Raw genomic sequence first — 144,179 nt, forward strand, 5'->3', positions numbered from 1 at the left:
GAGTGGTGGTGCGTGTATTTGCTTTGTAGTACCCTCCTTCTCATTAAAAACAGTATTTTAGACATAGAGGTGAGACTAGGGAGTCCTTTTTGATCTGCTTTGCATAATCCAATTCAATCCATCCTGTGTGGGGAAAAAATCTATTAACTCTCCTTAATTGGCCTGACATTGCGCACATAACTGTAACACTAATCAATACTGAAATAAGAAATGAAGCCAAAGACCATCTCATTGTATTGATTTTTGGAGAGGAGGTCTAAATATTGCAGCGTGGGATATATGAGCCAGAGGTCCATAATGTGCCCTGCACACTGTGTCTCCTTCTGTGAGAGCCTTGAAGTGGAGCCGACAAGGGCAATTAGAAGGAAGGTGATCCTATCTGTAAACAACAACACTATGAGGAAGGGAGAGATGAGACCTTGATCTCATTAATAACACTATGATAAAGGAGGGGTAAAGTGCTTTAGTTGAAAGGCTTAACAGAGATGAAGCACATTCATTATAGTAAATGGCTTTGTTTCTTATTAAAGTAGTTGCACAGACGTATGATGGTGAACTATGGGGTCAAAAGACTCCCCTTGCCCCAGTAGTAGCTCTATGACAGAAGATTGCATCTCACCATAACCTCCCTCAGCCTTCCCCTTCACGTCCATCCTCTCTTTCTCTTTTCTCCTCCACTCTTCTCTGTGCCTGCATGATGTGTGTGCTGTCAAGGAGAGAGAGAGTGAGGTCTGTGGAGGTTCTGGCCCTCAGACAGGGCCGTCTGCTGCAGCCCCACGGCCAGCCAAGCCGCCAAGCAGGAAGTAGAGCTGGGGCTGCTCTCCTCTCCCAGGTCCTGCCTCATAGAAATGGCCACCTGTTCAAGGGGCTCTCCCTCCTCTCTCCCTCTCCCCCTGGCCTGGACCAGCTGTGCCAGAGACACGCCCCCCCGCTCTGCCCGCCCAGCAGAGGACACAAGCTGGGACAACATGCCCCCTATGCCTGGCAGACGGACAGAGACAGACGGACAGAGACAAACGGACGGACAGAGACGGACGGACAGAGACAGACAGACGGACAGAGACGAACGGACAGACAGAGAGACAGACGGACAGAGCCAGATGGACGGACAGACAGAGAGACAGACGGACGGACAGACAGAGACAGACAGACGGACAGAGACGGACGGACGGACAGACAGAGAGACAGACAGACAGAGACAGACGGACGGACCGAGACAGACAAGCGGACAGACACGGGCGGACGGACGGACGGACAGACAGACAGAGGCAGGCAGGCGGGCAAATCAAGGCACACTATGTACCCAGCAATGAGGTTGTCTCTTGTAGACAAAGGTTAAATCTTAATGGGCTGTAGTATGAGCACAGGTTTCATAAACATTTTGAGATCATGATACTTAGTGTGATACACAATACTGAGGAACAGGGGGAGGGGAAGATAAACAGCAGACAGTAGAGTTAATATACAGTTCCTATAATATACAGTTCCTGAGGTTCATCTCACATATGCCTATGTGTTTCTCTTTTCCTCTCCACGGGAACACTCTGGCATCGTTCCCCGGCCAAGCCTATCAGATGGCCGTGTCTTGGCAGGTGATACTGCACATGTGCAGCACACTCTGCATGGCAACAATGCCACTTCAGCAGATAACGGTGTCCCCTGTCCTGAAGGAAGTTCACACCGTCTGTCTGGTGCCACCTGCTGAGGTGACGGATGGGTGTGAAGAGCAAAACATCTGGACTGAGGATGTGCGGTATGTAACCTGCAGTACAAGTGTTGGGGTCATTTCCATTTAAACTCAGTTGACTTCCTGAATTGACTGAATTGAAATGGAAATGACTTATTGCAGCATGGAATGATATTGGACCGTTGTGCTTCGAGACCCTATGGGTCCGGGTTTGGGGTCAGAGTATCTCCTGGATGTCAGTCCAGTCCAACAGGGTCTCTATGGCTCCATCCACCAGTCCCAGATCCTCTTCTGTCCAGTGGCAGCTTTGCCCCTCCGGAGCCCGTGCACGGGTAGGCGCCCCCCACTTGTGCCTTTCTGGTTATCAGACCCCTCACAGGCACTCTGATCTGGGTTGCTAAGCGCTGCCCATGTGTTTGTTTGCCTTATCCCTTGTGCCCTGAGCCAAGCCCTGTGAAGGAGGCTGATAAAAACAACAGCTACAGAGTTGGCAGCGAGAGGAGAGGAAAACGTCGCCCAAGGAATCTGAGCGCCCTTCCCTCTGGGGACTTGAAGAGGATATGTGGAGAGTGCAACACACACACACACACTACACACCCTTTTTCAATGCACATTTAAAGGCAGTCCAAGTCCTATCCGCCTTATTCAATTACAGGCAAAAATGAACTAAAAGGCCAGTGTTGCTTTTTCATCCTCTCCGTGATAGATATTTTATTGAGCGCTCTTTCTCCCTCCTTTTCACTTGTTTTCTATCATGCTCTTTATCTTTGTCTCTCTCTTTCCCTATGCTTGTTTCTCTCTCACTTTTATTTTAATTCCACACACGCTTTTTTTGCCTCTGTATCCCTCGCTCTCTCTTCTTCCCTCTCTGTTTTGGTTCAAAGGGCAGGGGAATGTAGTGATGGCGAGACAGAGAGATGCTCAAAGCCCCCCTGGTGAGCCTGTCCTGGGGCTGTGTGCTCTGTGGTCACTCTCTTGGGGCCTGGGGTCGGCCCATGAAAGGGCCCGGTCCATTCTCTGGAGAGGGCACTGTGTTGAAAGAGCCTGGTCCATTCTCTGGAGAGGGCACTGTGTTGAAAGAGCCTGGTCCATTCTCTAGGGAGAGAGCACTCACTGTGTTGTGTGTTGGGCACGAGTCTCCTCTCTGTGAAGATAAGATCCCTTTTATAGGGTTGAAATCTGCATATCTGTTGTGAAGTGAAGCTTTCCTTTAAAATGTCACCTCTGGTTGTGAATTGTGTTGTTTTCTAATAGATTCTAACAGGCTTTGACAAAGGGAGGAGGTGGAGGTTGATGGATGGCGATGACTATGAGTTTTAAAAGTCACATTGCTGTTTGATCTGTCAGCAGAGAAAGAGAGAGAGAGAGACAGAGAGAGAGAGACATACACAGAGAGAGATACACAAACACAGAGAGAGAGAGACACAGACACAGACACAGAGAGAGAGATACACAAACACAGAGAGAGAAAGACAGACAGACAGACGTAGAGAGAGAGACAGAGACAAAGAGAGGGAGAGAGAGAGACAGAGACAAAGAGATAGAGACAGAGAGAGAGATAACAGGTAACTTCAGGTAACTTCAGGTAACAGGTAACTTCCACAAAGCTGTGAACGATCTGAGAGACAAGGCAAGAAGGGCATTCTATGCCATCAAAAGAAACATACCAATTAGGATTTGGCTAAAAATACTTGAATCAGTCATAGAGCCCATTGCCCTTTATGGTTGTGAGGTCTGGGGTCCGCTCACCAACTAAGACTTCACAAAATGGGACAAACACCAAATTGAGACTGCACGCAGAATTCTGCAAAAATATCCTCAGTGTACAACGTAGAACACCAAATAATGCATGCAGAGCAGAATTAGGCCGATACCCACTAATTATCAAAATCCAGAAAAGAGACGTTAAATTCTACAACCACCTAAAAGGAAGCGATTCACAAACCTTCCATAACAAAGCCATCCCCTACAGAGAGATGAACCTGGAGAAGAGTCCCCTAAGCAAGCTGGTCCTGGGGCTCTGTTCACAAACACAAACACACCCTACAGAGCCCCAGGACAACAGCACAATTAGACCCAACCAAATCATGAGAAAACAAAAAGATAATTACTTAACACATTGGAAAGAATTAACAAAAAAACTGAGCAAACTAGAATGCTATTTGGCCCTACACAGAGAGTACACAGCGGCAGAATACCTGACCACTGTGACTGACCCAAAATTAAGGAAAGCTTTGACTATGTACAGACTCAGTGAGCATAGCCTTGCTATTGAGAAAGGCCCGGGTAGGCAGACATGGCTCTCAAGAGAAGACAGGCTATGTGCTCACTGCCCACAAAATGAGGTGGAAACTGAGCTGCACTTCCTAACCTCCTGCCCAATGTATGACCATATTAGAGAGACATATTTCCCTCAGATTACACAGATCCACAAAGAATTCGAAAACAAATCCAATTTTGAAAAACTCCCATATCTACTGGGTGAAATTCCACAGTGTGCCATCACAGCAGCAAGATTTGTGACCTGTTGCCACGAGAAAAGGGCAACCAGTGAAGAACAAACACCATTGTAAATACAACCCATATTTATGCTTATTTATTTTATCTTGTGTCCTTTAACCATTTGTCATTGTTAAAACACTGTATATATATATAATATGACATTTGTAATGTCTTTACTGTTTTGAAACTTCTGTATGTGTAATGTTTACTGTTAATTTTTGTTGTTTTTCACTTTATATATTCACTTTGTATGTTGTCTACCTCACTTGCTTTGGCAATTTTAACACATGTTTCCCATGCCAATAAAGCCCTTGAATTGAATTGAATTGAATTGAATTGAGAGAGAGAGACAGAGACAAAGAGATAGAGAGAGAGAGAGATACACAAACACAGAGAGAGAGAGACAGAGACAGAGAGATACACAAACACAGAGAGAGAGAGACAGAGACAGAGAGAGATACACAAACACAGAGAGAGAGATACACAAACACAGAGAGAGAGAGATACACAAACACAGAGAGAGAGAGACAGACGTAGAGAGAGAGACAGAGACAAAGAGAGAGAGAGAGAGAGAGAGAGAGAGAGAGAGAAAGAGATAGAGAGAGAGAGAGACAAAGAGATAGAGAGAGAGAGACAGAGAGAGAGAGAGAGAGACAGAGACAAAGAGATAGAGAGAGAGAGACAGAGAGAGAAAGAGAGAGACAGAGACAAAGAGATAGAGAGAGAGAGAGAGACAGAGACAGAGAGAGAGAGAGAGAGACAGAGACAAAGAGATAGAGAGAGAGAGAGAATATATTTGTCCCCTGAGAGACAGAGCCAAATAAGCCACCCTGTGGTACGAGGGAAGGTCAGAGAGAGAGATGAGAGGCTGCACATGGTAGAGAGGAAACAAGTAAATAGAAGCAGCTCTAATAGGAATATCAAGCCACTGAAAGGTAAACAGGCTTCTCCAGGCTGATACAAAGGGAATGTGGCGGCTTTGAGAGCGCTGGAGTGCTGGCACGCTCCTGTGGCGGCGCGATAACGCCCCTCTGGCTGCCTGCATCCCAGAGATAAGGCAGAGCACTGGCATGTGTCGCCCCTGATCCCAATTTCACAGTCAATATTCATCCAGTCTGACAAACAAGCACCATTTAAGATAAAAAATAAATATAGAATCCTTCTGCTATTACCTCCTGTTTATTAATCTCCCAGCATCCACTGCCTTTTAAACAGCGGTAAACACCCCCCTCTTCTCCTCCTCCTCCTCCCCCTGTCTCTCCCCCAGCCTCATACTCCCACCCCCAGCCTCATACACCCTCCCCTCCCTCCACACACGTGTGTGGAGTTAAATCGCTCCTGGTTCCTCTAGATTGCTGAGGGTGTGGAGGGGTGCTTGTGTGAATCTATGTATGTCTCTATACATGTGTGTGTGTGTGTGTGTGTGTGTGTGTGTGTGTGTGTGTGTGTGTGTGTGTGTGTGTGTGTGTGTGTGTGTGTGTGTGTGTGTGTGTGTGTGTGTATTTGTGTGTGTGCGTGAGTGTGTGTGCGCCAGGGGCAGGCCACAGCTGTTAACCTGAATCCCTCTCTTTCTCTCTCCTTAACATCCCCTCCTCTCTCACCTGGCTCCCAAGGCCTCCTGGCTGCTGATGCTGCTGCTGCTGCCCAGCTGTGTGTGGCCTGCCTGGGCCAGCCTGGCCTCTGATTACTGGCCATCTGCAGCAGCAGGAGCCACCCTGAGGACAGACAGATCTCTAACCCCTGCCTAAAGGCCAGCTCATCTCTGTGGCTGAGGTGAGCTAAACCTATTCATTGTGCTGATTCTCTCAATCCCAGGCTCACTCTTGGAGAGCGAGAGAGAGAGAGGGGGAGGGAGAGCGAGAGAGCTCTAAAATGGTTCAGGATAGTTGCAGTTATTTTCGTATTATAAAACCGTGTGAGTCTATAGGGTTAACAGAAGCTGAGTACAAACGGCTTTTTCCCCATACCTTGACAAAAGAATCTCCCAAGCTCTGCTTTTGTTTTATGATGATCCAGAAGAGTGTTGGCATGGCATTAGCTGCCTCCAGCTGTAGCTGGCAGCAAGTTAGTCAGCTGTGGCAGTAGCTGAGAGGATCTGTGGTGGAGGTGGTGGTATGAACTGCTCAGGCCGGCAGGCTAGCCGCACTCTGCCCAGTCCTTTCCTGCTCTGCCTGGCTCAGACCTGCCCGGCCAGCTGGCCATATCCCTTTAAATCTGTCCTGGGCTGAGCCGCGCTCTTATTGAGATTACTGCACACTCTCCGCACCTCCACAGATGGGAGGAACGACCTGCCAGCTGGCAGAGGGACACCCACAATCCCCCAGTGGCTCCTGGCCAGGAGGCCTGCCAGCCATGATGCCCATTCACACTTCTGTTCCCCTCTCTCCCTCTCTCTCTCTCTCTCTCTCTCTCTCTCTCTCTCTCTCTCTCTCTCTCTCTCTCTCTCTCTCTCTCTCTTTCTCTCACTCTTTTCTATCTATTTCTATCTTTAGCTTTCCTGTCTCCCTTTCTCTCCTCTCCCTACTTTTTCTCTCTTCTTTTTTTCTCCATTGCTGTGTCTCTTCTCTTCTTTGCTGTCACACACAGGTCTGAACCCTGGTGATGAAGAGAGGGGAGGGGAGAGAGGGAGATGGAGAGGGGGTTACTGAAAGGTGTCACATGCGCTGATGTGATAAGGGTGCCAGGTAGAGATAACCAAGCATCCTTCGTCACTATGGAGCCAAGTACAGCCTGTCCTCTTGAGTTAAAACAGGAACACTCGCACACAAGTGCACACACACACACACACAGTCACACACACACACACACACACACACACACACACACACACGCAAACAATCTACAAGTTCATTATCCATCTGTGGAATGATAAGAGCTAGATTTCTTATAATAGCCATGCTATTGAGCTCTGGATACTACTTCACCGTAGTAAAAACAGGAACCAGGGAGAATACATAACTTAACCAATCAGAATGGATGCCTGAACTTAATTAACCCTATCCTAAACCTTACTCCTTAACTTAACCAATCGCAGTTAATGCCTGTACTGATAACCAATCGGAAATGAATGCCTGAACTTGACCCTTTCTGTTATAACCCTATCCCAAACCTTAACCCAGTCAGAGTGAATGCCTGAACCGTAGAGGTGTTTCTGTGAGCCTAAATCGTCTGGAGCTCATGTGGGAGGGGAGCTGTGTGTCTAAATACAGGACGTCGGGAGAGGAAGTCAGTTTACTAGTCAAAAATAGACGTTTGTCCAAGGACGTCAAGACCCGAGACTGTGAGATCTTGTTGACACTGAAACTCGATGTACTAGTGGTGACTAACGTGTCAACATGATGTGAGTACAGTTCCACAGTCACTCATTCAGCCAAATAATGTCTGCCGTGTTGATCTACTTAACCATAAACAAGTGTTAAGGATGTGGATAAATGTGTAGAATAAATCCCTTTCTCCATCTACGTACCAACACTGTTCATATACCTCTATGGATCAGTAGCCTCCTCCTGGAAAGTTGAAGATGTATTCAAACTTTTCTCCCTGCAGCCCACCTGCTCAGCGGTGAGATCGTTATGGTGGGAACGGGCGGTGCCAGATTACTGTGACCTGCAGCCCCCCTCCAGATGGACACTCTCCCAGCTGGCTAACTCCTTTTAAGGAGCTTCATTATTACCATGCCGCTCTTTGGTTAGATTACACACACACAGGGATGTACACGCACCCGCGCACACACACGCACACACAGGGATGTACAGTACACAAGCACATGCATACAAACAACACCCATACACACATTCCTTTGTGCCCACCTCCTTGCCATTTCATAGGAGGCAGTAGGGAGAAGAGGGGGCAGTGCAGAGGGGGGGGCTGCAGCAGCAGTAGGGAGGAGAGGGGGCAGTGCGGGGGGGGGCTGCAGTAGCAGTAGGGAGGAGAGGGGGCAGTGCGGGGGGGCGGAGCTGCAGCAGCAGTAGGGAGGAGAGGGGGCTGTGCGGGGGGGGGAGCTGCAGCAGCAGTAGGGAGAAGAGGGGGCAGTGCGGGGGGGAGCTGCAGCAGCAGTAGGGAGGGGAGGGGGCAGTGCGTGGGGGGAGCTGCAGCAGCAGTAGGGAGGAGAGGGGGCAGTGCGGAGGGGGGAGGCTGCAGCAGCAGTAGGGAGGCGATGGGGCAGTGCGGGGGGAGCTGCAGCAGCAGTAGGGAGGGGAGGGGGCAGTGCGGGGGGGAGCTGCAGCAGCAGTAGGGAGGAGAGGGGGCAGTGCGGGGGAGCTGCAGCAGCAGTAGGGAGTAGAGGGGGCAGTGCGTGGGGGGAGCTGCAGCAGCAGTAGGGAGGAGAGGGGGCAGTGCGGGGGGGAGCTGCAGCAGCAGTAGGGAGAAGAGGGGGCAGTGCGGGGGGGAGCTGCAGCAGCAGTAGGGAGGGAGGGGTGCAGTGCGTGGGGGGAGCTGCAGCAGCAGTAGGGAGGAGAGGGGGCAGTGCGTGGGGGGAGCTGCAGCAGCAGTAGCGAGGAGAGGGGGCAGTGCGTGGGGGGAGCTGCAGCAGCAGTAGGGAGGAGAGGGGGCAGTGCGGGGTGGAGAGCTGCAGCAGCAGTAGGGAGAAGAGGGGGCAGTGCGGGGGGGAGCTGCAGCAGCAGTAGGGAGAAGAGGGGGCAGTGTGGGGGGCTGCAGCAGCAGTAGGGAGGGGAGGGGGCAGTGCGTGGGGGGAGCTGCAGCAGCAGTAGGGAGGAGAGGGGGCAGTGCGGGGGAGCTGCAGCAGCAGTAGGGAGGGGAGGGGGCAGTGCGGGGGGGAGCTGCAGCAGCAGTAGGGAGGGGGGGGGCAGTGCGTGGGGGAGCTGCAGCAGCAGTAGGGAGGAGAGGGGGCAGTGCGTGGGGGGAGCTGCAGCAGCAGTAGGGAGGAGAGGGGGCAGTGCGGGGGAGCTGCAGTAGTGAGAAGAGGGGGCAGTGCGGGGGGAGCTGCAGCAGCAGTAGGGAGGGGAGGGGGCAGTGCGTGGGGGGGAGCTGCAGCAGCAGTAGGGAGGAGAGGGGGCAGTGCGTGGGGGGAGCTGCAGCAGCAGTAGACAGCTGGAGGGGAGAGCAGGAGGTGAACATTTCACCAGAGGAATGTTGTGTGTAGCTGTACCTTCAACAGCAGGAGTGTTAATGAAGCGGCCCACAGACACCCACCCACACATTTACTCCTCACACCGTCTCTGCCAACCACCAACCCTGCCAACCGGCTCTGTCACTCTGACTCACTCCCTGCTATGTGTCTCAGACCTGGCTGTGCTACAGGCAGGCAGATATTGTAGCCTCTTTCCTGTAGTCAAATGACCTAGTGGCCTCATAGGTGGAATGTTATTCATATTTTTCATAATGAATAAACATTGTTTTTTTTAAAGATTCCGAAAGTCCAGTGTGTCTATGTCAAATGTTTGTTTTTTTAATATTTCAGTCATCTGTAATTTATATTAAGTGAAATATTGGGATGCAAACTCAAAATGTAATACATTTCAACTCTATATCTGACATGGTACAGGGGTCTTCTTTATTAAGGCCATAACCATGTGTTGTTTCAAAGTGATTTGTTTAAGGCTACCAAGAAACACTCTGTGTGACTCTGATTTAGGCCACTGCAGTAAAAGGTTAATGGGAGAATGTGCCCACTGGCAAAAGAACTGTCACGATTCAACCTCTGTGGTTGATTCATAACAAAGGGCTCGATAATCAAAAGGAAGCAAGTGTGTTTTTGTCCCAGAGAGATGGAGCTGGAGGTTCAACTTGACATGCTACAACTCTCGAGATGAAGAGAAACACAGATATACAAAGGCCTCGTATCCTCAGTGAAACACAAAATGCTGACAAAAGCGAAATAATCTGATTGTGTCCCACAATAGAACACGGTATCCAGGAAATAACAGCCGCTCTTTCTATTTCTCCTCTGCACCTCAGTATAGTCTCAGATGAGACCGGTGACGGAACGTCTGCATGGTGACCGACCGCGGTGCTGCATGGTGACCGACCGCGGTGCTGCATGGTGACCGACTGCGGTGCTGCATGGTGACCGACCGCGGTGCTGCATGGTGACTGACTGCGGTGCTGCATGGTGACCGACCGCGGTGCTGCATGGTGACCGACCGCGGTGCGGCATGGTGACCGACCGCGGTGCTGCATGGTCCAACGGTAGCAGACCTCCTCAGAGGAGCGGTCTACAGTGTGAGCGCATGCAGTGCAGGCACAGCGAGCACCAGGAAGTCGACGTGTGATGTGTGAGATTTATTGGTGTGCCTACCCTCCACTCTTAATAATGTTTTATAGCCATTCTCTGGTTTGGCGGTCATGGGTAATCCACTACCATAGACTGTCGTCATGACCGGGGGAAGCTGACTGGTTGGAAAGCGAGAAAGAGAAATTACATCATGGAACAGGACTGGTTGGAAAGCAACACACTGTCATGTGTTTCTCTGAAGATCACACGTTTATCAAAGCCCATTGAAACGGAGAGCACCGTATGGGCTATAATAGTCTATAGTGTGGTGTAGTGGGTCGCTATTTAAAGCCTTGTTGTAATTCCTAATTGTGTTATGTTGTAAAATGTCTTCATGCTGAAGCCATCAAACTAAGGCTCCCTCCCCTACCCTCTCCCCCCATCCAGTAAGTCCCCTGCCCTGCAATATAGTTACTACTAAACTCTAGACATGTTATGGTACAGTGCTCTATTTGAATGTATCCCACCCAGACCTCAGGCGGTGGGATAGTTCATGCTGTGCTAGTAGACATCTCTGCATCGGTGGATACTGCAGATACACACAGGAGATGTTCCAAGTCACGTGGCTCCTTTATTTGTAAAGGAGTGTGTACGACCGGTGCCCAAGTACTGCTTTACATATGGGATAACTGGCAAATCATTTAGTATATTGCAAATATTCAGAATGTGATCTAATAAACAACTTTTCGATCCAGTTTAGTGCATCCTTTTGATTCTCCTCATTCCACCTCTTCACTCTACACACCGCGTCACTTGGAAATGGTTAAGTTGACGTCTCCTCTCTCTCTCTCTCTCTCTCTCTCTCTCTCTCTCTCTCTCTCTCTCTCTCTCTCTCTCTCTCTCTCTCCCCTCTCCCCCCATGTTTGCTGGAGCTGGGGCTCTGAAGGCTGGCAGTCGATGGCGTGACTCCAGATGGCAGCCACAAGGCAGGCGGTGCGGCACAGCGCGAGGAAGGGAGCACACACACACACACCACACACACTCTGCTTAATGAACACCCATGCATTATTCATCACACACACTCGCACACGGAGGGCACAGACACAGCTCCTGTCAGGAACAGAAGGCAGTGCGACTACGTTTTATGATTATTTTGTCGTTTTTTCCCCCCTACTTGGTTGTAAAGTACACCAGGTGGAACTCTCCCTCTCTCACCTCCCCTGGCTTCGCCCCTCTTCAGCTCATGAATAGTGTGTGTGTGTGTGCGTGTTTCAGGCTTCAGGGGGTTATTATCTGACTGCAGCTCACACTGAGAAACACCCATATGGGGTTTATCTCACTGCTCCTCTCAGGTCTCCATGGGTCTTTGGGATTCCATTGTGTCATCTTTATGAATAAATTATAATATAGTGTCCTGGGTGTTGCGGTGTGATGTTTTGGTTTGATGGTGTTGGAGACAAAAGCAGCACTTGATACTCAGATAATGATGCGTTGGATTGGATGAGGAATGGTTGTGTTTGAAGCTCTCCCATCCCCAGACCGAGAGGAGGAACGTTGGGCGTCCCCTGACAGACAGAACTGGTCCCTGCTGTGTGCTAGAGGATCCATCAGGCCTGGTGACACGGCCCCATAATCTCCTGCTGATCTGAGAGAGAGACACAGACGGATGGGCAGATAAAGGCCCCTGTGTCTGTGTGACGGGCAGCCTGGAGAGAGGGAGGAAGGGAGGGAGGGATGGAGGGAAGAGGAGGAGTGACGGTATTGTGGTAAAGGTCATCAGGCTCCCCTGTGAGGTTGAGTGGTATTTGAACCCCCTCATGTGGCTACCTGCAGGGCTGATGTCTCACCCCTAGCCTAAGCCCTGTGTGTGTCTGTGAGCGGCGTGTGTCTGTGTGCGCGTGTCCTTGTGGACTTGTGTGTGTGAATGTATGTGTGTGTGTGTGTGTGTGTGTGTGTGTGTGTGTGTGTGTGTGTGTGTGTGTGTGTGTGTGTGTGTGTGTGTGTGTGTGTGTGTGTGTGTGTAGGGACTAAGGCCAGCGTATGGAGAGCAGGAATGGGTTTAATTGTGTGTGGCGGAATGCTGACAACTTTAGGATCAGGTGGCCTGCAGAGTGTCTGGGGCTCTGGGAAAGAGAGGGGGGGTGCACTGGGACTCACAATGGAGACAGGTGGATGTGAAAAGGCCAGTGAGCAGCGAGGGATTTCGCCTGAATGAGCTAATGAGAAAATGAAGCTCGTGCCTCTCTCTCTCCTATCTCTCTTTCTCTCTCCCCATCTCTCTCTCTCTCTGTGCGTGCATATGTGTGTAGGAGACTTTTATACCCACTCTAAAGGGGCGAATTTAAGTATCTTGTTGGTTATTTTCATGCCATTATATTCGGAGCACCACACAGAGATACATTGTGATGTGCACGCCTACATCCGTTTGGAAAATAGCTTTTAACCAACACTACATCCCTCTTTCCAAAGGTACCTCTAAAAGCATTCCAACAACCCCTTAAACTTGTATAAAGTGATTCCATCCACGTAGAGGCCCATATGTCTTTGAAGGACTGACAGTTACAAGCAAAGGCTTTTGTTGCAAATAAGATAATGGAAAATGCCAGCACTAAAGAAGCCCATCTCCAAGGAAACCAGCTGTACTGAATTGATGAACCATGACAGTGTCTCTCTGTGAATAGCTATGTGGTACTGCCATCTACATTGTTAATTTACCTACAGTCATAATACTGCTTAGATTCTATGACATAATTATTTCATTTTTCATATATTTTAAATGTATATCATTTATGGTATTTATTTTTATATATACATGTATTTTAAAAAAACTTTTACTAATTTTTCTCCCCAATTTCTTGGTATCCGATTGGTAGTTAGTCTTGTCTCATCGTTGCAACTCCCGTACGGACTCGGGAGAGGCGAAGGTCGAAAGCCATGTGTCCTCCGAAACACAAGCCAGCCAAGCCACACTGCTTCTTGACACAATGCCCGCTTAACCCAGTAGCACCAATGTGTTGGAAGAAACACTGTACATCTGGCGACCATGTCAGCGTGCACTGCGCCCGGCCCGCCGCAGGAGTCACTCGAGCACGATGGGACAAGAACATCCTTGCCGGCCAAACCCTCCCCTAACCCGGGCGACGATGGGCCAATTGTGCGCCGCCCCCATGGGTCTCCCGGTCGCGGCCGGCTGTAACAGAGCCTAGACTTGAAACAGGATCTCTAGTGGCACAGCTAGCACTGCAATGCCTTAGACCACTGAACCACTCGGGAGGCCCTATGGTATTTTTTTTATTTTTTTTTATATATGGAAATTGTCAGCTTATTGCTACATATAAATCATGAAATCAAATCAAATGTTATTAGTCACGTACACATATTTTGCAGATGTTATTGCAGGTGCAGCTAAATGCTGGTGTTTCTAGCTCCAACAATGCAGTTTAACAGTCTGATGGCCTGTTTTTCAGTCTCTTGGACCCAGCTTTGATGCACCTGTACTGTCCCCGCCTTCTAGATGGTATCGGGGTGAACAGGCCGTTGCTCGGGTGGCTGCGGTGTTTGTTGATTTTCTTGGCCTTCCTGTGACACCGGTTGCTGTAGATGTCCTGGAGTGCTCCTGGTGATAGGTTGGGCTGACCACCCTACCCTCTGGAAAGCCCAGTAGTTGCGGACGGTGCAATTGCCGTACCAGGCGGTGATACAGCCCGACAGGATGCTCTCAATGGTGCATCTGTAGAAGTTTGTGAGGGTCTTAGGTGCCAAGCCGAATTACTTCAGCCTCCTGAGGTTGAAGAGGCGCTGTTGCGCCTTCTCCCCGACATTGCCTGTCTGGATGGACCATTTCAGGTTGTCCGTGATGTGCACGCCGAGGAATCTGAAGCTTTCCAACTCCTCCACTGTGGCCTCGTCAATTTGGATAGGGGTGTGCTCTCTCTGCTGTCTCCTGAAGTCCACGATCAGCTCCTTTGCTTTGTTGGATGGAGCCTGCATTTTGAACACTAACCTGTGTTCAAAATGCAGAGTATTTCATAATCCCCTTCAAGAGAGAGGAAAAGTGTTTCTTGTCATAAGGAGCTATTGAGGAGATGGCGTAGGTAATGTTCTGGTCAGATTGTCTTTGGGTATTTGTGGTGTTTTGCCTTTTTAATGTGGTGTCTCGTTCAACTGCACATCAAACTTGGAGAATTAGCTAAGAGGTGCTTTTAAACGCTATAAACACCATCTAACAAAAGTATCCCTGGAGCTCCATTCCTTTCACCTCCATTGCACTCTTCAACGATACACTATATGGGGCAAGAATTACACATAGAGATCAGCTATACAGAGTCTTCCCTGCTCCTGCACTTGGCTGGCAACATGATTTGTCTATTGTCAGAAAACAAGCACCCTGCTATAAGTGGGAACCCATCATTGTTCTTGATGCATTATTTTTGTGAAAATAAGTGTAACTAATGGGGAGGAGGGGTTTGCAGTGTGCGGGAGGGTGGTGGGGGAGGAGGGCGGCAGAGAGGCTGCAGTGTGAGGGAGGGTGGTGGGGGAGGAAAGGCATGGGGAGGAGACAACGAGACGATGGAGCCAGGGGAAATTTGAATAAAGTGAGAGAGGAGAAAGCAGGGCCACTCATTATCACCTGGGCTTAGTCCACATGAGGCGGCCTGCCGAGCCCGACGTGCACAGGGGAGAGCTCATTTTCTTACCCCGCTAATCAATAGATCCTTTGTGTGATTGGATACGATTGAGCCGTCAGCGGTAGGCAGGCAGGCTCACGCTGTGGAGACCTGCTGAATTCATCATCAAACTCCCATCAACCCCCCACCATCACCAGCTCTCACTCACTCACTCACTCACACACACACACACACACACACACACACACACACACACACACACACACACACACACACACACACACACACACACACACATGTACGCAAGCATCTCCCTCTCTCCCTCCCTTTCTGCATCATCCTCTCAGGATGAGTCTTTTAAAACACATCAATCTGAGAGGGTCTAGTTGGGACCACTGAGACCTGCTTTACCCTGCTCTCTCTCTCTCTGTCTCTCTGTCTCTGCTCCACTGTCTCTCTATCTGTCTCTCCCTGCTCTCTGAGTTGAGCCAATGCCACAGTCTGAGGTGAGATAAGATTGTTTTGCCGTGCGGTGCCAGGGCTGCTATTCTTTTTGTGCAGTCGATTCTTTCATCTGTCTTCAGAGGGATTAATTATAGTGTGTTGTTGGGTTGGTGGCGGGGTGGGAGGGTGAGGTGGGGGTGGGGGTATAGCTCATCCAGCGCCCCCCACCGTGAACTGAAACGTATTTACAGAAACCCCACTGACAAGCAACCCTACAACCCTCTCTCTTTCCCTCCATACCCCCATCACCCCCCACACACACACACACACTCCCACTCTACCTCTCACACATCCCAATTACTGATACCACTGCCTCTCCCTCCTCTTCTCTCTCCCCTCCCGCCCTCTCCATCCCTCCCCCTCCAGACCCCTCTCCCATCCCACAGCCCATAGACTTCACACAACGCAGGACCAGTGTGTGGTGGGACCCCTCAGTCCTGAGCCTCTTATTAAGGAGACATTACATAGTGCTGTCTCATGGCCTCCCCATCCCTCCATCACACCACAGCACAGCACACAGCGCCACCTCAGGCTACATAGGGGAAGCGCACTAACACCAGTTGTCTTTGATGAGTCTCTCAGAAAGTAGTCTTGACTTACTAGACTTTGCATTTTTTCATTCATCAGGAATGTCAGGATTGTGACATATTAGGTATTCAAAGGTCATTCTAGCAATCACTAGTTATCAGTGTTGATATTGTGCACTTGAGCCTGCTCATTGATTGCTGTAGTGACAGTGGGTTGGGCCTATGGGCGGTGGTTACTAGGGCTGTGGACTGGGTCTGAATGGCTGTGTAATTGCAGGGCTCGTGCTCCAGTGTGTGAGGGCTGATGGCTCAGTGTCCTGCTGTGTGGAGTCGGGTCGGCAGGCGGCTACTCCAGTGGCCCAGCCCTGACCCCAGGCCCTGCTTCCTCTCTGGGCCTTTGATGAATGACTAACTACCCAGCAGGGTGGAGGTCTCATGGAGGGCCACTGCTGGTTGGAGGAGGTTTGTTAAAACACTGCAGCGGCTGGACTGGCAGGTGCCCCCTTTAAACACTTGTTAGGAGATGACATGGATATAAAGAGGAAAACATCACAGACAGCAGTCGGCTAAGCCTCCACTCTCTGCTTGACGCACCATGATGATAAATGATATGAACGGTGTATGAGTGTTTACAATGGAGTTAAAGATATTACGAGCTGTTATTTTATTGCAGTGATTTTAAATGGGGCAATTGGTGCAATAATCCTGAAGGGTGTTATTGAACTGCATGCACTGGGCACATGTAGTCCTTTTATTATTAGCTTCGTTAGTTTGGTTGAGGATTTATGTATCATTTCTAATCATAAAGTGGAGCCCTCCCAGACATTAAGATGGAATTTGTGTCTGTGTGCTCTCTAACAAAGAGGAAGGGCACAGTGTTTCTGGGTAATGTATTCATTTGAGGGGCTGTGACAACAGCAGTGAGAAATAGAGCCAGAGGAAACTAATTGATCAAGTCTATTTTCTCCACCAACAATTCTTTGTGGTTGACGGAAAAATTTGCCACCAAGCTGTTTTTCCCCAGAGTTCAGAGGGAATTAGAAAAAAAACAGAGTTATTAAAATTCATGTGTGCAGCTCGGCTCCGCAGCAGATGTTGGCATAATTAAAGAGAGAAAAAAAGTATGAAATTAATTTCAGGTTTAATGTAAATTTCAGTGATTGGCAGAGCTGTGCTAATCACCACTCATGTACAAAGAAAATATGCACGCCTCGAGCATGCACACACACTAACACACACACACACACACACACTAATACACACACTAACACACATGCTGACACACACACATACAGTCAACAGACACACAGTCACCAGGTGCACTGACACTGACAGTCGCATTCACAAACACCTACTTGTAAAACACTAACCATACAGGCATATAGTATAAAATTCATTCGAGGATAACATGAATCCATATTCCACTTATTTAAACCCACATATCCCCAGGGGTGGACAAGTAGCTTGCTTATATACCAGTTCCATACATAAATAAAACCTTTTTCTTTTTAAATGTATGTGTTTCACCATGTTCAGACAAACATGCTATTTTTATTCCCCATAGCAATCTTCCAACATACTGCTGTTATTTGACACAGCATGACTATACCCTGAATATACCCTGAATATATCTAACATTAGAAACACCTTCTGCCCTCAGAACAGCCTCAATTCGTCGTGGGGAAGGACTCTACAAGGTGGCGAAAGTGTTCCACAGGGATGCTGGCCCATGTTGACTCCAATGTTTCCTACAGTTGTGTCAAGTTGACTGGATGTCCTTTGGGTGTTGGACCATTCTTGATACACACAGGAAACTGTTGGGGGTGAAAGACCCAGCAGCGTTGCAGTTCTTGACACAAACCGGTGCGCCTGGCACCTACTACATTACCCCGTTCAAAGGCACTTCAATCTTTTGTCTTGCCCTCTGAATGGCACATATACAAAATGCATGTCTCAATTGTCTAAAGGCTTAAAAATCCCTCTTTAACCTGTCTCCTCCCCGTCATCTACACGGATTGAAGTGGATTTAACAAGTGACATCAATTAGGGATCATAGCTTTCACCTGGTCAGTCTATGTGATTGAAAGAGCAGTCCCTAATGTTTTGTACACTCAGTGTAAATGTGTGCATCTATTAGTGTGTTAATTGTATATTTGTGTGTGTCCCTATACCGCCACCCTTCCACACACCTCTCTCCTCAGCTGAGCATCCCCGCACATGTACCCAGTAGTCCCGTCGTCACAGATGGAGACAAACTCCCTCTTGCACCACACACCAGCTGTCCAGGATGCAATTATACTGGGCTGCCCAGATCTGCCGCCCGAGGAAAGGAGGAGGAGGAGAGGAGGAGAAGAGAGAGAGGGGGGGTGGAGAGAGGAGGAGAGGAGGAGAAGAGAGAGAGGGGGGGGGTGGAGAGAGGAGGAGAGGAGGAGAAGAGAGGGGGGTGGAGAGAGGGAGAGAGGAGGAGGAGGAGAAGAGAGAGAGAGGGGGGGGGGTGGAGAAAGGAGGAGAGGAGGAGAAGAGAGAGAGAGGGGGTGGAGAGAGGAGGAGAGGAGGAGAAGAGAGAGAGAGGGGGGTGGAGAGAGGAGGAGAGGATAGTTGTTTTAAAACTTAAACAGAACTGGCCTGCCTGGGCCATTCATAATTCATAAAGCCTCCTTCCACATTGGAGCTCTGATCATCACAGGAGCAGTAGTAGGGAAGTAGTCCACCCAGGGAGGGAGAAACAGAACAGCCTGGGGAAGGATAGAGAGATCCTTCCTGCTACAGTACACACCTGTCCCTTTACCTGAGTTCCTGTCCACTTCACTGGCTCAGCACATATGGAATCCCCACAGACACATACAGCATTAGGAACATACATTATGTCCTGTATGTATGTCCACATAACGTGGTGAGAGAAGAGAAAGCCACACCACACCAGGACTACTGTTTATATACTGGATGTATAAAAAGAAATGGCAATGAGGATCAACACAATGGGATCATAATTGAACCTGGTTTTGTTTTGTTTTTTCTGTTGTTGATAGAAATGAATTGAATCAGTGTTGTTGAGGGAGAGGAGTGGGGCAGCCTTGTTGTGTGTACGGTACAGTAATTGTCTCCTTCACTGCGGTTGTAGCCAAGTAGCGGTATAGTGGTTGATTACTCCAGTGTGGCCATAGCCCTCTGCTGCCCTGAACACGGCTGTCATGCCTCTCACAGTCCCCCCAGCAACCCTGCTCTAAACTCACTCAAGCAAAAGAGAGCAGAGGGCTTGGCGTGTATGTGTGCGTGCGTGTATGTGTGCGTGCGTGTATGTGTGCGTGTGTGTATGCGTGTGTGTGTGTGTTTTGGAAGCAGAAAAAATGGCAGCACAATAGAATTCTCAGCTTCTTGCCTTCAGGGCCTTGACCCCTTCTGCCCATTCTCTCTCCCTCAGCCAATTTCTATTCTACTGTCACAACAAAAGGACAAAGCATTTTTAAATGTTTGAGGTGCTCAATGATGGAACATGAAATAGGCCATCATGTCTAAAACTACTGGAATCTTGGAATCTTGGCTCTTTATCTCTAGTTCTCTAAAGTTCTAATGAATAAGTCAGACTTGTGTTCATTCTCCTTATCACTACCTGGTGGCAGGTAGCTTAGTGGTTAAGAGTGTTGAGCCAGTAACCAAAAGGTTGCTGGTTTGAATCCCCGAGCTGGCAAGGTGGAAATATCTGCTGTTCTGCCCTTGAGCAAGGCAGTTAACCCACACAACAGCTGCTCCTCGGGTGCTGATTACGTTGATTAAGGCAGCGCCCTGCACCTCTCTGATTCTGAAGGGTTGGGTTAAAAATGTTGAAGACTCATTTCGGTTGAATGCATTCAAATCAAATCAAATCAAATTTTATTTGTCACATACACATGGTTAGCAGATGTTAATGCGAGTGTAGCGAAATGCTTGTGCAACTGACTAGGTATCCCCCTTTTCTGGTTCAATCAAGATGCAGTTGAGTGTCTCCTAGTGGTTTTCAGGTCGTAGGTTAAGTGTTGAGAGTGTGTTTGTGTTGTTAGTGTGGCTATAACACGGCCATGGCATGTCAGTGGCACCTTTATCAGAGCGGCTGCCTGCTTCCTTCCAGCAGCTGCTTCCATTCCCTGTTCATGGGAGAGGAAGCAGGTGGCCCGGAGGGTTACAACCAGGGACTGTTTCATTTACGCCAAGGCTTGGGCTAAATCCAGTTGATCCTGCTTCCGTCTGTTAAACTAATGACTGAGAATCACAGACAGACAGTGGCTCAGGTTATCATCATCCTCGCCCACATACCTCCCTCTCTCGCTACAAGACCCCACCACTCGAAAGGTCTACATCTGGAGTCTGCCTGCCCACCTCCACCACCCAAATTAAAATGAGGAGGCCAAAAAGATATTTTCCAATTCACCAGATGTGAGTCATTTAATCTTGTGATTCAAATGAGTTTTGTGTTGTGTGAACAGATGTCCGCACCCCGCCTCCTTTATCAACATTAGCTGATTGGGTTTTAGCATGCAGCTTGCCGCGCCTCTCTCTGCCTCTCAGGTACAGCCACGCTAATCTGGAGCTGTGCAGCTGTGTTGGGAGAGGGGGTTAGAGAGAGGTGGAGAGAAGAGGAGGAGAGAGAGCGCGAGAAAGATGTCTGTCCCCATGACCGGCCCTTCACCATGGCAGCGCCCCTCCTGTACACGCACACACACACACACACACACACACACACACACACACACACACACACACACACACACACAACAGGAACTAGCACATGGCACCACATTGATATAATCACTGACACACGCGGTACTAAGATAGCAAAACATGCAGAAAACCCCCACAAACAGGCATATAGTAGGTAATACATGAGTTTGACTGTATTGTGTGTTGTTTGTGGTAGTTCAGCAGTAAGGATGTGTGTGTGGCAGTGGCCCCAGCTCTCCCTCAGATAATCCTTCACTGGCTCCCTGGCCCATGGCGACTCATGCTGGGAACACCTGCAGCAGAGTGAACGTGGGTTTTCGGCTCTAATGGCATGTGTGTGTTTGTGTGTGTGTGTGTGTGTGTGTCTGACTGTCTGTTTGTCATGTGGGTCCAGCATGCCACGTCCTCCACCACCTCACACACTGCTATGCCCCTACGCACTCAGAATAGAGACGTTAGCCAGCTGTGTATGTGTGTGTGTCCATACAGCGTGTGTGTGTGTGTGACTCCTGTGATCTGCCCTATGTAGTGCTGCGTTTGTCAGGGGGGGGGGCGATGGTGGCGCAGGCGGCCAGCCACCGGTGTGTTTGTTTACGCAGCCGCTGCCTTACAACAACGGGCCTCTTTCTGTCAGCACACCTGTTCCCAGTCCCTGACATCACCAGCACACACAGACACACTACACAAAGACCACCTCTGGCCCCTGGAGTGGAGGGAGATGGAGGGATAGAGGGAGAGATGGAGGGAGGTAGAGAGTGGGTGAGAGAGAGGTATAGACAAGAGGACAGAAGGGGAGAGAGCTGGAGGGAGTGAGGGAGGTAGAGAGAGGGTTTGAAGGGGTGAGAGCGAGAGGCTGGCTGGCAGGGTGCTGTGTCCCTGGTCTCTCTGGGCTGTGCCGTGCTGCTCCCCTTCCCTCCTCTTCCCCGGGAGTTTATCGGATGCGCTCAGCTTCGGAGCTCATTAAAAAGCACCCATTATCCCGACATTTGCACGCATCACATGCAAAACTAATTTACTTGTAAGAAATTAAAAGTTCATTTTAATTGAGCTCGCGCTGCAGTATGCAAATGAGGAGTACATAATGTACATCGATGCGGAGACAACACACTGGAAGAGGACTTAACCCTTCCCTGACTGAGGGAGAAACCGAGCCAATGTTGTGTAAATAAATAGGCCTGTCTGACGGTCTACACAACCACAATATGGAAATGGCGTTGTTCATCAAATCTACAATAACATCATCCAGTTGCTTAGCTCTGCTTGATGCCGGAGATCGTCTGAGAGATGGAACTGATATGTCACTGCTAGGCCTCTCTGGTGATTTGACATGCTGAATTAACTTCCACCTCTGTGACTTTATGGTGTTGTGTCTGCCTCCTCAAAGCCTGGCATCATTAAATAAGAACAAAGAAGCCAAAGCAACATGGAATACGTGGACTAGTCTGTTTGTTTGGAGTATGTCTACTATGCCTTTGAAATTCTCTGCTGATTTCCATGACTGAATTTATTCAGGTCTTTTATTGTTTGCAGAAAAGCACATTTTGTATGAAATGGGAGTATCTCACCATATGACCAAACTCTTATATGCCACTTTGTAGATTACTGTTATACTGATTCATACTGACCCAGTCTAACCAACCATAGTAGGGATAGGCAACTTTCACGGGGATCTGAAGTCATCATGAGGAGCTGAAGTTACTCGAGAATCTGCGTACCTACATCTGCTGCTCGACTAATTTACCAATCCCTCCCCCAAGAAATCTGACATGGGCTAATTGAGTGACTATCAGTGACTGACATCACAAGAGAAAAACTGCTGATGCACAACCACATTTAGAAATTGCACCTTGTGTATTTTACTATTCTAATTTTCACCACTAAGTTGAGACCACAACAACAACAAACAAACAAAAACAGTAAACAACATTTGAATGACAGCTAACAATCAGTGTGCATGGATGGGTGAATGTGAAGTGAACTAAGCCGTTGAGAATCCCAAGTTTGGCAGTGATGTCCACAGCTCAATAAGCCAGACAGTGTAGTGTAGTGAAACTGGCTTCCTGTAGATCCATAGCCATCCACCGACTAGGGGTCAGGGGTCATGTGTAGAGGTCATGTAGGTGCAGTAAATGAGATGGAGCTGAGCTTTGATCTCCTCTCTGTGCGGACTTATTCCTGGAGGACCCTCCGCCCGAGCCACGACCCTGACCCTGTGACCCCTGCCGACCCCTGTGACTTGCCAATGTAGACAGGGCTTTTGCATTCATACACAGGGCAGAGTCAGAAATGTCAGAATACTATGCTCCGTAGATACCACCCAATCAATACATGATAAATGAGCTGGAATGGTAACGGCCGATCCTCCCTGAAACTCTGCTCAACTCAATCATTGAGAAACAATGAGAAGCACTGCTGGACTTTCTGGTAGTACTATATTCATGTTGCACATTCCCCACACATCAAGGTGGCTCTACCTACCCACACTATTCAACTCATCAGCATGTCTGACTGTGATTGGTGTACAGAATGTGGCAGTCATGCTCATTAGTGTATATACTGTATAGTGGAATGAGGCCTGAGACGTGATGTGATGGGGGGGGGTATAACATGTAATCATGTTTCATGGGGGTGGTGGATTACACTGTGCATGTTGTTGTTATTATACTGTTATCACTAAGAGAGAGGGCCTATAGGACATGGTAGTGTTGATGCTGGATCCGCCCCATATCAGAGGGCAGAGGTGCCCCTTGGGGATAGCGGCAGGTGAGGCGGGCACCTGTAGGGCTTGACTGGCACAGCTCTGAGCTGGGCGGGCACGTGGTTAGCTGGCACGTGCGGCCCCTTAATGAAGGAAAGTGTTGATTTGGCACGCGCCCTAATAGGATCAAAGCGCCCAATTGGCTCCCGGCTGACTGACAGCGGTGTAGGGTTGGCAGGAGACCAAAGAGGAAGTGAGACGAGCACACAGACACACACACACACACACACACACACACACACACAGCACACACACACAGTTGGTGGAAATACTTACACAGCAGAGCTTCTCACTCTTTAACACAGAAGTACTTCATTAAATATGCCACATCTTTAGGATACAGGAATGCAGTGCTGAAGACACATGGACAGTACTTGATTCTATGTTTCTCTTGAACATGCTGATCCATATACTGTGTGAGGGCTCCATATAAACCTTCTAATCAAAATGAGTCAGAAGTGGTAGAAAATGTTTCCATAAAACGTTTGAGTTCTGTATGTGACAGCTACCGACTGCAGTCGTTCCTCAAGCTCATTTGGAATAAGTAAACGCTAGAGATGACTAGATGTTTTCAGGTGCTACAAATAAAAATAACCTCGAAATCCTTGTCGTCTGTAAAATGATGTACATCCAGATAACTATTCCTTTTTTGTAGTAGACACATTCAAATATGAAATGGCAAAGAGCTGATTTCTAGATATTAAAGTACTATGAACTGCTGCCTTCGTCTGTGCGTGTGTGCGTGTGTGCGTGTGTGTGTGTGTGTGTGTGTGTGTGCGTGTGCGTGTGCGTGTGCGTGTGTGTGTGTGTGTGTGTGTGATAAGTGCAGTGTCTCAGCTGGCTGCAGCTCATTGAGAGTAGTGATTTATTGTCTTGGAGTGTGTTTTATTTTGGCTGGGGTGCACAAATGCCCCCAAGGGCTGCAGTACAGATCCACTAAACACACACTCTGAGATGAGAGGCCCAGGTGTGTTGACCAGAAAAGGCCTGGACAACCCTACTCACATCTCCTCCTTGACACAGTTAGTTACAGTATGTGTCTGGAAACAGAAAGACAGACCGAAAGAGAATAGAACAGAAGAAGAAAGAGGGGAGACAAAGAAGAGAGGAGGAGATGCACCAAACTGCACATGGAAAATCCTCCCTCTGTCCCCTCTCCTCCAAATTAGAATGCAAATGTTAGATTTTTTATTTGGCTCACTCTCTCCCCCTTACACCCCCTCTCCCTCCCTCACTCTCTCCCCACCCTACACCCCCTCTCTCTCCCTCACTCTCTCGTCTCCTCGATCCTTTTGTCTCAAAATTAGTGAAGCAGAGTGCTCGGGCGGCTAATTATGTATTCAAATGAAAGAGGCTCGTTAATGTTGCACAGGGGAGAGTGGAGATGATTGGGAGAGGATGATGGAATTGAAATAAGCGCTCCGGTGTTGGCGGCAGTGCATCTGGAACCAGCGGAGCGCGTCCCGGCAGATGTCACCTCCCGGGGGGGGTGTAGGGAAGGGGGCACAGCGAGGGAGGGGGTCCGTTGGTCAGACAGGAGATGCACACCACACAATGACAGGAAGGAGGGAGGAGAGGGTGGGGGGGGATACAGTGCTTTGTCTCTGCAGAGGACACAAAGAATGGCACGCCTAATTTAGCCTCGCAGGGGGAAAAAGATAGAAGATTAAATGGCTAATGAACAGAACATTTTTGTTTTTCCTCTCCTATGGAGTCAATGGTATTCTAACGCTGTGACCTGCTACAGCATGTGTCTACAGTCATCCACCATCAGACACCAGTTATGTATGACTACTCTGTGTGTCTGTAGGGGTGTGTTTACTGTGAACTGCAGGAAACAATGTAAGTATTTGTGTGCGAGGATTATGTATAATTTGGTTCAGATCGTCTGCAGAGCTGCACATTTGCTCATTATACCAGTGTTATATATGATGATAGCACATGTACAGCTGTTTACGTGCATGGTGTAAATAGATAGCAGCTACAGAATAAATGATAGCAGCCACCGCGATTCTTTCTAGTGTTTATGTCTGTGTGGAACATAGCCGTATGAATCTACACATGACTAGAGGCTTCTGGCACTACAGTATGTAAGCAGACTGGGTCTTACTGTGGCTCGTGGTCCTGTGGAGGTTTGTGTCAGGGAGCCGAGCTGTGAGGGATCCTGCCTTGCTGTCTGGCTGGCCCTGCTGCAGTGGAAAAACAAACGGCCTGGAGAAGGAGAAACACTGCAAGGCTTTCAGATGAACCCGCTTCACCATCTGCTCTGTGTCCTTCATCTGACATCCTCCTCACCCGCTCTGCTCTGCTCTGTCCTGTCCTCCCAGCACACACTCACACGTACATACATATACAAGCTCACTCACACACACATATGCATGCAAAAGCACAGAGGTACACATTCACACACGTGCACATACACTCAAATACACACATATTCCCGCAAGTACAAGCACACGCACGCACACGTACACACATACTGAATCATATACACACACGAATATATACAGATAGATACACATAGGCCTACACACACACAAACATACACACACACACTGTCTCATCGTGTATTCATGAGTGCTGTACTCCCAGCTCCATGCCCCCAGGCCCCTGCCCTCCTGCCCTGCAGGTATCATTAGAGTGGGCCTGTAAAGTCATTATTGATCCCCTGCCTGCTAATGATATGCGTGACCGTCCCCAGGGGGCGGGGTCTGAGGCTGGTGGCCCCTGCACCTCTGCAATGAGGGTGTTCCATCACTGTGTCACGTCATGCCTCCCCATGGGCCACTACAGCCGTGTGACGCCACACCAGAGGAGGCTGGTGGGAGGAGCTACAGGAGGATGGGCTCATTGTAATGGCTGGATTGGAATACATTGTATCAAACACATCAAGCACATAGAAACCACATGTTCGACTCTGTTCCATTTATTCCATTCCAGCCAACTACTTCTCTGATAGAGTTCAGTGCATCAAATCGGAGGGCCTGTTGTCTGGACCTCTGGTAGTCTCTATGGGGGTGCCACAGGGTTCAATTCTCAGGCCGACTCTCTTGTCTGTACACATCATTGATGTCGCTCTTGCTGCTGGTGATTCTCTGATCCACCTCTACACAGACGACACCATTCTGTATACTTCCAAAATACTTCCAAATGAGCTTCAATGCCATACAACTCTCCTTCCGTAGCCTCCAACTGCTCTTAAATGCAAGTAAAACAAAATGCATGCTATTCAATCGATCAATGCCCTCACCTGCCCGCCCATCCACTACTTTGGACGACTCTGACTTAGAATACGTGGAAAACTACAAATACCTAGGTGTCTGGTTAGACTGTAAACTCTCCTTCCAGACTCACATTAAGCATCTCCAATCCAAAATTAAATCTAGAATTGGCTTCTTATATCGCAACAAAGCATCCTTCACTCATGCTGCCAAACATACCCTCATAAAACTGACCATCCTACCGATCCTCGACTTCGGCAATGTCATCTATAAAATAGCCTCCCAACACTCTACTTAACAAATTGGATGCAGTCTATCACAGTGCCATCCGTTTTGTCACCAAAGCCCCATACACTACCCACCACTGCGACTTGTACGATCTCGTTGGTTGGCCCTCGCTTCATACTCGTTGACAAACCCACTGTCTACAGGTTATCTACAAGTCTCTGCTAGGTAAAGCCTCGCCTTATCTCAGCTCACTGGTCACCATAGCAGCACCCACCCGTAGCACGCGCTCCAGCAGGTATATCTCACTGGTCATCCCCAAAGCCAATTCCTCCTTTGGTCACCTTTCCTTCTAGTTCTCTGCTGCCAATGACTGGAACGAACTGCAAAAATCACTGAAGTTGGAGACTCATATCTCCCTCACTAGCTTTAAGCACCAGCTGTCAGAGCAGCTTACAGATCATTGCACCTGTACATAGCCCATCTGTAAACAGCCCATCTATCTACCTCATCCCCATACTGTATTTATTTATTTATCTTGCTCCTTTGCACCCCACTATCTCTACTTGCACATTCATCATCTGCAAATCTATCATTCCAGTGTTTAATTGCTATATTGTAATTACTTCACCAGCATGGCCTATTTATTGCCTTAACTCCCTTATCTTACCTCATTTGCACTCACTGTATATAGTCTTTTTGTTTTCTTTTTTCTACTGTATAATTGACTATATTTTGTTTATTCCATGTGTAACACTGTGTTGTTGTCTGTTCACACTGCTATGCTTTATCTTGGCCAGGTCGCAGTTGCAAATGAGAACTTGTTCTCAACTAGCCTACCTGGTTAAATAAAGGTGAAATTAAAATAAAATTTAAAAATTACAACGAGCCCTTCCTCCTATAGCTCCTCCCACCAGACTCCTCTGTGTGCCTACATGCCTAAACCTAAAGCCACCCTACAGACATGAGACAAGGCCACTGTCTTCCTCCCTAAAGTAATAGCAGAATGAGCAGTGGAACGCAGTGGTGAGAAAGAGAGATAAGGCTTGTTGATAGATCAGAATTTTCATCACTTAGGATTCAAGTGTTTACTGGTAAGGATAGGGAGATGGGGGGTGAACACAGTGGATTTCACTCACTTATCCTGGGGGTTTGAGAGAGAGAGAAAGAGGGCAAGATAAAAGTAGCGGTGCGTGGGTAGAGTCAATGGGGAAGCCAAGCCAGGAAAAAAGCCATATTACATGTGTTGTGATAATTGCTTTGTTTTCTCTATAACCTTGATATACAGTGCCTTGCGAAAGTATTCGGCCCCCATTGAACTTTGAGACCTTTTGCCACATTTCAGGCTTCAAACATAAAAATATAAAACTGTATTGTTTTGTGAAGAATCAACAACAAGTGGGACACAATCATGAAGTGGAACGACATTTATTGGATATTTCAAACTTTTTTAACAAACCAAAAACTGAAAAATTGGGCGTGCAAAATGATTCAGCCCCCTTAAGTTAATACTTTGTAGCGTTGTTGTTACTTTGTTGATACTTTGTTGTTGGAAGACAAATCTCCGTCCCAGTCTCAGGTCTTTTGCAGACTCCATCAGGTTTTCTTCCAGAATGGTCCTGTATTTGGCTCCATCCATCTTCCCATCAATTTTAACCATCTTCCCTGTCCCTGCTGAAGAAAAGCAGGCCCAAACCATGATGCTGCCACCACCATGTTTGACAGTGGGGATGGTGTGTTCAGGGTGATGAGCTGTGTTGGTTTTACGCCAAACATAACGTTTTGCATTGTTGCCAAAAAGTTCAATTTTGGTTTCATCGGACCAGAGCACCTGTTTGGTGTGTCTCCCAGGTGGCTTGTGGCAAACTTTAAACAACACTTTTTATGGATATCTTTAAGAAATGGCTTTCTTCTTGCCACTCTTCCATAAAGGCCAGATTTGTGCAATATACGACTGATTGTTGTCCTATGGACAGAGTCTCCCACCTCAGCTGTAGATCTCTGCAGTTCATCCAGAGTGATCATGGGCCTCTTGGCTGCATCTCTGATCAGTCTTCTCCTTGTATGAGCTGAAAGTTTAGAGGGACGGCCAGGTCTTGGTAGATTTGCAGTGGTCTGATACTCCTTCCATTTCAATATTATCGCTTGCACAGTGCTCCTTGGGATGTTTAAAGCTTGGGAAATCTTTTTGTATCCAAATCCGGCTTTAAACTTCTTCACAACAGTATCTCGGACCTGCCTGGTGTGTTCCTTGTTCTTCATGATGCTCTCTGCGCTTTTAACGGACCTCTGAGACTATCACAGTGCAGGTGCATTTATACGGAGACTTGATTACACACAGGTGGATTGTATTTATCATCATTAGTCATTTTTGGATCATTTGGTCAACATTGGATCATTCAGAGATCCTCACTGAACTTCTGGAGAGAGTTTGCTGCACTGAAAGTAAAGGGGCTGAATAATTTTGCACGCCCAATTTTTCAGTTTTTGATTTGTTTAAAAAGTTTGAAATATCCAATAAATGTCGTTCCACTTCATGATTGTGTCCCACTTGTTGTTGATTCTTCACAAAAAAATACAGTTTTATATCTTTATGTTTGAAGCCTGAAATGTGGCAAAAGGTCGCAAAGTTCAAGGGGGCCGAATACTTTCGCAAGGCGCTGTATATGACCGAGACAACGAGAAGACGACAGTCACACAGTGGACAGCATCTGTCTGGGGAAGTTCATAAAGCATATCGCCTGTAATACACAGTTACATGACCTGTGGCATGGTCATGCAAGTTAATGTTTCCGACTGTTGATTTATAACCACAGAGAGTTACCGCAAGTCGCAAAAAAAAGGAGCTGCCTCTGCGAACGTCATTCCAACACCATTTCAACTTCAACTTTTCAGCGTCATAAAAACACCTATCCCTTAGTCTAGCACAGTGACAACTTCAAGATACCAATAACAATTTAGTCCAATCAATGTAAGCTAAGTATCATGTGGCTGTTCTTGGTACTGATTTATGTGTGTGTGTGTGTGTGTGTGTGTGTGTGTGTGTGTGTGTGTGTGTGTGTGTGTGTGTGTGTGTGTGTGTGTGCGCAAGTTGAAAAAAAACATGTTGACTCCCCCTACTTGTGGAGGAACACCAATACCATCCTCTCTTTCACACTTTTAGTTGTTGTTGTCCTAAAGTTGACTAACTAGCCTAACTTATTTTCATGGGCAACAATGAGCCAGCTAGCTAGTTCACTTTAGCCTACTACATCTAGCTTCATATTGAACTTCCATCCTCCCAGGACAGGGGCACAATGTATACATTTATGATTGGATCAGAATCGCCTTTACAATCATTGGCCTTTACACCAAGTCCAAATCCCTATCTCCATCCATGGCTAATTTAGGAAAGGGACGCTTTTAGCTACTGTAGCTAGCTAGCCACAGGAAGACAATGACATAACGAGATGCAGCAATTCACATTTTTTCTTTCAATGACGTTTTGCTTTTGATGTGATGTGACTGGTTTGAAGCCAAATCCAAACTGGCTTCCCTTGACCCCTTTTTTTTTTTGGCAGTTGAGCTCATTCAGTTTAGTTCATCGCTGATTGGCTATTCATTATTTTTTTTAATATCAAGGGATGCCAAATGCTCGCTGGCTTCCCTTGCTATTGAATTCAACAGCATCAGCTAGATTTCCCTCACTCTGATGCTTTCTCTGGTGAGATACATTCAGCCACTTGTGAAATTTTAGTGACAGTTATGAAACACAGAGTGGTGAAAGATAAATTATTTTATACGTTTCTTTCTTTTTTTATTGGTACATTTTTGGGGGGAAGCCTGTCTTCCCCCAATGAATACATGCCACTGATTTCCTAGTAGCATTTAGCTCTATCTATCATTCTTCCTGTATCTACTACAGTATCTATCAATGTAACTATCAAGGTATCTGTCTAGCCACATCTGTCTGTCTGTCTCTCGCTGCCTGTCTATATCTCTGTCTGTCTGTCTTTCTGTCTGAGCCTCTCCCTATTTCACCCCTTCTCCTATCTTTTCCCCCGGTGGTTCTGACGGAGATGCATGGTGTTTCTAATTTGGCATGCAGACATTAATTCCAGCACAGCTGCTGCCTCCTCTCTCTCTTCCCCATCCCTCCCCCCGCCTCCCTCCATCTCTCTCCCCCCCCTTTCTCTCTCCCTGAAGGCTTCTCTCTAATGTGCAGCTTCAGAGACGTGCGGCAAATTAACACCATTTGTTCTGCGGAGCATGCCTTCTTCTCAACACTACACGCATATCTTATTACTTGATGTTTGTCTAAATGTGAGAAAGGGAAGAAGAAAAATGAACTGACAATGAAAAGACATGAGCTCTATCCTCAGCCTGAAAAACATTTCAAATTGAGTTAGGCGATTGAATTTCTTTCCTTTTTAAATGACGCAGTCCCCATTTCTTCTGTCTGTGCAAGGTACAGTAGTGCCTGTAGCTACTGTATATCCTATGGTATTTCTCTCCTATATTTACTGGCCCTTTGAAGGATCAAATGCGGAAGCTATTTGCCAAAATTCTTTAAACTACAGTATAGAACCTGCTTAGACATGATACTTGAATTAGCTGACAGTGTACTAAAGAGTATGCTCAGGTAAATCTGCCCGAGCACACAATGACCAGAGCACCATGAAACATAGTTTTGTCTAAATATTTAATAAGCCATCACATTCACATTGGGAAAAAAAGTCTGTTTTGTTTTGGGATCAGATGGAGAGGAGTAAAGACACAGGAGCATATGTGAGAGAATAGCAAAGGGATGAACACAGCAGCGAGAGGAGAGGAGGAGAGGAGAGGCTGGAGCATCTGCAGCCTACCAGACAGGTTGTTTTGGTATTCTTGCAGTTGGCTGACTAGAATATTGAAGATGGCAGGCCTTGCATAGCTGTGTTGTTGTGTTAGGCAAAGGGAGGTAGGAGTGAGACAGATATCAGTCTGCCCCCACCACCACCTCCTCCCCTCCACCTGGCAGCACCACCTGGCCTTCCCGCTGCAGGCCCAACAGGACTCACTCTCTCTGGGCAGAGCTCCCTTTGTACCACCAGCTGATTTCTCCTCCCTCCTCCACCCTCCAGCTCAGATAACAGCCATATTAACTGGCCCAGTTGACCTAGACACCTGATATACTCGTCCCACTGACAGTCCTCCCTCCCCCCCTGCCTGTATGGAGATTACTGTCTCCAGGGTTACAGCTAAGGACAAACAGAGTGTGATGGGAATGCAGCACTCACTCAGATACGACATGCATTCATACACACACACACCCACATGCATGCACACACACACACACACACACACACACACACACACACACACACACACACACACACACACACACACACACACACACACACACACACACACACACACACACACACACACACACACACAGTGTGTGCATACCTTTTTTCATGTACATACTCTACTCATGTATGCTCATTCAATATACTCATACCGAATGAGCATACCGTCATAACTATAAACTATCCAGATATGAGGTTGGTGCCAAGATAAAAAATGAGACAACCAGGACCCCACAATTCCCAATCCGTATGAAGAGTAATTACTTATTAGTTTCTAATTAGCTGGTAATTTAAAGTGAATGTGATTAGAGAGGATTAGGGCGGGATGTGGACTACAGTGTAATCAGGTGCTTCTCAGGTGGGAGAAGACTGGAAGACTGTCTGGCTGGCTGAGGAGACGAGGTTCTGTACTGCAACAGGTGGAGGGGAGAGAGAGACAGGGAGGAAACGGTCTCTGAGCCAAATAGAAGCCATGTTTAGGAAGAAACACTGACACAGATACTGGAGGGTAGAAGGTAACGAGTGAGGTAGGAAGTGATGAATGGAGTGGAGAGGTGAGAGGAGGAAGGTGGTGAGACAGGAACAGGGTTGGTTGAAAGGAGAATATGACAGAGTCATGTAAGTATAGTGTCAGTGTTGGGGTCAAGTCTGAATTGTGTTGCAAATTGCTCTTTAATTCCAATTGAATTTCCCCACAGGAAGCAGAATTTGAATAGCATTTGAATGAAAGGAAGTAGAATTAAATTCAACAAAATTCAATGGCGTATTTATTCTACACACCACCATAGAAATGTTTGTTTTGACATCAGGTATAGTTACCAATAACAAGTAGCATGAGGTTGAATCATTACAGTTTTTTTTATTCATTTCCCAAAAATAATTTTCAATAATTATAGTGGTCTGGAAATATTCTAAGATCAGGTTGTGGGTTATCTAGAATATTTCACAATGTTTCTAAATATCAGAAAAAAAGACATGTCCCAGAATGTATTCGATCAAACATGAAGGGAACAATCTAACGCATGTGGGGTCCCCCGAAATTGAAATGGGGTCCCCTGAGAAAATGTGTAATCATATGAAACAAATGAAGAACTTGTTTCTCTTCAAATGGGTATAGAATACAACCTTTTCGTGTCAACTAAGGTCCTCTTACACTATAAGAATGCGCTTTCATATCATTATTATGTGTCTGGACAGCCGGCAGGACCTAAAATGTTGTGAATATGAACACACAGCATTAACAAGGGGATATCATTTTTCCAAGTTGGGTCCCCTGCATATTCTGGTGTCAATTTAGGGTCATGTGCAATAAAAGAGTGGGAACATCTGATCTAACGTTTCACGACTAAGAAACATACTGTTTGACATATTTGAGTTCAATTCAAACTAATATTTGAAATGGTACGTGTATTCTTTGCATAAATAAGTGGCATATCCTTTTAATAAAATTGTTTTCTAACAAATGAGACTTTAATGTTTCATGTCTCAGTTGAATTGATTTGAATTCAATTCTACATCCTTTAACTCGACGAATAAACAACTATTGATTCAAATTCAATTTCAATTAACTGTTTGAATTTCATTAAATTCTGAAATCCCAAATTGACTCCAAACCTGTACAGAGTGAATGGCGACGGTAGAGAGAGAGTTTACAAAGTGGAGGGAGGAAGCGAGTGGTGGCGGACAGCGGTGCTGCTGCACTTGGAAAGCTGCTTCCACATCTGCTCCTCCATGATGTGAGCTCAGCGCCGCTGCCATCAGCTGTCGGCTTGGACCGTAGTCAAGTGGAGCAGGAGAGCAGTGTGGCTCTGTGCCTCCGTGTTTCCCTGTGTGTTTCCCTCAGTGCCTACGCTGTTTGTTTCAGCTCCCTGCGGGGCTCTGTGTGTCCGTAGGGGGACCGGCCCTCTTCTCTCTGTGGAGTAGACAGCCAGGCTGGGTCGAGTCTCTGCTCAGAGACAACGTGACATAATCTCACTGTCAGCCTCTCCACCCCCTGAGGACTTACAAGGTGCTCTTGTCTATCTACAGATCTGTCGTGGTAGAGCGTCATCAAGGATGTTATGTTTTGAGAAATGAGATTTCTATACTACCTCCTCGCTCTAGCCAGGCACTAACATGAGGGTCTGTGGTTTCTTGGCCGTATTTGATCCATTTATGGACAGAGCAAGAGGAGGACACATGGAACCCTGAGGGTGTGGGGGACTGGTCTGACCTATCAACAGACACGTTGGATTCTGCCCAATTCCAGAGTGTGTCTGTGAAGAAATAGGCTTCAACCCTAAACAAAACAACAAGCCAATCTGTCATAGAAATGCTGGCACCCAAACAGGATGTGTGTAGAAATGCATTACAACATCCAGCCCAATTATCAAGACCAAACAAAGAATGTGAAGTGTTCCAATGCATTAGAGAAGGTAGTAAATTATGCCTCAATGTATTTAAGAGCCACCATTAAGTTTCACAGACAGAAATCAGTTAGTCAACACTCCCATTCAGTCCCCACCCATCTGCCTAATAAAACTCTGAGAGGAAAACATAGAGGAGAGAGAGAGAGAGAGAGAGAGAGATGGCTACGCTACAGATACGGGATAAGAAATTAGAAAAAAAGCTAGAATAATGTCAGGGAAAAAAAGAAATGGGGATGCAAAGAGGGTGAGAGGGAGAGGAGGAAGTGAGAGGAGGAAGAGAAAATGCTTTGTACGTGGCCTGTTGTTGTGCAGAATGGCGAAATAAATAAATAAGTCAGTGCCTGGTTGCCCATGAATATTACATTAGGAGGCGAGTGGGGAAGTGTGCTGCCTGGAACATCTGGTGTGGTCCACAGGGACCCTTGTGGCGAGAAAGCTTCAACTTCGGGAGAAGAAAACTGCCAATAAAAAGAACTATGAGCAGACCTTTGCATCATATGGCTGATTTGTTTTGCTAATTTGATTTTAACACCACTAGCCACGATAAAAGCTGCTAAAAACGAGGGAAGGCAACCGATGCTATTGTTTCTTTAAGCTTGTGTTGGTAAATTCTCGATGAGACAAAACATTATGTGTAGGCTTCATTATTTCTTTAAAAACAGCTTCATAATCATATTATTGGTGTTTTTGAGAATTAGGTTTGCATTTCTGTTTTAAGTGTGGAGTCCTAAGCTGCCTATTGGATGGTTTATTGAGCTTTTGCCGCCTTTCCCGAGGGGCCGTATTGAATGGGCTCGATGAGTGTATGAGTAATGGGAGTCCATGGCTGAATGGCTTATTGTCCACCTCCACAGAGTTTGTGTGGGAGACAGAGATGGCAATGGGAAACTGTGATGAGGGAGCTCAATAGCCTTGACTCAGGTGTGAAGAGCGCTGTTAGCAGAGAAAGTGGGAGAAAGAGAGAGGTAAAGGGAGAGAAGGGTAAGAATGGGACTGTCCTCCGCATAATGGCGGTAGCAGAATGTGTCAGAGTGCAGAATGACAGTGGCCTTGTGCTTCTGCTACTGTGTGGAGACAGACCTGGCCCATTGTAACTGGCCAGGTCCAGGCACTAAAGCTTACACAAGCACACTGCAGGGACATATTCACACTTACTGTAGTCTGTAGTGGTGCGTGGGTAAAATCACCGGGGAAGCCAATCCAGAAATAAAAGCCATTTTACTATGTGTTTTACATTTTACTATTACTATCCTATGTGTTGTGATAATTGTGTTGTTTGCTCAATAACCTGCTAGTTCATATGCTTTGACACCGTGATATTCAGGCCTAAAGGCCGAGACATTAAGGAGACACTGTGGAAGAATAAATTCAACCACACCTTTGTTTTATCACAAAACCAGAGAGCAACATCTGTCCAGTGAAGTCCACAAAGCATATTGCATGTAACAAACAGTTACATAACCTACAGCATGGACAAGAAAGGAAATGTTTCAGACATTTTCAGACTATGAAACAACTATTGATTTAGAACCAGAGTTACTGCAAGTCGCAAAGAAAACAGGGGCTGCCTCCACTATTCCAGCACCATTTCAACTTCAACATTTCAACATCATCTAACCAACGACTGTATGCTTAGTCTAATACAGTGACAACTAAAAGATACCTTAACTATTTTGTCCAATCAACGTAAGCTAAGTATGATGTGGCTGGCCATGGTTCTGATGTGTGTGTTTTTGTGTGTGTGTGTGTGTGGTGGAAAAAGTACCCAATTGTCATACTTGAGTAAAAGTAAAAATACCTTAATAGAAAATGACTCAGTAAAAGTAAGTCACCCAGTAAAATACTACTTGAGTAAAAGTCAAACTATTTGGTTTTAAATATACTTTAGTATCAAAAGTACATTTAATTGCTAAAATATACTTAAGTGTCAAAAGTAAAAGTATAAATGATTTCATATTACTTATATTAAGTAAACCAGACGGCATCATTTTAATGATTGTTTTATTTACTGATACCCAGGGGGACACTCCAACACAGACATAATTTACAAATGAAGCACTTGGGTTTAGTGAGTCCACCAGATCAGAGGCAGTAGGGATGACCAGGGATGTTCTCTTGAAGTGTGTGAATGTCCTCTCTTGAAGTGTGTGAATGTCCTCTCTTGAAGTGTGTGAATGTCCTCTCTTGAAGTGTGTGAATGTCCTCTCTTGAAGTGTGTGAATGTCCTCTCTTGAAGTGTGTGAATGTCCTCTCTTGAAGTGTGTGAATGTCCTCTCTTGAAGTGTGTGAATGTCCTCTCTTGAAGTGTGTGAATTGGACCATTTTACATTCAAAATGTAACAAGTACTTTTTGATGTCAGGGAAATGTATGGAGAAAAAAGTAATCAAATCACATCAAATCAAAAAGTACATTATTTTCTTTAGGAATCTAGTGAAGTAAAAGTAAAAGTTCACTTAAAAAGATGACTTAAGTAATACTTTAAAGAATTTTTACTGAAGTACTTTACACCACTGGTGTGTGTGTGTGTGTGTGTGTGTGTGTGTGTGTGTGTGTGTGTGTGTGTGTGTGTGTGTGTGTGTGTGTGTGTGTGTGTGTGTGTGTGTGTGTGTGTGTGTGTGTGTGTGTGTGTAAGTAGAAAAGACATGTTGACTCATGTTGCTTAAACAGTCTATGACTATGTCATACAGTATTTGATTTGATTTGATTTGATTTGACAGTATACGCTTTTCGTTTTTATCATCCTAGGCTACCTGGCTAAAATACTTGCTCGCTTGTCTAACTTCCTTTCGTGGGTAATGATACACCAGGCCAGCTAGTTAACATTAGCCTACTACATCTAGCTGCATGTTGAACTTCCATCCCCTCAGGCCAAGGACACAATGTATGAATTTATGGTTGGATCAGAATCGCAGTCATAATCATTGGCCAGTACGGAGAATTAAGTTAAACCTCAAGTCCAAATCTCTATCTCCATCCATGGCTAATTTAGGAAAGGGCCGATTATAGCTAGCTAGCCACCAGAAGACAACAACACAATGAGATGGAACAATTCCGTATTTTTTCTGTTGTTTTGCTTGTGATTTTAATTTTAATTTTATTTATTTAACCTTTATTTAACTGACTGATGTGATTGGTCAAATACAAATTGGCTTCCCTTGACACTGGTGCGCCAGGACCATTCACAGCTGAGTTTACTCAGTTTAGCTCAACACTGATTGGCTATTATAATTTTTTTTTAATCAAGGGAGGCCAAATGCTTGCTGGCTTCCCTTGCATTCAAAGCTAGGGCAGCAACAATGTCATACTCTTTCTGACCAGACAGAATCAGATAGATTCTCTACACATACTGAGACAGAGGGGCGCTGTTTTGTTCGCTCTGATGTTTTCTTCAGTGAGATACATTTACATTCAGCCTCTTGCGAATTGAAGGAAACACAGAGAGACGAAAGATATATCATTTTGTATGTTTTTTTTTGTGGAGAAGCCCGGCTTCCTTTGGCATCCACGAATACACGTCACTGACTGTAGTATGGAATAATTGCACTGGATCATGAAAGATTTCTCATTTATTCTGAGTACCCATCAGTGTGACAGAGTACATCAAGAAGAAGAAGATGTGTCCTTTTCCACTTCATTTGTTAGTCAACGCTACTTGCTTTCAGATACTGTACACTGTATTGCATGCTGAGAGCACTCTCCCTACATTTCTATGACTTGAGGTGGAACATTTAAGGGGGCCCTAATTATCACTATAAGGTAAAACTGTGCTCAGTATTCAGGTACGTTGTTCAGCAAGCAAATAGTCTACCTCTGCATCAAAATCTACATTTTACAGTATCAATTCATTCTGCTTCTGTTATCTCAACATTCCGTCTCTGATTAAATTGGGACCCCAGGGTCTGACTGGATATTCATTGGTCGTTGGCCATTGAGTTTCTGACCAGCTAGCATCATCATGTTCACTTGTATTGGAGTAATGTGCCAGGTTCAATGACTGTTTCAGAGGGGTGGCTGCAACTCAGGCTATTGATGACAAAAGTCAAGGGTCATCCATTTAAAGATGAAACGCTCTGAACAGCACACCTACATCCCGGCAAAGTCTTCATCTTTAAAGTGGGAGATAAAAGGAGGTAAATGAGGTGAGGAAGAGGTTGACTTTGTGGATGATGTCTTCTGATGTTTCAATCTCACACAGAACACAGACACAGGCAGAATCAGAGAGCACAATGGTAGTCGTTGAGGCTATTGATTTCCATTTGATTTGATCAATAAGAGCGTGACTACCTTGTTAAACAAATGGATGGAGCTGTAATGATCAGAAAAAAGGTACAGCAGCAGTTTTTCCATCAGTGTTAGCATTTAGTTCAGATTCCCTGTCAACATGATGGAAGGACACTATTCTCAAAATACCTGCACCCTTGTATGTTGCATTTGCTCTGTCTCTGTTTCTTCCATACCATCATCTAACCAATCATCTTTTATTTTCTATTTCCATCCACCTCTCTTCGTTTCTGCACTGCTGTCTCTCTCTTTTACCCTCTCTCACTCTCACCCCTCGTTCACCCCCCCTTCCCGTTGACTGGTGGCAGCACAGATGTAGAGTGGGATATTGTTATATAGGCATGGAGCTGTTTGTGTATGGAGGGTGTGTGGAGTGGCTCCCTGGCCACCTCAATCTATGACCTTATATTTGCCAAGAGCCAAGGGATGAGAATCACACAGCTGTCAGTGCCTACCCCTTCCTCTCTCTCTCTCTCTCTCTCTCTCTCTCTCTCTCTCCCTCTCTCCCTCCCTCTCATTATCTCCGGTAGATTGAAATTGCAAAAGATATTTGGTCTAATGTTAATTTGAATGCCTGAGTGTTACATGTGGGAGGCTGACCAAATATCATTGACTTTCCCTTTCTTTCTTGGCACAGTCGCTGAGTTGGGATAGCATATGCAAACATGTTCTGTTGTTGGGATGCTTGTTAGTTTAGATAAACTTCATAGGAGCAGGAGAGAGGGTTGTTTTGAAACACGGAGATACAGCCGGCGGGCATGTGCAATTAGTCTGACTTGGTGAAATGTTTAAAAAAAATGTTTTCTGCTTGAGGATCGGAGAATGGATTTTTGTGGGGCTATTTCAAAATATTTTTTCACATTCATTAAAAAGCATTGGATTTGCTTAAGCAAATGATGTTTTGTCTTCTCCTGTCAGTGGAATTCTTCTGTTCTTCAAAGACCTATTGTTTTTTGTTCTTGTCTTCACCCATTTCTGCACTCCGGAGATCTTCAAGCCTTGTGAGGTTAATTCTGAGTCTTTTGTGTCAGAGAGCTTTTAAACGGAGCCCTTCTTATGTTGCAAGTAGCATCTCAAGGCCTGCAGTACGCTTCAGTTAACCACTTTCCCCGCCAAATAACAAAATAATGTCATGATTCACGTTAAAACAAAGTTGGAAACCTTGTATTCTAGGGGAAGGCTTTCATAAAGCGGAAGATGTTTTATTTAGATTGGTTTCATTTCTGTCCATCTTTATATGAAGAGTAATAGCCCTGTTTGCGAGTTTATTATATAAAGTGACAGAGGTAGTGGCGCAGTATTTGGGGCTATTTTCTGAGTTTTGTGGGGTCCTCTATGTCCATAAAATGGATCTTACCGTGGCTGGACAATCTCTCATTTAGACTGCCCTGGTTACTCTGTCTGTGCTAGAGGGGCCTCGGCGCTGCTGAAAGCCTGGGGTAGGGATTGCTCTGGGTATGGGAGGTCAGGGCAGCCTGTCCTGCCTGTGTGCTCACAGAGGTCCCCTCATTAGGCAGACCCAACTGTGTGATGATCAGCATGCACTACCCACCACCTGAGCACCACTCTCCTCTTCTCTCCTCCACACAGCTGCTGCCCATCCCTCATACACACTGAACACAGCGCCCAGCTCCACTGGAGGCAATGTGCACAGGCACGCACAGGCACAGTTGAGTGCACACGCGTGCACCTAGCCAATAGTCCCTCTGGAGGTAGGTTGGTCCCTCTGCACAATGCTGATTCTAAAGCAGTTTGTCATATAGCAACACACACAGACACACTATCTGTAAGAAGGACAACATTCCTTTTCCATTTCACTCTCGTGTCATATCCCGTCCCGCCAATCCAAACGCTCATTTACGTTTCACTGAAAGCGTTATTCAGCGTCCTCTGATAAAACGGTAGGCGGTTGATGTGTACAGACGTGACTCTGGGAGACCCAATTCAGCAGACGCAGCTGCCACAGGAGATGTGTAATGTGTGGGTATCTCTCCCAGTGTCACACTGTTGCCAGGTTTTTCAGGGACTCAGCGTGAATTCATTGGCAGGCATCTATAAGTAGCTGACACCTGTGTGTGTTTTAAGAGCTCCTTATACAGACAATAGCACGCATCTGAGGGTCTCCCTGCAACAGCTGCTTGTGGGCATATAACAGCAATTTCTAGGCGTGTGTTTGAATGCATTAGCTGTTTTAGTTATTTCGATGTAGATGAGATAGTTGATCTATGTAAAAGGACTCAGTAGAGCATGCTGATCTGTGTAATACTGTACTGTACAGAGAAATGATCAGGGTGTAGGAATCCCTACTGTAAAACACAGCAATGGATAATGTATTTGAGAGTCTGTGGTAAGAGACCACATGAGATCACTCCATCCATCATCCAACCTCCCTCCACGCACACAAACACACACTCTCCACCTGAGACCTTCACATACAGCAGACGAACCAAACCACCCACATCTCTCTCTATATCTCTAGATAGTTCAGATCCTTCAGTGTCATTCCGGTTCACCTGTGCTGTTGTATTGTTAACATATGTTAAGGTTGAACCCTGACAGTTTTGAAGCTTCAATGAGGCTTACACAAGTTCCTTAAAAGCATATGTAAATCCCAATGTCGGGATAATTAACACTTTGTTACAATATGTAAATAATAATGTTATTATTATTATTATTATTATATTAGAATATGTAATGTGCAGAAATATTCAAGATTCTTTTTTATTTGTAATGCACAAACTTAACATGATGAATAGGAATTACATTTACTTTCACGGGTGGTCTAAAAGAACTACCTGAAAGCTACGTCCCTAATAAGGCATGCCTAAGGATTACATTCAAAAAGACCCAGCTGCTAGTTCAACCCAGCATGAAAGTATGTAACAACCCAAATGATGGCTAAAGGAATTCCATCAACCCAACATGTTGGTTTATTCACACAACCCAACGGGCTGGGTCAGAATAACACAGCGTGTGTTCTGTCCAATATTTACCCAGTGCTGGGTTACCAAATAGCCCAAATTGGGTTGTTTTTAACCCCACATTTTTTGGTGTGAACATAACAGCGAGCAGACAGCATTCACACACATTATTTTCCTTCCCAGACTTCTGTTGGCGAAGTGTTAGTCTAAGGTGCTTCACAACCTTGTAAGAAACATATGTTCATCCACTGCAGACAGGCAGTACTCTTGTATTATTGGCACTTTGCCTCCCTAGATGATGAAACAGCTGACATAAAGACGAATGAGTGGGTGTAAAAGCTAGGTCTTCTGGAAAGTGGACTTGGACAGTCTCTTTGGCTGGACAAATCACATTCGTCCTCTAAAGGTCACGACAGGCATATCAGCACCTTCTGAGGAATAGCGAACGGAACACAATGGTTTTTACTGCTCAGACGCACAACCAAAGCCAATGACTTTTCCATGTGTCAACATAACTACCCTCTGGGGTCAGGTTTGTGCACAAGTGGAGGAGTGTGTGTAGGCGGTTTTGTAGGGGTGTGTGTAGGCGGTTTTGTAGGGGTGTGTGTAGGCGGTTTTGTAGGGGTGTGTGTAGGCGGTTTTGTAGGGGTGTGTGTAGGCGGTTTTGTAGGGGTGTGTGTAGGTGGTTTTGTAGGGGTGTGTGTAGGGGTTTTGTAGGGGTGTGTGTAGAGTTTTTGTAGGGGTGTGTGTAGGGGTTTTGTAGGGGTGTGTGTAGGGGTTTTTGTAGGGGTGTGTGTAGGTGGTTTTGTAGGGGTGTGTGTAGGTGGTTTTGTAGGGGTGTGTGTAGGGGTTTTGTAGGGGTGTGTGTAGGGGTTTTTGTAGGGGTGTGTGTAGGGGTTTTGTAGGGGTGTGTGTAGGGGTTTTTGTAGGGGTGTGTGTAGGGGTTTTGTAGGGGTGTGTGTAGGTGGTTTTGTAGCGGTGTGTGTAGGTGGTTTTGTAGGGGTGTGTGTAGGGGTTTTGTAGGGGTGTGTGTAGGGGTTTTTGTAGGGGTGTGTGTAGGGGTTTTGTAGGGGTGTGTGTAGGGGTTTTTGTAGGAGTGTGTGTAGGTGGTTTTGTAGGGGTGTGTGTAGGTGGTTTTGTAGGGGTGTGTGTAGGTGGTTTTGTAGGGGTGTGTGTAGGGGTTTTGTAGGGGTGTGTGTAGGGGTTTTGTAGGGGTGTGTGTAGGGGTTTTGTAGGGGTGTGTGTAGGGGTTTTGTAGGGGTGTGTGTAGGTGGTTTTGTAGGGGTGTGTGTAGGGGTTTTGTAGGGGTGTGTGTAGGGGTTTTGTAGGGGTGTGTGTAGGGGTTTTGTAGGGGTGTGTGTAGGGGTTTTGTAGGGGTGTGTGTAGGGGTTTTTGTAGGGGTGTGTGTAGGGGTTTTGTAGGGGTGTGTGTAGGGGTTTTTGTAGGGGTGTGTGTAGGGGTTTTGTAGGGGTGTGTGTAGGGGTTTTTGTAGGGGTGTGTGTAGGGGTTTTGTAGGGGTGTGTGTAGGGGTTTTTTGTAGGGGTGTGTGTAGGGGTTTTGTAGGGGTGTGTGTAGGGGTTTTGTAGGGGTGTGTGTAGGGGTTTTGTAGGGGTGTGTGTAGGGGTTTTGTAGGGGTGTGTGTAGGGGGTTTTGTAGGGGTGTGTGTAGGGGTTTTTGTAGGGGTGTGTGCACAAAAGGGTACGGTAAGTAAGTATGCAGGACTATGTCTTAGTATCAGTGTGTAGATAGTGTTGCCATAATATGTACTGTATGTAACATGTAAACAGTCATCAATTATGAAATCTAAAGTGTAGTCCTTTGGGTTTTTGTGTGTGTGTGCGACTAAGCCGTATGTATTGGTGTGCCTTTGTGTGTGTGTGTGTGTGTGTGTGTGTGTGTGTGTGTGTGTGTGTGTGTGTGTGTGTGTGTGTGTGTGTGTGTGTGTTTTGACTGCTAGAGTGTAGCTCTCTCTTCCATCGCTCCTCGCTCTCCTGATTAAATCAGCAATCCAGATAAATTGTTGGTCTGTTTTCGCAGCAGACACAATGAGTAAATTAAAAGCAGGCGCTGACAGAGAACCATATGGTACAAGTCTCTGGAAGAGGGGAAAAAAGCAAAGATTAATTGATAATAGCTAGCTCCTTCACCACCTCCAACAGGGGTTTGTAGACGTTGGCAGAATTTTAACAGCAAGCTCATACTCAAAAACCCAGGAGGGAACAGCCAGTCCCAGACAATATGGTTTCTATGTTGATAACGTTGCTTTCTTGATTTTGTTAAGCTCTCCATATTGAAAGTGATGCTGAAAACTTAAACAAGCAGCAAATCCCTCATGTGTGAGAGAAAGAGAAAGGGAAAGAGAGTGTGAGCGCTCATAGCACAGTGGGACATGTCTGTGTCTGTGTGTCTGTCTGTCTGTGTCGGTGCAAAGCATGGAACCACACCAGTGGAGGCTGCTGAGGGGAGGACGGCTCATAATAATGGCTGGAAAAGAGCGAATGGAATGGCATCAAACACATGGAAACCACATGTTTGATGTATTTGATACCATTCCACTAACTCTGCTCCAGCCATTACGACGAGCCCGTCCTCCCCCATCCAGGTGCCACCAGCCTCCTGTGAACCACACCCACCTCTACATATACTGTATTGCTAATAGATGTGACAAGAAAATAGATATATGTAGGATCTTAATTCAGGCTAGTTTGCTAAAGCAGGAAAATAATGCACTAACAGGAATTTTGTGGATTATAATTCATGGTATTTTTTTTGTAGGGGTTGATACATTTTTCATTAGGGCAGATCAAGTGTGACATTTTAAAGTGGAAGCCTCAAATACACTACTGTGCAGGAAAATTCCAGCAACAGGATGGACAAATGAAGATACGGCATCTGAAAAGAGGAAGTTAGATATATAGCATCTGCTCTCAACTTGCACATAATTACAGTGGATGTTTCAAAATGTTAGCATCCACCATAGGAGAGAGCAGGTATCTACTACAAGGCATTTCTAACCATAAACCTAAGCTATATGTATGCATGCTATGTTTTGTTTCTCCTTAGGCGTTACCGACCAGCTGCTGTGGAGGAGTAAGGCAGTGCATTTGCTTCCTTCTAAACACAGTCAGTGAGGTATAAAGATCCATGTTACTGTGTGGCGTTGTTTTCTCTGGCCCACTGTGAGTGTCAGTGGTTAGTGACACGGTATGTTGGTGTTGACCTCTCCAGCCTGTGATTGGTTGAAATGATGATGGCGTGGTGTTAGTGGGGTCTCTGGTGCAGTCAACCCCAGGCTGCAGAGCTGGAGGGATCCTCCCTGGGCTGAGGCAGAGAGGGAGAGGCCACTCAGGGGAAATGAGCCCTCTCCAGTCATATACAGATTCATCATCAGGCCTGACAATCCACGCACCGCATAAAGATGAGCTTAAGTGCAGAGGGAGGGAAGACGAAGGGGGGTGGAAGAAAGGAGGGAGGGATAGGGAGAGAGCGAGGGAGAGTAAAGGGGGGTTAGAGAGCAAAGAAGTTCAATCTGAGTAAGGGTGAAAAAATAAATGCTGAAAGGTGCAAGGATAGTTGTAGTAACAGAACGCATGCATGTAATAAGTGGGATATTCAGGTTTCCATGGTGAAACTGGCATATCATTGTTGTAATTCATTTTTGACCACACCCACATCCCCTGCCTCCCTCCGCATAGGGACAGAGTGGACTTTTCAGGTGCACTTCCTGCATGTGGTTCGGTGATACCAACTAACGCAGAGTGATGCTGACAGAATAGCATGTTCCTTCCATGGCGGAGGTGGACAGAAGAGTTGATGGGTGATGGGTACAGGGTGTGCAGCAGAGGGGGCAAGGGGGTCTGGGCGTGGTGGAGCAGAGAGAGCAGCCAGGCAGCAGAGGAGATGACATGGACCTCTGAAATGGAGGAGCGGAGGGGAGCCGTACATCGGACTGACAGCCCATAATTATGGCTCATTTTCAGTCATTAAACTATGGAGAGAGAGAGCAGCACTCACACAGGGAAGGGCCCTGATTAATAATGAAGCCCCCTCCTGTCTAATACACCCCCCCCACACACACACACACGTGCACGCAAACACACACACACACATGCGCTCATCCCATACACGATCACATTCAACATACCCAACTCTAAAAATTAATATATTCAGATAAAAGAAGGGGCTAAAGACAGAGAAAGGGAGAAAAGAAAACCGTCCCAGTTGTTCCATGAGAACAATACCCAATCAGTAGTGCCCTTTGTCTTCCACTTCCTGTTTACTACAGACTAGTCTGGTTTTATCCAGTTGCTGAGAGGCAGCTGGAGCTGTCCACAGCATGGAGGTGCTGAACACAAAATGAGTCACTTTCAAGAGTTACCGTCTTATGTGTGACCCAACCCTTTACAGATAGGATTTATTTGTGTGATCTACCTACAGCAGCCAGTAGAGTAGACAGTCCTTCCCCCCATCTATCAATCCATGCTGCTCCTCTCCTGCAGGAGCCAGTTGTTCGTTCTTCCTGCTCCAGGGCAGGTGTACAGTAGGGCTGCTTTGGGCTGAGCTTCTGTCAGAGTCAGGCTGTTTGATGGCTGACACCCCCTCTCACCCTCCACCCTCCCCTGTTCCCCCTCCACCTCTCCCCCCTCCCAACCCCTGCTCCTGCCTGTTGTCAGGGGACCTCCACTGCCTTTGAACTCCTCGACTGGCACCCCGCAATGATCAAACTTGGAGCTGCTCCTCATATGAAATATTGAAAAGACAGAAGGGACATATTCTAGTAGTCTATGTGGGCCAGGAGTCGGGAAGGAAACAAAAGAGCAGAACAAGGAAAGAGGGAGTGGGAGTTATGGGAGGGAGAGGAGAGGAGAGGAGAGGAGAGGAGAGGAGAGGAGAGGAGAGGAGAGGAGAGGAGAGGAGAGGAGAGGAGAGGAGAGGAGAGGAGAGGAGAGGAGAGGAGAGGAGAGGAGGAGAGGAGAGGAGAGGAGTTATGTGAGGGAGAGGAGAGGAGTTATGGGGGAGAGGGGAGAGGAGAGGAGAGGGAGGGAGTTATGTGAGGGAGAGGAGAGGAGTTATGGGGGAGAGGGGAGAGGAGCAGAGAGGGATTTATGGGAGGGAGAGGAGAGGAGAGGGAGCTTTGGGAGGGAGAGGAGAGGAAAGGAAAGGAGAGTAAAGAAGAGGAGAGGAGAGGAGAGGAGAGGAGAGGAGAGGAGAGGAGAGGAGAGGAGAGGAGAGGAGAGGAGAGGAGAGGAGAGGAGAGGAGGAGAGGAGAGGAGAGGAGAGGAGAGGAGAGGAGAGGAGAGAGAGAGGAGAGGAGAGGGAGTTATGTGAGGGAGAGGAGTTATGGGGGAGAGGGGAGAGGAGAGGAGAGGGAGGGAGTTATGTGAGGGAGAGGAGAGGAGTTATGGGGGAGAGGGGAGAGGAGCGGAGAGGGATTTATGGGAGGGAGAGGAGAGGAGAGGGAGCTTTGGGAGGGAGAGGAGAGGAGAGGAAAGGAAAGGAAAGGAGAGGAGAGGAGAGGAGAGGAGAGGAGAGGAGAGGAGAGGAGAGGAGAGGAGAGGAGAGGAGAGGAGAGGAGAGGAGAGGAGAGGAGAGGAGAGGGAGAGAGAGGGAGTTATGGGAGGGAGAGTAGAGGAGTTATGGGGGAGAGGAGAGGAGTTATGGGAGGGAGAGGAGAGGAGAGGATCTCTGATCCTTGTTCTGAACCCAGTGTGAGTTATGGTGGTTCCTATCTCTACAACAGCTTCACAGTGTCTGTCAGATTTCCATATAACAGATAATAGAATACTGCTTTTTGATTTTAAAGATGCAATATTTATTTAAACTGCATCAATCAGCAGTTTAAACAATAACTAAGCTGAGAGATGGGGTTGGAGACATGTAACCACACTCACATTTCTAGACAGAGGTACGGATGCAAGGACTGATATCAAAAGTACAGTTTTAACCATGTTTTGAGGCTATATAATCAAATCAAAGTGTATTTGTCACGTGTGCCGAATACAACCTTACAGTGAAATGCTTACTTAAAGGCTCTAACCAATAGTTCAAAAAAGGTATTAGGTGAACAATACTGTTTGTTTACAAACATTGGAGTAAAACAAACTTGTATTTTAGTTTCTGATGGGTTCGACAGCCTCTGCCTGAACTAAGCGCATGAGACAATTATAAGTTATATTCTTCAATGGGAACATGTAATTAATTTATAAGTCAAATAAGTGATGAAGCAACTACAGATTGCCCCTTCAAAACGAGCATGCAATATATATTTCCCCACCAAAATTATTATAACCATACTGTCATTGCTATTTGATCAAATGCACAGTTAGATTAAAGGCAAACATGTTTCTGTTTCTCTGCGGTGTGGATGAAGCATAACTTTACCACGAGGCACACCACAAACAACCAACACTTTGGAGGAGATGATTAGTGTGTCTATGTTTGCCTCTGCCTGGTTGAAGTCCCGTCAAGTCTCCCCTCTGGAGTCTGGCTTTGTGGCCAGGCGTCATGAGGTAGAAATGATATGGAGATGCTCTACATCTGTCTGTTGACTTTTAACAAGAATCTAATAGTCCATCAGTAGATGTTCAACACACTATCTGTAGACCATCAGCAGCATTTCAACATAATGGCTTTAGCATTTCAGTAGCATCTTAACGGTATACAGTTGAAGTCAGACGTTTACATACACCTTAGCCAAATGCATTTAACTCAGCTTTCACAATTCCTGACATTTAATCCTAGTAAAAAAATCCCTGTTTCAGGTCAGTTAGGATCACCACTTTATTTTAAGAATGTGAAATGTCAGAATAATAGTAGAGAATTATTTATTTCAGCTTTTATTTATTTCATCACATTCCCAGTGAGTCATAAGTTTACATACACTACAATTAGTATTTGGTAGCATTGCCTTTAAATTGTTTAACTTGGGTCAAACGTTTCGAGTAGCCTTCCACAAGGTTCCCACAGTAAGTTGGGGGAATTTTGGCCCATGCCTCCTGACAGAGTTGGTGTAACGGAGTCAGGTTTGTAGGCCTTCTAGCTCACACCCGCTTTTTCAGTTCTGCCAACAGATTTTCTACAGGATTGAGGTCAAGGCTTTGTGATGGCCACTCCAATACCTTGACTTTGTTGTCCTTAAGCCATTTTGTTGCCATTTTGTTGCAACTTTGGAAGTATGCTTGGGGTCGATGTCCATTTGGGAGACCCATTTGCGACAAGCTTTAACTTCCTGATTGATGTCTTGAGATGTTGCTTCAATATATCCATATAATTTTCCTGCCTCATGATGCCATCTATTTTGTGAAGTGCACCAGTCCCTCCTGCAGCAAAGCACCCCCACAACATGATGCTGCCACCCCCGTGCTTCACGGTTGGGATGGTGTTCTTTGGCTTGCAAGCCTCCCTATTTTTCCTCTAAACATAACGATGGTCATTATGGCCAAACAGTTCTATTTTTGTTTCATCAGACCAGAGGAAATTTCCCCCAAAAGCACGATCTTTGTCCCCATGTGCAGTTGCAAACCGTAGTCTGGCTTTTTATTATGGCGGTTTTGGAGCAGTGGCTTCTTCTTGCTGAGCGGCCTTTCAGGTTATGTCAATATAGGACTCGTTTTACTGTGGATATAGATACTTTTGTACCTGTTTCCTCCAGCATCTTCACAAGGTCCTTTGCTGTTGTTTTAGGATTGATTTGATAACGATGCTTCGTGGGTGACTGTTGTTGATGTGTGCAGAAGGTCCCTGGTTCGAGCCTGGGTATGGGCGAGGGGACGGTTTAAAGTTATACTGTTACATATGTAAACTTCTGACCCACTGAAATTGTGATACAGTGAATTATAAGTGAAACAATCTGTCTGTAAACAATTTTTGGAAAAATGACTTGTGTGATGCACAAAGTAGATGTCCTAACTGACTTGCCAAAACTATAATTTGTTAACAAGACATTTGTGGAGTGGTTCAAAAACTAGTTTTAATGACTACAACCTAAGTGTATGTAAACTTCCGACTTCAACTGTATCTCATCATTTTCAGCAAGTTAGTCTATAGTCCATCTATAGATGCTCAACACACCATCTGTAGACATGTTACTGATAGTTTGCAGCGCATCTACAGATGGACTATCCAAATAAAGTGTTACCAAAATCACACACTCTAATTCAGAACACAGTCTCTCGGATCTGTTAGTCTGACTCCTCATTCCCTCTCCCAATGCTGCCAGACTTATATGGCCCCCTCCCTCACCCCTCTGCCCTGCCAGCCCATCCAGTCAGGCTCCGGTGCAGGTGCCCCCCCTGTCCCCACCACTCCCCCAGAGAGGGCCAGCCTGGTCCCAGCTGGTTGCTCTAACACATTCCACTGCAGCCTAATGACGGTGGGGACCAGTGGGCCACTCTGACCCCAGCCCTAACACCCCTTCATGGCCCCCCAGGGACACAGCGGGGGAGAGGAGGGGGGAGCGTGACACAGATAAGGGAGGACACTCCAGGTGGCAGGATAGCGCAGGGAATTGGAAGTCATGAATATATTAACTGACTGGAGTAATGAATTCAAATTAAATTATACGTGCTGAGTGGAAGGCCTAGTGAACACGTCAGGATATTTAGGGGGCAAATAATTACACCTTTCAGCCAGTATGATAAAAAAAGGAACTGCACAAGACGTATAGCCACTGCTGTCACATTTCCAACTCTAACTCAAGCTCTCAGAAAGTTAGCAATGGAAAAGGAGAAGGTAGTTATTAGAACCCAGTGTGTGGAGCTGGATCAGTGGAGTTCTCCATCCCCCAGCAGCACAAGAACAGCAGTGTCCTCCAGCCTCCAGCCCTGTGGTCCTGGGTTGGCTGATGCGGAGACTGACCCCATGAGGCAGGGCCAGGCCAGATCAGGAGGTGAGAGAGTGCCCAGCTGTCACTCTGGGCTGTGATTGGGGCATAGTCAGAACGGCCCTGGGGGCGACTGTCAGCCCAGAATTCCCTCTGCTCTCCTCAGCTCGGGGCTGGGGGGCCAGGAGGCTGGGGGCCAGAGGGCTGATTGGGCTTGGCATTAGGGGTTGGAACCAGGATAGCCTCCCCTGAAACTGTCCCTGGCCAAGAAGAGGAGGGGAGGGGGGAGATGGGAGAGGGAGGAGGCCAAGGTCCTCCAAACAGCCTGAGGCTAGAAGGGAATGATTCCCCTCTCTTTTGTTCAGCTGATCCTGTAAACAATCAAAGTCCCTTTTGGCCTGCTGAACACTAGTCTGTCCATACGGTCCGGGACTGCTCTGTTCTGTTCCATCAGCAACCAGTCAACAGGATCTGCTGCCAGGGTAAATAGCATCCAGATTTAAAGAGCTATTTTGATTTCCTCATGAAAGTGTCATTAACTGCCCTGGACATCCCAGAGTCCTTTGTTTTCCTTATTCCCAGCATCCCCTGGGTCCTACTCTGCGCCTGCTTTATGTGCTGTAGAATTGTGGGATAGCGATCTGGTAAATAGCAGTCTAATCAGAGAGAGCTGGGGAAGATGACGCTGAATATGAAGGGAGAAAACGAAACACTTTAATTTGCTTTTGCATGGGGTAATGTGCAAATGACAAGAGCAATCTGAAATTAATGGAAGACAATGTAGGAGCTGCACGTCAAGGCATTGTTTTAATTATGAATACTGAAAGCCAATTAAACCACAACCACACTGGCGGTGAATTTTCTGACTATTTGGCAAGATGAAGAAAGATATGGAGGAGGCAGAGTGAGATTAGGAGAGATGGAGATGGGGGGGATAGCCAGCCTATCTCACACAGCCTTCAGCTTTGTCCTCTTCCCCTTTCTCTATCTCCCACAAGCAATCTGATTTTCTTATTCACTTGCTGTCCTTGTGTCCCCTTTCTACTTTCTTATTTCGCCATGCTTCTGCATCTACTCGGAATCTCCTTATCACACCTTCCTCCCCTAATCTTTGTTCTCCTTCTCTCATCTTCTCCTCTCTTCTCCTCCATCCCCTCTCTCCTCTTTATCTTGTTCAACAGCTCATACCCTCTGCCTCTCACTCTGTGGAATCACAAGGATTAGGACCCTCTCCCGGCTGGTCCGTGGACACACACACACGATAGGAAGAGGGCATCAGTTGTTTGGAGGTCTGATGTACACAGTCAAGGTTGAGTTTCAACATAGGACATACTCTCTGTTTCCTTTCTTTTCTCTCTGTCTCTTTCTCTCTCTCTCTCTCTCTCTCTCTCTCTCTCAAAGCTACACATTGAAAAGTATCACTGGACAGAGAATGTTTTCCATTTGTAAACATAAAGAAAGCTGATCAACAAAACAGACGACAATAAAAAAAGTAATTGCGACGAATAAGTGTTGATTTTGAGTAGAATAAGAATTTGTCATAATTAGCAAACACACAGAGATTTAATATTGACACTGTTTATTTCTAAATATACATAGATACACTTATCTTACATCTAGCCTACAGTACATTCCAGATGACAGGTCTGTAAACATCACTGTGTGTGTTATAAGCATATGCAACGTGGCTTAATACAATGTGAGCTGTAGTATTTGGTTACAGGGGGAATATATTATGCACTGGGTGATGAGTGGGTAGGATGGGGACAGGATGAGGAGTACGATGCCATTGGGTTCTGGGGGGGGGCAGATTAGAAGGTGCGAGACAGCAGATGGGTTTAAAAAAGCCCCCAGCTCCCGACACTGAACAACGTCTGGGGGTGGGGATGATATGGAGGTGGCAAATCATTTTCTGTATTATAATAAATGTACTATAATCAGATTGTATGAAGAGTCTTAATCTATAGCACCCGATTCATGAGGAAATGTACATTTTAAGAGTATTGAAGACATGAGTTTAACATTTTAATCTAATACCGACTGTTATGTGTAAATTTGTATAATCTCTGCAAAAATCTATAAACACGAGCATGTTTTTGTCTTTCTGTTTAGAATGTGTATGTGGATCATTTGAGAGAGGACTTGAGCAGAAGAGATGTTGACGGGAGATGAGATGAGCAAAGTCATGATGCCCCGACCATATGGATAGCTCCTGTAATGCACATCTCGCTCCCAGATGGCGCCTGCAGCTAGAATAAGAGCAAAGCCATTGTTTTACCATCACAACTATTATAATAAGGGAACCGGAGAGAAAAAGGAACATTATACGTATGAATCAGAAATCTGCTCCCTATGTTGAGCTGGTGTCCAGAAGAGATCTTTCCTGAGAGAAAACAACCAGTAGTCCAGTAATTAACTGATAGGATGATTAATGCCTAATTATGTCCATAGACGACCATGCTAGGCTGCCTACACCCTGCCCCGTGACCCGCTTTTGGCAAACTGTCATTTCATCTCGTCACTTCATAGGAAGGTCTTATCAAACATGACCTCAAAATAGACAGGCTTCTGCACACCCCTACCTCCCCCAAAGCCCCTGTCTGCCTCTCTGGTCCTGAGTGGGTGTGTGGACATGGTGACACCTAAAGATGATTGTGCGCGATGGGGGAGACTGGAAGAGAGGGGGTCTGGCAGCAGTGCTTTGTGGGTATGAATTCCTCCTCTGACAGAGTAGTGTCTATTTGCCCTGGGTGCTGCTAGGATACGATGTGACGGGGCTGTTTTAGCAGGCGTGGCACGGCGGGAGGATTCTGTTGTCTGGCGAAGCTGTCATTACTCTTAGCCCTGTGAGTCCAAACACATTAAGCCCCAGTGAGAATGATGCCCCTTCACTCTCCATTTGACTGTGTGCTCAGATAAAACCCACATAACGACATGCCTGTCTAATTTCTGTGCCACTCACGCTGGCTCAAAAGTGATGATGATAATCTATGGTATTGTTGCGTTTTCAAACCATATGGTTTACAACCATTACGATATCCTCACATGCTGTGTACAAATGAAAAGGGAAAGGGGTGAATAGAAAGAGTAAAGTATCGAAAAGAGTATTTGTTGGCTTATGTGTTGTGACTAAATATGACAGCATAATCTGCTTGGTAATGTATAGTACCTATCATACAATACCACGCCACCTTCAGGGCTGTACAAACTACTGCAAGTCCATGACCTTCCATGGGCTCACCCTCAACATCTCCCCAACATCTCATAATTCACCATTCAGCAGCCATACGGCGTTACGACAATTTGGTTTCCATGACGACCAATACTCGGTAACGTTTTCCATTTTCCTCTCACATAGACACTAGTATCGCTATTAGGTGTTGAGACCTACCGTACTATTACTGAACACAAAATATAAACGCAACAAGTAAAGTGTTGCTTGAATTTGTTCCCAGACATTTTGCATATGCACAAAAAGCTTATTTCTCTCAAAGTTTGAGCACAAATTTGTTTACATCCCTGTTAGTGAGGGTTTCTCCTTTGCCAAGATAATCCATCCACCTGACAGGTGTGGCATATTAAGAAAATTAAATTGCATGATCATTACACAGGTGCTCCTTGTGCTGGGGACAATAAAAGGCCACTCTAAAATGTGAAGTTTTGTCACACAACACAAAGCCACAGATGTCTCATGTTTTGAGGGAGTGTGCAATTGGCATGCTGACTGCAGGAATGTCCACCAGAGCTGTTGCCAGATAATTGAATGTTAATTTTAATGTTCATTTCTCTATCAACATCATTTTAGAGAATTTGCCAGTACGTGCAACCGGCCTCACAACCCCAGACCAAGTGTAACCACGCCAGCCCAGGACCTCCAGATCCGGCTTCTTCACCTGTGGGATCATCTGAGACCAGCCACCCAGACAGCTGATGAAATTGTGGAGTATTCTGTCTGTAATAAAGCCCTTTTGTGGGGAAAAACCCATTCTGATTGGCTGGGCCTGGCCCTCCAGTGAGTGGGCCTTTCTCCCAAGTGGGTGGGCCTATGCCCTCCCAGGCCCACCCATGGCTGCACCCCTGCCCAGTCATGTGAAATCCATAGTTTAGGGCCTAATTTATTTATTTCAATTGACAGATTTCCTTATATGAACCGTAACTCAGTCAAATCGTTGAAATTGCTGCACGTATATTTTTGATCAGGAGACATGGCAAAATGAAGAAATATTGAATTGAGAGCTTTCTTTTTTTCTTTGTCTGTCTGTCTCTCCTCCTGACACCCATCTATTAGGAAACTACAGGCCCAGATATATACATTTGTCTACATGGAGTCATGCACACGCTGTATGTGTGCTCTCACACCTGCTTTTACAAACGCACATTCACATGCACACACCACACACACACATAGCAACACTAACACATACTCTGTCATTCTGTCTCCTCCTCTTTGTGATGTGTAACTCATCCATCTGCAGTGTCTCTGGTGTTCTTCTCCTGTCACCATGGGGATCCACATCTGCTGGAGCAGGAGAGGAGATGCAGCAGTATTGCTACAGACCAGAGCAGAGATACAATAACCAGTGATTAGGGTTGGAAAGGGAGGGTATATTACTGGAAACTTTCAAAGTTTACCAGTGAACTACCAGAATCTTTAAAGGATTTGATTGAATCTATCACAATGTGGCCCTTTTGGGTACTTCAGATGATCACAGGTGTCTGTATATATATATATTTTTTACAAAGTTATTTATATTACTATGTCAATAAGTATTTGTTGTCAATGTTTTGGCGTCAAACTTGTGGCAGTTGTAAAAAAAAGTCAATAGTTGGAAGAGTTTGAGTTAATTGAAAATAATGCTATTGTTTTTTTTTCATTAATTAAACTATTTTCTCTTGAACCGTATGGTCTATTGACTAGAAACTCATAGACAATATGGACACAGATATAATAAATTAATACTATATATTAACAATTTAAAAAAATTGTTCTTTAAGTTCAAAATTGCCAAAGTTAAACTAGATTGCCATATGTTTTCTGTTAATTACCAAAAATTACCGAATTTCAACCCTACCAGTGATACACACCTCTGTATCCCCATCCAAGGTGTGGCAGAGCTGCAGCTGCACTCTACCTGGGGTGTCACTGACGCTAGTTCTGATCTATATGTCTTATCTTTTCTATTAGGTAGTGTGAGAATTGTTAATGTCTGTACAGCAGCGCCTCCGAAGCGTTCTGATAGGACCAGATGTAATGGATGATGGAGGTTTTAGATGGAAAGACAAAGAGCGAGAGAGAGATGTTTTGGGGGTTGATGGAAAATGACGCAAGAGAGAGAGAGGGATGTGGAGGTCTGGAGAAGTGCAGTGTCATGTAGGTCAGTGTAGAGTGTATCACTGGGGTGTGGCCTTGCGGGACAAAACGCCTCCAACCCCCTTTTCACACACGCATGTGCGCACGCACACACACACACACACACACACACACACAGAGTAATAGGTCTCAACCTCCAGATGGCCCCCGGCCCAACAGGTGCTCCCTGGGCAGGGGAGGGCTGAGAGGTCTGACATCTGCTGCCCACTCACTACACTACACTACCCTCTCTGACAGACTGTCTATTCCCAACAACCCACACTCCCTGTGATCTCTCTGGAAAACGTACATACAGTTGAAGTCGGCAGTTTACACACACTTAGGTTGGAGTCATTAAAACTCATTTTTCAACCACTCCACAAATGTCTTGTTAACAAACTATAGTTTTGGCAAGTCGGTTAGGACATCTACTTTGTGCATGACACAAGTCATTTTTCCCAAAAATTGTTTACAGACAGATTATTTAAATTATAATTCACTGTATCACAATTCCAGTCGGTCAGAGGTTTAGATGCACTAAGTTGACTGTGCATTTAAACAGCTTGGAAAATTACAGAAAATTATGTCATGGCTTTAGAAGTTTCTGATAGGCTAACTGAAATAATTTGAGTCATTTAGAGGTGTACCTGTGGATGTATTTCAAAGCCTACCTTGAAACCCAGTGCCTCCTTGCTTGACATCATGGGAAAATCAAAATAAATCAGCCAAGAAGACAATAGAACACCTGTTTGGCACCTGTTTGAACTTGTTATCAGTATAAAAGACCTGTCCACAACCTCAAACAGTCACACTCCAAACTCCACTATGGCCAAGACCAAAGAGCTGTCAAAGGACACCAGAAACAAAATTGTAGACCTGCACCAGGCTGGGAAGACTGAATCTGCAATAGGTAAGCAGCTTGGTTTGAAGAAATCAACTATGGGAGCAATTATTAGGAAATGGAAGACATACAAGACGACTGATAATCTCCCTCGATCTGGGGCTCCATGCAAGATCTCACCCCGTGGGGTCAAAATGATCACAAGAACGGTGAACAAAAATCCCAGAACCACACGGGGGGACCTAGTGAATGACCTGCAGAGAGCTGGGACCAAAGTAACAAAGCCTACCATCAGTAACAGACTACGCCGCCAGGGACTCAAATCCTGCAGTAACAGACGTGTTCCCCTGCTTAAGCCAGTACATGTCCAGGCCCATCTGAAGTTTGCTAGATCCAGAAGAAGATTGGGAGAATGTTATATGGTCAGATGAAACCAAAATATAACTTTTTGGTAAAAACTCAACTTGTCGTGTTTGGAGGACAAAGAATGCTGAGTTGCATCCAAAGAACACCATACCTACTGTGAAGCATGGGGGTGGAGACATCATGCTTTGGGGCTGTTTTTCTGTAAAGGGACCAGGACGACTGATCCGTGTAAAGGAAAGAATGAATGGGGTCATGTATCGTGAGATTTTGAGTGAAAACCTCCTTCCATCAGCAAGGGCATTAAAGATGAAATGTTTCTGGGTCTTTCAGCATGACAATGATCCCAAACACACCGCCCGGGCAACGAAGGAGTGGCTTCGTAAGAAGCATTTCAAGGTCCTGGAGTGGCCTAGCCAGTCTCCAGATCTCAACCCCATAGAAAATCTTTGGAGGGAGTTGAAAGTCTGTGTTGCCCAGCAACAGCCCCAAAACATCACTGCTCTAGAGGAGATCTGCATGGGGGAATGGGCCAAAATACCAGCAACAGTGTGTGAAAACCTTGTGAAGACTTACAGAAAACGTTTGACCTCTGTCATTGCCAACAAAGGGTATATAACAAAGTATTGAGATAAACTTTTGTTATTGACCAAATACTTATTTTCCACCATAATTTGCAAATAAATTCATTAAAAATCCTACAATGTGATTTTCTGGATGTTTTTCTTCTCATTTTGTCTGTCATAGTTGAAGTGTACCTATGATGAAAATTACAGGTCTCTCTCATCTTTTTAAGTGGGAGAACTTGCACAATTGGTGGCTGACTAAATACTTTTTTGCCCCACTGTACTTTAGTGCGAGTAGTGCAAAATCAATCCCAGAACAACAGCAAAGGACCTTGTGAAGATGCTGGAGGAAACAGGTACAAAAGTATCTATATCCACAGTAAAACGAGTCCTATATCAACATAACATGAAAAGCCGCTCAGCAAGGACCAAGCCACTGCTCCAAAACCTCCATAAAAAAGACAGACTACGGTTTGCCACTGCACATGGGGACAAAGATCGTACTTTTTGGAGAAATATCCTCTGGTCTGATGAAACAAAAATAGAACAGTTTGGCCATAATGACCATCGTTATGTTTGGAGGAAAAAGGGGGAGGCTTGCAAGCCGAAGAACACCATCCCAACCGTGAAGCACGGGGGTGGCAGCAATGTTGTGGGGGTGCTTTGCTGCAGGAGGGACTGGTGCACTTCACAAAATAGATGGCATCATGAGGCAGGAAAATGATGTGGATATATTGAAGCAACATCTCAAGACATCAGTCAGGAAGTTAAAGCTTGGTCGCAAATGGGTCTTCCAAATGGACAACGACCCCAAGCATACTTCCAAAGTTGTGGAAAAATGGCTTAAGGACAACAAAGTCAAGGTATTGGAGTGGCCATCACCAAGCCCTGACCTCAATCCTATAGAAAATATGTGGGCAGAACTGAAAAAGTGTGTGCGAGCAAGGAGGCCTACAAACTTCAGTTACACCAGCTCTGTCAATGAGGAATGGGCCAAAATTCACCCAACTTATTGTGGGAAGCTTGTGGAAGGCTACCCAAAACGTTTGACCCAAGTTAAACAATTTAAAGGCAATGCTTCCAAATACTAATTGAGTGTATGTAAACGTCTGACCCACTGGGAATGTGATGAAAGAAATAAAAGCTGAAATAAATCATTCTCTCTAGTATTATTCTGACATTTCACATTCTTAAAGTGGTGATCCTAACTGACCTAAGACATGGAATTTTTACTCTGATTAAATTTCAGGATTTTTTAAAAACTGAGTTTAAATGTATTTGGCTAAGGTGTATGTAAACTTCCGACTTCAACTGTATATACACACACACATCTTCATCCAAACACAACCACCCAGAAACACACACATTGCATAAATTCAAGCAAAACACACAAACAACTGCCAACCACAACACGTAAATAAACACAATGGATGCCGTATGGTAAAACACATGGCCTAACTCTACGTTCACACATTGACAAACACACGGGCGTTTACAGTGTAACACCTTTCCTGCTCACTGAGTCCTGTTCGTACACTATGGGATCACAGCCCCAGGGCCAGGCATTATGTCAGTCGGTCTGTCTGTCTGTCTCCTCTGGTTTCTACAGCGTCTTCCAACACAGACCCAAGGACAATATGGTTTAATGCTCAAAAGGCTGCGGCTGCGTGATACAATAACTCATTAACATGCGTGGCCTTGGGTATTATGAATGACACTGAATGAATATGGATGGCATTGGTTTTAACACTGCAAGATAATTAGAGGGCATTGATTTATTTTTGGCTGATCTATCGCATCAATATGCATTCTGGTCTTTAGTTCACTGTTGGCTTGTTTAATTGCTTATTCAAGTGAGATATTCAGAAGACACGCTTCATTGATAAAGCCACAATCATGGAGGGAAGTGGTTTTCTATTCCTATTACAGCAAATTTGGCAACTTATTGCCAATTACTTTCAACATTGATTGAAAACTTGAAATACTTGGACAGATTGTTTTCCCTACATCTGCTCACTCTGCTGCCTTGAATCTGTTTTGGAAGAAAATAGCTCCCTGGTCTCACATCTTTCTCTGTGACTCCTCTGTAATCATGAAAGACAGATTCTGTTATGGTTGGATGTGGAAGTGAAAACAAAAGGATGTGGAAATGATGCTTTGCACAACCAAAATAATCTGTGAGAATCGTCCATGTTTTACCAACATGCTAGTTGTCAGAGCAATGCTTCATTCTCACATACTGTACGGGTGAAATCACAGTTTCTAAATGTTAATACGCAATGGGAAAATACCCCTGTCCAAATTCTGGACATCCAGACAGTGTCCATCTCTCAGATGTGTACAGTACTATGCCAGATCACTGTATAAAATCAGATTACAGTTTAATCATCAGGGCTCTAAGCACAATTTTTCAGTTGATGTATTTATGGTGTCATTGACATCCTCTCCTTGCTGTGAGTGACAGTTCTCTGGGTGTGTCCTCATGTAGCAACCCAGGCAGGAGCCAGAGGTTTGGACACACATAAACAGATGATAGTGGCGGGCAGGGCGGGTAGCAGTGGGCGCGTCCTCGTTAGCACCAAAAGTGTAGGGCTAAATTGGGCCCCGTTGTCTCCCCTGATCTGCTCTGCCGTCACACCTGCTCTCCAACCCTGCAGCTGTCAGTCAGCCCTGTCAACACACACACACACGCTGCCCTCGCCAGGCAACAATGGAGCCCCGATACAGAGGATCAAATCCATATCGCTCTCTCTGCCCCAGTCTTTCTCTCTCCCTCTCTCCATCTGTTGTTCACAAGACTACAGTACCGCTGACCTGCTTTACAGTTACCAGGGCTGTGCTGCTTCCTCCTCCAGCACACACACGGTTAATCCTCTCATTACTGGGCTTCACAGACTGCGTGGGGAAAGGGGGGAGGTGAGGAGGAGGAGGAGGAGGGGATTGACAGATGGCATATGGAGCATGTTCTGTCAGGGCAGAGGGAGAGAGGGGTGCTTTTAAATAGACCATACCCCTGGCTGGGCAGGGCCTGGGCAGTCTGACTGGGATTACATTAACCAGATGAATACCTCAGCAGCGATGGTCCACCTCATGGTTCCTACGACTCCCCCCTCCAGCTCCGACTGCCACAGTCCCCCTCTCACCATGTCACTCTACTGGTACGGGTTCGAATACGGCACACTAGTAGTACATTCTGCACTATAAAGCCACATACTGCACAGGCATTGGCTGTTGAAAATGAGCGTAAGCATTCACACTGTGGCGCGACAACGTATCTGATGATGTTTTGTTAGTGTGGCATTGTGTTGATTTCTGTCCATATTCAAATAAACCATCAATAAATACAATTGTGGAGATATTGCCATATACCATATATTAGTACATTACAACTTCTAACATTTGCATTTGATCTTTCTGTGGTTCTCATGAGAAGGCAGCAGTAATCTATACTGATCAACCCAGATCGCAACCCCTCTCAACTCATTAACCATGGTGTTAAGTCTCTACATGGTTTGGGTCTTTGTATGTCTCCCAGTGTACACTGGTAAGAATGAAAAGACAGACCAGGCATAAAAGAGGGTCAGTGGGGTCATGACCTTATCTGCCAGTTAGCATGTACCTGCCCTGTCTAGGCACCTTCTCTGAGGCAGCTGACCCCCGACCTCTCAGCCCCGCCAGGCCATATATTTACATTTGACATTTTCGTAATTTAGCAGAGAAATTAGGGTTAAGTGCCTTGCTCAAGCACACAGACACATTTTTCACTTAGTTGGCTCAGGGATTCGAACCAGTGACCTTTCGTTTACTGGTCCAACGCTCTTAACCACTAGACTACCAGCTGCCCCCCCCATCTCCCAGCACTCCCCATCTCCCCCTGCTTCCATCCCCGACCGTCTGCCTGTCTAGTTCAGTCTCACGTCCTCTCTCTCTCTCCCTGCTTTCTATCCCCCCCCTTTCTAACTGAAACAGCGTGACCTCCCTCCAGCACACTCACACACTGGCTCCCTCAACAATATTGCTTTTGAACAAGCTCCAATAAACAAACAATTACCAGAGAGGATGACTTATAAGGCTGAATTGCTTCACCATGGCGATGCGTTTCATTTCAGATTTCACAGTCCCCCGGAACAGAAGACAGGAGGCCAAACCAAACATGCTCCCTCTATCCCAGGCTCTGAGCCAGTTGTGTGTTAGAACGAACACACACACACACTCACAAGTATGCACATACAGCCAGGCAGGCACGTACACACCCACTCACCAACTTCCGCACCATTCGCTGTTTTGGATGGTCTTGAATTGACTCATAGCCTAATGTCCCATTTTCATGTTAATGTATGGAAGTAACACATAATGACTTGAAGAGACATTCATCTCTATCTGGGGTTTACATGATCCCATAACTGCCTTCCAAATTAAATTGTTCAATCTACAGCCATATATAATCATTAGGGGGCAAGTGACCACAGTTTCAGTACACATCTAAAGTAATGGATTGATAAAGTTGTTAAGGCAGTGCCCTGGAGTAAGTAAGTAGTCCTTCACAAGCCTGCCTGACCGCAACTCGCCATAACGACTAACATAAAAAATACACTGAGATCAATACATAGCGAGATAAAACAATTTGAGGGGGGTGTAAGTGCTGGCCTCAGGGAGAAGAGTTCTAACAAAGTGTTCATGTTCACCACTCCACCATGGGGATAACACTTCAGACAGCTAGGGTCACATTGTCCTATACTGTAGACGGGGTCAAATGAAAATGGAAAAAATATGCACTTAACAGGTGCAGGACAGAGGAAACGTATCAAAAGATAAAATAAATGGTCGCAACTCTGGCATGGTGATTTAATCAGACGCACAAAAAAGACCACGTTTCCATCCGAGTTGGATCTTCGTCACGTCATACACTACTGTGAAACACGCCTACTTCAATAACTTCTAGCGAGGTGACAATTTCCTCCTGAGACAAGAGTCCTTTAGGATGCATTCCCTCAACACTGTTTCCAAGAGGTATAAACGAGGAACTAAATATAGAACCTTTTCTATAAAATGTGTTCTGCTCACAGAGTTTATGGCTATACAAGATATAGCTTGTCAATTTGATGTCTAAAGTCGATTTTTTGGGGCGTTTTAGCTAACCCTACACTTAACCCAATTGTCCTAACCTGCTATGTTTATTCTCCTAACCTGCTTCGTAAATTCCCCTAACCTGCTATGAAAAGTAAATTCTGACATAAGCTGTATCCATTCTAGTCAAAACCGCTCACAGGGTTTCCCATTTTCCCTATATAATACAGTATTGTATACAAAATGATTGAACACATTGGTCTCATCTGTTTTTAATCTATTGCAAAGTAATCTATATTCCTTGACATGGATACACAAACCAACATGTATTCACATTTTTCCATATGTCTACTGTGTAATATGTATTGGTACGTTCATGTACTATATGTATTCAATTGACCGGATGAACATGCCTCTCGAGGTTATTGAAGTCGGCGTGTTTCACAGTGGCGTATGATGTGACGAAGATCCAACTCGGATCAATACGTTGTCTTTTTTGGGCATCTGTTACAATCACCATGGGAGCATACCAGAGTTGCGGACATTCTTTTCTCGTCAAATGAAACAGAACATGTTTCCCCCATAGTCTGTGAGTACAGTATAGAACTAGGGAATGACTTTTCCCCCTTGAGCCAGACAGGTACATTAACTCAGAATACCAGTATCTCAGAAATTGCTGCAGGGAGGTGTCCAGACAAAAGTCTTGCTTTTAATTTTGTTAAGTCGATTTCCGTTTTCAGGCCATCACTGGCGATAAGGCAGGCGTGAAAAACTAGAAATGCCATTTCCCATTTAATTCCTGTATCGTCTCCTCTCCTCCTGTCATCTCTGCTCTCTGCAGTAACCCTCCATTGTCCTCCTGCTGGTATTGTTCTGTGGGCTTTGTCGATATTACTGGCCCCCTGTTGCATCTGCCAGCCATGAGCCATTGTTCAGCGACATGCCACACAAACAGAGCTCAATTAGGCAGTCCTTTCTGTAGCAACGTGATTGTTTTGGCCAGATCTCCATCGCAGCACCTGTCTCACACATGTTCAACCCATTGATGGACCCGTAACTTCACCCCTCTCAAATTATTACCATATAAATAGCACACGTCGCACATGCCTAGTTCCTAGGAAGAAAAGGACTCATCTCATGAATACTTAAAACGAACAGTTAGATAGAAAGATGGAAATGACACCCTCTCTTCTGTTGCGTTTGACATTCTATATCCTCAATGAGGATCTTTAATGAGAGAGGGCACGACTGGAGCATCATGCCTTACACCACAGGTTTGTAACCCAGAAAAGAGCACTGTTGTTCAGGCTGTGGCCGGTCCATCTCTGGGTCCAACGGGTGTCCTGTGGCTGGAAGTGGAAGTCCCCAACGGCTAGTTAGTCAGTCTGTGGGTTGGATGCAGGAAGTACAGAGCGGTGATTGCATAATGAAAGCCAGGCAGTGGGCAGGATCCAATCTTCTTAAAGAGGAACCATGTGGTAGTCCCTTCCTAAAACACAAATCCACCAAGGGACAAACACACATACATGTGTACAATAACACACACACACACACACACACACACACACACACACACACACACACACACACACACACACACACACACACACACACACACACACACACACACACACACACACACACACTACAAATTCACAGAAAGAGTCATGTGCACTCACACACAATACATGCTACACTGCTGAATTGCAATGTCATTATGTACCTCTATATGGGAACCAATGAGCCCTCCTCTCCTGTCAGTCACTGCTGGAACCCTTTCCTCACCAGTAGGACTGCATTTGTGACCCCTGATCCCTCAGTTGCTGCCACATGTCAAGGTGCCGTGACCAGGCCATTACCACGGAACCCTGTTGCCTGTAAGGTGGTGAGATGAAACAAGTGACCTCATTAACCCAACCCATCAAAGACCCATTAATGGCCAATTCATTAGGCCCTTTCAAATGCCTCACCACCACAAACTTCTTAAAAAGGGATATTTCAGGATTCTACTTCCCCAGAGTCAGATGAACTCATGGTTGTGGAAACCATTTTTATGTCTCTGCGTGCCTTTTGAAGGAAGTTGCTAACTAGCATTAGCACAATGACTGGAAGTCTATGGTAACTGTTGGCATGATACTATAGACTTCCAGTCATTGCCCTAGTGCTCATTAGCATTGGCTCACTAAACTCTCTGACTCTCTAATCTCGAACTTCCTTCATACTGGATGCAGGAGTTCATCTGACTGAGGAGTAGATAAAGGGATACTTCGGAAAGTTGGCCCTTTAACAATAACAGACAGATGGCAAATAGAGGGGAAGACATGCCTAAGAATGTCATGTTAATTCAAGGGAGCATATTTCTCTGTGTGTGTGTATGTGTGTGTGCGTGATGTAACAATGTGTGGCTGAGACACAGGCATGTCACATGAAAAGTGAAGGGTTTTCTTGTTGTTTGCCATCACACTGCTTTTAGACACTATAAATAAATAACTGAACCAGTGGTAGACAATATTAAGAGATATCCATCCAACTGTTGTCACATCATAAGGTTAATTAATATGTAATAAGATCAGCTATCACCAAAGGATTTATTGTACCTACTCTTAGATGGCACCTTTTTTTCTAGAACCTAAATGGGTTCTTCAGCTGTCCCCATAGGAGAACCCTTTGAAGAAACATTTATGGCTCCAGGTAGAACCCTTTTTGGTTCCAGCTAGAACCCTTTCTGGGTCGAGGTAGAAACCTTTCCACAGGGAGGGTTCTACCTGGAACCCAAAAAGGTTCTCTTATAGGGACAGCCGAAGAACCCCTATGAAACAATTTTTTCTAAAAGTGCAATGTGGGGAGGACCATCATACGATAAAAGCACCATTGTTATTATTTACAGCACAGTTTGGTGCATTCTACATATCAGCATTAAAATGATCATTCACCTGACCACACAACAGTCTCCACCTCCTCAGAATGACATACCTTTCTGTTAGGTTTACGATGGCATATCCTCGGGACAAATAATAAAGTGTGCTTGTCACAGACAGTTACGTCAGCAATGTGTGCTCCACTTTCTATTAACACCCAAGCTGTGATTATTTCATTCAGTTTCACAGTACATAAAAAAATCATACATAACAAATTATACATAACAAATGATACATAACAAATGATACATAACAGACAAAAACAAACGAGTGCATTAGAAACCGTACTAATGTGTCTGTGTACACATCATTCTGTGGAACACAGTTTGTTTTTACCTATTATCTGAAGAGACTTCAAAAAAAGCTATAAACTATATAATTGATACCATTTATATTATCATCCATTTTGATCAACACAACTACTGCTATCTAATTCAACAGGGTCACCTCTGATGGAATACATATTATCTTGTCACTGAAATAGATACTCTTAATCTCTTCACAAACTTCATGGCTTAAGAACCACAGCTAATTAAGCAGACGAGAAAACAGGAATACATTTTAATATTGATTTTCACCGCCCCCTTTCTCCCCAGTGCATTGTGTGTGTGCGCACGAGTATGATTATGAATATTTTAAGAGCACATTTAACACGGTGAAGCCAGACTGCCTCAGAGAGGGATTTGCGCCCACTCTTCAGCTAATGACCCTGGGCGCTTCCAGCAAGCTTCTTCATATTTTAAAGAAAGTCGATAGCGCACCAGCCCAGTCAGCAGCATTAAGATTCATACAGACGCCACGGGACCTGGAAAAATTAATAACACGCGTGCCTAACAATCCTTCCTGCGATTTAGTGGAGCACTGAACCCCTCTGCTTGAAATGCAAAGTGGTAATGAATACACAGACAAGATGAATTCTGAACACGCATCCCCCTCAACGCACAAAGCTCACATCCTTTACCTACACACCCTCCTCCCCCACCACTACCACCACTCAAAGTACACAGAGGAACAAAACAAAAAAAGTTCAGAGCCTCTTTAAGACTTGAGATACGGCGCCTCTGAACAAAAGCTTTTCACATTTCACATCTCTCCCTCTGATGAATTTTTGAAGACTTCATATTTGCAGCTGTGGGGAGGCATTGGCAGGTCCACTCGCTACAAGGTCGACCAGTTTCAAGAATCAATCCCAACAGCTCTCTGGTTGTTAACGACAGGCGTGAAGTGTTCACTAGTATGGAGGGCTTTCTGAGGCTCCCTTGTTGAAATATGGGACAGGTCTGTCAGGAGCTGGCAGCTCACAGAATGAAGACAATAACAGCTGAGGGTGGAGTCACAGTGCACAGCTACACAGAGGAGTCTGCCCTCAGCCACAGAGAGAAGGTGAGGACACAGAACAAGAGGACAATGATGAAGATCCACTGTGGGATTAGAGAGAGGCTCTGTAGATACGGTGTGTGACGTTTCTGGATGGAGGGACAAGTTAACTATGTCTGACTGATGTCAGATTATTACCAAGGAATCCTGGATATTGACTATACTATTCCCCTTAAAAAAAGATCCTTGAGTTAACATTTTACAGTATACAGTTATAATGCTTGATTACTTGTTAAGCATGTATGAGCCTCAAGAGAGCTTATAAACTCTGTGATGATAGAATCTTCCATGTACAGCCCCAGCCACAGCCCCAGCCCCAGCCACAGCCACAGCCACAGCCACAGCCCCAGCCACAGCCACAGCCACAGCGACAGGCTCAGCCACAGCAGCCACAGGCTCAGCCACAGCACTGCAGCAGAGCTGGTACTGTTACGTTCTCCCTGGGAGGCTAGACAACATATGGCACTGTCTCTCTGTGAACACACCACCCAAGCAGAGTGCCAGTCTCAGATAGAGGGGGAGAGAGAGAGGGGAGGAGGTGGGTAATGTAATGAGAGAAGAGTGAAGCGGAAGACAGACGGATGTCAAGCTTTGTGCAAAGAAACAGGATAGGGGAAATAAAAACAGTGCTCAGTGTTAAAAGAGGAGGAAGTATGTTTCAAGTGATTTATTTCTCTCATGTCCACATAAACCATAAACATCAGGTATTGCAAACACATGCAATGCCTTAGACATAATAAACACAATCCCTCCATTTGAATTTAGGAAGGAATTTGGCAATTTTACTTCAATTGGGAACATATTGTGAAAGAGGACGTATATGGATTCGATTAAAGAATCAAAGTTGACATCTGGATGTAATATAACAGCACGTTCATATGAATTAAATATTTAACGTTTCCAAGTGCAAACCCCAAACAGAGCAAGACATTTTGTTTGGTGGCTTGCGGTGAGTCCTCATCTCTAAAAGCAGCTGCTAAATGACATATATCTCTGAAAGTTAGAGTTAGTCTGGGAGTACAATTGGGAAAAGTCCCGATTGTCGGTCCTGCTCCATTGTTTCCATTTCCTTGGAAGGATGTTGAAAGGGAAAGAAGGGAATCTATAAGTCATTAGTGGGAAACCATCAGCCGGTCCATTGCTCTATGAAGTTTATAATAAAGCCAGTGGAGCAAGCCCCTCGGTGTCTGATTGGTTGAGGATACCTGCTGGAGGCACCTTCACTAGTTATCACACTACTGTTTCTACCTGGTGACTAACTGTACAGTCACTATATGGTCACTGTGTGACCTGGAGGAAGCAGCTCCCACAAGGCTATAATTTTAGCCCTGGCCTGGCCTGGCCTGGCCTGGCCTGGGTCACTTTGTTCATTTTATTTCACCTTTATTTAACCAGGCAAGCCAGTTGAGAACAAGTTCTCATTTACAACTGCGACCTGGCCAAGATGAAGCAAAGCAGTGCGACACAAACAACAATACAGAGTTACACATGGAATAAACAAGGGTACAGTCAATAACACAATAGAAAAAAAAGTATTTAATACAGTGTGTGCAAATGGCGTGAGGAGGTAAGCAATAAATAGGCCATAGTAGGAAAGTAATTACAATATAGCAGATTAACACTGGAGTGATAAATGAGCAGATGATGATGTGCAAATAAAGATACTGGTGTGCAAAAGAGCAGAAAGCTGTTGGCCTGGGTTTGGGATAGCCAGGAGGATTGCATGACCAGTCGTACAAGAAATGCTTATTGAAATTTTAGATTATCATGGATTTATCAGTGGTGACCATGTTACCTAGCCTCAGTGCAGTGGGCAGTGGGAGGAGGTGCTCTTGTTCTCCATGGACTTTACAGTGTCACATAACATTTTGGAGTTAGAGCTACAGGATGCAAATTTCTGTTTGAAAAAGCAAGCCTTTGCTTTCCTGACTGACTGTGTGTATTGGTTCCTGACTTCCCTGAAAAGTTGCATATTGCGGGGACTATTCGATGCTATTGCAGTCCGCCACAGGATGTTTTTGTGCTGGTCAAGGGCAGTCAGTTCTGGAGTGAACCAAGGGCTATATCTGTTCTTAGTTCTAATTTTTTGAAAGGGGCATGCTTATTTAAGATGGTGAGGAAATGCCTTTCAAAGAACGACCAGGCATCCTCGACTGACAGGATGAGGTCAATATCCTTCCAGGATACCCTGGCCATGTTGATTAGAAAGGCCTGCTCACAGAAGTGATTTAGGGAGCGTTTGACAGTGATGAGGGGTGGTCGTTTGATCGCGGACCCATAGTGGATGCAGGCAATGAGGCAGTGATCACTGAGATCCTGGTTGAAAACAGCAGAGGTGTATTTGGAGGGCAAGTTGGTCAGGATAATATCTATGAGGGTGCCCATGTTTACGGATTTAGGGTTGTACCTGGTGGGTTCCTTGATGATTTGTGTGAGATTGAGGTCATCTAGCTTAGATTGTAGGACTGCCGGGGTGTTAAGCATATCCCAGTTTAGGTCACCTAACAGAACAAACTCTGAGGGGCAATCAATTCATATATGGTGTCCAGGGCACAGCTGGGAGCTGATGGGGGTCTATAACAGGTGACAACAGTGAGAGACTTATTTCTGGAGAGATTCATTTTAAAAATTAGAAGCTCTAACTGTTTGGGCATAGACCTGGAAAGTATGACAGAACTTTGCAAGCTATCTCTGCAGTAATTGCAACTCCTCCCCCTTTGGCAGTTCTATCTTGATGGAAAATGTTATAGTTGGGTATGGAGATCTCAGAATTTTTGGTGGCCTTCCTAAGCCAGGATTCAGACACGGCAAGGACATCAGGGTAGGCGGAGTGTGCTATTGCAGTGAGTAAAACAAACTTAGGGAGGAGGCTTCTGATGTTAACATGCATGAAACCAAGTCTTTTTCCAATTACAGAAGTCAACAAATGGGAGTGCCTGGGGACACGCAGGGCTTAGGTTAAACTCCACATCACCTGAGAGACTAAGGAGGAGTAGGATGAGGGTACGGCTAAAGGCTATCAAAACTGGTCGTCTAGTGCGTTGGGGTCAGAGAATTAAAGGAGCCGATTTCTGGGTGTGGTAGAATAGATTCAGGGCATAATGTGCAGATTCAGGGCATAATGTGCAGACCTCCATACCCAACTACAACATTTTCCGTCAAGATAGAACTGCCAAAGGGGGAGGAGTTGCAAGCTACTGCAGGTGCGGGTACAGTGGAGGTAAGCCCAGGCACTGAGTGATGATAAGAGAGGTTGCATCTCTGGACGTGCTGGTTATACTGGGTGAGGTCACTGCATGTGTGGGGGGTGGGACAAAGGAGGAATCTGAGGCATGTAGAGTGGGACTAGGGTCTCCACTGTAAACTAAAACAATGATAACAATCCTAAACAACAGTATACAAGGCATATTGACATTTGAGAGAGACATAAAGCGAGGCATAAAGCAATCACAGGTGTTGATTGGGAGAGCTAGCTAAGACAACAACGGGTAAGACAACAGCAGCTAATCAGCTAAGACAACAACAACAGGTAAAATGGCGATGAATGGACAGAGAGGGTCGGTTAACTACACACAGGGCCTGAGTTCGGGGCTAGGGCCGACAGATAAACAAAAAAAATGATGTTAATGAACAGGCATCAGCTATGTAGCCAAGTGATCATAGGGTCCAGTGAACAGCAATAGATGGAACAGGGAAGCCGTGGGGTAGTCGTTACTACGCTAGCACGCGGGAGACACAGCGTTTAAAGTTATCAGGCCGGGGTAAGTAGAAGCGTCTGCTCCGACTTCCGGCAACGGCCGGTTGAGGGCACAGCGGATGGAATTACATCTGCGGACCAGTCGTGGTGGTAGGCGGGGCGCCGTGTCGACAAAGGGTCTGGGCCAGATAGCGAAATAGGTATTGTAGTTGTAGTAATTTAGTTTGCTAGCCAGGAGATGCGCCTGGCTCACGGCTAACTGGTGCTAGCTTCGGGGCAGGGGCGTTAACCACTATAGCCACTCGGTAGCAGCAATGATCCGCTGCAATGGTCCAGAGCTTACGGCAAGTACTTTGATTGAGTTCAAGCTCATATACAGTAAATAGGTAGTAGGCTAAAGAGCCATTAATCCCCCATGCAGACGGAGCAGCTCTCCAAGGCCATCAGCAGCTCACATAAGCAGCTCATCACCAGCCTGGTGCTCCATATGTGCCTCACACACCAAGGTCCCAGTGGGCCTCAGCCCTGTGCAATGATACTGTCTGCATGCCTGTCTGCCAACAAAGGGTATTTTTAAAGGCTCTAGTGCCACAGCCCTGGCTAGTGAGCTGCATGGCTAGTCTGCCAACCCCATGGTTGTTTTTTGGCCAGCTCAGTACTGGAGGGTGGAGAGACAGGGGAGAGTCAGAGGTCAGACACTGAGCAGCTGGGCCAATGACAATGCACACATTATAGCCAATACTAGATTGGCAAAACACACACACATAAACACATACTGTACAAACAAAGACACATATACACCACCACCACACGCACGCCATAACCTAATTTTAGCTGTTGCCACACAAAGGAGTACCCCTCAGGAGGAGTTTTTTTTCTTCCAAATCCACCTCCAGATTGAGTGTGATTCTTGGGGGCCAGCATTGATGACATATGCTGTGGGAAGATGGGCAGACAGGAGATGGGTCCAGTGTCATATCTGCAGTGTGTGTTTCAGAGTCCCGAGTGGTGATGATCGCTTATCCCCCTGCCACAGCACATATGTCAGGGATGCGGAACAGTTGGACGTGGCCGAGGGCTAAACTGGGTCAGAGTGACACAGATGGAGCCAAACTCCCAGTGGGTCACTATCAGCAGAACACGAAAAATAACTGCCTTTGAATCTTGACAGAAATGATCTGTTCGGCTACAAAGTATTATTCACTGTAAAAATCCAGAATGAAACAAGCACTTGAAATCCAAATAAGGTCACATATCTTGCTAGGAGCGAACTCCAGGCTCCAAAATCATGTGGATGTCTGGATCTCTTAAATATAATAGAAGATGTGCTTTTGTCAAAATCCTCTACCTGATGTCAGATCTCAAATACGTGGTTAATGCAAAATCCTGAAGGGGGAAAAAAAGTTGTTTTGCACTACATTCGAGACTCGAGAGGTTTCTTTTCATGTTACTTTGAAAGAACACGACAGAGTTTTCCTGAGAAGAGACACTGTATTTCCTTACAACTGGTGTGAGTACTCTGTAATCACTGTAGGAGATGGAAGTGCTGACGTTTTGGAAAAGGGTACAGTAGTAAAGCTCAGGGAATTGCCCCAGAAAGCTAGCATGTGGGCCTTTCATAGTAGACATTTTAATTAACGGTTCAGCATAAACCAAACATGTTTTTGCACAGATGGGGAGCATTAGGCATCAGTGAGGTCCCAGTCAAGTTCCAAAGAGTGTATGGAGCACAGCTATCCAGTCATAGCAAAGAATGTGATACAATTCCTCTCCAGACAGCTCTGCCTGAAAGATAAACACTGTGTTAACCAAAGAGAGTGTCTCTTGTTCTGTTATTTATTTCCTTTCTGAGTTGAAAATATTTCTAAGAGCTTTTCTAACAAATGACCTCGGTGCCTCCGCATCGATCATTTTGAAGACTCAAAAGAGAGTGGAAAGGTCATCCATTCATTCGTAATCATTCCTTAGCAAAAGATTGAATGCATTTTGTTCGCTTTGTACAGCAAAATCCTCAGCTGGCTTTGGAAAGCATCAACAACTTCTCCCAACAAGAAAAGAAGCAGTTTCTCCATCTTTCGCCTAGAATAAACCATCGCCCAAGGAAACATATCCCAGTACGCTTGGGTACAGCCAAAACGCAGTGGTCCCGGCCGTGGTGGTTAGTATGTGGGTGGTGTGAGGTAGTCATATGCTTACAGTGCTACATCTCTTGGATGTAAGTCAAGTTTGCAGCTGCAGCACGGAATAATTCATCACCCCCTCCACGGCCGGGAGGATCCACAGGTAGTTGATGAAGTGGCAGTGCCAAGCGTCCCAACTGGCGAAGACAAAGCGCAGCTGCTGAGAGTCAACGCGGCCAGATGCCACTGCCGACGTACCATGTGTTCCAAGTGGGGCAAGAGGGGGAGAGTAGAGGCGCTTGCCAAGATCATTCTCACATGGTGCCAACCTGACACATGTTCTGGCACTCCCGAAGGTTTCTTCTCCCAGCTCGCTCCTCTCCTTCCCTCAGATATGAGGGGGGGTCCTCTCTCGCTCTCACGCGCTCTCTCCTGTCTGAAGTCTTATATGCCTGTCCTGTGCCAAACGAAAGGGGAGTTGTCGCCCGCTGCCGGCCAAGTTGCTCGCCCGCTCCGGAGCTCCGTCAAAACGGCAGGCGCTGGCTGGCATCCTGAGAGGAGAGTGGAGTGCCAAGAGTCTGTTCGCTAGGTCGCCATGCCCCCCATTGTATCCATCCCAGTATGTCTCTCCAGAGCAGCTCCATATCTAGTGCTGAGTGGCTGGAATTCCAGATCTGCCTTATGCTATGTGTCAGCAACATGGCTGACCTCGACAGCCGCAAATAAGCCGTTTTAATCCAAACAAACATGGTGTTTGTGACCAAAGTACAAACGTAGAAAACAAAAATATGTATCCACATTCGACAGTTTAGGTTGTATCAGTATAGCGGTGTCATCTGTATGAATAATTACTGAGCCAATATTGTGATAAAGGGATGCTCTATGAAGATGATATAGCTGCTGGTGGCATCTTCTCGACTGGCGTTTCCTCTGCGAATGGAATGGCTCTCCCTTTGACGATACTACTTCTGAAACTGGAGGGGAGTTTTTCTGAGACAAAGCCTCCAGTTTCATAGGAACATGCCATCCTCGTTTGCAATGTAGGGGTTCAGGGAAGTGAAAACTTTTTGAATGAGTGCCATGTCTGAACAATTCTTATCTGAGGCCCGCGACTGCCAGCTGGTGGCTGAATGTGCCCGGCTCTGTGAGATGATGCCAAGCTAGTTGGCACGCTGGAGAAGTGGCATAGAGTGATCTAATGCCAAAACAACTCTGTGTGGTGCATATCCCACTTTCTCTCTTCCATCTCCCTCGTGCCCTATGTCTCAGTTTGTATTGACACGTGTTCACAAAAGAAGTCTTAGTGAGATTCTCAACAACAGATGCCACCAGGTTGAGGCAAGAGGAGGTGGAAAGAGATTCAAGTTTGCAAACTCCACACATTGAGATTTGTCACAGTTTACATTAATGAATGGGTTACTCACAGTCATAGAGGTTATATTAAGAGGTCAGTGAAGTCTTCTACCACTTGATTCCTCACCACTCTTGATCCAGGAAAAAAATAATAATAATAGAATTACCATATTGCATAAACATAACTCAATTAAATGTACAACAATCTAGCAAGAGGTTATTGACTCTTTTGTGTTCAAGTGGAGTAGCATCTCCTCCTCCACATCTTTTCCTGGAAAGTATAGCCTAACATCATAATATAGCACAGATACATCTGTGTTTTAAAGTAGTCAAGCATTGCTGTATGAAAATGACTTGTTTGTACTATTATTTATATATCCTGCAAATTTAACAAAACTCACTCACCTGGATTTTCATTCTCAGATTTCTTTGTTCCGTGTTTCACAACCAGAACTCTAAACTCTAGCTCCAGTTTCCATTCGGGAATTTTATTCTGACGCACCGTCACAAGAATGATCGGTGTTTGGGTAAGGTGAATATTTACATTAGCAGTAGGTTTGAATGACCAGGTTAGCAAACATTGCCCTCTTTGAGAAAACGGATATCGTTTAAGCATACTAACATCGCTTGTTAGAATGTAAAACACAGTCTGGGTTTCTCGCTAAAATTAGTCTTCACCAGCCACCGGCATGAACTGGCTAGCTGCTATGTATGAGCATATTCATTGATTGGTGTTACGTTAGTTAGCCAGTTAGCTGCACCACTACCCTCAAGTCCAAAGACCAAAGATCAAGTCAGGTGACAGACTGTTTGCTAAAGTTGCAGAGCTACCTCACTGTACCTGTAAAAGCTTGACTATACCAAAGTGACTTGAAGCAAAAGCCAACACTGCGCTCACGCCACAAACTGATTACATTCTGTGCCACTGCCTGTCCCTGAATGATTTATCCTTTCAAAATAAACAATGTGACATAGCAAAATATTTGCTAGCAGTCTAGCCTGCACAGTATTCATAGAGGTGTCACTGCAGATAAAGGCTAACTGCAAGCCTGTCAGAAATACAGTCATATCACTATAGCAGCGATGGCGCCTAATTCTTATCATAACAATTTCACTTAGCCTATGTTAATTATGAATCTCTCAAAATTAACAGGTACTCCAATGCGACCATTGTGTGGCTTGACATCATGAGGATAACATTGGTAGCTTTGAGCAGCATAGTCTCCCATCATGTTGCCAGGGGCAGTACGTCACTTGGTCCCTCTGTGGCTCTCTGCTTTGACTGCTGGCTGGTTACAGTGTGAGGCAGGGCCAGGGAGATGGCTGCTGGGACAGGTCTTGAGGAGAGCCTACACCTCCACAAGAGCAAGGCAGGCTGCAGCAGGGGACAGTGCCCCTGTGTTTTCCAGAGCCCGAGTGTACAGGGACAAGCTGGCCATGGTGGACGACAGTGGGAGCCACAGCTACAGGGTGTTGTATGGCAGTAGTAGGGGCCTGGCTGGGCGTATCAAGGCAGTTCTGGACTGTCCCTCTGGGGACCTGCAGGGAAAGCGCATCTCCTTCCTGTGTGCCAACGATGCCTTGTACACGGTAGCCCAGTGGGCGTCCATCTGCCCCCACCTACAGCCTCAGCTGTCTTCTGGAAGCCCCAGAGACCCAGCCTGAGCCTGGCATCACAGACTGGGCCCAGCGTCCTGCCATGATCATTTACACCAGCGGCACCACAGGCAGGCCCAAAGGGGTTCTCCATACTCACAGCAACATCCAGGCCATGGTAAATAGATTATTCAGTTGTTATATGCATGAATTGTGAGCATAAGATGAATACTGGTGTTATTCTGTACACTGCTATTTATCATAATGATGTTCTGAGGCATGTTGAATATTTGATCAGTCTGAAGGTTGGACTGAATTTTAAAAGCTAAACTTCAGCTTTTTTTCATTACTGATACTAACCAGGTTTCCATCCAATCCTTTTAGAGTAAAGTACATATCGGATAATAAAATGTCATGACAGTCCTGATGGAAACAGAATTTTGTTTTGGTAAAGGTGTCATAAAATGAATTATGCAAGAAATGTAGGTGGAAACGCTTTTATGAGCAAATGCTGATATAAATAATCATCATATCACAGTAAACTTGGAGTCACGTGATGACATGTTGTGTGGTCAGGAAAGCATGCAGTTTATTAGGCTACAGATGAAATAAATGATGCAGAACTTCAAAGGGTGGTGAAAGTGCACGGTGATGAGCTTGATGCTCCTTTCCAATAAATATCGAGGATCTTATTCTGGTGACATGATCATCGATGCTTGGCTGCCGTTTGACAAAACACAATAAATCTCTCTTTTTTTCCATAATAATCCCATCGTGTAGGCAACATTTTTTGAGACGACCGTCAGTAGAGTTGAAAATGCGATGGAAACCCATTTAACGTAATTTTTTATTTGGTACATGGGAATTTAACTGCAAAAAATATTTTTATATGCACTACGTCATCACACATAGCCTTTTACCTGCAACAAGTCAATTAGATGGAAACACAACTCATATTGTTTTTTTATAAGGATTTTATAATACTCACATGAAAATCTGTCGCCAATTGAATGGAAACATAGTTCTTTTTTTATTTCCTGCTGTCGGTACTGTGAACTTCAGAAGTATTTTTCTCTTGAGGTATTAATAGAGGTTCTATTGAGACAGCTTTCTGTAGCCCAGTGGTAGTATGTAAGGGTGGGTTGTCGGGGGTTACACATGCGACAGACAGAGTGTCGTTTTGCTTTTGTTCCACGTGAGCTTTCTGAATAATCGGCCAAATTATTTCATTACATGGGGCACTTCAGGCTATGTAGGATTTTTTGGGGGTACATTTTCAACCACAATTGACCTGCATGTCCAATAGAGTAGAAAATTAGATCACCCTCAATTAAGGAGATTCATTTGTAAATGACAAGCCCAGGGAGGGAGGTCAGTGAGGGAACACGGAAGAGATGGTTCCTGGAAGGTTGAGGGCTTGGGGACACTATCCATTCCCTCTGCTCCTTCCAGCTGTCTGGCCCTGCTGACTAAAGACAGGGGTTTACTCTCTTCTTGCACGGTGGTTACATTAAGTATGTTTGATAAGGAGTGGCAGAACGGAACCTTCAGGCAGGACCACCATGAAAGCTTTTGAGTGAGCTACCCATCATTATATAGAAAGGAAATGTCCAAAGAACTGGTAGGAACACATTGTATGACCAAATAGCTCAGTGGATCTCTCATGGCCTGTCTCCCCCTCTCCCAGGTTCAGGTTCTAGTGTCAGAGTGGGGCTGGTCCAGAGATGATGTCATCCTTCACACCTTTCCCCTGCACCACATCTATGGCATCGTCAACAAGCTGCTCTGACCTCTCTGGGTGGGTGCCACCACCGTCATGCTGCCTACCTTCCAGCCTCAGAAGGTACATTACAACTATAGTACACTACTTCTGCTACTACTTGTAACATGCTGTTTCAATTGACTCCCTCATGTCCTGTCTGTGTGCTGTCAGGTATTCTACTGCTGTCTGCCTTGTGTGTGTTAGCAGTAAGTAGCAGTAAGTAGTGCTCTGTAAGGGACTTCAGTGGAGGCTGTCTGTCCTCCTCTTGCGGGGATCCACTCCACAGACCTGAACAATGGAGACACACCGGGGCGGGAGGCTGGTGGGGAGTAGAAGGGGGCTGCTGTTCAACCTTATCGGCTAGTTGTCAGCCATCGGCGCTAATTGTGGCAGTGTTACCGTGCTGAAAGCACTGGGCCGGGGATGTCAATAACAGAGCCTGGAGCTGAGCTGACACGGACAGGTCCATGATGCCCCCCGCCTCATCCCGCCGGGCCGCTGCGGGTCATGGGTGGGGGTCATGGGTGTTGGCAGCCAGGCAGGCAGTGCTCCAGGTTGGCAGTCAGTGCTCCCCCCCAGACTGTCAAGCGTTTGGAGCTGGGTGATGGATTGCCCAGTGTGGCTTTGTATCTGACCACGCCAACTCACAGCACAGGCTTTAGAGCCAGATCAATAGATGAGGTGACATTGAAGGATGATAGTGCTTGTTTGGAGAGGTGGTGGTGGAGTAGGTAAGGGGGGTGGTGTCAGAGGGGTTTTAAGGTCTAGGAGAACTTAATGGGAGTCAAGGGTATGATTGACAGGTAAGGGCTGTAGAGGACAACCAATAAAGAGGAGGTTTACTGTAGTATCAGAGCATTTCACTTTCTTTATACCTAACCTGACCTTGTGTACCAAACAGACAGCATACGCTTTACTCTCACCCCTGAGGATGCCTTGTAGATTTTGTTTTTCATTTTCTTGAAGTCATAATGAGAAATAAATCGATATACTGTAATATATTAATATAGCTCTAGGCTATTTCTGAGTGACTGTCTAATAGACCGGTTGGAAATTGTACTGAGAGTACACTATATATACAAAAGTTTGTGGACACCCCTTCCAATTGTATAAAATCGAGCACACATCCATGCAATCTCCATAGACAAACATTGGCAGTAGAATGGACTTACTGAAGAGCTCGGTGACTTACATCGTGGTACCATCATAAGATGCCACCTTTCCAACAAGTCAGTTCGTCAAATTTCTGTCCTGCTAGAGCTGCCCCGGTCAACTATAAGTGCTGTTATTGTGAAGTGGAAACACCTAAGAGCAACAACGGCTCAGCCGTGAAGTGGTAGGCCACACAAGTTCACAGAACAGAACCACTGAAGCATGTAGTGCGTTAAAATCGTCTGTCCTTTGCTTCAACACTCACTACAGAGTTCCAAACTGCCTCTGGACGCAACATCTGCACAAGAAATGTTAGTATAGACCTTCATTAAATGGGTTTCCATGGCCGAGCAGCTGCACACAAGCCTAAGATCACCATGCGCAATGCCAAGTGTCAGCTGGAAAGGTGTAAAGCTCGCCGCCATTGGACTCTGGAGCAGTGGAAATGCATTCTCTGCAGTGATGAATTCCGCTTCACCATCTGACAGTACGACAGACGAATCTGGGTTTGGCGGATGCCAGGAGAACGCATAGTGCCAAATGTAAAGTTGGATGGAGGTAGTACATTATAATGGTCTGGGACTGTTTTTCATGATTCGAGCTAGGCCCCTTAGTTCCAGTGAAGAGAAATCTTAATGCTACAGCATACAATGACATTCTAGATAGTTCTGTGATTCCAACTTTGTGGCAACAGTTTGTGGAAGGCCCTTTACTGTTTCAGCATGACAATACCCCCTTGCAGAAAGCGAGATCTATACAGAAATGGTTTGTCGAGAATGGTGTGGAAGAACTTTACTGGCCTGCACAGCCCTGACCTTAACCCCATCGAACACCTTTGGGAGGAATTGGAATGCTGATTACGAGCCAGGCCTAATCGCCCAACATCAGTGCCCGACCAAACTAATGCTCTTGTGACTGAATGGAAGAAGTTCCAGCACAATGTTCCAACATCTAGTGGAAGGCCTTCCCAGAAGAGTTGAGGCTGTTATAGCAGGAAAGGGGGGACCAACTCCATATTAATGCCCATGATTTTGGAGTGAGATTTTCGATTAGCAGGTATCCACATACTTTTGGTCATGTAGTGTATGATGATCATTTTGAAAAATAAATGTATTATTGCCTCTAATGGACATACCTGTGGTTGGAATCCTCCAGTGAACTAGATGAATGATAACCAGTACAGAAAAGGAGACAGAAGGGAGGATAGACATGGAAATTGAGTGCTGACTGACTCTAGGTAGTGTGTGTTTGTGTGTGCAGGGTTTTTTCTGGATAATAATGGGGCTTAGGTGGTGGGTATTGCTGGGGCGTGGTCACTGATCGGAAATTTTAGAGGCCCTCATGTAGGCCGCAGTGACAAAATGTATCTGTTTTAAAGCAAATTTTCTGAAATTCTACACGTTTTGCCATGAGGCTGATAATTATTTTAGCATTTTTAAAGCACATTTCCAGCAATTCTACACATCTTGGCTTGGGGCTAAGAGAAAAGTTGTATTTTTAAAGCTAATTTACAGAAATTCTACACATTTTGCCATGGCTTATGCTGTCTGACTGATAGAGTTACAGCACATTTTTACGCGTGAAGGGTTGTAAAAACTCCCTGGGCTGGCTGGCTATACAAGAGTAATACAAACAAACACAAGCAAGCACTCTTTTACACAGGCAATACAGATGACAAATTCCCACATAGAGTTACAGCACATTTTTACGCTTGAAGGGTTGTAAAAACTCCCTGGGCTGGCTGGCTATACAAGAGTAATACAAACAAACACAAGCAAGCACTCTTTTACACAGGCGATACAGATGACAAATTCCCACATTTCTGTATGATGACAACAGTTGTAGCTGCAGTTGGCATTGGGGGCCCCATGCCATGACAAAAACACTCCTGAATGCGTAATTGCATAAAATGTTTGATTCTGTCCAGCTTTTATTTTGGTGATTGTTAGTTCTCAAAGATGATCTTATTTAAAAAAATATATGCCCATTATATTTTCTACATTTTTTATATTTGGTTTTAGTTATAGAATAATAGTAGAGAGAATGATTTATTTCAGCTTTTATTTCTTTCATCACATTCCCCGTGGGTCAGAAGTTTACATACACTCAATTAGTATTTGGAAGCATTGCCTTTAAATTGTTTAACTTGGGTCAAATGTTTTGGGTAGCCTTCCACAAGCTTCCCACAATAAGTTGGGTGAATTTTGGCCCATTCCTCCTGACAGAGCTGGTGTGACTGAAACACTTTTGTAGGCCTCCTTGCTTGCACACACTTTTTCAGTTCTGCCCACAAATTTTCTTTAGGATTGAGGTCAGGGCTTGGTGATGGCCACTCCAATACCTTGACTTTGTTGTCCTTAAGCCATTTTTCCACAACTTTGGAAGTATGCTTGGGGTCATTGTCCATTTGGAAGACCCATTTGCGACCAAGCTTTAACTTCCTGACTGATGTCTTGAGATGTTGCTTCAATATATCCACATCATTTTCCTGCCTCATGATGCCATCTATTTTGTGAAGTGCACCAGTCCCTCCTGCAGCAAAGCACCCCCACAACATTGCTGCCACCCCCGTGCTTCACGGTTGGGATGGTGTTCTTCGGCTTGCAAGCCTCCCCCTTTTTCCTCCAAACATAACGATGGTCATTATGGCCAAACTGTTCTATTTTTGTTTCATCAGACCAGAGGATATTTCTCCAAAAAGTATGATCTTTGTCCCCATGTGCAGTGGCAAACCGTAGTCTGTCTTTTTTATGGAGGTTTTAGAGCAGTGGCTTGGTCCTTGCTGAGCGGCTTTTCATGTTATGTCGATATAGGACTCTTTTACTGTGGATATAGATACTTTTGTACCTGTTTCGTCCAGCATCTTCACAAGGTCCTTTGCTGTTGTTCTGGGATTGATTTGCACTACTCGCACTAAAGTATGTTCATCTCTAGGAGACAGAACACGTCTCCTTCCTGAGCGGTATAACGGCTGCGGGGTACCATGGTGTTTATACTTGCGTACTATTGTTTGTACAGATGACCGTGATACCTTCAGGCGTTTGGAAATTGCTCCCAAGGATGAACCAGACTTGTGGAGGTCTACAATTTTTTTCTTCTGAGGTCTTGGTTGATTTCTTATGATTTTCCCATGATGTCAAGCAAAGAGGCACTGAGTTTGAAGGTAGGCATTGAAATACATCCACAGGTACACCTCCAAGTGACTCAAATGATGTCAATTAGCCTATCAGAAGCTTTTACAGCCATTACATAATTTTCTGGAATTTTCCAAGATGTTTAAAGGCACAGTCAACTTAGTGTACCGGTATGTAAAATTCTGACCCACTGGAATTGTGATACAGTGAATTATAAGTGAAATCTGTCTATAAACCATTTTTGGAAAAATTACTTGTGTCATGCACAAAGTAGATGTCCTAACCGACATGCCAAAACTATAGTTTGTTTACAAGACATTTGTGGTGGTTGAAAAACGAGTTTTAATGACTCCAACCTAAGTGTATGTAAAATTCCCACTTCCAACTGTACATTATTGTTTCATTCAATTTCACATAATAATTTCATATTTCATTTTTATTACATGTAATATTGGTTCAACCTTAATATATAATGAGCGTCACCAACAGGGGTAACATATTAGGTGTAAGTTAATAAGCTGTAAAAAAATGTTTTCAATTTATAAGACTTGTTCATAAAGGAAAAAGTGTTCATAAGAAGGGCCTGAGATCAAATATTCAGACCACTAGGGGTCAATGTTTTTAGATCGGATATCCAGTAAGCCTCCCTTTGTAGTAGTAGGATCTCGATGTTACCTCCTCTCCTTGGTAGAATAACATGATCAATGCCTGTGTATTTGAGGGAGGAGATGGTTAGCTTCAACAAAGTGAGCTGCTACTGGATAGTCAAGGTTCTTACACGTGATTGAGCTGCGGTGTTCAGCTATGCGTTGTTTTACCTTATCATAAGTAGACATAATTGCAATTGATTAAATCATTCCAATATAAATACAAGTTAAAAAATGTGTTATGAATTGAACTTTAATTAAATGAGTTGACTCTTCACATGGGATGATTTCACTGAACAACAAAAGAAAGGGAATATTGAGTGATCCCCAATGATCTATCGCATCTCCCAAAAATGTTTTCAACATACATCGGTAAAATGATAGTCTAGAAGCTAAAGCTTTGGTTGTCTTCCTCTCAGGCTTCCATGTATTCTCCCTGAACCTCCTCAATGTCCACCTCTTGAACATCAGACTCTGAGGCCTCATCTTCACTGTCACTTTCCAAACTTGTTGAGGATGGCTCGTTGTCAGGCTCAAAAAGCCTCAAATTTGCCCGGATGGCCACCAATTTTTCAACTCTTGTATTGGTCAGCCTGTTGCATGCTTTGGTGTGTGTGTGTTCCCAAACAAGGACCAGTTGCGCTCTGAGGCGGCTGATGTTGGTGGGATGTGGCGGATGATGGAGGCATCAGGGGAAAGAGCCTCAGATCCACAAAGTCCCCTCCACCAGGTGGTTGATGAGATATGTTGCATGACTGCCATATTGTATTTCTATCCCAAAGCCCTTGCTTGGAAGTGTACTTCGCCAGACTACCCAGAACCTTGCCCTCATTCAGGCCAAGGTGGCGAGACACGGTAGTGATGACACCTGGCCTTGTTGATCTCTGCACCAGACAGGATGCTCTTGCCAGCGTACTTGGGGTCCAACATGTACGCTGCGGCGTGTATGAGCTTCAGGCACAAGTCTTCACGCTTTTTGATGTATTTCAGAACTGCAGTTTCCTTTGCTTGGAGCAACAGTGACGTGGGCAGGGCAGTACGGATTTATTTTACATCTGCAAGCAGAGTCTGAACATCAGACATGATGGAATTGTCTCCCTCAATCCGTGCAATGGCTACTGCTATAGGTTTCAGGAGTTTCAGGCTGCTTACCACTCTCTCCCAAAATACATAATCCAGGAGGACCCTCTTGATGGGGCTGTCCATATTGGGAGACTGTGATATGGCCATTTCTTGGAGAGACTCCTTCCCTTCCAAGAGACTGTCACACATGATGACAACACCACCCCAACAGGTGTTGCTGGGCAGCTTCAATGTGGTGCTCTTATTCTTCTCACTTTGCTTGGTGAAGTAGATTACTACTACTACTTGATGACCCTTCACATACCTAACCATTTCCTTGGCTCTCTTGTAGAGTGTATCCATTGTTTTCAGTGCCATGATGTCCTTGAGGAACAGATTCAATGCATGAGCAGCACAGCCAATGGGTGTGATGTGAGGGTAGGACTCCTCCACTTTAGACCAAGCAGCCTTCATGTTCGCAGCATTGTCTATCACCAGTGCAAATACCTTCTGTGGTCCAAGGTCATTGATGACTGCCTTCAGCTCATCTGCAATGTAGAGACCTGTGTTTCTGTTGTCCCTAGTGTCTGTGCTCTTGTGGAATACTGGTTGAGGGGTGGAGATGATGTAGTTAATTATTCCTTGCCCACGGACATTCGACCACCCATCAGGGATGATTGCAATACAGTCCGCTTCCTCTATGATTTGCTTGACCTTCACTTGAACTCTGTTGAACTCTGCATCCAGCAAATGAGTAGATAAATGTCTGGTTGGAGGAGTGTATGCTGGGCGAAGAACATTCAGAAATCTCTTCCAATACACATTGCCTGTGAGCATCAGAGGTGAACCAGTTGTTAAAATTGTATAAACTTCCTTCATTTTGCTGGACCCCAGGAAGAGTGCTTTAGCAGCAGCTAATGGGGATCCATAATAAATGAAAATACACAGCTCGAGCAAGACATTCATCAGCATTTCTCTGACTATGTTCCTCCATTGAGTCAAAAAAACTTCTGATTCCAGGAGGACCATGAGCTGTTGCTATCGAGTCATTTCCCTGTCACGCCCTGGCCATAGAGAGGCTTTTATTCTCTATTTTGGTTAGGCCATGGTGTGACTAGGGTGGGCATTCTATGTTCATTTTCTATGTTTTGGATTTCTTTGTTGTTTGGCTGGGTGTGGTTCTCAATCAGAGGCAGCTGTCTATCGTTGTCTCTGATTGAGAACCATACTTAGGTAGCCTTGTTCCACTTGAGTTTTGTGGGTAGTTGTTTTCTGTTGAGTGTTTGTATCACCTGTCAGAACTGTTTCGGTTATTCCTTTTGTTATTTTGTATTTAGTGTTCAGTTTCGAATAAATAATATGAACACGTACCACGCTGCACCTTGGTCCTCACCTTCTTCCTCTGAATGCCGTTACACCTAGCCTTAACAGGAAGCTAGTGTAGAGAGGCTAGCACTGGAGTAATGGGGTCACATTTTTTGCTTCTAGTCAAGATTCTAGCAGCCGTGTTTAGCACTAACTGAAGTTTATTTAGTGCTTTATCCAGATAGCCGGAAAGTAGAGCATTACAGTAGTCTAATCTAGAAGTGACAAAAGCATGGATACATTTTTCTGCATCATTTTTGGACAGAAAGTTTCAGATTTCTGCAATGTTACGTAGATGGGAAAAAGATGTCCTTGAAACAGTCTGATATGTTTGTCAAAAGAGAGATCAGGGTCCAGAGTAACACCGAGGTCCTTTACAGTTTTATTTGAGATTACTGTACAACCATCAAGACTAATTGTCAGATCCAACAGAAGAACTCTTTGTTTCTTGGAACCTAAAACAAGCATCTCTGTTTTGTCCGAGATTAAAAGTAAACATTTGCCGCCATCCACGTCCTTATGTCTGAAACACAGGCTTTTAGGGAGGGCAATTTTGGGGCTTCACCATGTTTCATCGAAATGTACAGCTGTGTATTGTCCGCATAGCAGTGAAAGTTAACATTTTGTTTCCGAATGACATCACCAAGAGGTCAAATATATAGTGAAAACAATAGAGGTCCTAAAACGGAACCTTGAGGAACACCAAAATTTACAGTTGATTTGTCATAGGACAAACCATCCACAGAGACAAACTGATATCTTTCCGACAGATAAGATCTAAACCAGGCCAGAACCTGGCCGTGTAGACCAATTTGGGTTTCCAATCTCTCCAAAAGAATGTGGTGATCGATGGTATCAAAAGCAGCACTAAGGTCTAGGAGAACGAGGACAGATGCAGAGCCTTGATCTGACGCCATTAAAAGGTAATTTACCACATTCATGAGTGCAGCCTCAGTGCTATGATGAGGTCTAAAACCAGACTGAAGTGTTTTGTATACATTGTTAGTCTTCAGGAAGGCAGTGAGTTGCTGCGCAAAAGCTTTTTTTTTTTTATTGAGAGGAATGGGAGATTTGATATAGGCCGATAGTTTTTCATATTTTCTGGGTCAAGGTTTGGCTTTTTCAAGAGAGGCTTTATTACTGCCACTTTTAGTGAGTTTGGTACACATCCGGTGGATAGGGAGCCGTTTATTATGTTCAACATAGGAGGGCCAAGCACAGGAAGCAGCTCTTTCAGTAGTTTAGTTGGAATATGGTCCAGCATGCAGCTTAGGTTTAGAGGCCATGACTTTTTTCATGAATGTGTCAAGAGATATAGTATTAAACAACTTGAGTGTCTCACTTGATCCTAGGTCCTGGCAGTGTTGTGCAGACCCAGGACAACTGAGCTTTGGAGAAATATGCAGATTTAAAGAGGAATCTATAATTTGCTTTCTAATGATCATGATTTTTTCATCAAAGAAGTTCATGACTTTATCACTGCTGAAGTGAAAGCACTTCCAGTTTGGTGTTGCGCCATTTCCATTCCAATTTTCTGGAAGCTTTATTCAGAGCTCGGTATTTTCTGTATACCAGGGAGCTAGTTTCTTATGACAAATGTTTTTTGTTTTTAGGGGTGCGATTGCGTCTAGAGTTTTACGCAAGGTTAAATTAAGTTCCTCAGGTGGTTAACCGATTGTTGTACTCTGACATCCTTTGTTAGGTGGAGGGAGTTTTGGAAGGGCATCTAGGAATCTTCAGGTTGTCCGAGAATTTATAGCACAGCGTTTCATGATCCTTGGTTGGGGTCTGAGCAGATTATTTGTTGCGATTGCAAATGTAATAAAATGTGTGGTCTTGTAGTCCAGGATAATAAGGAAAAACATTTAGATCCACAATATTTATTCCACGGGACAAAACTAGGTCCAGAGTATGACTGTGGTAGTGAGTAGGTGCGGAGACATGTTGGACAAAACTCACTGAGTCGATGATGGCTCCAAGCCTTTTGGAGTGGGTTTGTGGACTTTTCCATGTGAATATTAAAGTCTCCAAAAATGTGAATATTATCTGCCATGACTACAAGGTTCGATAGGAATTCAGGGAACTCAGTGAGGAATGCTGTATACGGCCCAGGAAGCCTGTAAACAGTAGCTATAAAAAATTATTGAGTAGGCTGCATAGATTTCGTGATTAGAAGCTCAAAAGACAAAACCAGTCATTTTTTGGGGGGTAAATTGAAATTTGGTTTCGTAAATGTTAGCAACACCTCCACCTTTGCGGGATGTGGTCACAAGTGTAACCAGGAGGAGAGGCCTCTTTTAACACAGTAAATTATCAGTCTTAAACCATGTTTCAGTCAGGCCAATCACATCAAGATTATGATAAGTGATTAGTTCACTGACTATATCTGCCTTGGAAGTGAGGGATCTAACATTAAGTCACCCTATTTTGAGATGTGAGATATCACAATCTCTTTCAATAATGACAGGAATGAAGTGAGATTGCTAAGGTGAATACCGCCAAGGCAAAGTGTGGCTACTTCGAAGAATCTCAAATATGAAATATATTTAGATTTGTTTGGTTACTACATGATTCCATATGTGTTATTTCATAGTTTTGATGTTGTCACTATTATTCTACAATGTAGAAAATAGTAAAAATAAAGAAAAACCCTTGAAGGAGTATGTGTGTCCAATCTTTTGACTGGTACTATATATACATACATACAGTTGAAGTTGGAAGTTTACACTTAAGTTGGAGTCATTAAAACTCATTTTTCAACCACTCCACAAATGTCCTGTTAACAAACTATGGTTGTCACGAATGTCGTCAGGGAAATGACCGGACCAAGGTGCAGCGTGGTGATCGTACATTTTTCTTTAATGTTATAAATATCAACAAGAAAACACCAAAAACGATCGTGAAGCTGACTAGGGCTATACAGGCCACTAACACAAACAACTACCCACAACTAAGGTGGCAAAACAGGCTGCCTAAGTATGATTCCCAATCAGAGACAATGATAGACAGCTGTCCAGGATTGAGAACCATACCCGGCCAAAACATAGAAACAGAAAACATAGAAATAAAGAAACTAGAATGCCCACCCTAGTCACACCCTGGCACAACCAAAATAGAGAATAAAAGTCTCTCTATGGCCAGGGCGTGACAAGGGTTTTGGCAAGTCGGTTAGGACATCTACTTTGTGCATGACACAAGTCATTTTTCCAACAATTGTTTACAGACAGATGACTTCACTTATAATTCACTGTATCACAATTCCGGTGGGTAAGAAGTTTACATACACTAAGTTGACTGTGCCTTTAACCAGCTTGGAAAGTAAACTTCCAACATCAACTGTATATATGTAAATGCTGTGAAAAAGTATTTTCCCCCTTTCTGATTTTCTCTATTTTTGCATATTATTATTTGCAGATCTTTAATATTTTTTTAAATTAAATTATGCAACACCCAATTCTCCTCTGTGAAAAAAGTCATGTCCCCCTTACACTCAACTGGTTGTGCCACCTTTAGCTGCAATTACTCCAACCAAATGCTTCCTGTAGTTGTTGATCAGTCTCTCACATCGCTGTGGAGGAATTTTGTCCCACCTTTACATGCAGAACTGCTTTAACTCAGTGACATTTGTGGGTTTTCAAGCATGAACGGCTCTTTTCAAGTCCTGCCACAACACATGAATTGGTTCCTTTTGGACCATTTTCATGTAGACTAAATTGTGTGTTTTGGATCACTGTCTTGCTGCATGACCCAGGTTTGCTTCAGCTCACAGGCGGATGGCCTAACATTCTCCTGTAGAATTACCTGATACAGAGCAGAATTCATGGTTCCTTTTATTAAGACAAGTCGTCCAGTACCTGAAGCAGCGAAGCATCCCCAAACCATCACACTACCATCACCATGCTGACCATTGGTATGAGGTTCTTACTGTGGAATGCAGTGTTTGGTTTTCGCCAAATATGTTTTATTCTGCGGGCGGTCAGGCAGACGACTTTGGGATGAAAATCTATTTTGTTATCCCACACACTATTTAGAAATGTTCCTCTTTCTGCTTTGTATGCGTTAACCTACCTATTGTATTAAAAGCAGATATTTGTTGCATTATTCACACATTCAGAATTCGCTGTTTCAACTTCAGTAGCCTACCTCTCCTCGTTGGGCGTGAAAGCTCAAGTATGTCTAGTATGTGTGGTCTCATTGAAATATAGTATGCTGCTTAGATGGGCAGAGAATCACGTGGCAGTTAATTTAAATATGAAATGAACTTAAATATGATTCTACTGTAGTTTACTACAATGTCTCTGTAAATAAATATTGATCATGGAAAAAAAGTGGAGGGCGCTCAACCAATGTGAGTCGAAGTGTAATCAAAAAATGTAATCATCATTGAAATGGAAAAGGCACAATGCGCACATAGGTAGGCGACTATGGTGAGCGAGCGTTGGTCCTTTTCATTTTCAATAGGTATTGATTACCCATTTATTTGTCTCTGCCTGCAAATCGTCCTCCTAACAGGTAGGCTATATCCTATAGGCCTATTCAAAACGTAGCAAGTGTTGCTGTTATCATTCTTGCTGCTTCAAGTTCAGTAACCGTACCTGCTAGATCAGGTGTGTGTGTGGTCTCAATTAAATAGAGTAGGCCTATGAATGGGCGGAGTATAGGTCTATGATTAGGGTATAGTTTACAATAGCCTAATACCATCAATATTGATCATCTATATTTCTCCATCTGAAGATCTTCCGACTCCTAAAAGGTAGGCTATGAAAATAGCTCAAGAGAAAGTTCAAGTCTCTCCTACTCTGCTCTTGTCAAACTACATCTAGCATATTGGCTGATATTGTCCAGTAATACAGATAGCCTACACTCAAAAAGTGTGTTGAGTAAATATTAATGATCAAATATAGATTACTACTAAATAGAGTTAGGTACATCTAACACGGTTGTATTGAGTGAATGCTATAGATAGCGTTTTTATTAGCTCACTTCTAAATCCTATACTTATGTTGAATGTACCTAGTGTGATTAAATTCCACTTGAGTTCCATAGTGTTTTAGTAATGGAAGTGAGTCACATAAATACAACACAAGTAACTTTGGTTTAGCTGACTTTATTGACTTCACTTCAAGTTAATACCAAGGTAACAGGCAACGAGAACTAAGTCATCAGCTTCACATGAAAACAAACAATGGCAAGCACACTTGCATCAAAGTGAATCATTTAGATTTGGAAACACTACAAATCAAATTGTATTAGTCACTTGCACCAAATACAACACCTTACAGTGGAATGCTTACTTACAAGCCCTTAACCAACAATGCAGTTTTAAGAAAAATACCTAAAGAAATAAAGTAACAAATAATTAAAGAGCAGAAATACAATAACATTAGCGAGGCTATACAGTGGGGCAAAAAAGTATTTAGTCAGCCACCATTTGTGCAAGTTCTCCCACTTAAAATGATGAGAGAGGCCTGTAATTTTCATCATAGGTACACTTTAACTATGACAGACAAAATGAGGGAAAAAAATCCAGAAAATCACATTGTAGGATTTGTAATGAATTTATTTGCAAATTATGGTGGAAAATAAGTATTTGGTCACCTACAAACAAGCAAGATTTCTGGCTCTCACAGACCTGTAACTTCTTCTTTGAGGCTCCTCTGTCCTCCACTCGTTACCTGTATTAATGGCACCTGTTTGAACTTGTTATCAGTATAAAAGACACCTGTCCACAACCTCAAACAGTCACACTCCAAACTCCACTATGGCCAAGACCAAAGAGTTGTCAAAGGACACCAGAAACAAAATTGTAGACCTGCACCAGGCTGGGAAGACTGAATCTGCAATAGGTAAGCAGCTTGGTTTGAAGAAATCAACTGTGGGAGCAATTATTAGGAAATGGAAGACATACAAGACCACTGATAATCTCCCTCGATCTGGGGCTCCACGCAAGATCTCACCCCGTGGGGTCAAAATGATCACAAGAACGGTGAGCAAAAATCCCAGAACCACACGGGGGGACCTAGTGAATGACCTGCAGAGAGCTGGGACCAAAGGAACAAAGCCTACCATCAGCAAGGGCATTGAAGATGAAACGTGGCTGGGTCTTTCAGCATGACAATGATCCCAAACACACCGCTCGGGCAACGAAGGAGTGGCTTCGTAAGAAGCATTTCAAGGTCCTGGAGTGGCCTAGCCAGTCTCCAGATCTCAACCCCATAGAAAATCTTTGGAGGGAGTTGAAAGTCCGTGTTGCCCAGCAACAGCCCCAAAACATCACTGCTCTAGAGGAGATCTGCATGGAGGAATGGGCCAAAATACCAGCAACAGTGTGTGAAAACCTTGTGAAGACTTACAGAAAACGTTTGACCTCTGTCATTGCCAACAAAGGGTATATAACAAAGTATTGAGATAAACTTCTGTTATTGACCAAATACTTATTTTCCACCATAATTTGCTAATAAATTCATTAAAAATCCTACAATGTGTTTTTCTGGATTTTTTTCCCTCATTTTGGCTGTCATAGTTGAAGTGTACCTATGATGAAAATTACAGGCCTCTCTCATCTTTTTAAGTGGGAGAACATGCACAATTGGTGGCTGACTAAATACTTTTTTGCCCCACTGTAGGTGTTCCTTTTGTCAAGGTGTGAAAGGGCAGTGTGTAGTGCATTAGAGATTGCATCATCTGTGGATCTGTTTGGGCGGTATGCAAATTGGAGTAGGTCTAGGGTTTCTGGGATAATGGTGTTGATGTGAGCCATGACCAGCCTTTCAAAGCACTTCATGGATACAGACGTGAGTGCTACATGTCGGTAGTCATTAAGGCAGGTTAAGGCTTTTACAACTTGGTGAAAGAGCGCAACACATACACACTGAACTTTACTCAAGCCTGCTCTGTGGTGTCCACGCGGTCCGAAATCCAGTCGACTGCTCTGAGGCGTCCGCATGGTCCTGAAAGCACATCTTTGCCACATTTTGTATCATATTGCATTGATAAAACTGGGGGGACAACAGTTTGGGAAAGTTAAACTGTATACTAATACTCAGAGAAATCGCCTTGCTATTGACCAATCGAAGCTCACTATAGTTTCCAGACTACTGGTTTGGCTGTTGATACCTAGCACTACCTAGCCTGCTTGCTAGCACTACCTAGCCTGCTTGCTAGCACTACCTAGCCTGCTTGCTAGCACTACCTAGCCTGCTTGCTAGCACCAACATTAGGGTGAAACAAGCGTGGCAATCCAGATTTACATGTTAAAAGGATCTCGCCTATATCTTCACAACACCCTTCTTGTCTCAACATTTTAAATTATACTCAAGACACATTATCTTCACACATATTTTAGATGCTTTTCACTGACAGCCGCAACTCATTTATCAACTTGGCCTATTGCCATGTGCGCTGCCCAAATTGCAGGCTTCTCAAATAGGCATAGGCCTATAAGCTTGTGATTTGAAACAATTCACATCTTTTTTTTTTAAAGAAGCTAATGATTTTGAATTATTTTATTTATTTCTGTATAGACAGGAGTAATTACGCCTATATAGCCTAAATTTGGCAAATGTATTTGTTTTCATATCTACCTTCTTTCCTTGTCCATGCAGAAGCCAAAGGTGCAATCTTAGTCATATTAGCAAACCATCCTAGTTGTTGCATCTTTAGATTCCCCCTCTTTCTAAGTTTCTAAGAGATACGGAACAGCTCTCATCAGGTGAACTGTTTAGAATGGTGTTTTCCCACGAATTGCATCGGCTGCTTCATTACAGGAGTTGCATGTTCTGTTTGGATGAATTACCATAATCTAAATGTGATTTATTTAATTCTGCACACCGTGGGTGGACACCCTAATGGGTTACGCAACCAATGCATATGGGTTTGGTAAATTTCTCAAATTGCGGGTAAATTAAAATATTCTCAGTTAAGCAGCATGTTCCTAACGGAAACCCTGGTGTGTGAGTGGGTGGAGGGATGGTTGGAGGTCCCTGTGCATGACTGTCTCTGACCCCAGAGGAAGGAGGGCTCTGCTCGGTCGATCAAGCAGAGGAGCAGGCCCCCAGTGTCCAGTCTGGAGCGTGAAATCTCGAGATCTGCTGGTCGGCTACTGTGTAGCAACCTAGCAGTGCCAAAAGCCCCCGTCTGCCTTAGAAAACCTATTTAAATTACGATCGCCAGAACGGCCAAACAAAAACAATTCCGACCCCCACGGTGAACAATGTTTTTAATTCGCTACAAATCGAGATATATTTCTATTCTGACGTCTACATTTGTCAGCACACAGGATCACGTTCTGACAGACCAATTATGGGCTGGCAGGCTATGAGGAGGCTCGCGCCCTCATGCCGTAGACATTAAGGTTGACTCTCTCAGACAAGATGAAAACGATTACATCGACCATGATCCTTTGCTAGTTATGGCCACTTTAACTATGATCCTTAGCGATTTGTGGGGGTACCACTCAGCAATATGGCGCGCTTCAAATACTTCCAGCTTCATGCGCCATCGGGAGTTTTCCATAGGAATAAGTGAATGACGTCAACGCGACTGGTTTTAATGTCCATGGGCCCCAGCCATGAGTACAGAAGGAGAGATAACAGAACATATCAGGACTGGACTCACAGACCAGAGGCCAGGAGAGCAGAGGACAAGAGGTTAATGGCTGGGAGGTCATGATCCATCCTTACAAAACTGAACTGAACTGCATCATTGTGTGGTGGTGGAGAAAAGGTACTGGCTACAGGGCTAGTATAGAATAGCTGGATGCTGCTGGGTTAAGGGCTGTTTGGGATGCAGGCTGCAGCCGAGGGTCTCCAACATACACTCCCCCAGGTGGAGGGCAGCTCTTTGACGGACATAAATTGGCTTTTCCCCCCTCCTGAGTGGCTGCTGGAGGAAGCGCTCCACTGCGCTTGATAGACACGGCCCAGAATGCCCAGAACAGACACAGAAAATAATATTCCCCTCTGAACCCCACTATCTAGTCTGTCCGTGTGTGCGCGTGGTTGTGGATGTGTGTGGCTGAGCAGATAGATAAAGTTTTGTGAGTTTGCGTGAATAGATGGGTCTCTGTGGGATAGTCCACGCTTCTGCCTGTTTATTTAATAGACACATCATTTTTCAACCGTAATCTATTTTGATATTGCAATATTTAGAGCTTGATGAAGGGAAGAGGAGCGAAAAGGCAGGGTTGATAAAATGACAAAGCAGGTAAGTTGAGAAGGGGAAGTTAACTAAAGAGAGTAGGCAGTAAAAGAGGGTGATTTAAGAGGACAGGGAGGAGGGGAAGCTGAGGAATGGGTGGCAGATGAGGAGAGAATCGGTGTGGGGTGTGATGGAGAGAGGGACAGACAGAGGAAGACTGATAAGAGTAGGGGCAGTGAAGCAGGAAATTATGAAATGGAGAGAGTGAGGGTGTGGGAGAGAGGATGAGGGAGAATGAGGGAGGAGGTTCTAGGAGGGAGAGACGTGCACGTGCTCCCAGGGGGGACAGAGCCAAGGAGAATCTGTCGTTCACCTTCAATTAATTCACACTGTCCTCCCACTGTGTGTTGGGGGTGCAGCCAGGCGTGCCGGGGGGTTGGGTATATGAGGGACTCGTAATATCTATGTGTGTGTGTTTGTATGTGTGTGTACTGTGTAAGTAGCTTTGTCCTTGCGTGAGTGTATACGAGGCGCTTATGTATAAATGTGTAGCCATGTGTCAGTTAGTCTCTGTTTATGTGCATCCGTCTCTGAGTATGACTGAGAAAGAGAAGGAGGAGGGCTCTTGGCTCCACATTTGTAAAAAAAAAAAAAAAAAAAAAAAAAAAAAAAAAAAAAAAATTTAAAGCAGGCAAAAGGTATTTTTAAAATTCAACGTGCCACAGCGTTATGACTGACCTCAATAACATTCCTGTTGAATTCCTCTTTAAGAAGCTGTTAGACTGACCTTTACCGATCCTGTCAACATTGTTGTAATAAACTAACCTGTTGACAGTTTTCATCTTCAGCCATGCCCTCGCCTCAATCCTCATTCACTGTAAATAATGTACACACAATACCATGACACCCTATCCATCTTCTTTACATATTGTGATCTCACAATACCATGACATCCTATCCATCTTATTTACATATTGTGATCTCACAATACCATGGCACCCTATCCATCTGCTTTACATATTGTGATCTCACAATACCATGACACCCTATCCATCTTCTTTACATATTGTGATCTCACAATACCATGGCACCTTATCCATCTGCTTTGCATATTGAGATCTCACAATACCATGGCACCCTATCCATCTGCTTTACATATTGTGATCTCACAATACCATGACACCCTATCCATCTTCTTTACATATTGTGATCTCACAATACCATGGCACCCTATCCATCTGCTTTGCATATTGAGATCTCACAATACCATGGCACCCTATCCATCTGCTTTACATATTGAGATCTCACAATACCATGGCACCTTATCCATCTGCGTTACATATTGTGATCTGGATTAAATTATTTTGTTTGCATTAATATGGGGTAGATATTCCATCTACGTACAATGTAAAAGACTGTTTCTGACCCCCTCCCTCCCCCTCAGGTATGGGAAGTCCTGCTCAGCTCCAAGGCTCTTATGGTGAATGTGTTCATGGCTGTTCCAACCATCTACTCCGAGCTGATCCGGCACTATGAGCAGCACTTCACCCAGCCACACGACCAGGACTTTGTCAGGGCTGCCTGCAAGGAGAGAATCAGGCAGCAAGAACCGTATAGTCTACTTATACTAGTGTCAATACCTCAGGAAATGAGTAGATCTCCATCATTAGCAGTATCATAATATTCATATAACTGGATAAATATCTTTAACAAGCTCATTGCTTATCTATTGTGATGAAATTGCTTTCTTAAAATCTCTGACAAGACATCTTCAGAGCGAATGGGTTCTCATGAATCTGGACAGTGGTTTCTCATTTCGTCAGAGAGTGAAGCGATAGTTTGAAGGGGAAGGGATATGTGTCAGAGATCAAAGGGATGGGTTTTAAAGAGAGACGGGGCTTTGTAGTGAGATGTGACAGATGCTTTCTCCAAATGTACCAGGGCTTATGCTCAAGAGAGAGTGAAGAAAGCATTGGGACGTGACAGATGGAATAGAGTTATAAACTCTATGTAAAGCCTAGCACTTATGTTACCCCAACTTAAAGTTGCAAAGCTACCAGTAATTTACCAAAGTGACCTGAATCTTCGGTAATTTGGGGTAATTAACAGGAAATGTATGGTAACTTTGATAATTTATAACTGAATAATAATAAAAAACTGTTAATATAAAGTATAAACTTTTTATGTTTCTAGTGGATAGACCATATGGTTCAAGAGAAAATTACCTAATTAATGGAAAAAGCATCTAATCAACAATGGCATTGTTTTCAATTAACTCTGCGACTCTTCAAACTATTGACTTTTTTCACCGTTGCTACCAGTTTGGCGGCAAAACATTTACAACAAAGACATATTGGTGTGTGACCGTGGCAAAGTAGGTTTGACATTGGATAGCCTATCTTTGAGGTTAGTTAGCAACCTTCAAATAAATGACACAATGTAAATAGGACAATATTATAATGTTGCACATTAAATGCTTTCAATATTGTCAATTAATTTCTACAATTTATAGTTGGTTTAAGGTTTTTAAGTCATTGAAATTTGGAGCTTTTGTCATTTTAAAATATTGTCCCGTGTACATTGTGTAATTTACTGATGGTCCTTCACTAGCCCCATAGGGATATTGAACGTCAAACCAAATTGGCCTTGGGCGTTATGATTGGGTCGCGTGCAGCTGCTCTCTGAATTGATGATTACTTGGGTGCTGCCAGCTGTGGGCATGTGGGCAAGATTAAAATAAATCCAACCCACGGAAAACTCTTACGGTACCCTTCATTCTGTAACATACCATTTTATCCTATCATCTCGCAAATCTTCGTTTTCGATGAGACTGACTTTATGACCAAAATTATACTATTTACACTTTGTAGTACATTTTGACACTAGAATAATTTTTTAAAACTCATATCGATGCCACATAGGCTGTTTCAAAGCGAGAAGTTGCTTTTCAGGGGCAGTCGCTCTTCAAACACCAATGGTATTCACTAAGTTGATGGTTTATATTTAGGCCACAGGCTGATACATTTTTTTCTTGAGCGGTTGGTTGGGGGGCCGGAACATAATTACAAATAATTTCTAGACTGCAAATTGACCGCAAGAAACCCAAACAGATATCATATTTGACTAAAACATAATCATTTTAAACCTTTGGGGGGGGGGGAATAAAGCCACCCGTGGGCCAAATTTGGCTCATGGGCCAACCAGTTGGGGAATCTTGATTTAGGATAATATTTTACAGCTTTGTCATCATGTGATAAGGCCACACAGGGCCAGAGATAATTAGACACATGTAATAATCTGAAGTACCCCAAAAGGCCACTAGATGTCATCTTGTAAAATTCACCCAAAAACTTGAAACTTGACCAAAATGCTGGTAGTTCACTGGTAAACTTACAAAGTTTACAGTAATATACCCTCCCTTTGCAACCCTACTCCCTCTTGAAGCTACTCCAGTCAATGCTAAGGCCATTGAAAAGAGATGGCTTCATCAGAGCCTGGGCCTTTACTGTGTGTGACCCAGACTTCCCCCTCTAACCCCAGGCTGATGGTGTCTGGCTCATCCGCCCTGCCTCAGCCCACCCTGCTACGCTGGGAGGAGATCACAGGACACACCCTGTTGGAGTGCTACAGCATGACAGAGATAGGCATGGCCCTGTCCAACCCCCTGGAGGGTCCTCGTATCCCAGGTACACACACCATTAACCACCACCATTTTCCTTTGTACAGTGATGTCATAACCTCACACACATCCAGAAACTGTATGACAGTGAGACTGTCTTTAATTAATATTACAACATGCAGACAGGCTCTGTTGGAGCGCTATCTTTTTGCCCTGTCTGACAGTTGTCTCAGTTGTCTGAGGAACATGGTGTTGATCAGACTATTTCTGTCTGGTTTACCTATGTTCTTATTCCAGGTGGTTTAGTATCAAAGCTCTATGCTGCTGTTGTTGTTGTTTCTGGTTCGATCCTCCGGTGACTGGAGGGCTGTGTTCCTTTCTTCAGTCTTTCCATTCCCCTTCTAGTCTTTTGAGTGGAGGATCTTCAAAGCAGCATTATGACAAGGCAGCCTAATTTGACTGTCAGTAGCCCAGCTAATGCGGTGTCTGTTGTTGTGAGCGCCTGTTTGAAATAAAGAGGCAGGTTCTATTTAATCCTGGGAGGTGGTTATTAAGACCAGCCCTGAGACGCTGCGGTCGCATCGACGTCTTTCCAGCAGCAGTCTATGAGACACTTGTGGAAGAGCGTGTGCGATGCCGTCTCCTTTTAAAGTAGGTAAAACAAATCAATAACAACCATAGAGCTCTCTGAAAAGAACACTCCAGTCCCGTCCCCCCCTTCCTCCACAGCACTCTACCCCTTCAAAACAACTGTCAACTGTTAACTAATCAACTTGTGTTTTATTATGAGTTTATTTATGACAGTCTATTAAAGACATGTATTGTTATTTTATGAGTGAGAATACACAGAGTTGTATTTGTGTCATGCTGGTGGTCGTAATTTGATTTATGTTTGGCTTCACACTGAGGAGTAGGCTATACCCTAAAGCTATCTCTCTCTTAATCTATTCATCTCCATCTCATTTGTATTTTTTTCTTTCATTCTGTTTTTGTTTCCTCTTTTGTTTCCCCCCTCTAACACCAGCCCTGGCAGGAGACACATGTCCCCTTTCAGCAGAATGACTTTGAGTATCTCAACCCCCACCCTTTCACTTCACACCCTTTCACCCTCCCCCTCTCCTCTCCCCTTTCCCCCTCTCTCTCCCCTCTCCATCTCACTTTCTCCCTTCCCTGTGCTTTGTGTTTGGGGGAGGTTGTGGGGAGGTTGTTGGGGGGGTTTGAGCAGCAGTGCTCCAGCAGGGCTCCAGGGGGCGCAGGGCTGTCAGTTCCCCAGGGCAGCCCAGAGAGAGCACAGCGTGAAGGAAGGCTGCTGAATTATGCATGGGGAAGGCAGGCTTGGTGCTGCACCGCACACAGCTCTCTGCTCCTCTCCCTCCCTCCATCCTCGCCTCTCCTTTTCCTCCTCCTCTCTGCCTGGCTGGTCTCATTTGAAAACTCTAGCTGGCTGGTTGAGTGTGTGGCTGGCTGGCTGGCATGGCTGATGCTGCAGTCGTAATTAGAGGTTCAGATGGGCCCACTGATGGAGCCTTGTTAATGGGCCTCTGTGCAGTCAGGGGAGCTATTGTGTTTCTGACAGGGCTGTCGCCACAGGGCCGGCTACATTCCACTACACACACACACACACACACACACACACACACACACACACACACACTTACTGTATATCTGTAAAGCTATATTAATTCAACTCTGCCTTAATAGGCGTGAAGAAAAGGGCAGTAATGAGGACGTCAGCATAATAAGATGTTATCTTATTCCTAATACCACTGGAATGTTGTTGTTGTTATTGTTTGAATGGATTATTTATGCTATTTTCGGCAGAAGGCTGATGTTGGCCATATCAGTTCATTAGTCATTTCCAGCTGTCACTCCTACGACCTTATGCCCCTCTCAATGCTGTCTTCATTCCCCTGCATGGTTAGTAATTGTTCCCTGTGTGGAATGTGGGTAGAACACGGCTCTGTCATATTTCTATCTTCTATTTTGAGTTTCTAGTCACTCGTTTAGCCCTCGTCCCCTTTTTGTAATTCCCCTCCAGTCTTTCTGTTCTGCCTGTAGCCTTTGAAGTGGCAGTCAATCTCAATTATCAGTAAAGTAACGGTGACCTGAATGCTACATGGCTCCAAAATATGTCTGGCCTCCTTCCTGAATGGAGAGAAAAAGCGAGGGAGACCAAGAGGGGAAGAGCGAGAGATTGCTCGGGCTCAAGTATAAATGGATTTTGTTTAGTTTTGTGATTGAGGGGAGAAAGCTCTTTTTATCACCCCGTCGTTGGCAGCTTTCTGCTGTGTTTGGAGAGTGAGGAGGAATGAGGACACGCTGACGATTACCCAGCTCACTGGGACACAACCCTGGGAGAAAAACAACAAGACAGGGACTGAGATGGACGTCATCCTCTCACACAAAAAAACCCTTGAATGAAGGGGACAGGAGGGATACAGGAAGTGGCTTTAGAGAGAAGACTGACTTGACAGATAAACTAGGCTGGTCTGGTTTTGAAACGATGGGAAGAGAGTTTATATCTCTGTGCTTCTTGCTCTGCTGATGAAGTGGAAACGGAGTGTGTTTGATTGGCATTGCCAATCAGGGCTAAAGTTGATTAGATCAATATGAAGCAGGGAGTTATTTTGTAATCATGGCCTGTCTGCCCTGTTCTTTATTGGGAAAGCAGTGGCCTGTGAAATGACATGGCCCACAGTGTCACACAGAGAGAGAGAGAGAGAGAGCAGGCTGCACAAAGGTTTCCTTCTCTTTTGGCGGAGGCAGTCATTAGAGCTTATCTCTCTATAGGTCAGACAGAAGGAGAAAATGCCTCAGGAGATGGGAATGTGTGTGCATTCATATGTGTAGGAGAAGGATTGTCATTAAATCACTATATTTTCATTTATTTTTGTTGATGCAAATATTTTGGATGTGAAAATGGTTTTACTTAAAACCATTCGCATTAATTGTGAGAGTGTAATTAGTTCCATTGTGTATGCATGATGTGAGTATTTAGCGTTGTTTGTGTGTGCAGGTGCAGTCGGTGTCCCTCTTCCAGGAGTGGAGGTTTGCATCGTCATGACGAAAGCAACCAGCACCACCGTCACCGAGGGCAACAGCAGAGAAACTCAGGTATTCAGCAGTCAGAAACACTCACATCCAAAGATACATTAGAACTTCCAGATTCTGTAGAAAAAAAATATGTCTAAGCAGAATGTTCATGTTGTTAAAAAACATATACGGTTAGCATGTCCAGGAACCCCTTCTGTCTTAGCCACCCACTGTAGTGTGTGTCTGTCTGTCTGTCTGTCTGTCTGTCTGTCTGTCTGTCTGTCTGTCTGTCTGTCTGTCTGTCTCTCTGTCTCTCTGTCTCTCTGTCTGTCTGTCTGTCTGTCTGTCTGTCTGTCTGTCTGTCTGTCTGTCTGTCTGTCTGTCTCTCTGTCTCTCTGTCTCTCTGTCTCTCTGTCTCTAGGTGCGTTGGAGGGGGAGCTGATGGTGCGGGGAGACCAGGTCTTCACAGAGTACCTTAACAAACCAGAGGCCACCAGGGAGTCTTTCACTGAGGACGGCTGGTTCAAAACAGGTACAGTACACTGTCTGTCAGGAACACACTGTCATCTCATGATTTATTGACTGGTATGCAGCTACAGGACACAGGCTCATACCTTGAGGGACAGCCTGATGATACAATACTACGAGAGGGCTGCGAAAGACTAGTGAATATTTCACATGACCACTAGCTCATGTGAAATATTGGCTAGGATTCACCATGTTCTCTCTACTTCACCAATCACACCCAGAACACTGGATGAGGCACATTGTCAGAACTACGCTTGTCATGACCTCTCTTTCTCCAGGAGCTGTATTTAAACATTTAGGAAGAAGGCGTCTCGCTCCCCTTCAGTGACTGGCTTGTGATAAATGGAGGATGTGTGTTTTTGGTGCTGGGAGGCATTTCTCCTCTCTAAGTGGTTGTGACTCCTCTGTGGGTTGGGGAGAAGAAGAGCAGAGCTGTCAGTGGTGCAGAGGCCGACTAGGCCCTCTCTGGCCCAGTGCATTCCCCCAAGGAGCCCTGCTTTAGAACAGGGCTACAGGGAGAGAGGAGCTGCTCAGAGACAGAGAGATGGGCAGGGATAAAGGATGGAGAGAAGTGGGCAAGAAAGAGTGGAGGAGGTACAGATGGAGAAGGGGCTGCAGGGGGAGAGAGTTCGGGAGAGCTGGCAGGGAGGAAGGCGGGAGCTGGCAGGGTGGAGTGGGTTTAATTGGCTTTTAGGGCTGGAAGGACAGAGTTCCAGTGCGCCGCACGCTGCTGTCACACTCCATTAGGCCCACTGGCCGGATAATGAGAGCCAGCACAATCAGCTCCCAGCAGACAGAACAGCCAGCCAGTCAGTCCCCTAGCCAGCCGTTGCTACTGCCAAGCACCCTGCCTGCCTGCCTGCCCACCCGCCTGCCTGCCTGTTCCATCCTACATACACACACACACAAAGTCACATGCACCATCACCTCAGGCAGCCTGCTTGCCATAGCGACCCTGCATCCACCAGCTCCATAGGCAGCTATATCCTCACTACCAGCGGAGGTTGGTGGGAGGAGCTATAAGAGGACGGGCACATTGTAATGGCTGGACTGGAATGGAGCGGAGTCAAACATTTGTTGGATTTGTTTGATACCGTTTAATTTATTCCATTACAGCCATTACAATGTGCCTGTCCTCCTATAGCTTGTCGCAGCAGCCTCCTTTGCTCACCACAGCACTACTTTACATTTACTTTGACATACCCTATATGCCCAGGTCTATTCACTCTATTCTGCTGCCCTTCTAGGTGTTAGGAGTGTCAGATCTGATGTCACCTCATCTGAAGGCTTCTGGCCAGTTCGTGTATTTGAATAGGGAGGCTGGAGAAGGTGCGCAGATAGCCTTATTTGTAATGATAAACTCATGACACAGTGTCAGTTTTCACAATGCTACTCCCTGTCCAGTGCCTGGTTCTTTGTTTGTCACTATGTGTGATCTTGGCTCTGTTGGTAGGCAGGGTGAAAAGGTGTGAGATTCAAGACGAGTACTACTTACACTCTCCCTCACTTCCACCGACTTCCTCTCACACTCATACCCTTTTCACCCTCACACCTACTCCCCCTCTTACACTCTCCCCCTCTCTGCCAGCTCGCTTCTCCATCTAACACCCCTCCCTCCCTCCCTCCCTCCCTTTCTTTACCCTCACCTGAACTAGCTGTCTGTCTCTCACCATCTCTTAAACCTCTCATCCTCCTATTGGATTTGACCCTGTCTGCTCACCCTTTACCACACACACAGACTCCCTCAGGCAGAGGCGGGGGACGGGACGGACGAGAGAGGAAGAAAGCGAGAGAGAGGGAGGAAGAGAAAAGAACAGGGAGAGCCAAGAGGTCAACATGGTTTCTGTTTGCCTGGCGGTCTCTTTAATTGGGTAAGTGTGGCCCTGCTGCAGCCTGACTGGCACCTCTATGGATAAGCTGTCACCCTGTTGAGCGCTCACTTTGCGCCCATCTCCACACCACGTTTGTTCCCATTGATTTTCCTCACTTCTCTTTGTGTCAACTCACTCACTCGGCCTCTCTCCTCTCCTCCAATCTGCCCTGCTTTCAAATGTACTCCTCAGTAGCTCCCTTTCAGCTGTCTGTGTCTGCTAGATTACCTACCAAGGAGAGGGACAGTGTGTGTCAGTCTCGTTAACTGGCCAGGGACTCCAGGCCACCTTTTGAGCAGATCATTCACACTGGTTTAGAGTTACTGACTGTTTGACTGGGGTCTACCATGCCAATGGCCTCCCAACTATACAGCACTAATGATGAGCCAGTCTCTGGATGTGGTAACTGAAACCGTGCCTCCGCTAGTCTCATCCCTCTATCAGGATCTTAACATCTTTTCAACCTGGTGACACACAAGCACGCAGACGGTGTGAGGAACCCTGCCAAGGCCTAACGCCATCATGAATTTATAACCAATGTTGTGGATGGATCGTTATCTTCGACTCCCTCCATGAGATATTGACTGTTGTGGTCAGATTTCGTCTGCCTCTGGTGTTTGTGTGCAGGCTGCCTGCCTGTGTGGTTAGGCTCTTACTAATAAGGTTTTTCCATTGTGCCAGTGGAGTCCTTAAGACTGTCCCTCGTAAACAAGACCATTAATTTTATTAGCGGTAGGGCTACAGAGATAGAAATGGAGAGAGGGGGAGGGAGAGACTGGGAGAAGTGGGGTTCAGCTGGTCTCCAGCACTCTAGCAGGACAGCTCACTCTTTTTCCCCGGGAATGGATTATGCGCTGAAAAACAATAAATAAATAAATATATCAATAAATAAAGATGGCTGGGAGGGAAAGCATTAGCAATTTTCCAAATGCTGCGTGCACATACTTATGAATAATGGATGCGTCCTAAAAGTTGCCAGTGCTCGGGTAAGCACTGTTTGGGGACTGCACATTAGCCTTGCTGTGCTCGTAAATAACAGGCAGGCTTGGATGTGGGTGTGCAGGCCACTGGAGGGAGAGGGGAGAATGTTAACTAGGAGGAGAGGAGAGGAGTGGAGCTCATCCTCCCTCAGCTCATCTCAGGGCAGAGAGGAGAGCAGAACCTCTCACAGAGCCAGGCTCATTACCATTACTTTACCACACGCACATGCACGCACACACACACACACACACACACACACACACACACACACACACACACACACACACACACCACAAGTGCAAACACACATACACTATAGTGCATTTGGAAAGTATTCAGACCCCTTCCCTTTTCCCACATTTTGTTACGTTACAGCCTTATTCTAAAATCAATTTTATTCCTCATCAATCTACAAACAATACCCCATAATGACAAAGGGAAAACAGGTTTTTAGAAATATTTGCAAATTTACTAAGAATAAAAAACATACCTTATTTACATAAGTATTCAGACCCTTTGCTATGAGACTTGATATTGATCTCAGGTGCATCCTGTTTCCATTGATCATCCTTGAGATGTTTCTACAACAGCATGATGGCAGCATCATGCTGTGGGGATGTTTTTCAGCGGCAGGGACTGGGAGACTAGTCAGGATTGAGGTAAAGATGAACAGATCAAAGTACAGAGAGGTCCTTGATGAAAGATTTTGTGTGTAGTTTGTTCTATGGCCGTATTTGTCATTCAATCAGCAAATATTTTTTACATTTGTGTGTGTGTGCTCAGTGCGTGTTAGGTTTGAAAGTTTTGTCAGTCTTAACCTCTCAGCTGAGGTGAAACTAGAGTCTGCAGGACAGACAGACAGTCAGCCAGCAGTGTGCCTTATTTTCCAGGCAGACAGCCATCACTAGTGATTTAAGCATTCCTTCCCTCTCACCCTCCCCAATGTCACATTTCACCTCCGGTCACAACACAATGCCCCTCCCATGTCATGTTCCCCTCACGACTCTACCATTCACCCTCCCCTTGTTCCATTTCCCCTATGGTAAGGCTATACGTCCATTCTAATATGTTCCAATCAAGGTGTTGACATGTGGGACTCTGTGTATACAAATACTCTGGTACAGGTATTGCAATTCAACACATTAAGCACTTGTGTCTGCAGGATATGTGGTAAACCACTAGTTCTACATTGAAATGCTATAAACATTCTGTGTGCCCAAAGAAGAAACAAAGACTCCGGGAGGACAGCCCACATTAGATTTATTGACCTACTCTACTTTTGTCTTGGCATTGATTTTCTCTTTTTTACTGGAAAGACTGATAGATGAATAGTGAATCTTTTCTGAGCTGGCTGTCAACTGTGGGCATGCTGTGGCTGATGGCAGATGGAAAGGGATGGAGGGAGCGCTTTGTGTTGTTCTGATAGAGTTGGCCATGAGAGGAGAGGATGGAGGTATCGGTAGGATGGAAGGAACAGGCTGTAAGTATACCAGCATTACCGCTACAGTGTAGGCAGTGTGCTGCCATGTTGATCTCTGCTATGTCTTGGCATACATGGTTTCTGTTTAGATTCTAGGGAGCTTGCTACTGCACCGGCTCAGTGTGTCAAACATGGTGAACAGTTGCATGCAAACTGTAGTCAAGTAGTTAGCTTAAGTACACGCCAGATCTCCCGGGAGAGGTTATCAATCGTAAAAGTTTGTTCGCTATCTCACCAAGACGATAATCAACCGCGAGCAACATAGTCAGTAACATTAACATAAAGCAATTCTCTCCCTTTAATTGCATTGTATTAAACAAATGAGATCACTCATCCAAGTGCGAAGCCGCTTTCTTGTACGATATTAATTACGCAAAAAGGAGCTGTGACAAAAGTTAAGGATGATAAATAACATCAGAGCTGGTGATTTTTGTCAGCGGTTGTCTGTTATTCATCCTCATTAGCTGTTCCATTTAGCCGCCTGGGTTTTAATGTTGGCATTAATATTAATGTCTCCCTGCTTTGTGTTGACTGTTGTTCTTAAAGAGAGATGGCTGTGAACAGAGTAGCAGACCCCCCCCATTCATCCAGCGCCGATAAGGCCTTCTCCTCTTGCTGTGATGCTGGATGTTCTCACTGAGAACATGGCTACTGGCTTATCTTCATCACTACGCTACTTAGTTGGTTGATGGCGTCTTGTGTGAGGTGAAAATGCTGACTGACTGATACAGGACTGACTTGATGTCTTTCAACTGGCACAGACGTTGTTCCATGTGTCCCTCTCTAACACCTAGAGCAGCGGCGCCTGGAGTTGACAGAAGTGTGTGTGTGTTTGTGCCATTGAGCGTGGCCTTTGTCATTTGTCTCACTCTGCCCTTTCTAGAGCCCCCTCACACACCAAAAACCTCCTACGGTGTAACCTTACCACTGAGTGTGCCCAGAGCACCCAGAGACAAGTGTGGGTGTATGTTTGTGCCTCTGTGTTTTCTCTGGCTTTGGGCAGTGCTGACTGTCACTTCCCTGCCCTTTTCCCTGTCTCAGACTTGGCCAGGCTTGAGATCATGGTGGCAGGCAGGGGGGGAGGCAGACACTGGGAAGGTGGTGGGAGGAGTGGAGACATGCCACTGCAGACCAGGAACTTTCTCTGCACTCCATCTTCTGTTCCGTTCTTTCCTCACGCCACTGTTTTTCATTTCTTCCGTTCCATCCATGGCTTTTCCCCCCCATGCCTACGAAGGAGATGAAAGCCCAGCGCAATTAGGCTTCTTATCGTTTTAATTAAGAAAGCCACTCGTCCATATCTCCCTCCTCCTCCACTTGTCCTCCGCAACAGTACTGAGACTGGGATGCCAAATCACAAGTATTCTTCAGTGTGTCCTGGTAACACACTTCCAAAAGCCCCCCTCTCCATTTTTATCGGTTTCTTCTCCAATCACTATTCCCAGTGGTCCCTCATTCCAAACAGGCGCTGTTTCTCTCTCCTTATTTTCCCCTTCCTCAAAGACAGAAGGTCACAACAGCCATTGTCAAGTGAGCACCAAGTGTCTCAAAGTCAGCTGAAGTGTGTTTGACTGTACTGTATGGTAGTAATACAGTGGGGCAAAAAAGTATTTAGTCAGCCACCAATTGTGCAAGTTCTCCCACGTAAAAAGATGAGAGAGGCCTGTAATTTTCATCATAGGTACACTTCAACTATGACAGACAAAATGAAAAAAAAATCCAGAAAATCACATTGTAGGATTTTTAATGAATTTATTTGCAAATTATGGTGGAAAATAAGTATTTGGTCAATAACAAAAGTTTATCTCAATACTTTGTTAAATACCCTTTGTTGGCAATGAAAGAGGTCAAACGTTTTCTGTAAGTCTTCAGAAGGTTTTCACACACTGTTGCTGGTATTTTGGCCCATTCTTCCATGCAGATCTCCTCTAGAGCAGTGATGTTTTGGGGCTGTTGCTGGGCAACACGGACTTTCAACTCCCTCCAAAGATTTTCTATGGGGTTGAGATCTGGAGACTGGCTAGGCCACTCCAGGACCTTGAAATGCTGATGGTAGGCTTTGTTACTTTGGTCCCAGCTCTCCCAGCTCTCTGCTCTCTGCAGGTCATTCACTAGGTCCCCCCGTGTGGTTGTGGGATTTTTGCTCACCTTTCTTGTGATCATTTTGACCCCACGGGGTGAGATCTTGCGTGGAGCCCCAGATCGAGGGAGATTATCAGTGGTCTTGTATGTCTTCCATTTCCTAATAATTGCTCCCACAGTTGATTTCTTCAAACCAAGCTGCTTACCTATTGCAGATTCAGTCTTACCAGCCTGGTGCAGGTCTACAATTTTGTTTCTGGTGTCCTTTGACAGCTCTTTGGTCTTGGCCATAGTGGAGTTTGGAGTGTGACTGTTTGGACAGGTGTCTTTTATAGTGATAACAAGTTCAAACAGGTGCCATTAATACAGGTAACGAGTGGAGGGCAGAGGAGCCTCTCTTGATTCTAGCCATCCTGGATCCGGGATCGTGAATACAGCCTCAAGCTGTATTGTTCAGTTTTTCCAAAAATATTATTTGTTTAGGACAAATCGCTCCGTTTTGTTCATCACGTTTAGCTACGAAAAAAACCTGTATCCAGGAGTGTAATTATCCCCGCAGCTCATTAGCATAACACAAAGTTAACTATTCATGAAAATCGCAAATGAAATGAAATAAATATGCTAGCTCTCAAGCTTAGCCTTTTGTTAACAACACTGTCATCTCAGATTTTCAAAATATGCTTTTCAACCATAGCAAAACAAGCATTTGTGTAACAGTATTGATAGCTAGCATAGCATTTAGCGTTAGCATTGAGCGGGCAACATTTTCACAAAAACAAGAAAAGCATTCAAATAAAATCATTTACCTTTGAAGAACTTTGGATGTTTTCAATGAGGAGACTCTCAGTTAGATAGCAAATGTTCAGTTTGTCCAAAAAGATTCTTTGTGTAGGAGAAATCGCTCCGTTTTGTACATCACGTTTGGCTACCAAAAAAAAAACGAAAATTCAGTCATCAAAACGCCAAACTTTTTTCCAAATTAACTCCATAATATCGACTGAAACATGGTAAACGTTGTTTAGGATCAATCCTCAAGGTGTTTTTCACATATCTCTTCGATGATATATCGTTCGTGGAAGTGTGCTTTCTCCTCAGAATCCCATGGGAAAATGCCTGCAGCTGAAGATTACGCACCAATTTTGACAGAGGACACCGGACGGACCCCTGGTAAATGTAGTCTCTTATGGCCAATCTTCCAATGATATGCCTACAAATACGTCACAATGCTGCAGACACCTTGGGCAAACGGCAGAAAGCTTAGGCTCGTTCATGGCATATTCACAGCCATATAAGGAGACAATGGAAAACAGAGCCTCAAAAATTCTGCTAATTTCCTGTTTGAAGTTTCATCTTGGTTTCGCCTGTAGCATGAGTTCTGTGGCACTCACAGATAATATCTTTGCATTTTTGGAAACATCAGAGTGTTTTCTTTCCAAAGCTGTCAATTATATGCATAGTCAAGCATCTTTTCGTGACAAAATATTGAGCTTAAAACGGGCACATGTTTTTATCCATAAATTAAAAGAGCGCCCCCTATATCCAAGAAGTTAAAGAAGAAGTTACAGGTCTGTGAGAGACAGAAATCTTGATTGTTTGTCGGTGACCAAATACTTATTTTCCACCATAATTTGCAAATAAATTCATAAAAAATCCTACAATGTGATTTTTTTTCTAACTTTGTCTGTCATAGTTGAAGTGTACCTATGATGAAAATTACAGGCTTCTCTCATCTTTTTAAGTGGGAGAACTTGCACAATTGGTGGCTGTCTAAATATTTTTTTGCCCCACTGTATGTCTGTCTGCTGTGAGTGTAGACCCCTTTCCCCTCAGACATCATTGAGCAGTAAAGAGGGGTGCAGTGAAAAGCTATGCATATATTCCCCTCCAACCCCATGGCATTCCAGGCATCTGTAGTGATGTAAAACATGTTCTCATTCTACTTTCTATTTACATGAGAACGGGGCTACACGCCTGTGACTAAATTATTCCTAGCTTTTGGGGTTTTCTTCCTTAAAACCGAAGGGAAGGAAGGGGAAACTGTAAATACACTATTACTGATGTTAACACCCATCCAGTTCCTCTCCTCCCCTCATCCTCCCCTCCTCCCCCGTTGCCCCAGCCTATCAGTGCAGAGCAGTGGTCTGTGAAGAAATTCCCAATATCTAAATTTACACACTGTATCAATCTTGTTTAATAGACTGGAAAGCTTATTGCTCCGGCGTGGAGCCGGGAGAGAGGGCAGCGGTGATAAATTGCGGCGTCCCTGCGACAGCCGCCCGTGATGTATAATGAAATATTTATGATTTATCCCGGCTAATAAACTGAAATGAAGTGCGTGATGTATGGGAACAGATGGGCCCTCTATTGATGCTGTGCTCGGCAGAGGCAGGGAGGAGAGAGAGAGAGAGGAGGGGAGAGAGAGAGAGGAGAGAGGGGGGGGGAGGCAATGGGAGAGGAAGAGACACTGTAGAAAGGAGGGGGGAGGGGAGAGAGAGAGAAGGGGGAGACGGAGGGGATGGTGGAGTCGCAGTACTGAAAGAGGAGCGTGCTGAAAGAGGCAGGATGGATAGAGAGATGAAGAGTTGAGAGGAAAGATGAATGTATTTTGGGAGGTTGAGATGATTAAGTGCGCGAGTGATAGAGAGGAGATGAGAGACTGTAGCTAAACTGGTTTTGATTTATGCTCAAGTCTTTATCTAGTATTTCCTTACCTTGATACCATATATGATGGCAAGTGTGTACTATGCATATGATAATGTACACTGATATGATCTGAGTCATAGAAGGTAGAGGTGACTATATCGTCTGGTAAAAGTGAGACTGAATAGAAGGTCATGTCGTAGTTCTCTTCTCCTGATGCTGTATCTCTAATGAAGGCAGTCAGAGAGAGAGACAGAGAGAGAGAGGCTGAGTGACCTTGTGGATGTGTCACCTGCTGCACCTTCCACTTGTCCTCCACCAGTCACCACCCACCAGCCTTGGGCCAGGCCCCGTTCTCTAGCACCTGCTGCACCTTCCACTTGTCCACCACCAGTCACCACCCACCAGCCTTGGACCAGGCCACGTTCTCCAGGACCTGCTTAACCCCCTCACAAATCCTAATACATCCCCACCACTCTCACACAGCCCAATACATCCCCACACCTCTCAGGCTGCCCAATACATCCCCACACCTCTCAGGCTGCCCAATACATCCCCACACCTCTCACGCTGCCCAACACATCCCCACACCTCTCACGCTGCCCATACATCCCCACACCTCTCACGCTGCCCAATACATCCCCACACCTCTCAGGCTGCCCAATACATCCCCACACCTCTCACGCTGCCCAATACATCCCCACACCTCTCACGCTGCCCAATACATCCCCACACCTCTCACGCAGCCCAATACATCCCCACACCTCTCACGCTGCCCAATACATCCCCACACCTCTCACGCACGCAGCCCAATACATCCCCACACCTCTCACGCAGCCTTCATTACCCTCTCCCTGCCTCAGCTGGGGACTCTGTAATGATCCACCAGGACTCTCGCCTTCTCTCCACACCTCCCCCTCACCCTCTCTACCTCTCTCAGTCCCACACTCATCCACCACAATGACCCACTTCCCCTCCTCATCATCCCCCAGCCCCAGCTGAGCCCTCACACTCAATAACCAGCCCCCTCCCAACACACACACACACACACACGTAAACTCTCCCTTCCACACACCACTCCCAAACACACACACACCCATCCAGTACTCCCCCGGGGTAACACCAGTAGGTGTCTAGCATGGCTCTTCTGTCTGAGGTCACAGTATGACAGACAGTCAGTGTTCCTCTCTTCAGCCTCTCTCTGAGCCCTGGCTGGTAGGTGTGACGTTTCCACTAAGAGAAAGTGTTACCTAGTGATGAGGTGTCAGGTGGCCTGGATGTCAGCCAGCTCACAGATATAGTCCACGGTTGTTTGTGTTTTTATATATTATATAGGCTGTTCTTACAGTGCCACTGAGACAGCCCAGCACACCTGAGTCTTGGCGTTGTGCTGCTAATCAGTGGTGGGCATGGGGGAGGTAATTAAGGGGAACTCCAGCTGAGCTGCTCTCTCTCTCTCCCTCTCTCTTCCCTCTCAGCTATTTGCCCAAGAGATAGAGGCAAAGCAGGTTGAACGCATCAGCAGCCTGGGTGTGTGTGTGTTTTCATGCCTGTGTGTAGCGTCCAGGATATTGCCATTCACCTGCTGATTGATGGAGCTCTCAGTCTCAGCTGTTCTGCTGTGGTCTGTGGACTGTGCTGGCCATGTTTACTGGGGTTCCTCTGAGTCTCTGACGCACCAATCAAGCAGGCCTGCGTTGTGGTACTGTGAGTCTCAGACACACTGAGCAGGCCTGCGTTGTGGTACTGTGAGTCTCAGACACACTGAGCAGGCCTGCGTGGTGGTACTGTGAGTCTCTGACACACTGAGCAGGCCTGCGTTGTGGTACTGTGAGTTGCAGACACACTGAGCAGGCCTGCGTTGTGGTACTGTGAGTTGCAGACACACTGAGCAGGCCTGCGTTGTGGTACTGTGAGTCGCAGACACACTGAGCAGGCCTGCGTTGTGGTACTGTGAGTCTCAGACACACTGAGCAGGCCTGCGTTGTGGTACTGTGAGTCTCAGACACACTGAGCAGGCCTGCGTTGTGGTACTGTGAGTCTCAGACACACTGAGCAGGCCTGCGTTGTGGTACTGTGAGTCTCAGACACACTGAGCAGGCCTGCGTTGTGGTACTGTGAGTCTCAGACACACTGAGCAGGCCTGCGTTGTGGTACTGTGAGTCTCAGACACACTGAGCAGGCCTGCGTTGTGGTACTGTGAGTCTCAGACACACTGAGCAGGCCTGCGTTGTGGTACTGTGAGTCTCAGACACACTGAGCAGGCCTGCGTTGTGGTACTGTGAGTCTCAGACACACTGAGCAGGCCTGCGTTGTTATGCCACCCACCTTCTCTCCCTCCTCCACACACAAGCCTATATTACACCCAATATGCCAAGTCATATGACAACCCGGTGGGAGTAGGGGTTGAATGATGGAGTGTGTGTGTTTTTTCAGTACATGGTAGATGTGCATGCCTTTGATAAATGAGGACTGTTAGGCAGTTTTTGTTTAGCGTGGGCTTGTTTTTCTGTGTTTCTCCTATCTAAGCCTGGTATCCCTTGTTTGTATGGTGTCCTGCAGGGGACACAGTGGTCTATACGGATGGAGTGTACTGGATCATGGGCTGCACCTCTGTGGACATCATAAAGAGTGGAGGCTATAGGATCAGTGCTCTGGAGGTGCAGCGACCCCTGCTAGCCCACCCTGATACCACAGGTAAACACCCCCTCCATTGGCTCCTTCATGGTGCTTTTCCACTGCAGGGACTTACACTGGCGCTTGGCCTAAAGACTCAGACATTTGTGTTTCCATGGCTGACACCATTAAGATTAGCACCATTTTTTTTTTTAGATTGGTTGGATTTAAACAACATGAATCATTTGACTCATTGACATATTACAGTAGCTTTCAGGGTGTTGTCCATGTGTGGTGACCCCTGACCTCTCAGATGTGGCTGTGATTGGTGCTCGGGACGCCACCTGGGGACAGAAGGTGACAGCGGTGGTGCGGAGCATGACCCTGTCAGAGCTGAAGACCTGGGGCAGGTTACAGGCAAAACAAAGGACATTATTGTCACACTAGTTTTATAGCGCCATGAAGCAGCATTAGTAAAAATATAAATATATATATATAAAAACATTAAAACTCCCAATAAATGTAGTGGTATTTATTTCAAAACCACTACATAGAGGTGCTTATAAATCGTAGATCTACTGTATATTACATTTGTTGGTATGTCTGCTAGCTAGCTGTGCTTTGTCATGCTGCTCCATTCCATCAACCATTTGGTGTTCATGGTTCTGTGGCTTTACTATTTGGGAACATGCGAAAACCTTAAATTGTGTGTTTTTGAAAATAGAATTTTGTCCATGGCATTTATTGAATTAGAGGAAGACTTCACTGCTCAGTCCCCCGGGGAGTCATCCAGACTTGTTTATAGTAACTGCTGCTGAAGCCTCAAAATCAATAGCAACCTAACTACTGGAGAGAGAGAGAGAGAGGCCACTCTCATTTAACTGAAGGGGCCAAGGGCAGATGTGGACTGATGAAGGGAGCTGAGGAGAGAATAGAGAGAGGGAGGATGAAGAAAGGAGGGATGATGATGGAGGTCTGTCAGGCAGGCAAGCCATTGCTGTTTCGGTCTTGGCTTCTTTTTTGTTCTAAATGTCACTGGTTTTATTTTGCCCCCCAACACTGGCAGAAGACACATGTCCCTTTCTGTGGAATGGCTCAGGCCATCTCTCTCCCTCCTTGTGCCCCCCCCCTCTCTTACTCGCTGTCTGTATTCTTTCTTTCTGTCTATCTCCCTCCATCTGTCTTTGTCTTTCTCTCTATCACTCTCTGCCCACCCCGTGTGTGTGTGTGTGTGTGTGTGTGTTTGTGCGGGTGCGTGTCTGTTTGTGCTGCGGGCTCCATATGGTGTGGGGGTGTGCCGGCCCTACTGCTGTGCCCTGCTGGTCCTGCATGGTGGATTAGCAGCGCTGCCTGTCTGCCAATGACCCTGTCACCCCCCACCCACAGGTGCTGCCTGCGGACGGGCAAGCACAGGGCCAAAGCAGGGCCAGCCAGGGTGAAGGAGATGGAGAGGATGAACAGAGAGGGAGGTGGAGAAGGGGGGGGCAAACAAGTGCATGGATGCTCACTCCTCAGTGCCCCGGCTTCAGCTGTCACCCTGTATCTGTGTCAAGCGCTGTGTTCACTAGCTGTGCTCACTAGCTAGTGCAGACACACACAAACACTAACATACACACACATACATACATACATACATACATACATACATACATACATACATACATACATACATACATACATACATACATACATACATACATACACACACAACAGGCAGAGCCTCTGAGACATGGGTGTGTGAACAAGCCCCATTAGAGACACACACACACACACACACACACACAGTTGTCTGACACAGCCATGCAGCCACATGTATAGAGAGAAATGCAGAGAGAGAGAGAGAGACAGACCCATCTGCTGCGAGGGACAGAAGTACGCTATGCTACAATATGATTTGTTGATTTACTATTCTCTGTCTATCGCCACAACACAGCCATTAGATAATAAAAAACGCTGCAGGCTTCACGACTCGACATAACAACCATGCATTCAAAATGGCAGACATTTAATTAGCTCAGCCTTGTGTTTTTGCCTTGACTATTTGTTTTTACTTCATGCTGATTGTATTGTTTTGTATTAACCAAATAGGAAATGTCTTGAAGCAGTCTGGGGGATATTACTGAGGGAGAGAGACGCTCTAGTGCGTATGAAGGACGTTGTCTTATCTCTCAAACTGACTGCAACACCAGGGGCTCAGCCTTTGTTCCACTGTAATTGTTATTGTGTGTACGCTCAAGAAGTGTCTCGTGGCTTTGTGCCTGTGTGTGTGTGCATGCCTGTGTGTGCGTGCCTGTGTGTGCGTGCCTGTGTGTGCGTGCCTGTGTGTGATTGCCTGTGTGTGATTGCCTGTGTGTGCGTGCCTGTGTGTGCGTGCCTGTGTGTGTGTGCGTGCCTGTGTGTGTGTGCGTGCCTGTGTGTGTGTGTGTGCGTGCCTGTGTGTGTGTGTGCGTGCCTGTGTGTGTGTGCGTGCCTGTGTGTGCGTGCCTGTGTGTGCGTGCCTGTGTGTGCGTGCCTGTGTGTGCGTGCCTGTGTGTGCGTGCCTGTGTGTGCGTGCCTGTGTGCGTGCCTGTGTGTGCGTGCCTGTGTGTGCGTGCGTGCCTGTGCGTGCGTGCCTGTGCGTGCGTGCCTGTGTGTGCGTGCGTGCCTGTGTGTGCGTGCCTGTGTGTGATTGCCTGTGTGTGCGTGCCTGTGTGTGCGTGCCTGTGTGTGTGTGCCTGTGTGTGCGTGCCTGTGTGTGCGTGCCTGTGTGTGCGTGCCTGTGTGTGCGTGCCTGTGTGTTAAGCAGTAGAAGTTCAGTAGAGTTCATATGTGCATGCCTTTATATGTGTTTCAGTCCTATGTGTTAATTGTCATGTGTTGTGTTTCAGTCCTGTGTGTTAATTGTCATGTGTTGTGTTTGAGAGCACATGGCTCCATACACCATCTCTACAGGCCTGGTCCTTGTGGAGGAGATGCCCAGGATCCAGATGGGGAAGGTCAACAAGAAGGACCTAGTCAAGCACTTCTTCTCCAGCTAACTAGTAGAGAAGCCTGCACCTCCTTCACGGCCCACCTCCTCCATGACACCTCCCTCCAGAAGGAGCAGAGACCCTCCTCATACTACAGTGAACCATCGAGATGAGCTCCAAGTGACTGATTCACCATACAGTGGTCTGGGGAAGAATGAAGAGACCTCATTGAGGATCCCACTAACTACACCACTGACCCCACTCAGCTCTGAGTTACCGTAGGACTGTTCACTGCTGGGCCTGGAGGCACTGAGCTCAACAGTGCTGTCTTACACGTGATTCAACTGCTGTGGAGATATATTTAGTTTGGCTGCTATGACAGCGAACTGATTTAATACGATAAGGCTATGGTGCCTTCTTTAAAGACTGAGTGCTGCGATCATTAGCATGACTGGAGATCATGACATGAATAATTATGCCAACACACAAGTACATTAGGAAACCGTGAAAATGATAAGAGCAGCAAGAGATCCTTGACATTATACACAGAAAGAAGAAGAGAGGGGAGTACAGTGCATTCTTAAATTGTTCATAATTACCATCCAGATGGATGCCCTTGAATTGGCAATGAAGTTTATTTTAATGTAATAAAATGGGTGATGTATGGACATGCCGTTTTTTGGTGTTTGGTTTATTGATTGCAGCCTTGCTTAATATTCAGCTACTGTGTAAGGGGTGACATAGCGCGTGTGTGTGTGTGTGTGTGTGTGTGTGTGTGTGTGTGTGTGTGTGTGTGTGTGTGTGTGTGTGTGTGTGTGCTGTGGGTGTGTGTGTGTGTGTGCAGCTGTGGGTACAGGTGTGATGAGAGCCTAGAGGCAGAGAGGAAGGAGTCTAGATAGAGAAGTGTCCCACAGCTGGAAATCATCATCCTCCTTTCTTCTCCATCATCCTCCTCTCTTTTCATCTCTCCTCCCACACAGGCTACTGTGAGAGACAGTGACTACATCCTTCGTTGTTTGACACCATCATCATGGGTCAAGAACAGATAACATGAGCATTCCCTCTTAGCAGAATGGCGACATTTCATATACTATACTGAATAAGAATAGAAACGCATCATGTAAAGTGTTGGTCCCATGTTTCATGAGCTGAAATAAAATATCTCAGAAGTGTTCCATATGCACAAAAATGTCTCTCAGATTTTGTGCATAAATGTGGTTACATCCCTGTTAGTGAGCATTTCTCTTTTGCCAAGATAATCCATCCATGTGACAGGTGTGGCATATCAAGAAGTTGATTAAACAGCATGATCATTACAAAGGTGCATCTTGTGCTGGGGACAATAAAAGGCCACTCTAAAATGTGCAAGTTTTGAGGACTCGTTAATTTGGCATGCTCACTGCAGGAATGTCCACCAGAGCTGTTGCCAGAGAATGTAATGTTCATTTTTCTACCATAAACCGCCTCCAATGTTGTTTTAGAGAATTTGGCAGTACGTCCAACTGGCCGCACAACCGCAGACCACATGTAACCACGCCAGCCCAAGAACTCCACACCCGGCTTCTTCACCTGCGGGATCGTCTGAGACCAGCCACTCGGACAGCTGATGAAACTGGGTTTGCACAACCAAATAATTTCTGCACACTGTCAGAAACCGTCTCAGGGAAGCTCATCTGCGTGCTCTTCATCCTCAACAGGGTCTTGACCTAATTGCAGTTTTATAAACAACTTCAGCTGGAAAATGCTCACCTACGAGGGCCACAGGCATGCTGGAGAAGTGCTCTTCAGGTATGAATCCCGGTATCAACTGTACTGGGCACACAGCATGTATGGCAAATCTAGCGATTTGCTGATGTTAATGTAGTGAACAGAGTGCCCCATGGTGGCTGTAGGGTTATGGAATGGACAGGTATAAGCTACGGACAATGAACACCATTTAAAAAAAAATCTATGGTAATTTGAATGCACTGAGATACCGTGACGAGATCCTGAGGCCCATTGTCGTGCCATTCATCCACTGCATCACTTCATGTTTCAGCTTGATAATGCACAGACCCATGTTACAAGGATCTGTACAAAATACCTGGAAGCTGAAAATGTCCCAGTTCTTCCATGGCCTGCATACTCACCAGACATTACCCATTGAGCATGTTTGAGATGCTCTGGATCGACTTGTATGACAGCGTGTTCCAGCTCGCTCCAATATCCAGCAACTTTGCACAGCCATTGAAGAGGAGTGGGGACAACATTCCACAGGCCTGATCAACTCTATGTAAAGGAGATGTGTTGCGCTGCATGAGGCAAATGGTGGTCACACCAGATACTGACTGGTTTTCTGATCCACGCCCATACTTCTTTTTAAGGTGTCTGTGACCAACAGATGCATATCTGTATTCCCAGTCATGTGAAATCCATAGATTAGGGCCTAATTCATTTATTTCAATGGACTCATTTCCTTCTATGAACTGTAACTTAACATTTTTGAAATTGTTGCATGTTATATTTTTGTTATGTAACTACACAAAGACTCCATGGGTTCTGAGGAAGACAGACTCAAAAGTACTGCTACCATTGATGTGTTGGCTTGTTAAGCGCAGCCAGAGGCAACATCCTGTTCGATTTGAATATAGAGTTTGTATATCATTTAATATACAATTTGATAGTCTGTACACACCCTTGAAAATAGCAGAGTAAAATTCAGTTGGAGTTGTCGGAGGCAGGGGGAGATCTGTGTAGTTAGCCGATGTATCAGAGACCCAACATTGCTTCTCTTTGTGTTAGCATCTTTGGGAGTGATCTTGTATAAATGATGTTACGGTATGGCGCAGCTCCATATCAATAAATCAGCACAATTACAGTGTGTGTGCCAAGCAGCAGGCAGGCAGGGCTGGAGCCTGGCAGCATCAGGCTGGGAGCCAGTGGTGTTGCTGGGCAAACCTGGGATACTGGCTCCCTGAAACCTGGCAACCTGCTAACACAGATACACACTACAGTACAGAGTGGAGAGAGAGGTACAGTAGAGAGAGGAAGACAACACAGGGACCTACAGTACAGAGTGGAGAGAGGGGTACAGTAGAGAGAGGAAGACAACACAGGTACCTACAGTACAGAGTGGAGAGAGAGGTACAGTAGAGAGAGGAAGACAACACAGGTACCTACAGTACAGAGTGGAGAGAGGGGTACAGTAGAGAGAGAAGACAACACAGGTACCTACAGTACAGAGTGGAGAGAGGGGTACAGTAGAGAGAGGAAGACAACACAGGTACCTACAGTACAGAGTGGAGAGAGGGGTACAGTAGAGAGAGGAAGACAACACAGGTACCTACAGTACAGAGTGGAGAGAGAGGTACAGTAGAGAGAGGAAGACAACATGGTACCTACAGTACAGAGTGGAGAGAGGGGTACAGTAGAGAGAGGAAGACAACATGGGTACCTACAGTACAGAGTGGAGAGAGAGGTACAGTAGAGAGAGGAAGACAACACAGGTACCTACAGTACAGAGTGGAGAGAGGGGTACAGTAGAGAGAGGAAGACAACACAGGTACCTACAGTACAGAGTGGAGAGAGGGGTACAGTAGAGAGAGGAAGACAACACAGGTACCTACAGTACAGAGTGGAGAGAGGGGTACAGTAGAGAGAGGAAGACAACATGGGTACCTACAGTACAGAGTGGAGAGAGAGGTACAGTAGAGAGAGGAAGACAACACAGGTACCTACAGTACAGAGTGGAGAGAGGGGTACAGTAGAGAGAGGAAGACAACACAGGTACCTACAGTACAGAGTGGAGAGAGGGGTACAGTAGAGAGAGGAAGACAACACAGGTACCTACAGTACAGCGTGGAGAGAGGGGTACAGTAGAGAGAGGAAGACAACACGGGTACCTACAGTACAGCGTGGAGAGAGAGGTACAGTAGAGAGAGGAAGACAACACGGGTACCTACAGTACAGCGTGGAGAGAGGGGTACAGTAGAGAGAGGAAGACAACACAGGTACCTACAGTACAGCGTGGAGAGAGGGGTACAGTAGAGAGAGGAAGACAACATGGGTACCTACAGTACAGAGTGGAGAGAGGGGTACAGTAGAGAGAGGAAGACAACATGGGTACCTACAGTACAGAGTGGAGAGAGGTACAGTAGAGAGAGGAAGACAACACAGGTACCTACAGTACAGCGTGGAGAGAGGGGTACAGTAGAGAGAGGAAGACAACACAGGTACCTACAGTACAGCGTGGAGAGAGGGGTACAGTAGAGAGAGGAAGACAACACAGGTACCTACAGTACAGAGTGGAGAGAGGGGTACAGTAGAGAGAGGAAGACAACACAGGTACCTACAGTACAGCATGGAGAGAGGGGTACAGTAGAGAGAGGAAGACAACACAGGTACCTACAGTACAGCGTGGAGAGAGGGGTACAGTAGAGAGAGGAAGACAACACAGGTACCTACAGTACAGCGTGGAGAGAGAGGTACAGTAGAGAGAGGAAGACAACACAGGTACAGTACAGTGTCGTGTCTTTGGCTATGCCGGATTAAGTGATATGACATGCTATTCTATAAAATAATTTATCCGTAATTAATATTACATGATTGAGCTAATCACGTAAATGTAATTAACTAGAGAGTCGGGGCACCACAAAATACTATTCATATAGCTGTTATCTTCCGAATAAACTCTTAAAGACCTAGTAATATTTTAACATCACTAGCAGTCAATATTAATCGTCACCTTAATTCAGTCTCATCTGAATGTTGTATATTCTTGGTTATCTTCATGAACCCTGACTAACAAGTTGAATCAGCAATACAAAATTGTTTTTTGTATTTATTTATTTATTATTTATTTACTAAATACCTAACTAATCACACAGAATTACACATACACATAATTAATCATAACTTGATTACAAAGTACGTCATAAAGGAAAACGTCCCTAGTGGGCGGAACAGATATGACAGCTTGTTACACAAAAGAAAAGGGGCTGGGTTTGAGTGAAATAGCGAGAAGACTGAGGAACAAAGGGCGAAGCTGTGCTATCGTAAATAGAGTATCTTATGCATTCTAAATTACCGCCCATTTGGAAAAGGAAAATGCAATAATATTTACTCTGAGCTGCGCTTCGGTAGATTGGTGATAGATGGAAGGCCGTGTTGCCCAACCGAGTCCTTTGTCCTTTGAAGAATGTCTCTGCTGGTAAATTGGCTACGTTGTAGTAACGTCGTTGTGTGGTAGACAGGATACTCTGTCTGTTCCTTCCTAACCTGCGTTTGCAGCTGCTGTTGCTAACTCAACGGCTAGGAGGTATCACTTCTGTAGTGAATAAGAGTTCAAAGTTCATACCATTTGCAACCAAAACTCACGCTGATGTTGGCTTAGTTCTGTAGTTATTATCTGAACCATTCTGAAATCGGACCGTCGTCCTCACATCCTCGGAACAAGAGGTTATATTGTCGTCAAGGCTTTATATATCGTCAAGGCTTTATATAGGAAGGGAGAGGAGGGTGTGTTTGAAAAGTTTTATAGCCAATGTCCCTTCACAGGGGCGGGCCACTGATTGAGTATAGCCCTAACCTTATGAAAACCCAAATCTCACATTTTAGAAGCTAAAATCACATTTCATCCCATCACGAATAATTTCATATTCAAACATTTAAATTGAACAACAATTCCATGTGAATCCGATAACTCTGATGTGTAGACTTTCCACTGTAGAGTTTATGTCATCTTATCATTGATGTGAATGTCTCAGATGACAACCGAACTGACATCATATTCATTAAGTACCACTGCATATGTTCAATTGGTCGGGTTACCAGAATATAGTTCATTTCCCCCCACCTTCTGATGTTCCCAGAATCTCTATGTTAACCAAGGGGTTTGCAAATGTAACATCAGTAGGGTAGAGAGAGAGGAAAAAGGGGGGAAGATGTATTTATGACTGTCATAAACCAGCGTGGAGAGAGAGGTACAGTACAGAGAGGAAGACAACACAGGTACCTACAGTATAGTGTGGAGAGAGAGAGGACGAGAAGGAAAGAAATAGGAATATAACAAGTATGGAGTAAATGGACAGGAAGGGAGGAAAAAAATAGGAAAACAAGAGAGTGGTAAAGAGGTGGGGAGAGAGAGTAGAAGGAATTAGCCTTCCTCCTCTACCCACAGTCACCAGAGACCTGATTAAAAGAGCAGGTCTATCGATCTGTGGGCTGGCAGGGCAGGATGGATGTGCTGGGAGGATTGCTGGGGCACCAGTGGACAGGCTCTGTGCTCACAGCTCCCACACCGTGGCTGGGCCTAGCCAGCATGGCAGTCACTCAGGGTGGGCCCAACACTCAGATGGTGAGAGGTCACTTCCAGGACTCGTGATGGAGTGCTTGTGCCCTTGGACTACTTCCTCCTCTTTCCCCCCCTGCTCTCCCAAACACACACACAGATACACACACCCCCACCCCACTGGCTGTGTAGCCGCTGTAGCGTGGTGGTGGAGGTTGTCTGCAGATGGCTGCTTATTGGGCTCCAGGGCCCAGAGGGGCCACCAGGGAGAGAAGGCAGAGAGAAGGGCAAGCACCGCCCGCCTCTGCCGCGTTTCACTGGGCTCATCTTGTCTCCTGCACGCCTGCCTGCCTGCGATGAATACTGCTATAGCTGCATGCAGAAAGACAGACAGCCTTTCCCCTAACACACAGGGAGAAGAAAGAGAGGGAGGAGACTAGAGCAAGCCAAATGCCATCGCAATCTAACACTGAATTGAAATGAGCGAGGGGGGTTTAATATTTGAAAGAGTGTGGGCTTTCAAAGAGAATGCCCTGCTGCTTTGTATTGATACCTGGCTAATTGAGAACTTTTGTATTTCCACTCAGTTGTTGAGCTCAAGGTGTTTCTTCATTTTCCCCTCCATGTTTCTTTTTTCAAACTTCTCTCTTTTGAGTCTTCTAAGTCACTCGGCACATAAAAGGGATCCATCATAAATGATTCAGAGAGAGAGAGAGGTTCATGCTGGATCTTCTTTGAACACTCCTACTGCAGAGTAAACAGGTCTGACTGTTTGAAGTAATTGTGAGATACAGAAAACAACAGAGAATAAGTCAGGGAATGAAATGTATTAAAAACATAGTACATAGATGGTATGTACTGGCCGAGAGGGAGGGAGAGGAGGAGAAAAAAACAGCCTGCAAACATATACAGTCAAACATGCACACGTACACACTTTTACAATAACAAAAGGCTGTGTTCAAAAGAACATTGCAGTGCCCGAATGCCAAGCTGGTGGCTAATTGATTAATGTGACAGAGCTAATAAAACGTAGCAAAGTGAGGGATGGAAGGATGACAGGCCTCGTGTTGTCCCTCAGCCTCTTTCCAGCCACGGGACACGGTGGGGGGCACACACCCCTCACCTCCCCGCTCACCCCCCAGTGTCTGCTTGGGCTATGTGCTGTGGAAGCCAGCTCACTCAGGCAGTACAGTGCTGCTGTTTGCATGCTAATGTTTATTCTGTTCTACCTCTGTGGTTCTGCCCAAGGCTTGGTTTTCATTAAACTCTTGCTGACTTGGGATCTCTTTTAAAGGGACAGAGAGTGATCGACTCTTCGTCACCACTGACACAATGTTACAACTGGCTGAGCTCTCATGGGGATTGGATGTGAAGTATACATTATTACAATAGTAAAGTGTCCTAACAGATTTAAGAATGTCTTGAAATTGTCTATCAATTCTATAAGGGATTGAAAATGATAGAGAAAAATACATACTGTAAAGAAAGACATACTGTAAAGAAAGACATACTGTAAAGAAAGACATACTGTAAAGAAAAATACATACTGTAAAGAAAGACATACTGTAAAGAAAAATACATGCTGTAAAGAAAAATATATACTATAAAGAAAGACACACTGTAAAGTTAAATACATACTGTAAAGAAAAATACATAATGTAAAGAAAGACATACTGTAAAGAAAAATACATAATGTAAAGAAAGACATACTGTAAAGAAAAATACATACTGTAAAGAAAGACATACTGTAAAGAAAAATACATAATGTAAAGAAAGACATACTGTAAAGAAAAATACATACTGTAAAGAAAGACATACTGTAAAGAAAAATACATACTGTAAAGAAAGACATACTGTAAAGAAAGACATACTGTAAAGAAAAATACATAATGTAAAGAAAGACATACTGTAAAGAAAAATACATACTGTAAAGAAAGACATACTGTAAAGAAAAATACATAATGTAAAGAAAGACATACTGTAAAGAAAAATACATACTGTAAAGAAAGACATACTGTAAAGAAAAATACATAATGTAAAGAAAGAGATACTGTAAAGAAAAATACATAATGTAAAAAAAGACATACTGTAAAGAAAAATACATACTGTAAAGAAAAATACATACTGTAATTGTATTAACTTGTTTTTGATGTTTTCTTCATCGTCCATTCCCAGAGGTTAATTGTTTCCATTTCCATATTTCTCCTTTCTGCATATGTGAGAATTCAAATGTGTGTGTGTGTGTGTGTGTGTCTGTCTGTGTGTGGGTGTGTGAGTATGCATGTGCCTCTGTGCCCGAATGTGTCTGTGTGTTTGCAGTTTTTATCTGTAATGGACAGAGGATCTGGGCTGCAAACTTTTTGAGGAGCAAAAGGGATCAATATTGAATTATCATGTTCCAGCACTCATAACTCGCTCTTCTCAACAATGGGGAGAGACAAGGTCATGGGAGAATAAATAGCAGGCAGACTAGCTAATGATCTATCATTCTGGACAAGCGCAGGCACCCAGGAGCTGGGCGGCTGACAAGATCATTAATAAAAGCTGCTGGGAGCGTGATCGACCGCTCTGATGGATGATCACAGCCACAAATACTATAAAACACCTGGCTGTCCCGTCATCCCCAGCCCCAACCCCAGCCCCAAGGTGAGCTAGCCTGGTCAGAGATGCTCCTCTCCTCTCAGTATCCTCTTCAGTCCAATCAAAACTCCTCACAAACAGGCGTCTTCATCAGACCAACCTGCTGGGCAGATGGCTGTGGTGTGGAATCCCTTTAGTGTGTGAAAGAAACGGTCATTTTGTTTCTCTCTCTAGTGGTTAAGCTAGACTGCTGTGTGGCTGTGTCTCTGAGTGTGCTGCTGTGTAGCAGAGAGGCCCACTGTGAGGATCATTGTCGGCTGATGAATAGATACAGGACAAATCTGCTGGTAAATCTGGGAGTCAGCAGGTGCTGGAGTAACGCCGCACACACTGACTGGAGAAATGGGAGGGAGCTATTCATTATTGACCCGTTTGCACTGACACTAAACTCTGGGTTGGTAACATCTATCTCCCACGAGTCTCTCTCTCTCTCTACTTCTCTCACACCCGTTCCTCCCTTACTCAGCAGTTAATCTAGATTCACAATCTGTATTTGAGGGAGGGAGAATGAGTACAGGGGATGTAGGTAGCAGCTCCTTGCATGGGTGCGTGTATCAATATCTGTACATTGATCTGGCCTCTCGTCCTCATCCATCCAGATAGGGATTGATTTTCTGTGCAGCTATCTGTGCGGGGTATCTGACTGATGAATCCTGCTCTCAGAGCATGATGCACGGTCTTGTTCTGTTCCTCAGACATACAGCCAGTAAGGCCAGGGGCAGGACAGTCTCTTCAGTAAGGTGATCAGGCAGGCCTGGGGTAAGGGATACATGGAGGATTGGTGCATGTGATTGAGTAGTATTATCTTCCAGAGAAAATTGCAAGGACATTATGTGGGTCTCACAATAGTGCAGATTGGCTGTGTGACTGTCCATGGTTATGAGTCATGGGCTGTGCCTCTTAATGTGTAATGTCATGCCTGTTCTCTCCACTAAGACGGAGCTGAGTGTCTGTGCCGAGCCGGGTGGGTTGTCGTTTAGTCCTGATCATAAATCAGAGGGGGCATTGAGATCGCCACACGGGTGCTCTATGTGTAATTACAAAGCTGACATTTAAACAGGACCAGCCATATTTCAACCCTCTCCTCTCCAGCACCAGACCCAAAGTGTACCACGAACCACGTCAACGTTTTTTTTATTTTTCAATGAGAGGAGGAAAATCAATAAGAGGTAAAATGCATTCTAATGCCTCGTTAATGGGTCTGGGTATTAATTATTCAGCGGCGCCCATTTTATCTGCTCATTAAAGTGGCAGCTGGGAGGAGAAATATGCAGCATTGTGCTGCAATGGCCAGGGTCATTACCACAATCTCCTCCACAATGCAGGAGGAGCACACGCACACACACGCAGACAGACAGACAGACAGACAGACAGACAGACAGACAGACAGACAGACAGACAGACAGACAGACAGACAGACAGACAGTACCAGAGCACTGATGGAACAAAGGTTTTGGTCAATCTCATCTCTTGGGTTTTGGCACTGTTTGTGTGTATGGGCATTCCTGTATCTGTCTGGAAGAGTTTGTGTATTGGTTTTTGTACGTACGCGTTATATTTAATAGATCAATCTTTGATATACAGATGCATATCTCTACATAGCACTGTCTCCACAACCCCATCCATCTAGCCCAGGACATCTTTAATGCAGAGGAATGGCAGTGTTGGGAGGGGAAATTAAAATTCCTCTTTGGCCCACTGTCGACCTGCGTAAGCAGTGTGATGTGTCAGTAAGGCTGCGTGACAGGATTTCTAATGACACTGCAGCCGTCCTGGGCACAAATTGCTTTGACTTGATTTATTTCTCCTTCTCATACCACCACCATCCCCCTTCACCACACTGCCATTCAAGCACAAAGCCAAGCAACACAGACATGTACACACACACTCACACATGCTGAAATCTCCTCTCCAGTACTATGCCAGTGGCAGAGAACATCTGTCTTTCGGTCCCCCTGCCAAACAGCGTTAGAGTCAGGGTAGGTCGCTCACTCGAGTGGGCTGTCTGGGAAGGCCTCTGGGCAGAGCTGGCTGTGGTGGGGCGTCCAAGCGGAAACTTGTCTTGTGGTCCATCCTGCCAGCCCCTCTCCCTTTGTGTGTTTGGGCATGGGGATGGTGGACATGGACAGGCATGGGGATGAACTGGAATGGACCCGGATCAGGGGGCACTAGGGCCTCAAAAACATCCAAGGTCTCCCAGGCTATTCTGGTTTTGGTTCTGAGTGTATCTATGTTTGTGTTTCTCTCGGGCAATGCTGCAACTGCCCTGAAAATGACGCTGCCGTGTGCTCAGTCACTGTTTGACCAGTTTTAATCTCTGCATTTAGACTGTTTAAATTGTTTCAGTTCAGTTAAATTCCTATTTATCTAACCAAAGTGGAATCCTATCAGAGCAAGCAGCCAGGCGTCTGTCAGTCAGGCTGCAGATAGCTCGCTCATGCAGGAGCAGCGACAGATAAGGAGGGAGAAAATGCTATTTAATCAAAAGGGGGAGGAGAGGGAGGAAGAGGGAGGCTGAGCGCTGGGGAGGCAGGTGTTCTTTAAGGACATTTTAGTTCCACTTTCAGGGTCTCTCTCTATCTCCATTTCTCTTTCCCTCCCACTCTCCTTCTCTCCCTCCATCTCTCCTTGCCCTTTACCTCTGTACAGGCAGAAGTGGGTGAGGTATTTATCATCTTTATTCCTGGAAGTTTGAGAGCCCTGCGTGGACCTGATAAATGGGGCAGGCAGTGATGTGCAGCCACCTCGGGGGTGGGGGGAAACGAGACAGCTATTTAGTGGCTGAACAAGACACATCACTTTTCTTTTATTGTTTTCAAACCGCATGGAGGAGGATAAAACAGAGCCGAGGCAATCTAAGAGGGGGGATCAACAGGAGTACTATCGTTTCCCAGAAAGGAAACCACAAATAGGCCCAGGATGGGCCAATATCCATATATACTGGAAAATTGCCTTGGGTATCACCATGTTGACAAATCTTTTTCTATTTGACAATGATTACTCTGTTATAGCACACATAAAGCATTTAGACAGCCTCCCTACCAAAGAGACCACTATCTCTGGGAGCAGAAGGGCCGCAGGAGGTGGCAGGAAGTGTTTTCAGGCCCAGGGCAAGGGCACTCATAGTCAGGGCCCATCCGTGTGTGTGTGCGCATTTCTGTCTCTGTGTGTTTCTGTCTGCGTGTTAAGGTTATTATAGTAAACGAAAACGAAAACTGAAACAAAAACGAATCATAATGAATGAACAAACCCATTTGAAAAACTATACTGAAACTATGAACGTTGGCTCCAAAACTAACTAAAATAAAAACCGTGATGAATTATGTTTAGTTTACATTTTTTTTGGGGGGGGGGGGCAAAAATCAAATGGGGTATTTCAATTGGGTTTTCAAGCTTCTGAATCTGGCGGGTCACATTGAGATTTACTTAATATATAGGTAGACTCTGCGAGATGAGGATGCCACGAACTGCCCTGTAGATATTGTGCGCGTTTCAGTGGTAAGGCTAAAGCAACCGACTGTAGACCAAAGTCAAAGTCGAGGAATGAAGTTGGAGTGGTGCGTCTGCGACAGCCGGAAACCAATGTGGTTTTCCAACAGCAAGACTCAGATCAACATGGCAGTGTTGCCATTGTTTATGTAATGTTGAAATAAACATGTATCTAACAGTATACAGTATTACACACAGTATTACACACTCGCAAACGGAAGTCATAATATAATATCATGTGTGTACACATTGTAAAATGAATTAGTGATAGAGTACATGTAAACAGGGGTGAAAGTAAGGCGGTATGGTCCGGTACGGTACGGCGTCCCGGGGGTGCGTCTGACATGAGTCTGTCATAATAATTCAAACAAAATGTCATGGAAACTGTAGCCTATTACACCACTTTTTTATCATTGCCACATGTCAGAGGCATGAAAAATGTGGGAATGGACTTGAACAGGTGGTACAGCCTACGCTCCAAAATGAGATGTGGTTCCACGAGAACACTTTTTCCAAGGCAGAGATGCGTGGCGACACCGAGACAGCAGTGGACGCATACATTATGGCCTAATGACAATAGCCAAATGTCATTGCACTTGTTTTGTGTATGTCTCTTTCCATTCACCACAGTTTGGAGGCTGGAAATGTGTTGCGAGTGGATGAATGTGCGCGGGTAGCCTAGTAAATGAGCCCTTTGAGGTATGCATGTGAGAGAATCAGATGAAAACATTATGACTGGATGTGTTTATGCCACAATAAAAGGTAATACATTTGAAAAGTTACATGATAAATCTTTAGGGCTAGGCCCATGGAGATCCTATTGAATTAATAGGGATTCGTTTTGTAATTCTATGATTAGGCCCATAAAAAATACATATAGGAGTTCCCTTAAATTAATTCTACTTTCACCCCTGCACATAAATCTCGACAAACTGCACGCATAAACAGTTGTGTAAAGTACTTAATTAAGTAAAAATACTTTCAAGTACTACTTAAGTAGTGTCTTGGGGTATCTGTATTTTACTTTACTATTTATGTTTTTGACTACTTTTACTTCGCTACATTCCTAAAGAAAATGGTGTACTTTTTACTCCATACATTTTCCCTGACACCCAAAAGTACTCGTTACATTTTGAATACTTAGCAGAACAGAAAATGGTCCAAACCACACATTTTCAAGAGAACATCCCTGATCATCCCTACTGCCTCTGATCTGGTGGGCTCACTGAACAAAAGAAGATTGTGCCGTCTGGTTTGCGTAATATAAGGAATTGTAAATGATTAATACTTTTACTTTTGATACTTAAGTATATTTTTGGGGTACTTTTTCCACCACTGCACATAAATCACAACAAAGTTCCTGTTTCCTGTTTCTGTCATGTCTTTGGCCACGTTCACGTAGGTCAAAAACACCCTAATGATTGGTTGATAATAGAGCCTCCCACAATGCAGGAAATGGCTGCAGGATGAATGCGTGTTCAAAACAACTGATGTAGAAAATAGTACAAATAAAGAAAACCCCCTGAATGAGTAGGTGTGTCCAAACTTTTGACTGGTATTGTAGATATTCTAAACAAAGTGTTTTAATAACTTTCAAATGTAGTAACAGGTCCATATAAAATAAACAACCCTTTTCATAACACCAAAGAAGCAGTGTTATGCCAATATAACAATGTGCATCGTTCATCTTTCATTTTCATTCCCAGCCGATACAGATACTGTGCCTATCTGCATTTCTTCTGGTGGTAATGGGGCTACCTTGGCAAACCAACTTGGTCTCAAAACATTTCGTATTATTCTGTACATGATGATGATGTTACGTTTCGTATGGTATGTATTAATTTGTGGATGTCCAACATCCATTTCGTATAATATGTTACTAATTACAATGCAAATGATATGTTATGAATTGCAATTTGGACAATATGTTACGATTTTGCAAAATGTATGATATGTTACGAATTCCAATTTGTTGTTCTTAATGCTAGCTAGGTAGCTAACATTAGCTAGGCTAGAGGTTAGGGTTAATATTAGGAGTTAGGTTAAAGTTAATGTTAGGGGAAGGGGAAGGCTTAGCTAAAATGGTTAATGTTAGGGTTAGGGGAAGGGTTAGCTAACATGCTAAGTAGTTGCAAAGTAGCTAATTATCTAAAATGCTCAAGTTGTCCGTGATGAGATTGTAACATGCAACCTTTGGGTTGCTAAACGTTTGCTTTATATGCCCACCCATCCTGACAAACCAACCTCCTTTAGTTTTTGCCTGAAATTAAATAAACATAACATATCATTTGAGTGTCCCGGATTTACGTTTACTATGTTATGTCTAGTCTATGAGACCAGGCTGGCCAAACATGTCAGAGTGGTCATACCTACATGTGTGGAGTCCCATATACAACAGCAGTTCCCTGATCCAGAATACACAGGGTTTCTCCCTCCCTGTATTGACTGATACCATTCAATAATAAAAGTTGTGTCTGGTAAAATTTTAATGCAGAGTGCGAGCTCTCTCTCCATTCAGAGACATCAGTATCAAGCCTGTCTGTCAGTCTGGACTTCATCTTGCAAGTTTGTCTGTGCTGGTTCTATACATGTTTCTGTGAACACAGTCACTGTTCTATTACCATTGGCAGTTAGGATAGGTACGGTCATATCTGACACACAAACAGGTACTATATTGAAGTTTGAACAGGTCAGAGTAAACCTACCTAATTCTGTTCTCACCATCAACAATCGTTGGTAAGCAGGCAATAGGTGAGGCTGGAGGGGAGGTCTTTGCCAATCAGCCCTTGGCCCCTCAAAGATGTCTGTCTGTCTGTCTGTCTGTCAGTCATCGTTCCTCAGAGACCCAGAGAGAGAGAGAGATCACTGATTACATTATCAATGGTGGTTATGATTAGCCTGATGGAACCAACCTGATCGCTGATCGTTCACCTTTTTATTTGACTTCAGATATCATAAAATGTGAAGTGAAATAGAATGGTGAAAACAGCAATCAGACTGGTTCTAGCAGGCTAAGATATGCCCTGGACATTATATGCAACTAAGAAGTAGAAAATAAGCAACAAATAACGTCAGGTTACATATTTTATGTTATCAAATGTATCAAAGAGGGTTACCTTCTGTATTTGTACAAATGATGAGCCTGTGAAAGCTGTTGCCGCTGACAGGTGAAGGTTGCTGGCCGGATACTTGCTAACATGTGGCTGACTGTTCTATTCATAGGAATGCTCACAGCAAGGGCCTGTCTGGATGATGCTGAACAGGGCCCTCTTGCTGGCCTTCTCTATAATGCATGTTCGGCTTCAAACTGGTCATATCTCAAAGCAACTTCAACAGGCAATCTTTTATTTTGTCATTTTTATACCCCTTTTTCTCCCCAATTTTTGTTAAATCCAATTGGTAGTTATAGTCTTGTCCCATCGCTGCAACTCCCATTCGGACTCGGGAGAAGCGAAGGTTGAGAGCCATGCGTCCTCCGAAACATGACCCTGCCAAGACGCACTGCTTTTTGACACACTGCCCGCTTAACTCGGAAGCCGAACCAATGTGTCAGAGGCAACACCGCCCAACTGGCGACCGTGTGCATGCGCCCAGCCCGCCAGAGTAGTAGCGAGAGTGCGATGAGACAAGGACATCCTGGCCAGCCAACCCGGACGACACTTGGCCAATTATATGCCGCCTCGGGTCTCCCGGTCGCGAAACAGCCCGGGATCGAACCCGGCTCTGTAGCGCCACTCGGGAGGCCCTGCAGCAGGCAATCTTAGGAGGTGGTGTTGACTGGGAGGGTCTGTAACAGGGTGATCTAATAGGCAGCCAAGTGGTAAATTGCATTTTGTTCTAAAGAAAAGACAAAGCTTTTTGCTAATGCACTTCCCAACCAATATGACTCTACTAGTTGTATCTGCTTGGCTGGGGAATTAGCCTACTATTTTATGAACCAAATAAAAAAATTCACATAACACCTGTCATTGTTGATGAAGTCATCTGTGTAATCAGGGCATTAACTCGGGTCACTATCAGAGGCCTCATAATTGCGTGTCCTTTTAATAGAAGTCGAGGGAGACTTTCATCGGAGTTAAGGGTACTTGTGTCGCATGACAAACTTTTATTTTGAGGTCTTGCCTGACAAGCAGTGAAAATAGCTAGTGAACAGTAAATGAAAGGAGTTTAAGGTCACTAAACCACTGCAATCACATTGCTGGACATGTTATGATGCCCACCTTTGCTCCCTCTGGTAGGTCCCGGCATCTGTTCATGACCAGAAGATCGGTCTGGCACCCAACTGTGCACTTTGTCTGACAGAATAACAGGGTTGACGATTGTCATCATCCCTCAATTATAAACATAGCTCGAGAAATAACGTAACCTTGTTTGGAAGCTAATTCTATGCTTTACAGATATAGACTGACTTGTTCCAGATTGGATTAGATTCAGTTACACTATGCACCAACTGTGACATGTTTTTCTATGGCCCTGGGTTGGTTTGAGTTTGTTACTGCTAGTTAGTACACAGTTGTAGTCAGACCTGAGTTAGCTAGTACCACCATAGCACAATGACAAAAGGTTTTCCTACTAATGATTTGCCTTCTTTTGAAATGTTATCGTGTTTCCAAGCCAAATCCGAGTAGTATTGAGGTAGGCTAACAGTCAGCTAGCTAGCGAGCTATTTAGGTTGCTAGCTAGCTAATGTCAGCTATGCTAGCGATGTTAGTGATAATGATTATCAATATACATAACCAGCAGTCTATGGTCTAGCTACTGGTAGATTCACCACCACTGGGGACCAACGAACTCCAACCACCTATTCCACACGATAGGTTCCTTCGGCAGGGCATGTCATAGTTGTTGGCTGTGCATCCTGCTGGAAGTATGCATTGAATTGATCAAACGACGGTGGTATTTAAAAAAATGTAAATGACATTTAAAAAAATCTGTGTAGGGCTTTTCAGTCTCAAATGGCCGTGATCCCTTGAAAGCGTTGGTTGGTGGCAAAGAAACAACAATTCAATTAAGGGACGTGATGTGGGCGAAGGGGGCGATTTGCACGTGGAGGGGCTATTTTTTGACATCACTTTAACCAAACGCAACCTTTTAATAAAAAAATAAAAAATTCACCTTTATTTAACAAGGTAGGGTAGTTGAGAACAAGTTCTCATTTACAACTGCGACCTGGCCAAGATAAAGCAAAGCAGTGCAACACAAACAACAACACAGAGTTACACATGGAATAAACAAACATAGTCAATAACACAATAGAGAAAAAGTCTATATACAGTGTGTTCAAATGAGGTAAGGCAATAAATAGGCCATAGTGGCGAAATAATTACAATTAGCAATTAAATACTGGAGTGATAGATGTGCAGAAGATAAATGTGCAAGTAGAGATACTGGTGTGCAAAGGAGCAAAAAATAAATAAATAACAGTATGGGGATGAGGTAGTTGGATGTGCTATTTACAGATGGGCTATGTACAGGAAAACAGGTATGAACCTTAACTTACTAATTGTGACGCACTCAGGTTCCAAACTCCATTTTAGACGAGACTGACTTTGTGACCAAAATTATCCTATTTACACTTTGTAGTCAATTTTGACAATACATTTTTCTAACTCATATCAATGCCGCATGGGTCGTTTTCAAAGGGATTAGTTGGTTGTTAGTGGCAGTCACTCTTTAAACCGAACCTATCCTATGGCCTGACCCATCACCTTACGCATTACTGCCCCACAGTGGCAAAAAGTGACTTCCCAAAAAACAAAAACTGGCTCCGAGATTCCCACGCATAGGTTTCTTTCTGTCCCTAAGACTAAAACTAAACAAATATATAAACACAACATATAAAGTGCTGGTCCCATGTTTCATGAGCTGAAATAAAAGATCCCAGAAATGTTCCATACACACAAAAAGCTTATTTAAAATTTTGTGCACAGATTTGTAGTGGTGTAAAGTACTTAAGTAAAAATACTTAAAGGTACTACTTAAGTATTTTTGGGGGGAATCTGTAATTTTTTAACAACTTTTACTTGACTATATTCCTAAAGAAAATAATGTACTCCATACATTTCCCCTGACACCCAAAGTACTCAATACATTTTGAATGCTTAGCAAGACAGGAAAATGGTCAAATTCACACACGTATCAAGAGAACACGTGGTCATCCCTAGTGCCTCTGATCTGGCAGACTCACTAAACACAAAAACCCTGGATATCTGTACATTTTTAAAACAAGAAATGGTGCTGTCTGCTTTGCTTAAAATAAGGAATATGAAATTATTTATACTTTTACTTTAAGTATAATTTAGCAATTACATTTACTTTTGATACTTCAGTATATTTAAAACCAAATACTTTTAGAGCTTTACTCAAGTAGTATTTTACTGGTGACTTTCACTTTTACTTGATTAACTTTCTATTAAAGGTATCTATACTTTTACTCAAGTATCACAATTGGGTACTTTTTCCACCACTGCAAATGTGTTTACATCCCTGTTTGTGAGCATTTTATTATTTGTCAAGATAATCCATCCACCTGACAGGTGTGGCATATCAAGAAGCCGATTCAAAAGCATGCCCATTACACAGATGCACCTTGTGCTGGGGACAATAAAAGGCCAATCTAAAATGTGCAGTTTTGTCACCACACAATGCCACAGATGTGGGTAAAAACTCATTATGGTTGCCTGGGCCTGGCTCCAATGTGGATGGGCCTATGCCCTTCCAGGCCCACCCATCACTGTGCCCCTGCCCAATCATGTGAAATCCATAGATTCGGGCCTAATGATTTTTTCTCTCTCAAATGACTTATTTCCTTATAGGAACTGTAACTCAACAAAATCTTTGAAATGGTTGCATTGATTTTTTTGTTCAGTATAAAACAAACTACTGTAAATAACAAAAACAAAATATGTTTTTATTCAACTTAATTGCACACACCAGTAGAAAACCACTTTTTCAAGTTGAAAGACGATGGCCAGAGTCTACCCATGATGTTGCTTTAAGTCAATAAGTCATCATTTTACTCAAAGTATGACATATTTGGGCTCGAACTGACAAATCCGAAATGCCCCCTTCATGCAACTCCATGTGAATGCAGTATCCTTTCCTATGATGTGACATATACTTTATTTTCAGCCTAGGTTTTGTTTCAGGGCTGTCTTTTGTTTGAATGTTACCACCAACCAGCATTTTGCAAACCCGCTCCCCGGCGCCCCAAGATGAAGGGTTTTGACCCCTAAAATGTTGCTTCACTACACTCTCCACTGCTTTGATTGATGTAACGTTAGCTAGAAACCACAAGTGTCTATCCAGATAAAGATTAAAAAGCACCTGCAAAAGAAAATTCAAGGAACTTATAGTCAGTGGTGGAAAAAGTACTTAATAGAAAATTACTCAAGTAAAAGTGAAAATCATCCAGTAAAATACTACTTGAGTAAAAGTCTAAAAGTATTTGGTTTTAAATATACTTAAGTATCAAAAGTAGATGGAATTGCTAAAATGTACTTATGGAATTGCTAAAATGTATTTAAAATAATTTCAACTTCCTTATATTAAGCAAACCTGATGGCATAATTATTGTTTTTATTTTATTTAAGGATAGCCAGGGGCACACTCCAACACTCAGACATAATTTACAAACAAAGCATTTGTGTTTAGTGAGTCCACCAGATCAGAGACAGGGGATGCCTAGGGATGTTCTCTTGATAAGTGTGTGAATTGGACCATTTTCTTGTCAAAATGTAATGAGTACTTTTGGGCACAGGAATGTAGTGAAGTAAAAGTAGCAAAAATATAAATAGTAAAGTACAGATACACCAAAAAACAACTTAATAAGTAGTACTTTAAAGTATTTTCACTTAAGTACTTTACACCACTGTTTATAGTTAAATGTCATTTGCAGCATGATCATGAACAAAGTCATTGTAGTCTATCATTTCACTTCCCCTATGAAAACCATGAGCGCAGGCTGACTTGGCCTTACTGTACAGCAGCCGAAGCCTGCCAGCAGCCTGCCAGGAGCCTGCCAGCAAGCAGCCTGCCAAAGTTTGCACCCTTCCAATTACTATGTAAAAAATATGCATATCAGCCATCTTTATACTTATCCATATTATCGGAGCTTCATCTTATTCTTTCTAACTATTTCTATGGCGGATTTGTGGCCGCAATTTATGGATGATGCCAAAACTTTGGAGATAACAATAGATGTCGAAGTCAAAGATAGGCCAGTGGTTTCCATCTGTGTCGGAAGTTTTCCCCAAATCAATGCTTACAACAAATCCAGCTCCAGAATCAGCCATAGCCAGCTGGCTAATCTTTTGAATACAGTGTACAACAGCAACTACAGATAACATTAGCTAGCTAGATAAGGTTAGCAAGATAGCTAGCTAGCCATACTGACAGCCATCAGTGCCCTATTTGTGATGTTCATCAACACCATGTGGAATTCTCACACCCAGTTGTTGAATATGTATAAGTAGCCTTTGTCATTTTTGGAGGAGTGGAACCTAAACGTGCATTTCATCTCTAGGACAGGAAATTATGTTGAAATAGTGGCGGCAACTTCCTCTGGGTTGGGGTCCTTTAAAAATGACGTCCGGCATCTTAAGCACAGAAAATGTGTAAAATTGTGTATGAATTGGATTCTTAACATACCTTACCAAAAAATATATATTTCTAATAAACATCTTCAAACTATCATAATAAAAAAAAAATATATATATTAAGATAATAACCTTGCTTTGTATGACTGTCTAACTGTGTGCACGGTTGTTGATGAAAAACTGTATAAGGTCGGGTTTATTCATGTACTGCTAAGTTCTGTCAACCATATCACAATATGAAAGTGAGATTGGTAGATGCCGTAGAATGACGTCTAGAATGAAGACCTCTCCTTCCTTTCCAGAATAATGCCATTGAGCTGTCTAGGCTTGGTGGTGTGATAGTTGAACAAATATTGGTTAACATCGAAAACACCACATGAATGTGAATTGTCCTAGACAAGGACGTGACCCATGCACTGCTGCAGAGGAGCATGATAACAGCACGTACACTGACACGCTACACTGCATTTTCCCTACGCGCACGCTGCATGGGATTACTTATTTCAACATGCATGTTGAGACAGAGATGTTGTGCGCTCCGGTAGGCACATATACGCTACATACGGCCGCAGACATTATCAGGGCATATGTGTGTCTCTATCCCAGGCTCATATATAATGAGTCACCAATGCCCTGTGCACTGAGGGAGGGGCCCTGCATGTGTTATGTGTGATTGACACTGCGTCCCTTACCAACCCTGTGGTTGGTGCTGGGGGACAGTTCACTGGGGCAGCCTCAGTCAAATAACACAGACATATGCCCTTCTGCTGTCCTTGGCATATGGGCCTTCCTGTTATTTAGGACACAGACCTACCGTTTATTCACATTGTGTAAAAAAACTAGGACTATTATCAGAAAAGCTGGTATCAGGGTGATTTTGAAATGCATTTTTTGTTTTACTTTGGCACTGTAAAATGAATGGCAGAGGAACTATTCTAGCATGAATGGAAGTGTTTTTGGACAGAGAGTGGGAGAGAGAGGCAGATAGAACATGAGAGGGGGAGAGAGAGGCAGATAGAACATGAGAGGGGGAGAGAGAGGCAGATAGAACATGAGAGGGGGAGAGAGAGGCAGATAGAACATGAGAGGGGAGAGAGAGGCAGATAGAACATGAGAGGGGGAGAGAGAGGCAGATAGAACATGAGAGGGGGAGAGAGAGGCAGATAGAACATGAGAGTGGGAGAGAGAGGCAGATAGAACATGAGAGGGGGAGAGAGAGGCAGATAGAACATGAGAGGGGAGAGAGAGGCAGATAGAACATGAGAGGGGGAGAGAGAGGCAGATAGAACATGAGAGTGGGAGAGAGAGGCAGATAGAACACGAGAGGGGGAGAGTAGTAGGGGTTAAAGGCGAGAGCGAGCAGCCGTGTTGGAGCATAGAGATGAGTTCGGAGCGACAGGAAAAAGACGGAAGCTACCCGTGTCCCCATGTCTCCCCCACATCTCCCCCAGTGCAGACGAGCATATGTGGGCTGACAACATGACATTGCCGGTGGAGTGAGAGAGTGAGGAGAGGCGAGGAGTGGAGCCTCCCTGGCCCTGATGTCCCGTGCTCTGACAGCTGATGGAGGAGATTAGGCTCACGCTCGCTGGCAACTGTCAACCCCAAAAAGCCGCTCGCTGCCCCCTCCACCTGCCCTGCAGCGAGATGGGAGGGGTGTGCACTGACCCCCAAACAGTCTTCTGTCTCCCCATTTCAGCACGCAGGCAGCCACACACTTACAGTGCCTTCAGAAAGTATTCACACCCCTTGACTTATTCCACATTTTGTGTTACAGCCTGAATTCAAAATGGATTAAATAGAGGATTTTTTCTTCCCACAATACCCCATAAGTTTTGCAAATGTATTGAAAATGAAATATAGAAATCTAATTTACATAAGTATTCACATCCCGGAGTCAATACTTTGTAGAAGCACCTTTGGCAGTGATTACAGCTGGTAGTCTTTCTGGGTAAGTCTTTAAGAACTTTCCAACATTCGCCCATGATTCTTTTCCAAATTCTTCAAACTCTGTCAAATTGGTTGTTGATCATTGCGAGACAACCATTTTCAGATCTTGCCATAGATTGAGGTATATTTAAGTCAAAACTGTTACTAGGCCTCCCAGGAACATTCACTGTCTTCTTGGCAAGCAACTCGTCTAGATTTGGCCTTGTGTTTTAGGTTGATGTCCTGCTGAAAGGTTAAGTCATCTTCCAGTGTCTGGTGCAAAGCACACTGAACCAGGCTTGCCTGCGCTTAGCTACATTCCGTTTCTTTTTTTCATCCTGAAAACTCCCCAGTCCTTATCGATTACACGCATACCCATAACATGATGCAGCCGCCACTATGCATGAAAATATGGAAAGGGGTACTCAGTAATGTGTTGGATTTGCACCAAACATAACACTATGTATTCAGGACAAAAAGTGAATTGCTTTGTCCATTTTTTTTTGCAGTATTACTTTAGTGCCTTGTTGCAAACAGGATTCATGTTATGGAATATTTTTTATTCTGTACAGGCTTCCTTCTTTTCACTGTCAATTAGGTTAGTATTATGAGTAACTACAATGTTGTTGATCCATCCTCAGTTTTCTCCTATCACAGCGATTAAACTCTAACTGTTTAAGTCATCATTGGCCTCAAGGTGAAATCTTGGGGCGGTTTCCTTCCTCTCCGGCAACGGAGTTAGGAAGGACACCTGTATCTTTGTAGTGGCTGGGTAAATTGATACACCATCCAAAGTGCAATTAATTACTTCACCATGCTCAAAAGGGATATTCAATGTTTGTTTAAAAAAAAAAATAATGTTAATCTACCTACCAATAAGTTCCCTTCTTTGCGAGGCATTGGAAAACCTCCCTGGTCTTTGTGGTTGAATCTGTGTGAAATTCACTGCTCGACTGAGGTAGTTTACAGATAATTGTATGTGTGGGGTACAGAGATGAGGTAGTCATTCAAAAATCATGTTAAACACTATTATTGCACATGCAACTCATGTGACTTGTTAAGCAAATTTTTACTCCTGAACTTATTTAGGCTTGCCATTACAAAGGGGTTGAATACTTATTGACTCAAGACATTTCAGCTTTAAATTTAATTAATTCGTAAACATTACAAACAAACATCATTCCACTTTGACGTTATGGGGTATTATGTGTAAGCCAGTGACCAAAAAAATCTGCATTTATTAAATTTTAAATTCTGGTTGTAACAACAAAATGTGGAAAAGGTCAAGGGGTGTGAAGGCACTGTATACAATTATAAACTGGGGGGGTTCAAGCCCTGATTTCTGATAGGCTGACAGCCGTGCTATATCAGACCATATACCACGGATATGACACTTTTATTTTTACTGCTCTAATTACGTTGGTAACAACTTTTATAATTGCAGTAAGGCACCTCGGGGGTTTGTGGTATATGGCCAATATACTACGGCTAAGGGCTGTATCCAGGCACTCCGTATTGCTTCGGTGAGGGGCTAGGATTTGGGGCTATAGGGTAACTATGAGCACTGGGGAAAATTAACGCAACGGTTGATTCACTCACTGAGCAGTGGCCAATATTAGTTCATTCATCTCTTTCTGAGCAGGGTTCGTTCGTTCGGCTCTACCCGAGCAGGGTGTCGGTTCTTCCTTCCGAACAGGGGTCGTTAGTCGATAGCTGGTTCAGTGGTCAATGGCAGGTTGCCGGCTGTCCTTCGCTACACACTAGCTGCGTCGGGCGTGTGGTGTGTAGTGGCGGGGGACACAAAACATACAATTAGAGGATGTACTGGCCAAAAATTTGAGTCACACTCACTCACTGGAAATATGCACTTTCCTTTAGTAGTGCTATGGAGAGCGTTTTAAGAGTTGAGCTCTTGGCAGCATGGATCGGTTGCTGCTTGCTGGTCTGTCTCTATTTGCACCGGGCCTGCTGGGTTGTAGTGTTGGATGTAGCCTCTCGCAGCTCCATTAGGTATTTCCCCTGTGTTTGCAGCCATGGGGGACACAAAACACCAAATTACAGCAAGTACTGGCCAACAATTGGAGTGACACTCAGACGTTTGAAACAAGCACTTTCCTTTAGTAGTGCTGTAGAGAGCGTTGTGATTGGTGTCTTTTTCCAACAGCAGACAGAGATGAGCAGCAGCAAAACGATGTGGATGTTCGAATGATGCCTGAAGAAGTTCCAGTTCCTTTTAACTATAGTTCTGAGGCGTGTTTAGCAATTTGTTTGGGGAGGGAGGAGGTGATATGGAATTGGCACAAGCGGACTCAAGTCAATGTAGTTCATGTCTATCTGGGAGATCACAGCACACCATGAAAGTGAACAAATAGTTAATGCAATTCAATTTCACACGTGAGGATGTCAGAAATTAGGCGAATGCAATCAGTGTAACACAGCTCACTTGAGTGAAAGGCTCTCATAAATAGAGATGATGGCAAAATAACAAGGCATGCTGATAATTTAAATATAAGTTGGCAGTCTCTAGACTTGCAAGAGTCAGTGACTGATCACACACACACACACACACACACACACACACACACACACACACACACACACACACACACACACACACACACACACACACACACACACACACACACACACACACACACACACACACACACACACACACACACACACACACACACACACACACACACGAGCATGGCCTTATTTCTATAATAGCATATTTGATGACCGTCATTCATATTCCACTCACCCAGCTCAATCTAACATTGATAGGTTTAGGTTACTACATGATACTCTAATTTCCCTAAACCCATCATGAGGTTGCTACAATAAGAATAAAAGTCTACAACGTAAGTGCACAGGTCAAGAGAAAAATTGTAGTAATCAAGGTAACAGACAGTAACACATTCAATACCGTCTTGCACACTTTTCCCTGCATCTAGTTGATCTAGGGTGTAATCATTAGTCAAAACAGTCTATTGTCTATTGGACAAATGCAGGTATGTTTATCCCTGTTTCGTTCCGTTTGCTTCCCTTTAAGAAATGTTTTTCAACAGAAAAACAGAATGAATACACCCCTGATCACCCGCAAATACAGTTCACTTTCATAGCAGCCACATACAAACAGGATGATCACTTTGCTTGTTGTATAATTCCTTCTCGAATCTACTTTCTCTCCTCTCACCTTTTCCTTTCGCTTGTGGACTGAATTGCACTACACAACAGCTGTCTGTGACCAGGCGAAAAAGCCTTTAGCAGTTACATCAGTGGACCCCGGTGGCAATAAATTAATAAAATCAAAAGCTTACCTTGACTTGGAAAAGTTCAGTGTTGGATAGCCATAGCCAGCTAGCTAACATAGCATCCCTCTCTGTTTGAGCCGGGCGTTTGAGTAGGCTAAACGAGCTAGCTGCATTCCCTAGCTAAGTAAGTGATTTTTAAGTATATTTCTAAGTATTTTTAAAAGTACAACGAAATATATCTAGCTCCCTTTCTCTCTTGCTTCTCCTTCATTTTGAAAGAAGCAATGCCCACTCACACAGACACGCACATGCACACACACACACACACGCACCCCCCCTAGTCACAAACCAGTCCTCTGTCACATTGCTCTCACAACACTGTTAGCCAGCACTGAAGTTACTGTGGAAAAACTTACCTTGGATTTCTTCTCATTTTGCCTATTTCAAAATGACTCATGAGTATGCATGGTATGGTTACTCTATAGTACTACATTACCATATGACGGCGTCTTGACTAATAACTGCAGAGAGGTATCTGATCCCAGTCAGTAACTGTATCTCACAGACAGGCCTTTCTATAGCAGTGGGCTTATATACAGTATATTACATATGCATTAATATGTGTGTAATCCCCATGACACGGCTGCCCTCAGACAGTCCAGGAACCCCCTGGGGATAGATGGAGGCATGCTTTGTTGCTTATGGCTGGCTGTAGAATGGAACATCTTTCTGAAAGGCTCTTGTGTTATTTGTGTATGTTTATCTGTGAGTATGTATTTGTGTGTGTCTATCTGTCCATCTGTTTTCATACAATTTATTTTGTCTGTCTGTCTGTCTGTCTGTCTGTCTGTCTGTCTGTCTGTCTGTCTGTCTGTCTGTCTGTCTGTCTGTCTGTCTGTCTGTCTGTCTGTCTGTCTGTCTGTCTGTCTGTCTGTCTGTCTGTCTGTCTGTCTGTCTGTCTGTCTGTCTGTCTGTCTGTCTGTCTGTCTGTCTGTCTGTCTGTCTGTCTGTCTGTCTGTCTGTCTGTCTGTCTGTCTGTCTGTCTGTCTGTCTGTCTGTCTGTCTGTCTGTCTGTCTGTCTGTCTGTCTGTCTGTCTGTCTGTCTGTCTGTCTGTCTGTCTGTCTGTCTGTCTGTCTGTCTGTCTGTCTGTCTGTCTGTCTGTCTGTCTGTCTGTCTGTCTGTCTGTCTGTCTGTCTGTCTGTCTGTCTGTCTGTCTGTCTGTCTGTCTGTCTGTCTGTCTGTCTGTCTGTCTGTCTGTCTGTCTGTCTGTCTGTCTGTCTGTCTGTCTGTCTGTCTGTCTGTCTGTCTGTCTGTCTGTCTGTCTGTCTGTCTGTCTGTCTGTCTGTCTGTCTGTCTGTCTGTCTGTCTGTCTGTCTGTCTGTCTGTCTGTCTGTCTGTCTGTGTGCATTGCTTGCTGTTGGGGGTTTTAGGCTGGGTTTCGGTATAGCATTTTGTGACATCTACTGATGTAAAAAGGGCTTTATAAATACATTTGATTGAATTTGATTGATTGTGTGCACGTGTACAAGCGAGAGCTGACATTTGCCTTCCTGACAGGCGGTAGATGCGGCGGTGTTGTGTGTGTGTGTTGGTGGTGTAGTGAGGTAGATGTCCGTCCAGGGACTCTGTGTCATCGATTGAGCTGCAGGAAGAGGCCCATTATCCCTGCCCATGGTTCAAACGGGGGAGTCAAGTGTGTCATACGTGTTAGCTCTAATTGGCTCTAGCTAGTGGAGCTCCAGCTAGCTCAACCTCCCCTGTCTGTCTGCCCACCACTGTCTCTCAATAATACAGTGAGCCCTCTTCAAAACCCACAGCTTCATCCCATGTCATTGTTAATAGTTTGGCTTTACATGTGTTTAATTCCCATAGCTGTTTGACCCTCCTGATCCTGACTGATCTTATTCAGATAGGTAGTGATTCATGTCAGAATGGACTGATCTTTCCTGGGTCTGGGTGTCTTTATTCCTTTCTCACTCCGCTCTTCTCCTGTTCAGGGAGGTCATTAAAG

General features: G+C 44.9%; 1 protein-coding gene and 1 long non-coding RNA gene across 3 annotated transcripts; one reads left to right on the forward strand and one right to left on the reverse strand.

The window, feature by feature from the left end:
• Positions 1-52,485: 52,485 nt before the first annotated feature.
• Positions 52,486-74,872, reverse strand: LOC112249121. Of its 2 annotated transcripts, XR_002953313.2 has the most exons (5): positions 74,739-74,872; positions 74,405-74,464; positions 64,592-64,743; positions 55,106-55,231; positions 52,486-52,930 (listed from the first exon to the last, which is right to left on the reverse strand). It is a non-coding gene; the product is annotated as an uncharacterized LOC112249121 (long non-coding RNA). The 2 variants fall into 2 exon arrangements; XR_002953314.2 differs by lacking the exons at positions 52,486-52,930; positions 55,106-55,231 and adding an exon at positions 63,100-64,253.
• Positions 74,873-75,220: 348 nt separating this feature from the next.
• On the forward strand, positions 75,221-114,856 carry LOC112249120 (malonate--CoA ligase ACSF3, mitochondrial-like). Its single transcript, XM_042320946.1, is given in 8 exon segments — positions 75,221-76,107; positions 77,617-77,772; positions 95,634-95,788; positions 97,730-97,875; positions 100,825-100,929; positions 101,263-101,373; positions 112,986-113,120; positions 113,353-114,856. Coding segments are annotated over 8 exon segments (1,017 nt in total). The 5' UTR covers positions 75,221-76,032; the 3' UTR covers positions 113,487-114,856.
• The last annotated feature ends 29,323 nt before the right edge of the window (positions 114,857-144,179 follow it).

This window comes from Oncorhynchus tshawytscha, linkage group LG04, assembly GCF_018296145.1.
Source record: "Oncorhynchus tshawytscha isolate Ot180627B linkage group LG04, Otsh_v2.0, whole genome shotgun sequence".
Classification (NCBI taxonomy): Eukaryota; Metazoa; Chordata; class Actinopteri; order Salmoniformes; family Salmonidae; genus Oncorhynchus; species Oncorhynchus tshawytscha.